Genomic DNA, 144,179 nt, shown 5'->3' with positions numbered 1-144,179 from the left:
TTAAGCATGAGGGCATCAAAAACTTCTTCTGACTCCTTTCGAACGTAGAGCAGCACTAATCAACCCCCAGCCAGGAAGGAAGAAGTGAAAAAAGAAAAATAGGATGCAGTTAATTCACATGAGCAAAATAGGAAAACAGATCTTGGGTACTGGTTAAAATAAAAAACATTCACATCAAGGACGACAAGCACGAGCCAATATAAAAGTTGTCCTAAGGAACACATGTTCCAGCTTCTCTCAGCTCTGCTGTACGCCCAGTTCAAGGTAGATGTTGGTCCGATGGAAGACATCTCAAAAAGTGAAACTGGGCAAGATGCCTTTGAGCAGTTCATGCTTTTGACAGACTCAGAACCCACTAAGAAATGTAAACCAACGCACCTCTCTTTGGTTCTTCTACCCGGGTCAGCTTAGCAGAAGGCGGGACAGCAAAGTCATCTTCCGTGCCATATGGCCCCCTTTTCAAGGCGGAGCTGCAGGCAGTCCAAAACACACCGTGAGGGACATTTTAGGGCACACCACTGGATTTTAGGTTTGAAATGACTTTCATTCTTTATCTGGTCCAGCTTCCTGATTTGTGGATGAAAAACCTGAGGCCTGAGGAAAGACACTGACTGCACCGGGGCTCCTGGACATTAGCCTGGGCCACACGCAGGCTACCTGCCATCTGCCGCCTGCCACCTGCCACCTGCCACACTCCCATGCCTCTTTTCAGGAAAAATGTTATGGAGGAAGTAGGCTCTGAGACAACCTCGCATGGGTGGTGCTAAAGGAGAGGGCATTTCCCACACTGAGAGGCGTGAGCAGAAACGCCAGGGCTGGCTGAGACAGAACGTCCCACAGGAAGACAGATATGGAAGGGGAGGCTGGCTCTACTGCTGCCACCTCGAAGGTTCAGCTCTCAGGAAGAACAGACTGTATGTCACAGCTAAGAGGGACTCTGACAGCTTGGTGAGACAGAATGCTGTGCCTAGAGCGTGTGGCAAGACTGGAGGGACTCCAGACCTACGAGCAGAATAACCAGTTGTAGGACTCTGGTGACAAGCATAAGGTTCTAAAGGTCCAAAACACAGAAGCGTCGGTGGGAACAAAAGGGGAGTGTGAGCGGAGGAACGACCGGGCAGAGCTCAGCTCTGAGCACCTGCCGAGGAGGGTCCGCTAGAGGGGGTCAGGGGTCAGGAAGCTACAGGAGAGTCAGTCTCGGAAGATGAAGGAGGGACGCTGGGTCCTGAGCAGAACGATCCCTTCAGGGACGGGTGCTCCGTTCACCCCAGTTCCTAGCACGTGACAGGCACCAGCGGAAGTGCCTGTCGGACTCACGTCTGAAACACTAAGAACTATCGAGGCGGCAGGGCCTGGCCTTCAGAGAGAAGCACAGTCGGAAACACGCCTGGGTGAGTGTCCCCAAAATGACAGTTCGAGTCTCGGGAATGGATCATGATGAGGGAAGAGGGGAACGAGGGACAAACACTCCTCAAACCTGTGCGCTTTCCTGAGGATGGGTCGGTGTCCAGAGAAAAGGGAGATTTAAAAACCAAAGACTCTTCCCTTCTGGGAAAACTCAGTCCTGGCGCCACCAGGAAGGACAGGCAAGGTGGGGTTGAGCAGGCTGGCGTGGGGAGCCTGGCAGGCGTGTCAGTGGTGCCACCCGGCAGGGAAGGCAGAGCCCACACTTCCGGATCTAAAGGCCATTCTCCACCAAAGGGAGCAGGGTTCCCTGGGGAAGAGGCCGATCCTGGGCCTGGAAAAGGGGAATACCAGTGCGGAGCATAAGGACGTGCTCCAAGCAGGAGGGCCAGGTCAGAGGGGGCCAGGAGCCAGCCGGAACGGCTCCACTGACCAATTCTGGGACAATCAGAGCATCACAGCACATGACAGTGATGGATCACAACCTGCTGAATAAAACAGGAGACTCTGAGTCCATACTGATATAAATAAATTAATGAATCGATTGGAAGCCTGAAGGGGAATGAGATATTTACAAAGCTATGCTGCCCCTCCCCTGACAACACTCATCACACAAGGAGAAAGAGCAACTTCCGGTGGAGAAGCCGGCAGACACCATCTCAACCAAGCGACCAAAGTGAACACCATGCGTAAGGGGACAGACTGACAGGCTGCACTGAGAACACGGCATTGCTGCTACGACACCCGCCAGATGCAGCACCTCAGTCTAATCACGAGAAAACGACAGACCCAAACTGACGGACAGTCTGCACACACCTGGTCTGTAATCTTCAGAAGTAATGGTCGGAAAAGTCAAGAAAAGGCTGAGATTGCAGACGATGAAAAAGACCTGACAACTAACCACAACGTGGGATTCTGAGCAGGATCCTTTTTTGCTATAAAGAGTATTATTGGAGCAACTGGCAAAACTTGAAAGAGGTCTGAGGCCCACACGGTATGGACGCATTGATGCCAATACCCTGATTTGACTGTGACACAGAAGGACATCCCTGTCTGCAGGAAACACCCAAGTATGCAGGAGTGGGAGCTCACTGGGCTGGCAACTCAATGGCTCAGTAAAAGCAAGTTCTTCGTTCTGTACCTGCGGTTTTTCCATAAGTTTCAGATTGTTTCAAAATCAAATACATTTACTGAAACAAAATACAACATAAATCTTACCCTTCACCCTCCAATTCCTCCGAGGCAATGGGAAGGACCTAAGACCAAAGAAATAGATGCTTTTCAATTATATGCTCAAAATGTTTGCCCTTAAGTAAATTACTCCTAAAATACAAATAATTTTGAATTTGACCGATCTGATACAAAATCCTTTAGTCTTACATTTTCAATAACCAGATTCTTACAGATAATCTGAACTCCTCTAACCCTGCGGTTGGGCCAAATTGGGCCTGAAGCCTGTTTGTATAAAGAGTCTTTACTGAAGCGAAGCCGCGCGCATTCCCGTGCACGCTGTCTGTAGCTGCTGTGGCACTGGAGCAGCAGAGCCCAGCAGCACCGCAGAGACTGCGCAGTCCGCAAAGCCTAAAATACCCACTGCCTGGCCCTTACGGAACCGGTGTGCCAGCCCTGCCCGCCCCCGGGGCTTCCCATTAGAAGCTAGCACACTGGCAATGACTTCCCAGCAACTGTCAACGACCATTAGTCCTTACGAATCTGTCTGCAAAGCGCACGGAAGACTGTCTTTTTCATGTTTGGTTGAGTTCAGCATAAAACGCATCCTCCACTCTACCGAAGTTCCTATCTCTCACAAGCTTTTGCCGCAAATGGGGTGTGACTATTTTTTAACTTTAGCTTTAGTTGCCAAGACATGGCTGTATACCCACGGCTGTATGCACATAGTTGTATGTACACACAGTTGTATCCACATGGCTATACACACACAGGGCTGTATGCACACGGCTGTATGTACACACAGTTGTATACACATGGCTGTACACACACAGTGCTGTATACACATGGCTATGTACACACAGGGCTGTATACACATGGCTATGTATACACAGTTGTATACACGTGGCTGTATACACACGGCTGCATACACACGCCAACGACGACTGAGTGGAGCCAGGAGAGAGCCTTCCGATGCTCTGCGTGCCATCAAGGCTCCCTACCCAGGCATTCCCCCACCTAAACGCACAAGAGTGTAGATGCAAGCTCCAAATTATGTTACTATTCTAGAATCTTTTAAATGAGCTAGGATATAAATGAACGAATACAGGCAGAACTAAGCTGGCAGGTCTGTCCTGCACCTGCAAGTGGACAATGCTCACTTAACGTACTTCACTGCACGGGCGTTACGTTACCCCAGCTGAATACTCCGAGGAGCTAACTGCTCGAACCTCACCACGCTGGCTTCAAACTCACTACGCTGGCTTCAAACCTCACTACGCTGGCTTCAAACCTCACCACGCTGGCTTCGTTACCCTGCTGTGCCTTGCTTCCCGGCACCCTCCCTGGGGTGCTGGTCACCTACATGAGCGCCCCGCTGCAGGCCGGCAAAGTGCACGTCAGGGATGAAGAGGACAGGCTGAGTGTCGAGATCAATGAAGGGCTTGAACACCGTGATGTCCATGCGCTTGTGAGAGGGAAGCAGCGGCACTTTAACGTCCGAAACTGGAAGAAAAGAGCGAGCCAGGGTCAGCAGATCATCCAGGACTGGGTGCAGGCCACAGAGCATTTGCCTCAGCGTGTAAGAAATTTAAATTGCAGCCGTTTGCAAGACACAGGTCGTGTCGCTGGACTAGGAGAAAAATCACAGTTTAATTTTTTTCCCCAGAGACAGTGTCTGTGTTGCCCAGGCTGGTCTTCAACTCCTGCCTCAAGTGACCTCTCACCTCAGCCTCCCGAGTGGCTGGGATCACAGACGTGAGCCACCACACCCGGATTAAAAATCACAGTTTATGTGAAGGAGTTTGTTGTGTGTATTTCCACTAAAATAAACTGAAGGTTGTATCAAAAATCAAAAAAGAAAAGATATCTTTAAACACACACAGACACACAGAAGATATGTGACAGAGACAAACCATATTTAGTTTTCATTGGAAAGGCTACAATTTATAATGGCACGAACAAAACTTTGAAGTAATTTTACCTCAGGGGTCCTCATTAAATAATTTACATTTTACCAGTAATGTACCTTTTTGACTTCAGAACATACCAAAAACTCAACACGGAGGTTAAGCGTAAACAGGTCTGCCTAATTTTTAATTTATTAAATTATAGACTCCATCTGCCCCCACAGTCTGGCCCTGAAGTACTCGGTAATGAGGTTTCCTCCTTGGTCAGCTGCCCCCTGAAGCGACACTGGGAGTTGGCCCTTTGGTGCCGGGGGAGCCCTGCCCAGTGAGCTCAGACGTCTGCTCGCAGAACCGCCAGCAGCCCGCGTGCCAAAGGTGAAACCCTACAGGCGCAGAGCAATATTTTGTCTCCTTTAGGTATAGGATCTTGTGAATATGAATACTGGTCACATTAAAGAAAAAAGAAAAGCTTTCCTGGTAAAATGTCTAAACAGAAGCCCCACAGGTCCCGCAAATGTCAGGACATTGCTCCGTACGTGAGAAAATGATACGCATTTGGAATTGAGACATCGTGAATTCTAAAGGCCATTATCACTATTTTTAAAAGTCTAGACAAGTCTCAATTTTAACAGGTTTTAATGTTTCACGTGGAACGTGTGCTATTTTTCAGGGCTGGAACTAACAGCCTGAACTAGAACCAACAGCCAAAAAAGCTGAGCTCTGGAAACCCCAAGGACCCTTCCAGCAGCTCCCCAGGAAAGCCACCGGGTTCAGCCATTCATCTGCCTGTCTGAGGAAGGACGCGGTGCCACCACTGCAGGGCGGCGAAACCGCCCACGCCTATCTGCCGCCCGCACGCTGCGGCCGCTGTGTGAACAGAAGGGTCTGAGCCGGGCGGGAACTGTTCTACTTACAGGCGATCCCCTGGGAGCTGGGGGCAGTGCACTTGCCTTTTCTCTTGCTCTGCTTTCGCTCTTCATCCCGGATTTTCCGCTCGGCTCCCTGTAGGTGGAGAGAAGGCAAGATATGCTTCTGTTTATCTGATCCTCTTTAAAAAGGTAACTCTTACCCTGACCGATGCAGGGAAATCTCTCTTCTCTGGCAATGTAGCTCCATCACTTACTATTAATATATTCACGGGGCTTATCATAGTAGTTTCCTCTAAAAAGCCTATTCTTAACAAATAATTGAATTATATGAAATCACAGGGAAAAACATTTCTTTGAAAACAAATAGAGCAAAATTCCTTTCCTTAACGAACATGGCCAGGTCAAATAAAAAGCTGAGAAAACCTGCTGATGTTCCTACAGTGCCTACAGACATGAGGGCCTTTCCCCTTGTCTAGCAAGAAAAGAAAAAGAAAGAACAGGCCGGGCGCGGTGGCTCACGCCTCTAATCCTAGCACGCTGGGAGGCCGAGGCGGGCGGATTGCTCGAGGTCAGGAGTTCGAAACGAGCCTGAGCAAGAGTGAGACCCCATCTCTACTAAAAATAGAAAGAATTAATTGGCCAACTAATATATATAGAAAAAATTAGCTGGGCATGATGGCGCATGCCTGTAGTCCCAGCTACTCAGGAGGCTGAGGCAGGAGGATCGCTTGAGCCCAGGAGTTTGAGGTTGCTGTGAGCTTGGCTGATGCCACGGCACTCTAGCCTAGGCAACAGAGTGAGACTGTCTCAAAATAAAAAAATAAAAAAAAAGAAAGAAAAAAACACAAGTCGACTGTGCTTCTGGGTCTCCTCTATGGCAATGCTACTGAAGGCGTGGTTCTGTGCTAAGGGACGGATGTGACTAACTGAAATTCACACCAGAAAGGGCGTCACTGGAAATCTGCCATGATCACTTGAAAGAGGAAAAGTGTACTCGGAGTCCTATAAACAGGACACCTCCGTACCAGGTAAACCAACTGTGCGAAGAGTGACAGTGTCGTTCAACTGAACCCACAACAATTTAAGAAAGAACCATATTGGTAATAAACATGGCCAAAAAATCAAGCAATTAAGTAAACTAAAAAACCTAACATTTAACCATTTTGCTCGACTTACTGCCATTGATGTCTGGGTGGCACAGACTCCTTTACAAAGTCATCCAGGTAAGTTTGAACTGGAAGCTTATTTTTCTGTTAAATAAATTTTCTGACAGCAAAGAGAGGCAGTGACAATCAGCCACTGATCTTGGCAGTATTATATACTAAGGACCGTGTTTCAAAACACAGAATACAAAACCACCTACTGCCTTTTATAAAAGGCTAATACACTGATATATCATCAGTAAACATACAATCTACTTACAAAAACTGCTATGTAATATTGACACAAACATTACCTTCCTGAGATAGAAAAGCAGGTAAATATCCCAATCTCCTAGCCATTACTATACGGACTTGGTCTCTATCTCTCCCAGTCCCTTCTAACAGTCTGATAAATCCATTTTGATGAGAAACTACGGTAGTTTTCCAAAATAGGACATTCCCTCCTTATTTTTTTGCTGTGTCGATAAAGAATAAGAAACTCTCTTGCTTCAACCCGACACAGAGTAGCATAGATTTATCTTCCACTCTGAAACAACAACAAAAACCAAACAAAAATGCATGAAACAAGGACTGCGAAGGCCCTGGCAGCAGGCAACAAAGAACAGCGACCCCGTGACGGGAGCCACCGAGGCGAGCCCGTCAGCGCCGCCAGCTTACCCGCCAGAGCACCCAGGCTGTGGCCCGGGAGGGGAGTCTGGGTGGTCTCTCAGCCCAGGTCCCCTGGGTGGAGGAGACAGAGCTGAAAGTCCAGAGTGACCAAGGCAGCAGGACAAAGTACCAAGGAGGAAAGGAATCCAAGAGACTTCGGAGGGTCCCCCCGACCCGAGTACTCTGCAGAATACTGACAGGCACACAGGTGGGAGGAAATTACCCAATACTGGGAGACTGGAAGGGATGGGATGAGATTAGGGGTTGGGATAGGGGGGTGAACATCTGAAAAGATTAGAGAAACAGTGTTTGAAACTCACACGGGGCCAAAAACAGTACCTGTTCCCAGATTGGAAAAACTTATAATTCACAGGCTATAGAACACTCTGGATAGAACACTTGGATAGAACACTCAAGAAAATCTTGCACAGGAGTGCAGAATAATTAGCCTTACACTGAGCATGGCTTCTGACCCACCTATCAAATCACAGAAAAAAGATCTGAAAGGATCAGACAGTTTCTAAGTTGTCTGAGCACTCTGGGAGGCTGAGGCAGGAGGTTCGCTTGAGCTCATGAGTTTGAGACCAGCCTGAGCAAGAGTGAGACCCCATCTCTATTAAAAATAGAAAAATTAGCTGGATGTATTGGTGAGCACCTGTAGTCCCAGCTACTCGGGAGGCTGAGGCAGGAAGATCGCTTGAGCCCAGGAGTTGGAGGTTGCAGTGAGCTATCATGATGCCATGACCCTCTACCTGGGGTGAAAGAGTTGACTCTGTCTCAAAAAGAAAAAAAAAAGGAAATGAAATCCCCTTTTTGCTCCCATTTCATAAAAAAGAAAAGAGGAAAAAAAAACCCAGTTTCTAAGTAACTTGACTAGCTCTCTGAACAAAGTTCAAGAAGATTCATGGGAATACAAAAATGTCCAGTATCCAGCAATCAGAGAAGCAGGAAAATACAGCTGTCTGTAACAAGGGAGACAAACCACTGAAAATACCCCCAAACTGACACAGATGTTAGACAAGGTCATTAAAACGGTTATTATAACTATATTCCGTATGTTCGAAAAGCTAGTGAAAAAAACTAAGCATGCTAAGTAGAGCTATGAAAGATATAAAGCATCCAATTTGAACTTCAGAGATGAAAACTACAACATCTGAGGTGAACAAGATACTGGATGAGGTTAACAGCAGGTTAGCCTCGGTGAAAGGAAAGACTGGTGAACTTTAGGACATGACAATGGAACTATCCAGAATGAGGCAGAGTAAAAGCAATTTAAAAAAAACGAGAGCAGCATCAGTGAGCTCCGGACTACTTCAAACACCTCATATATGTGTAACTGGGGTCCCCAGAGAAGGCGGAAGGAAAAAACATATAAGAAATAATAGGTGAAATTTTTCCAAATTTGATGAAAACTATCTATAAACCCACAGATTCTCAACAAATTCAAGCAGCTCACCAAACTCCAAATATAAGAAACATGAAGAGACATGATAATCAAAGTGCACAAAACTAGTGAAAAAAAGGAAATCTTTAAAGTAGTCAGAAAAAAAAAGACATGTGAGGTACAGAAGAACCAAGAGAGGACGACAGCAGACTTCCTGGAGAAAGCGTGTCAGCTGGGAGACGGTGGAACTCACCTTCCGGGTGCTAAAGGAAAAGAAGTCAGCCTAGAATTTTATACCCGGCAGAAGGAGCTTTCAAAATAGATGGTGACATAAAGAATTTTCAGACATACACAAGCTGAAAGAATTCATCACCAGTAGGCACACTCTACAAAAAAATATTAAGGGAAGTCCATGACATTATGGAGAAGCACTGAAATGCAAGCTGTTCTGACTCTCTCAGTCAACAACTAGAGACTGATCTCGGGCAATCAGATCAGGCAGGGGTGGTCCCAAAGCATTAATGCGTAACATCTGCTTCCAGTAACAGCTGTGATGAACATTACTCTGATGAAGAAAAAAAAAACCTTCCTGTGGGAAATAAGTGTCAATGAAATTCCTTCTCTATGAGGATGGACTAGGGCTATATACACAAGCTCACAGAACGAGGAGCTGCCAAATTTCCATTGGTTACAGATCCAATTTCTGCTCCTGTTTTCTCTGAAAAAGTGCTGCTGTTTCTGCAATAAAAGAATATTCCATTTACCACACTAATTAAGGAACTCATAATAAAGTGCTGATACAACTTTCTCTTCAGGAGAGAAAAATCATGTGAGTACCTCTGAAGGACACCAAAAGATGTTTTAATTTTGGTTTCCTACTGTAAACCTAGACCAGATAAAATAAAATAGAAGGTGAGGGTTTCAAGGGCCAGCAGAGGGTAGTGAATTAATTGACAGGCACCGAACAACAGGTGAGTCAAATCTCAGAAAGGACAGAATCAAGGAAGCAGGTGGGATATTCCAGAGAAGAGGCAGTGGGGACAAACCTAGGATGGACGCAGCAGTGACAATCATAAATTGAGGACAGAAAAGGCATAACCAGATGCACAAGAGTCAGGAGTGGGTGTCAGGTCATGTGGGGTTCATGTGGGTCAGAAGTTCAAGGACTTTGAAAATTAATTACATACAGCACATATATAATATTTTCTTCTCATGTAGGATTTTATATCACCCCGTAATAACTGAGATTAAAAACCTGGGATGAAAACCTGGTGTATAATTTCAGCTTAAGTGCCCTGCACTTACACAGCACTCATTACCACTTCTATATGCCAGAAGGGCAGAATACGAGAGATCAGATCAACAACTTTCATCTCCATGGAGATCTCTAGAATTACATACCAAGGGAGGCGGGGAAAAAATAATGAATATTTTAAGGGTCTCATGAAGAAAGCCACAACCCATGAAGGCTGAGGCTATTGCGTATTTACTGACTTGGGCCACACGAAGCACCACTAGAGGCAGACGCCTCTTTTTCTAACCATGGCTTTGTGTGATGTTCTTTTACCAACTTTGTAGCGCTTACACTCAAGTAATGAGAAAACGATGACTGACTCTGGCCTGCACATTTGACAGGCTATCCAAAACCTCAGACACCATGTTCCTATTATGTACGATCTAAATGAACACAGAAGGGCAGGCAAGCAGTGACTACCAGGATATGAAATCACGTGATGTCCCGAACACATTCAATTTTGCAACTTGGAAGAAAGGCATTCTGCTTCACAGCATACACTAGCACGTGGTTTTAAAGTACTCACATAGCAAAAAGAAGTGGTTTCTAAACTTTGTGCAACCACTGATTGCTTGGGTAACTTTGGACAATTCATGAAACCCTTCCTAGGTTTTATTTTCTCAACCAGCTACTAATATTGGAGGCTCCCTCGAAAAGTCTTAATACTAAAACCACATTTGTTTGAGAGCATGAATCAATACTGTTCCTTCCCTTCAAAACTGGTCATACAATTTTACCATCTGATATGGAAAACTCCAGCTCACACTAAGTCGTGCTGACGTCCTCCGACACAGCAGCATTCAAAGTGCGACCTGTCGGCCAGTATCAGCTCACCACTGTTAAGGTCTGGGGACGGATACGTCTGAAACTAAGCAAGCATCTGGAAAGCAGTTAGATACAATAATTTTGTATCTACTGAGTCAAAATAACAGGCCAGGTGTGGTGGCTCATGCTTGTTATCCTAGGACTCTGGGAGGCCAAAGCTGGGGGACTGCTTGAGGTCAGGAGTTCGAGACCAGCCTGAGCAAGAGCGAGACTTCCCCGTCTCTACTAAAAATAGAAAAATTAGCCAGGCGAGGTGGCGTGTGCCTGTAATCCCAGGAGTGTGAAGTTGCAGTGGGCTGTGATCACACCATTGCACTCTAGCCCGGACAACAGAGAGAGGGAGAGACCCTGTCACAAAATAAACAAATAAATAAATATTTAAAAATAAATCTTTGGGGCTTGTAGTCTGTATGACTTTATGTACCATTTTGCTTTTCTAGCAATTCATCTGAATTTTCATTGTGTTTTACAGAAATTCATGACAGATTAGAAATAAAAAAATATGGTCTTTCACCACTGATAACTGGAGAGGTCCCTAAGAGCTGACGGAACTGAACACGAGGAAAGTCCTCGATGCAGGAACTGCCCTCTGGTAAGAGCCTAGGGACAGCGCCATCTCAGATGCAGGGCCCCGCGGCTGGGCCCTGCGGGCGGCGCCGGCACCCGCGGCAAGCTGAGCGCGCTCACACTTGATGTCGCAGCCGTCTGATGAAAACCAGACATTTCCGTAGCATTCAAAAAGTAAGCTTAGGAATTCTAAAGAATGCCAAGGAAAATTATTATAAAGACATGGCAGTTTTTTAGAAACAGTAGACGTGAAAAAGATTTTTTAAATTGAACTAATAAAACCTTAATTTCTCCCTAGATTTTTAGAAAAAGAACCCAGACATTCAATAGTTTCTCTTCAGGTCTTCTTTTGCCTGGAAGGAGGAACGCAGCAGCAAGGGACGAGCTCTGACTCAGGGCGCCCCTGCCCCTGCCCCTGCCAGCGGTGGCCCATCGCGTGGGGGCTCCAGCGATGCCCAGCTCCTGACGGGAGCCTGGGGACAGGTCGCTCCAAGGCAGCAGGGAGTAAGGCTGCTGCTCGGCTGGCTCGGCGACAGGGGGACCGTCCCAGATCATCCCCATGAGCCCAAGGTAATCACAGGGGTCCGTCAACACAGAGGAGCAGGCAGGAGAGTCAGAGAAGATGTCAGCACTGGGTGATGCGGCGTGAGCCTCGACCAGCCACTGTGGCTCTGAAGATGGAAGAAGCCACAAGCTAAGGACCGTGGTGGCCCCTGGAAGGTGGAGAAGGCAACGAAACGATGTCCCACGAGAGCCTCCGGAAGGAATGCAACCCTGCCCGCACCTTGATTTTAAGCCCAGAGAAACCCTGTCAGGCTTCTGACCCATAGATCGTAAGATAACAAATCTGTGCTGCTTGAAGCCACTAAGTCTGGGGTCATCAGTCAACAGCAACAGGAAACGAGTTCACCTGGCCACGTCACCAGGCACGTGGTAGGCGCTCAACAAATCCACCGAGTCTGTGTGCCTGGGAAGGCTCTTTGACCTCGGAAGGCCTGAGGCTCACGTACTGTGCTCAGGCGCTGGCCTTTGTGTGCACAGCGCAAAAGTCAGGGGGACAGCCCGCGCCCCTGACAGCAAATACGTTTCCAATTATCTAGTACCTTCTAAAAATCTTAATAAAAGGGAGAGGTTTTGTTTGTTTGTTTTAAACAGGATGAAAAGAGAAGAACTGGCTAAAAAAACCCAGTCCAATATTTTTGAGTAGGAAAAGTCAAAATCACGTTCAGTCTTAGTTCAATGGAGCATTCATGCATCCACGGCTGCTTCCCTGTTCTCAGAGATGCCTGCAGCTCCTGCCCTCAAGACAGGATGCCCTGCCCAGACTCCTGCATTGCGTGCAGCTGAGTGGGTCACGATCCTGCAACCCGCGCGCACCGGCCTTACTGCATGAGACATGCCCAGCAAAACACATTTACCAACCCTTCTAGTCTTCTAGTTAAAATGTGATTTTTTTCATGCCTATTTAATGTGTCTTTGCGAGGCTAAAACAATAATTGCAGATTTAAACTAAGCTATTTTATATTAGCAGCAGTACTTTCATATTGATGTTAAATACGAAAGAGGCCCTGGTCTTCTTCCGTGAGCAAGAGTCTCAAGCACGTCATCCCCACCATCCCTGCCCGACCTCACCTTGTCACAGAAGACCTTTATCTGGCAGTAGGCCCTGTGCACTGGCTTGTTGCTGCGGTTGTTGTAACTGTAGGTGTCAATTTGAATGTTAAGAGGCAACCCCTTCACGCCCTTCTGAGAAGAGAAATCTGTGCTCAAGCAGTTCACAGAGATGAAAACCTGCAAAGGGAACAGAAGGCTCCATAAGCAACAGGCACCAAAAGTCAATACAGCGCAGCTTGTGAAAATACTGACATTGCTAAATTACTCAAACATCTTCTATGAGAAACTTTTAAAAAGAGGCAATAAAGAGTTTACTTTGAAACTACTTTAGGTTACAGGAACAGCACTCTTTGAAGTGGAAGAACAGATAGCAACTCTGAACCTCTATTCACTTCCCCTGCCAGAATCTCTATTTAACATCAGCTGGGACAAGTTTACAAGGTGATGGCCTGACGTCATCTTCCAAAGTTACCGGCAGCATAGCTTTCTCTGCAGCTGAATCACAACTTAGTACAAACTCACTGGGAATTCACCTATGTTTATGTTGATACCACCTCTTAGGACAACCTATTATACCCTATATCCTTAATATTTTAGAGCTTACGGAATCTGTGTTCCTCTAATCCACCTTTTTATGATTACATGATTCCAATGAAGCTCTTTCTCAATCCCTGTCTATCCAGACTAAACAGTCTTAATTTTTTTGCAGTTTGTCTTTTTGATTATTGAATCATATTGGGCCCAGTCCTTAGGAAATAATTTATAGTTTACAATAATTTCAACATCTCCATTCCGAGTGGTCACCATCAGCTCAAGGGTCTTTTCATTATTTCAATACCAATTAGATTCTTATCTTTAACATGCCCAGGTTAACACTAAGATGAAAGTGGTCAGGTTTGCTAACAGGCTGAGAATTTAATGACCACAAACACTAACAAACATGCACTCCTCCTTCGAGGAAGTTCTGCATAGACGTGGCCAAGACTTCCTAGGAGAATAACCCAGGGAGGTATTGTGCTGGCGAGTCTGTTTCCACGAAAGAAAAACCCAGTTCTTTGAGCAGCAGAGAGGGTTCCACTAGCCAATCACAGGACAACGCCGGAGGGAACTGTCCACACCAGGCTTTCAGGCTGTCAACCCTGGTTTCAAAAGCCTGTTCTCTGTGTCGGTGCTCAAGCCACCAACAGTCACCCAGACTGTTCCCAGGGCGGCAGGTCTGCCCCACTGCTCGCACGTCAGCAGTCACATGTGTATCAGCGACACACTGAGCAGGCGGGAGTCTCCTCTTTCAGAGGGGAATCAGAAGATGCTGAACACTCTCCTCTCCCTATCCTGTTTATCTTCCAGTAAGTTTTCCCCAAAGTTAAAATGAATTGTCGCATGGTAAATGTGACTCTGGAAGTTGTTATTAATACTCAGAGAAGCCCAGAGTACAGCAAATTAACATGCTCTGTTTTCTTCCTGTTTTTGTCATTCTGGATTTTTTGATGTTTTTGAGCTCCCTTTCAGCTAGTTCTAGAATTTATTTCTGGTGCAACAGCACCACACAGTGGACATGACTGGAATTACAGTTTTAAAAACTAAGGCTGGCACATCTCCAAGACCCTTATGAGCAAGACAGGGATTCCTTCTAGACCGTGGGTCAGCAACTCCCTCAGGCCCAGCACCCAACAACAGGTTTACCACAAGCAGCACTGGGTGTCACTGGCCCGACTAAGATACAGATGGGGATAAGTTTTGTTATTGCAGGAGGTGATAAGAACATTAAGATGAAAGAGAAGGGAGTAAGAAGAGGAAAAATCAGAATCCCAGGGACACCAAACATTCTCAGGAAGGTATGCAAAACGCTGAAGTAGGGTTCCCAGCCTTGCTCTAGTCTAGACACTGTTTCTAAGCAGGAAAAGACCAAAACATCCTTAAAAGACTGAGGCTTTGCCCAAGTTAACAGATTTAAAAGTCATCTCAGACAGTGTCCTCATTGTCTCTGGGATGCACTTTGCACACTCATTCCTGCCTCCCGGACCTTGCGTGCTTCCTGCTCCTGGCTTCCCTGTGTGTCCAGTCAGGCCCCCACCCCCACCCCTCTGGTCCCCTCCATGTGCAAAGGCCACCCCACACGTGGTTCCCTTCACGCAGCACACAGACTGCTGGCGTCCGGGACCTCAGTGCATCAGCACCACCGCCCTGGTCTCTTCCTTTTACAGCCGAAGCCCAGAAAGATGTTTAAAGTTGTCCCGAGGTGGAAAGCAAGTGAACTGGGAGGACTCTCCCCACTTCCCACACTGCTGCCTCTCTGCCACCTGCTCGATTCCCTGGATGATCCCGGGTCCCACTACCTGGCCGGGCTGCATTTGACACGCACGGGCTTCCCTCCCTGGCGAGACTGTCGGTACTAACAGTTAGCAGGCCGGGTCTGTGCTCTGTGCTTTGTCCCTTTTGACACTCAGTACGGCGCCTTATCCTGCCTGCCATGATTTTTCTTTCCATTTAACTTATTCCCAGTAAATAAGCAAATTGCTGTAATTTTAAAAATGCCTAGACCTAAAGCCAGCCAATGAATGTGATTACCTGAACGTGTTTCTGCAGAAAGTTTTGAAAAGTTGGCAACAGTAAAGCCATGTTACGAGCCTTAAGGACATTAAAGTTGTTAAGATCCCTGAAAATGGCTGTAACAAATTTTAATTATGGGAATCATTTTCTTAAGACACAGCTAATTATAAAGCTTCACTATAACTAGTACTAAGAACTTAGTGAATTTCTAAATGTTAAGGAATTGCATGTAATTTTTTTAAAGCACTATAACAAAGAATTTCAGGCCAGGGATGTCATTGAAGAGTACTTCAAATACAAGAAACGAACAAATAAAACTTTGGCTCACCTTCCTCAAAACAAACAGAAAACTATTAATAGATGTAGATCCAGATATACAGGCAAAAGGTGGCACATGTGGATTTCAACAGCATTATAGAAAATATGTACTGTGACTTTGTATCTTTTCTTACCTACTTTAAAGAAACACTTAGTATATAATCCATAAATCCACAAATCAGAGGTAGGGAGACAGTCGACAGAACACATTTATGTTAAAAAAGAAAAGAAGAAAGTAGTCCTTGCAAACAACTGAGCACACAAAAGTAACCAAACCACCATATTTTTCATTTTACAACCAAATAGAAAAATCCACACTTTTCTGTCATTCTAGGCCACGTGGCTCAACTCCTAACTCAAAAACTGCTGCCTGGGAAAGTTAGACTTTACCTTCAACAATTCCAGGAAGCCCGACCCAAAGTGATATTCCGTTAACAAGAGGATTTCATGGTAATCCAACCCAAAAGCTAACCCTCCCCTTCTGCCCCAGTATCAAGTTTCTATTCAAAGCAAAAATAAGCAGGAGCCAAATCCCAGGATCAGCATACATACGGAGCCTACAGGAAGGCTTTACTCTCACCAGTGTTCACGGTTACGTGCAATCTCTTCCTTTTATATGTTTTGCTGTTATTTAAAAATCAATTCTTTCCAAACCTGGCAGTTTTCTAAATTTTTTTTTTTTTTTTTTTGAGACAGAGTCTCGCTTTGTTGCCCAGGCTAGAGTGAGTGCCGTGGCGTCAGCCTAGCTCACAGCAACCTCAAATTCCTGGGCTCGAGTGATCCTTCTGCCTCAGCCTCCCGGGTAGCTGGGACTACAGGCATGCGCCACCATGCCCGGCTAATTTTTTTAATATATATATCAGTTGGCCAATTAATTTCTTTCTATTTATAGTAGAGACGGGGTCTCGCTCTTGCTCAGGCTGGTTTTGAACTCCTGACCTTGAGCAATCCGCCCGCCTCGGCCTCCCAAGAGCTAGGATTACAGGCGTGAGCCACAGCGCCCGGCCCTAAATTTTTATTTAAGGAAGTTTACGGCAGTCCTAACTCGGCATTTAAAAAAATGCCACTCGCCTAGATAAATACACAAATATACCAGTAAATAGTAACAAAAATGTGGCATATGAGCACGAAGGCCAGGGACATGAGGACCATGGACGGTGGGTTGAAGACCCCAAGAAAGGAAAACAGGGGCAGTGCTCACGAGGCCTCCCACAGCAGGACCCAAGGCAAGAACACCCAAGGCCGCACAGCCAAGGGGACGAGCTGTGCTGACGGGACACAGGCGCCACGCTTGCCTCACCCAGAGGCTGCAAGGGCAGCACCGTGCCCGTGTTCTGTCCCAGCAAGAGGTCAGAGAGGTCAAGTGCTCACTAGACGCCGCTCAGGTCTGCAGATCAAAGCATCTGAGTTTGGTCCCAGCTCTGGCCTAACTAGCACTCGACCCTGGGCGACAAAAGGGTGGGTGAGTTAGATGATCTTTAGATCACTTCGATCTCCAGACGCCTACGATTATATATTTATATTGAAAGAGGATGAATCCCGTATCCTTACTCTGTTTTCTTACTGGTGATAATTTTGTGTGATACATTTACCAATCAACTTTTTACAAGTCATAGTGTTTTTAAAGTGCCATGAAAGGTTGCCATTTACAGTAGCCATAGTAACTACTTACATAAAATTAACATTCTCACACAGCACCGGCTTTCAAAGATCCCGTGCCCGCCCCCATCTCACTGAATCAGAAAATGCAGGGGAGGCTGCGGGGGTCGAGCTTTCCAGGTGGTTCTATGTGAGTTTGAGACGCTCATCTATGAAACTGTGCTTCACAGCCCTGACTGAACGAGAAATCACCTGGGAGAAGTTAGTGCCGTACCAAGGCCTTGGCCACACCTCTAGAGAATCCAATTTCATTCTAGAACCCTAGGTGGGTTCTAGACATCAGGACTGTTTTCTGGGTGATACAAGTCATCAGCCAAAATAAAACCACTGCTGTAAAGTGATTAACCTTCTATATACTCGCACACTTGGATCCATAAAAGGTCTCCTTTGGATCCAAAACTCTGAGATTATTAAAACAAGCCCCAATACATGGTTTCCTTTCTTTAAAGAGTTCAGATAGTCAACCTGTATTTATATGCATCCCATCAGGATTTTTTTTTTTTTTTTTTGAGACAGAGTCTCGCTTTCTTGCCCAGGCTAGAGTGAGTGCCGTGGCGTCAGCCTAGCTCACAGCAACCTCAAACTCCTGGACTCAAGTGATCCTCCTGTCTCAGCCTCCTGAGTAGCTGGGACTACAGGCACAAGCCACCATGCCCGGCTGATTTATATATATATATATATATATATATATATATATTAGTTGGCCAATTAATTTCTTTCTATTTTTATGGTAGAGACGGGGTCTCGCTCCTGACCTTGAGCAATCCGCCCGCCTCGGCCTTCCAGAGTGCTAGGATTACAGGCGTGAGCTACCGCGCCCGGCCCCCATCAGGATTTTTTTAATTAAAAATTTTTTTTACAGAGGCACAGCCCTATCAAATAAGAATATTCATTTAATGAACAGATACAGATTAAAGCATTTTGTTCAACCCTACTATTCAACAAGGTCATGCAAATCTTCAAGTACTCAGAGTTCATAAGATATTAACCAGAAAAAAAAAGCCTATTACAAACCTATTAAATTCTACTTCTTACTTTTATTACTCGTGTTATGTTTGATTTTCATAGGATTTATGAAATCCTATGAAATTTCATAGGATTTATGGATCAACTCGTGTGTTCAGCTGAGGGTTAAAGTTGTAACCCTGAAGTATGTAGAAGGCATGATTTGTGATGTCTCCCTCACTAAACTGTAACTCCCCTGAGGAGACAGTATCTGAATCATCTCTTTGTTTCTGGTGCCTGATACAGAGCACATGTTTAACACACGTTTCTAATAAAAAGGACAATGCATAGGGAGAAGTGAATAAATATGGCTAAGAAGTACAATGTAGATACATAAAATACCCTTTCATATATTTATCTAAACCAAAAGTTGACTATTTTTCTGCAAAAGGCCCAAAAGTAAATTTTTTTTTCATGGTTTATTTTTATTTATTTATTTATTTTTATTTCGGCATATTATGGGGGTACAGATTTTAAGGTTTCAGTAAATGCCCATTTCCCCCCCTCTCCCCAAAAGTCTGAGTCTCCATCATGACCATCCCCCAGATGATGCACATCTCACTCATTATGTATGTATATACCCGCCCCCCTCCCCCCTCCCACCTGCCCAATACCCTATTACTGTAGTACCTATGTGTCCACTTAGGTGCTACTCAGTTAATACCAGTTTGCTGGTGAGTATATGTGGTGCTTGTTTTTCCATTCTTGGGATACTTCACTTAGTAGTATGGGTTCCAGCTCTAACCAGGAAAATATAAGATGTGCTATATCACCATTGTTTCTTAGAGCTGAATAGTACTCCATGGTGTACATATACCACATTTTATTAATCCATTCTTGGATTGATGGGCACTTGGGCTGTTTCCACAGCCTTGCAATTATGAATTGTGCTGCTATAAACATTCGAGTGCAGGTGTCTCCAAAAGTAAATATTTTAGCATGTGTTGGCCATATGAAACCCTTAACTGTGCAGGAACAGTGTAAAAGATGCCACAGACAATGAGTGAACAAATGGGTATAGTGGCGTTTCAATAAAACTTTATTTGCACAAACAGGCAGCTAGCTGGCCTGGGCCTGAGAGCTGTAGTTCGTGACCACTGATCTAAACCACTCTCTTAGCTGCTTGGACATCATTCACCCTTACATCATCACAATGTGGCAAAAGGGAGGAGGCAGAGCTCCCTGTCTGTAATTTAATATTTCCACTTTCCACATAAGCGACTTCCTGGCAAGCTCTCCAGCGTGTACTTCTCATGAATGCATCATTCACCATGGAGCCACATGTCCCCGTCAGACAAACCACACTCACCACGGGGACTGGGACGAGCTCCGAGGGAGGAGCCCGGCTTCCGGGAATCCTTACAGGGGAGGGCGGCCTCTTTAGCCAGCAGCACCCAAGCAGGCCAGGCGGCAGGTGCAGAGACACAAGCCAGAGCTCTCCCCGGACCCGTGGAAGCAGTAAGGTTGGCATATTCTGTTCCTCACAGTTTTAACACTTAAGATTGATTCTACCTAATGGGCAACCCCGAATGAGCAATGACAGGCCAAGTCACCCAAATTTGGATAAAACAGTGTCGAGACCATTCTCACCATGCAGACAATACTCTAACGTAATCACAGAAAAACTCCAACATCTCCCAGAGAGGAAAGAGTTAAAAAGATAGATGATCACCCATCCAACTCCTCTCTCTGTCTCTGTCTCTCTCTCTCTGTCTGTCACACACACGCACACACACACACACACACACGCTTACAAAGCTCTGTTTCAGAGTCTGAGAGTAGGTGGAATGCCGTACAACCTTCCTCCCCCAGAATGACGTGAGCTCTCCGAAATGGAATTATAAGAACTCAGAAGATGGTGTTTCCCTGTTTTCACACTTCCTTGCTGCATATTTTGAGAAAGAGTTTGATTATATTCAACTAAGCAGAACAGTAGTCTCAAAAGATGAGCAACTAATGTACCCACCCAAATTATCAGAAGAGAAAAAAACTAACCACAAAAACAAACTGCTGAACAGGCCGAAGATGCTCTGCAAGATTCCTTTTTAAAGTCCAGCCCATTTTTCTAAGGATAGTTCCTCATTCTTGGCCGAGAATTCACGTACTTAGAATGTTTCAAAAGATTTAAGTTTTTTTTTTTTTTTGGTTTTCATACCTCAGTTGGAAAATGACAAAATAAACTAATTTCCATTGTCAAAAGATTAACCTGCATGGATTTTTATTCTAAAGGCTTACAAGCAACAAGAAATCAGATTTTGAACTAATTTATAATGATTCTCCCAGGAAGCAACACTGTGCTCACAGTCACTGCTTCTCCATGTTAGTCCTCGAGGAAAAAAAGGAGAAAGACAAAAGGAAACAGGTGCTCACAACAGAGATCACCGTCCGAGGCTCCTTTCGCAGGTGCAGTGAATGCAACCAAGAATGAATTTTATAAACCTCCAACTCACCTACTCTTTTGGGCTTTATCATTAACACCACAAACCAAGGCACAATTCTGGTAAAACTTGCTGACTGCCTCGTCTAAAGAGAGTAATTAGACATGTGAACTTGAGCAAGTGGACTTAATTTGTGGAGGGAAATTACAAAAATATTTTTCACCCTTCTAATTCACAGAAAAGAAAGCATTAACAAAGCACTTGGAATTTATCAGTCAAAAGTACAAACATTATAAGTAATTGAGTCAGAAGCTAAGTGATGACATTGATCAATTTAGGTACACTGTATCAGACAAGCTCATTATGAGGGTGAAGTCCAAGCTCCTTACTAGGGCCCACAAGGGCCTTCATGATGGGGTCCCTACCGCACCTACACACCACCTACCTCCCCGCACCGCACCCGGGCACCCCTGCCCGCCCCAGACTTTCAGTTCTGCATTCACACATTGTCAAGTTGGCGGGCTCATCTTGTGCCCTGAATGCCAGGCCAGCTCTCACTATCCCTCAGTACTCCGCTGAGATGTCACCCAAGGAACCTTCACTGGTCGTCCTAGGCCAAGTGAGGTTCCATTCCTTTGTGTTTAGCCACCTCCCACTCAATTCTGAGCTCTGTGAGAACTGGGCCATGTATTACGCATCTGTGCCTTCCCAGGGCATCTTGGCAGTGCCTGGCCAATAAGAAATACACGATTCCGGAATGAATGGCCCCCCAAATACTTAAACTCCAGCCAAATAAAACTGCATGCTGCTAGGATATTTAAGCTACATTTATTCTACTCTACAACGTACTCTTTGACCCCCCACAAATAACCCATGAAATGGGTATTATTCTGGCCCCATTTTATAGACGAGGATATCAAGGCTTGGAGGTTAGGTAACTTATTGCCCAAGTTCACAAGTTATTTGTGTTCACATCTTTCCTCTAGGCCGACCTGAACTCCTAGGTCATCTGTGTAGAATCTAGAAAGCCAAGCAGTTTTTCACACATACTGGACATTAAATACTATTTGTTGAACAAATAAACGGACTATTTACACCCCCTGAATTACTTCGGAAAAGATTATGGTATTAGAGGCTCCCAAAGACATATAAGGTAAGGTCGTGAGAAATCCACATCTTGGGCCGTGACAGTTTCCTATTGCAAGTGTCCACTTTTACGCTTTCAAATGCTGTCTACAGTGACCATCTTTCTTTACAAAAACTGCAGGTACCTAACAAACAATTTCTTATTTGATAATTAAATATAGGTTATCCCTTCTTTTACAGCTTCCTGCTGCATTTACAGATGTGGTAACGTCCATAACCCTCTCAGACCCCGTGTGACTTGGTGACTTAGAAGAGACGGGTCTGCGAATGTTTCTTCCTGCACTACCCGATGTTGGTGCCTTGGTGTGTCAAAGCTCCTCTTTGGACTAAGCTGTTTCAATCGCCTCTTTTGCACTTAAATTCACAACAGCTACGCTGTGGGGGGAAAAAAATCAGGAAAAAGAAAAAATGTCCAATCAATCATCATTGACAAAAATATTTTATAGTTCCAAAGTCTTCTGTGATTCCCTTAGCTGAAAGTACTTTTTCCTTAGAAATCACCAGAACGTGTTTTTAACTGCACTTATGACATGTGTCAGTATACAAACTGTGATCTCCTCTGAGGACAGGCTTGATGCTTGAATTACTTTTTTACTCCTCCCAGTGCTTAAATGAGCAGTGCAATGAAAAACTGGCTGAATGAATGAATGTGCAGTTAGGGAAGATAACTGCAACATGACTTGCAAGCCAGCTCTTCTACATGGTAGCAGTAGATCAATTATCTTGTGTAGAATTTCCTGGAAGGATGTTAGAAATGAGTGAAATCGGTCTATAATGAGATGAGAGAAAAAAAAGAAAGAAAAAAGAGAGAAAAAAAAACTTCAAAGCAGAATGGGGTTTTGCTTTTGCAAATCAGATTATACACAGCAGACTTTTGCTAAAGTATCAGCCTATATAGCTGATGGTGTGCTCTGCGTCAATATTATATATTCCCATTTGTGCATTACAATGCCCAATTAAAAGTTTCAAAGTAGTTCTTTTTTGTTTCTGAGACCGAGTTTCACTCTGTCGCCCAGGCTAGAGTGCAGTGACGTCATCATAGCTCACAGCAACCTCAAACTCCTGGGCTCAAGCAATCAAATGAGTTCTAACTGCTTGTAAATATTACAAGAAAACAACTGTTAGAAGGAAGGAAAAAAAAGAAAGAAAGAAAAGTGATTTAACTACGGATGATGCTTCAGAAAGCTGGTAACTGAAAAAGTTTTATGTTCCAAAAATGCACGTATGTATCCTTGTTGTTTACCTTAAAAACATTCACCTTTCCCAAGAGTATCACACAGTCCATCGTCTCTGGCTATCAAAGCCTTTAACCCAAGAGAGCCCCTGCCAGGCTGTGGCTGAGGCTCCACTCTAAAGACACAGTTGGCTAAAAGACTCACAGCGACAGAGGTGACAAAGCCAAAGCAGGACCCACGTCTCCCGACCCCACCTCCAGGCCCTCTGCTGGAGGCCACGCCGCTACAATGACAGACATGGAGCGGGAGAAGCACCTGATGGAAACGCCGTTTGGTTTCCGTCCCCAGCACTTAGGGAAAAGGTGACCCACACACGGTTCTGAGCAGGTTGTGCTGGGAGCATGAGGCATGGAATCGAAGGTCCCTACATTTCAAACCAAATAGCTGGTCTGTGCCAAACTTCCTACTTGACTGCACCTAAGTCAGGAGACTGAGCCGCCGGCGTGGCTGCGTCAGAGACAGCTGCAGCCATCCCGGACACTGTCCCCGCTGCCCCTGGGAGCCTCTGTCACTTTAACCCTTTCTAGTATTTAAAGTTAACTTATTTCATTTTCACTGTAGTTAGCTAAAAGGGAAAATAAATTATAAAAAAACAAACAAAAAAAAAAAAACCAAAATAAAGTTAACTTAGCCAAATGCAGACAGAATGCCCATAATGTCATTCCTAGAATGTATCTGATTTACTAAGTTGAATGTAAAAACTAGAAAAAAATTTTCATTTAATTCTCCTCCAAATCAGTCAAAAAGATTGCTCTAAGACAGTTTTGTAGAAACCTCCTGACAACCAACATCAAAATGTGAGGTTCAAAATGTAGTTTATTCTGACCCCAAGTCCAACAGCACTAATAAAACTGAACAAAATCACCTTTTTCCTAATACACGTATGTGACGTTATACATTCCATCTGAAGCCAGTGGTGTGGGAAACAGTTTAAATTGAGAACTGAAGATCCAACTCTTGGCTAAAGTCTAAATAGCCAGAAATGTTTATCGAACATCATACAGCAGACACTTAATCACGATCAGCATTCCTTCCCCCAAACCGAAACACACACACGCCCCAACGCTGTTAGCTCAGCTCTGTCTGGGCCCGCGGTGGCCGCTTCTGACTCCGTGTGTGCGGGTTTTTGTCAATCCATGAGGCCTGAGAAGGTGCCAGAGACTGAGTGGTAAACTCAGAGGCAGAGCCCAGCTCCACTGCCGACTGGCCTGAGAATCCTGGACGTCCCGCTTCCTCGCTGCTCTGATGATGGGAGGCGACAGAGACATCCCACTGCAGGAGGCGAGCCACAAACGAGAAGACTTCCAGTGACAGCCAGCACTGGCGCCATTTCTCAGACCACCAAGTGCCCACCGAGGAACAGAGCTGGCAGGAGGGGGTGGGGAGGACGGGGTGTGGGAGGAGAGAGGCGCTAACTTGAAATCTTCCCACACTGACGTGGGGCGTTTCCCTGAAGAAAAACAAGGACGAGTCAGCAGCTGGCTGTTGCCACACCGCCGCCTTCCCACACCGCCCACACGTGGTCTTGGTTTCTGCAGAGCGCAGGGAGCCAGGGGAAAAGTCATGGAGATAAAGAGGGAGGCAGAGAAAAGAATGATCTGGAAGTACCTGCATGCTCTCTTCCCTCGGTCAGATCCTACAAGCAGGACCTGCTGAACCCAGGGACACTTGGCAGATGAAGTGATCTGGCACCTGTTGTCCCAAATAAGTAGAATGTTTACTCCGAAATATGTAGAACTGGGTGCAGGTGTGACACAAGGCAAACACAGCCCGCATTCCATCAGCACCAGGTCCAGAGCAGGACAGGTAGGCCTGTGGGTCAGAAACGGGAGACCTGGCAGGCAGCTGACTTCCAACCAAAAGTTCTAATTATAAGGTATTTTCCACTTAAAAGGAAAGACTAAAGAAAAAGTCCCTAAATTAATGTAGACAGTTCACTGTATTTACTCAAGGACTGAGAGCCCTGCAGGTAGAAGAGCTGCTCAGAGAGAGCTGAACCCCAAGGCCCCAGGCTGCCCCGAAATCGCCATGCCGGGTTTGCCCAACAGACCCACCAACGTCAGGCCAGAGTCAGAGCTCTCTGCTTGTTTCTAAGCAGCAAAACTGGTAGAAATGACACATTTAGAAAGCCACCATAGATGAAATTTCCAGGAAGGACCTAGGAGAAGGAGGATTAGGGTGACAAGCTGTCAAAGAAGAAAGCTCTCTAGAGGAGCTCATTGTTTCTTGACAGTGGCAAGGTGGAGGAAGGGGAAAAATTTGACCAAGAGGGAAAAAAAAAAAAAAGAAAGAAAAATGAATTCAAATGACAGCCCAGACAGAGGCCATGCAGTCACGGGTGCCTGAAACCCGTTTCACAAGACGCGAGTTTCACTACCAAACTGAAGCTTTCTTCAGCTGCCAAGTGCCGCCCTGTCCAATGAGAGACAGCGCACGCCTGGCCCCTACCCTCGGGCGTGTGCCGTGATAAATGCGTGCTATTGTTACCTGTGTGTTCTGAAGTGCCACCATGACTCAATGTATTTTATTTTGCATCTGCACAAACACTACAGAGTATACTCTGAAATGCTTCTGAGTAAAAGTCCAACAGACTTCGCTTAAAAAAAAAAAAAGATGACATTTCAAGGAGAAATCCTCCTCACAATCATACCCAGAACAGCTTCTTCAAAGCAGGCACTTACTCGGTTTCACCTAATTAAAGGCATTCTCCACAAATTTACAATCGGGAACATTTTCTTGTTATTTCCAACACTGACTGAATTACAACCCTAAAGACTATTCATTCCTTATAAACAAATATGACTATCTCTCTGGTACAGAAAAATTGTATTTTTTATTTTAATAAATATGTATTTTCAAACCTCATAAAAGAAAGTGGAGTCGAATGACTCTCAATTTGGAAGCCTCCACAACCACCTTGAGTTTTGTTTGGGGTCTAAGGACAGAAACACAGGGATGATCTGGTTGGACCGAGCCAGCGCTGTGATCTGCCTAGACTCGAAGAGTCTCTCACCCTTTGTTTTAAAAGTAACAGTGCTTCCTGATGTCCTTCTCTATTTAGGCCAGGGAGTATACACTTATAGTTTTAAATCTCCTGTCTTCATTGAATTGTGATTGCAAGTAAGATACCTGACTCACTTCTCTCCTCCCTCCTATTCACACTGGAAATTTAAAGTTGTGAAACAAACCAAACCTGTCCCTGCTTAATGGAACCAAACACGGCAACACCTTATTTTAATGGCACACTCGACTGATGCTTCACTAGAATGGCATCCCTGTAAATGCAAGCAATATGTTCAGTCCAAACAAATTAAAAATTACTCTCACAACGAATTCCAAATATTATGCTTAGACAAAACAACAAACTGGTATTAAACTCATAAACCTGCACCCCACAAGCACACACAAAAAGTCTTAAGTTCGAGTTGCCAGCGCGGTTCCACCCCTCTTCTACGGAATGAACTCCGCAAGCCCGGATAATCCTCGCCAGGAACCCGCGTGCTTTCGCTGAGACAAGGAGACAAAAGGGAGATACCGAAGCTCCATCCCCACGGCTCCCTCACGGCAGAGCTCCTTGGCACTCCACCTGGGCTCCAAATTCCATTTTAATCCTCTTTCCTTCGTAACACGAGCCTTCCATGACATAAACCGTTGGGCTCTGAGGGACAACCCTGGCGAGTGCCTCAGACTTCCTTCTTACAGCTGGAAATGAAAAGTAAAAGCACAAAGTCGTCTTATTCGACGACGACGGGGTTTTCCCGGGAGCAGGAGGGTCTGATTCTGCCCTCTCCGACCCCCCTGCCGCTGCGGAACCGGGACAGACGAGTGTGCGGAGACTGGCTTTGACACAGCCCAGGTGAGCTCACGCCGCCAAGAAACAGACGCAGTCCCGGCTGCCTGCGAGCGGCCCCATCGCAGACTGGGCCGGGGAGCCTCCCTCTGAAGGTGCCATAAAGACGCACAAAAAGCAGCCAGTTCCCACAGCGGCTCTGCAGGAGAAATGCCCGCGTCTCCGGGGTGTTTTAAGCCACGGAACACACAACACAGTCAAACAAAATCAGACCCTACGTCTACTGACCTCTCTGCCGTTCCTGCTCCAGTGGGAGCTCACACCCGTCTGACAGGACGCTCCTTGCTGTTCATGTCTGGAAAATGCAATGTGTGAATGGCAGCTGCAACAAAAGCTACCTGAGATACAAGGACCTAGATGTTACCACTGGAAAGAGACCTGTCAGCGAGGTGTTCTGTCTCCCGGGACGACGGCACCCTCTAGAAGTCTGCTTCCTGTTCATGAAGGTCACACCTGCCCAGACATGGCCAAAGGAATCGCGAGCTTTGCTTCGGCCATGGCAGTTTCCTACTTGTCATGCTAGTTGTAGCATGTACGGTCCAGTTAGCTCTATCAGAGATGTCCCACCACACCAAGGGACGTCCCTTCCTCTCATGTCCACCCATTACCGGCTCCCTCCGAGTTGGCTGCCCGCTTCTCACTGGATCCCAACATGGCTGCTCTTCTGGTTTATTATTCCCACTCCTCTGTACTTAAATGTAACTCATCCAACAAGCAAAGTAAATTATTTCTTACTAGAAAAAGTGCTCTTCTGCTGGAAGAATTTGTATTAGTGAGTCCATAAAGTTGCTCTGCTAGTAACAATTCTTACGCTTTTAAATAATCTCCCTGCTGAGAACACTTCCTACCCATTTCGAGGTCTAGACTCTGGCCCCTTCAGAAGGCCTCGTTCCAACGACGAGCAGCAAACACAGAACCATCTGGAGGACGGCGCGCCGTTCTATGGATCCTGAGCAGTGGCGAGGCCTCACTAAGTGTGAACACAGGTGAGGCCCCTGAGCACAGCACCTGCCGTGTAACAGGTACTCGAAGCAGTTAATTCTCTCTCTCTCTCTCTCTCTCACTTTTCTTCTATTTATTTTAGATCTTCAGGCTTTGAGAGGTCCTTACTTCGTATCACTAACTAAATCTCAATGTTGTTGTAAACTCTTAAGGTTTACAACCCAAGAAAGAAATTAAATACTGGGTCAAGATGTGCAGCCTATTCAGAATGACTCGCTTGGTTTAGAAAATACTGAAATGTGTGGAACAGAGAGCTCCACTTTATAAATTCTTTGTGTCTCCAAAGTTCATTTGCAAAGTGGTATAAACACATTTTTCCGTGGAAATCATGATGTCATATTTAGGATCCCAAGCCCACAAAAACCCATTTAACTCACAGTCCACCTGAACCCCAGTACTAGTGTTAGTGGCCTGGTCCAGCACAGTGCCTGGAACTGGGGTATTCACTGGACAAAGGCCTGAATTCCTGCAGAGATGCACAGCTGGCTCTGGAGAAAACACTGACAGGGCTGAGGCTGCGCCATCTTGCTGCCACTCTGCCGTGTACACCCGCCCCGGCCTCCCGGTCCTCCCTTCTCCAGACGACCGGCGCCCTCCTGTCCTGCCCTACGAATTCTAAACTTCAGCACCTTAGTAGAGCCCCATCTTTCACTGCTTCAAAGGCAACTGCTCTTCTCCCTGCCAAAATCTCCTCAGCAGCTGACCTCAGCCGTGCACCGGGCGGGAGGAAATCTGATCAAGTTATTTCACAACAAAACATGAATGGCTGATGAACTTTAACCTGTCCAGAGGCTTCTGACTCTTTAAAAGACACCCAACTACCCAAACCTCTCCAATTTTATGAGAGGACAATAAAAGGAACGAAATAGGTCTCTGCAGTAGACAGATCGGGGCACGGTTTCTAAGATATTTCTGCTTTTCATAGCAAATTCCTTCTCCTTCACCTCTTTGGAAACTAATGATTTTTCACAAGTTCCACAACAACTTTTTTTTTTTTTTGAGATAGGGTCTTGCTCTGTCTCCCAGGCTAGAGTGCAGTAGCACAATCATCGCTCACTGCAACCCCAAACTCCTGGGCTCAAGTGATCCTCCCACCTCAGCCTCCTGAGTAGCTGGGACTGCAGGCATGCACCACCACGCCTGGCTAATTTTTTTTATTTTTTGTAGAGACAAGGTCTTGCTATGGTGCCCAGGCTGGTATCGAACTCCTGACCTCAAGCGACCCTCCCATCTTGGACTCCCAAAGTGCTAGGATTACAGGTGAGCAACCACACCCAGCCAGGTTCCACAACTTCTTAAAGTTCCCGTGGCGATGGCAGGCATATGTTTATGCTAATGATCAGAGTGTGCACAGGGGCAAATGAGATGAGTCCTAGCCCAGGAAGTGTTTTTCCCATAGTGGAATACAATCCAAGACCTTCAGGGTTCAACCTGATACGTCCTCAATATAGTGTCACCTCCAAAGAAAAAAGAAGCTACTGGTAAGATCCAGATGTTGACACTGGGCCAGAATTCTAGCTTCACTCATCCTGGCCTGGCCAAAAAGGTGTAACATTAAAAAGGGGAGCAGAGTACTCTGGGAGGCCAAGGCGGGTGGATTGCTCGAGGTCAGGAGTTCTAAACCAGCCTGAGCAAGAGTGAGACCCCCGTCTCTATTATAAATAGAAAGAAATTAATTGCCCAACTAAAATATATAGAAAAAATTAGCCGGGCATGGTGGCACATGCCTGTAGTCCCAGCTAGTCAGGAGGCTGAGGCAGAAGGATCGCTTGAGCCCAGGAGTTTGAGGTTGCTGTGAGCTAGGCTGACGTCATGGTACTCACTCTAGCCCGGGTAACAAAGCGAGACTCTGTCTCAAAAAAAAAAGGGGGGGCGGAGCAGGGAGGAAATGCTACAGAGTTCCAGTAGACCCTATGACTGTGGAGGAAAAGGAATTGGAATTAAGAATCAACAAATGTCCCATAAATATTTCCAACATTATGTGCCAATTATAAATTTAAAAATTAAAAAAAAAATCAACAAGTGTATTCTCAATGAGAACAGAAAGTGGGCAAAGACAGTAGCTATTTTCAGAAAAAAGTATTTTAAAAAGAAACCAATTATACAGGATTCTGCATGTACACTTGTTCACTCTAGCTGCCCTGAGGCATTAATTACTCTAAGTATAAAAACAGAAAACATCAACTTGGCCAGGGAAAGCAAAAAATCTAGATGCTTAATTGCAACACACACTTGAAGCTGATGCCTGATACCAGCTTCAAAAGGCCGCAGCCTCATTAAGAAAGGGCCCAACACCCTTCCGGTGGCTGGCCAAGGCTCAGAATCCCAGCAGTGCTGGGGGTCTGGAAGAGGAAATGAAACCGAATTTACCTACATCAATTAGCGACGCTATTAAGCCTACTCAAGACGCTCCTCCAACATTTCTCTCCGGGACAAGCACGCTGTGGGCCTCCGGAACAGAGCCTGCCATTATCCCTGCCGTCACCTGCTTTCCCACTGCCGCCCTGCTGTGACACACCACACACACCACGCGCCCTGCCCGCTCGCAGGGCCTTTCAGCCAGGCTCTCCAGCGCCTGCTAATGCTGACAACACCCAACAGAAGAACAAGGCAGCCACCAGAGGCCTTTACGTTTTCCAGGGGGACCGAGGGGGCAAAGCTGAGCCAGGGAGCTGAGGGACTGAGGCAAGGTGGCAGACAGTCGGAAACACGGACGCAGGCCTGTGCGCCCTCAACGCCGCCTCCTCACTTCTCAGCTGGTCCCCAGGGGCGGCCAGGAAGTCCTGCTCCAGTTTGCTTTAAGATCGGAAGCATCCGAGGGGCACAGGACCAACTCTTCTTACAGGCTGTTCTTGCTACCAGTGCACTGAGTCCCACCGCGGTGTTTAATTTCAAAATAACTGTAATAGTAACTGTGAAAGATGGAAAGTTTATCTTTCCACAAGTAGCCCCTCAGCAGCGAATTCACTGCTTAACCGAGACAAAGCAGCCCGCTGACACCGAGGCAGGCTATGACCCCCCAAGACCCCTCACGGCCTGGTGGGCCCAGCCGACTACATTCCGCAGTGTGAAAGACAGTCTTGCCTTGGACACGATGACCACAAGAAAACAAAGCGAATACAATACAAGCTTAACATGACTCTCAAGAACTCAGTCATATGATTTTTAAAAGCAATCTTGGGCAGTATAAGATGAAACCCTAACACTCAGCACCTACCTAACATGGTGCCTTATTCCATAAGTTACTAAAATTCTTGTTGAATACATAGAAGAAAAAAGAAAAAACGAGAGGCTGAAAAAGGAAAGAATGTTGAACATCACCGTGTTCTTGAGAGAACAATATCCGTTATATTGCGACAAAAAGAAAAGATCAACCTTATTTTAACAACTGTCCCCAAAACAACTGGTTTCTATTGTGTTTCTTGAGCTCCCAATTTTTTTTTTTTTTTTTTTTGAGACAGAGTCTCACTTTGTTGCCCAGGCTAGAGTGAGTGCCGTGGTGTCAGCCTGGCTCACAGCAACCTCAATCTCCTGGGCTCAGTGATCCTACTGTCTCAGCCTCCCGAGTAGCTGGGACTACAGGCATGTGCCACCATGCCCGGCTAATTTTTTGTATATATATTTTTAGTTGGTCAATTAATTTCTTTCTATTTTTGGTAGAGACGGGGTCTCGCTCAGGCTGGTTTCGAACTCCTGACCTTGAACAATCCGCCCGCCTCGGCCTCCCAAAGTGCTAGGATTACAGGCGTGAGCCACCGCGCCCGGCCGAGCTCCCAATTTTTAAAGCAATCCAAAGAAAGGAATAAATACCAGAACTCTAATAATTTAGTGAACTGAACAGAGCAATTATACTAAAAGGGAAGCACGCTGTGGGAGGCAGAAAGGACTTAAGAACATGCTTAACTTTTCTTAAACAGCACTAAAATCTCCAATTAGAATTATCCAAATGACCATCTGAACTGGAGGCAAGTCTTCAATTGTAAAGAATCTGGGCACTGAGTTGTATTCACAAGGTAACCATATGAAAGAGTGCTGCTACTCGTAACTTGTATTTGAGAGCCTGTTTTGAAGAAACAGTCTGATAGGCATGGCTTCACTCATCCTTGCATCATCCTAGAACTGAGGGAGGAGGCAGGTATCGACTCCACTTTGCACATGAGGAAAGGAAGTGGATGAGGGGTCAGACTCCAGGTTAAGCACTGAGCAGTGGCAGAGCCCACCCCACCCTCAAGTCTGCAGGTGGATTCCACGCGTTGACGAACACCAACAAAAATGATCTTTTCTGGAGGAGGCTACGAAGGGGAGAAGGGTAGTTTCACAACATCCAAGAGTGCAAACACATTAGACCATCATTAAGAAATCGGCTGTCAAGTCACTAAGCTCCTCCCACGTCCCCACAGCTGGGGACGGAGCCGGCTCCATCGCCTACCTTTGCTTCGTCGTTAATGTCCCAGGTGAAGGAAATGGCGTTATAAGCGATCTCCTCGATGTTGCTGATCGTGTTGAAGCTTTCTTTATAGTCAGCTACAAGAAGTGATGAAAAAGAAAAAGAAATTCAGGATTTTTAGTTTCAACATAAGATTACAGCAGCTCAAAGTAAGATTCCATTTTTCTTATCACCACCTCTGGACAACTTAAACTCTGACACTTTGTTGAGTTCAAAGAAGTTCAAAAAATAAAAGAATCACAGAATTTTTGTATAGAGGCAAGCTTAGATATATTTTATTCAATCCCATTACATCAAAATTAAGAAATTTAGGTCTAAAACGTTTAAATAATGGTTCCAAGGTAACAAAAGTAGTCTGCAGAACCAAGATTAGAATTCAGGTCTAATTCTAAAAGAGACCGTAAGCATTACAAAAGGTAAAAAAAAAAAGTAACATTGACATTAACAGCCATCTGTGATACAGATAATGGCTTTAAATGAAAAATATATAAACAAGAATAGACATACAGCTACTTCAACGAATACGCGTTTGCTTGGGTTTGCCGTCACACCCCAAGTGATGTATCTGTGGGTTTTTGCAGATGCAAGAGACTAGCACTACCGTTCAGCATACCACTAGGGAAGACTGTTAGGCAACTGCACATCTGCAGCATTTTCTTTTATTTGTTTTTGTCTCCATCTTATCATCATGACCGAATAATAATCAGCATCTCTTACAGAAGACATTACCCTTCAAAAAAAATGGCCCATTGAAGAGTGGGGACACTGTCATGACAGCGGGCCATATGGCTTCCGGCCCCAGCCTCCTGTGAGAAGCCACGGCCTGGGCACACGTCCTGTGAAGGAAGTCGGGGTGAGAGCACTGGTTCCAGGAGGCCAAGGACAGTGTTTGGAACAGATTAGTGGCTGGCATAAAAATTCAAATGCTTTCGGCAGGAAGTTGATCACTGCCAAAAATAACTGGATTTAGAAAACTGGATGCTTGCTCCTCTGGGAACAGAAGCAGGCTCCTGGCGGCTTACCTATGTCAATGCACCTTTGTTTGGCCGTGTGCTGGCGGGAGTGCCAGTACTTCCAATGCCTTAACTGATCCTCTCTGCTTTTGTCTTCAGCAAAAACCACCATGATCACACTCTGTGAGAGAGAATGCATTGCGATGTAAAGACACTATAAGGTGAGTATCTTTCAGAAAATGTATTTAGTATTATAGCTTACAAATAAGGCTTAAAACTGTAATTTTAGGCCTTCATTCCGATCTACTTCAGACCTGGAAATATTAGGCTGGGACAAGCCTTCCAACAGAATTCAGAGCACAACTTACTCGGACTTTGCTGATGGGGTGATGGATTCCTTCATTGCTGCTCACCTCCTTCAAGGTGACAGGGTAGAACTGGCCTTTGTTCAGGTATGTCATAGTGCTATCTCCAGGCTTCTGTCGAAGTGATTTGGAAGCCTCTAGGGTATATTCAAAGTTGTTCCTAAAGGACAAAAAAAGGCATACAACTCTAATCCACTTCATCGGAAGCTTCCTATACACTTTAGTACAACCTGGAAATGCTTCAGTGTGGACGTACTGAGACAGCAGACTGCCAGGGAACATCCACCTGCCCACACCATATTATAACTAGCATTTGCTACTTTTTCATGATAAATGAAATCTGAAACAAAAGCCTTAGCAACTCTAAATTCTAAAATCTCTCAGATGTGGGACTACAGATTGCCAACTAGAATTCTATGATGTGATGGATATTAACAATTAGACGTTTGGGGGCTAAGGATATTAAAGATTCAAATAAATGAAAAAGGCTTTGGAAGGAAACCCTCACAAGACATGCGGCCAATCTGATATTTATCCAGCAGAGCTTGCAAACAGGTGGTTGGTAGTCCTCTAGTTAAATTCAATTTGGCCTGCACAACACTTTTTTTGTTTCTATCTATAACTTAAATGTCTTTAGATGGGCACTCCACAATCCTATTACCTAATGCTACCACCCATATGTGCCACTAAAGTTATTTAATAACCTTCCTAGGCCAGGGGTCAGCAAATTACATCTTTTTTTTTTTTTTTTTGAGACACAGTCTCGCTTTGTTGCCTAGGCTAGAGTGAGTGCCGTGGCATCAGCCTAGCTCACAGCAACCTCAAACTCCTGGGCTCCAGCAATCCTCCTGCCTCAGCCTCCTGAGTGGCTGGGACTACAGGCATGCACCACCACGCCTGGCTAATTATTTCCATATATATTAGTTGGCCAATTAATTTCTTTCTATTTATAGTAGAGATGGGGTCTCGCTCTTGCTCAGGCTGGTTTCGAACTCCTGACCTCGAGCAATCCGCCCATCTCAGCTTCCCAGAGTGCTAGGATTACAGGCGTAAATAAATCTTGTATTAGCATACAGCCACACCATTTGTTTATGTATTATTTATGGTGGCTTTTGCACTACAAAAAGCAAAGCTGGGTAGTTGCAAAAACATACAGAGGTTCTATGGCCCACCAAGCCTAAAGGAGTTACTATCTGGTCCTTTGCAGAAAATGTTTGCTCACCCCTATCCTAAATGCCTAAAGGCATTTCAGTTTGTGACTCCTGAACCTTGAGGCAGGTCTATAATTCCCATAAAATCCTAGAATTCAAAAATAAAATTGCAAAATAGAACACATGTAAAAAAATGCAAAATAGAACACATGTAAAAAAAAAAACACATAAAACAAAGGTTATAAAATGAAACCCTAGACTTTTTAAAAATCTGAAGGCGCTCCAATTAAATTGGAAAAATATTCATATTCCCAGAGACACAATTTTGTGAAGTTAAAAGGAAGCTGTCAATTCAGAAAAAACATGACTTCATTTATTTTATCATTAGTGAGGCTAATAAAAACATAAAAGCCTTTAGTCATTTGACATTACTCCTAAATTCTCACCTAATTATACACTTCTGTAAACAGAAAGGGCCTCAGAGACCCAACTTAGCCCCCTCCTCTCTCCTGCTGGAGTCTACTCCACTACCGTCACATAAAGAAACCAAGGGAAAGCAAAAGCACCAACACCAAGAATTAAGCAGACTTGAAACAAAGTTCAAAGAGTTCCAAATTAAATGCACTGAAGCAGATGTCCTCTACCCAAGATATTACCACAGCAAATATAGCAAGATAAAAGTGAAAGCCCGCTAAAGCCACCTCTGATTTATCAATATCAAGTTAACAAAAAGCGAGTAAGTCATAAAAGCTGCAAATTAAAAGTCAAATTAAAAGACAACTATTACCCAGAAACACTGTCAAAAACATAGTCCTCTGAATTCATGCCAGGCATCCGCAGACTGAGATCCGAGGGGAAGAAAACCTGAAATATCAACGTAATAAGCCACAACTATTTAACTGGTTATCATCGTTCCTACAGACCAAGGTCTGGCACAGCATGAAAGGATGTGGCTTACAGCAACCCACTACCCACTCAATACTCATTTTCAAGTAAAAATTTCCAATCTACAAAAATTTTCTAAAATTAACAAAAAGAAAAGAAATTTATCCACTTGTATATACCACTCAAGTAAATCAGAACCACCTATGCAGATGCACCCACCAAGTGCTTGGGACTCAATGCCCCCCTTTCCCATCTTTCTCACATATCCCAATTCTGTTCAAATTCCACAATCTACAACAAAAATTTCATGACTTTTAGGAGTCACCTTATCATTGTACCAAGTTAAGATACAGTATCAAGTTCACTCCATGGCTAGATGGATTTGGTGCATTTTGTCAGGAAAGGCAACTATGGACTCCTCAGCAGAGGTAAAATGCTCTTTTCCCCAGTTATTAAACCTGGTTTCAAACAGCTTCAGTCCCTAACTTTTATCTGAGTGAGGTGCTCCTCGCCATAAAACCTTCAGAACTATTTGGAATTAATTTGTAAATTTCATACACTTCTCTGGTCTACCCATCTCCCTGACTATACTACCAACCAAGAAGCACCAAACAAAACACAATAAATCACTTGATATTAAGACCAGTTGCAGGGAAGCCTGCTTTGGTCTTGAACAAATGCTGAAAATGCGAATCCATCTGTTGTCAATGGAAGATTATGTGCGGGCTTCTCTTTCTCTTTATCCTGCAAATCACTTAGCTGAAATCATAATTGCTAACTCAGCTGCTGGTAAGATTAGCCATGTGCCCTTCGTAATAACTTCTGGTTTTATAGATTTAGTTTACAAATTATACCCATGGGCCTTTTCTCTTAAAAAAAAAAAAAAATCTTTTATTTCTAATCCATTCACTTCAGGCTGAGTTTCAAGCTTACATAACAAGGAAAAGGTGGAACCCAATACTTAAACAAACACACAGCCGTCTCGGGAAGATGTTTTTGTTTCCTGTACCTCCTGAACGCCTTCCTTGAAGGTCTCTGAGAAAGTAGAGTCTGGAGTCCGCCGCTGAGCATTTGGGGGTTGAGCAGCAGAGCTGAACTGGTCAGTACTAAGGTTCCGGTCGAAAACTACCACACGCTCGGCGGGCTCGGGGTGGTACACTGCCGGAGGGATGCCCACAGCAAAGCCATGTGGCTGGCTTTCCGTCTTGATGGAGTGGGTAGGCATTGTCGCTATGGAGACCGTGACTGTAGTATCAGGAGCTGTGAGGTGGCCTCGCTTATCAATGCCCAGCTGGTTGCCATGGGGAAGGACAATGTTAAATGGCACATTCTTTAGTACTTGTACTCTGTTTTCTCCAGCAGAAATGAGGGGCTGCTCCGTCACTATTGGTATGCTGTTTCTTAAAGAAAAAAGAAAACATGTCACCCTTCATGGACAGACATGTATTTTCTTTCTTTCTTTTTTTTTTTTTTTTATTTCAGCATATTATGGGGGTACAAATGTTAAGGTTATGTATATTGCCCACAGACGTGTATTTTCAAATTTGATGCTGATACGGTTCTTTGACAATTTTTATTTCTTTCATTAACTTTTATTTTGGCATTGGGCGGTTGGGTCCTATGCAATATTACACTTACTGGAAACCAACTAAACAGAAAACAGTACAACCACTTATGACTAGAGAAAGAAAAAAAGACTTTACAGCTATAGATCAAGTAAAATCCAAAAGTAATAAGCAAAATTTCATTTGAAATACTGAGGACTTAGAGCTCTTCTCTAGTAAGCTTGATTCTCAATAATCCTTAAAAAAAAAAAAAAATTACCATATTTTAACTAGAAGCCTGAAGCTACAAACGTTATCTGATCAGTTCAGGCAGACTGCCTTGGCTCAAACTCTGTCGCCCTGAACAAGTTACTTCATCTCTTAGCAACCAAATCCTCATCTGTAATATGGGGATAACAGTGGTGTCTGTCCTTACGAGGCTGAAATGAGATGATACACTGAACTGTGTATGGTAATGCCTGACACAGTGTCCAAGGACTATGAACTGTTATTATGTGGCCACCACTTTTCCTAATACCTATGCCACCTGGCTTTCTCTTTCACCAAAAGGAAACCTATTATTACATTGTACGGTTGATATATCTGCATAAAATTAATTTTGCTTTAACAAATATTCTGAGCTATTTAAAAAGGTATCTTTAAAAAAATTGTTTTTCATGGCTATGAAGTCAAGCCTTAATTAAATTTTCCAAAAATTTTAACCTAAAATATTTCAAAAATAATTTCAACAGGAGTTTGAATACAATGGAACTTACTTTATTAAGTTCTACTCAGGCACGTATTCAAGAGTCACTGGTATTTAATATTTTTAATAGACCCCCCCAACACTGCCACAACCTCCTTAAAAGGACCTCTAAGACAAATGAGCAACACTTAAGTTATTACTAAAAACATCCCTTTGGAGGAAGAGAAAGTCAGTGCTTTTGGTTTTTTTAGAAAAGGCAACTATGAATACTATGCCCAAAGAAACAGGTAACGTCTCAGAGCGACAGAATCAAATCAGACCAACAAACAGAAATAAACCACTGATGAAACCTGAATCTGGATATTAACAGGCCAACTTTCCTATCTCTTCCACTAGTAATTTGTTCATTTAAAGAAACTTCCATTTTATTTTTAGAAAAATGTGCCATTTTTCAAGTGTACTAGTTTATGTTGTTACAAATTAAACATTACCTTTTGCTGTGATCTGGCTCTGGGTGCTCAACATCTGGCTTTGCTGTTGAAGACCTTCTTTCTCTCGGAACCTTATGTATTAACACACGAAAAGAATTTAGTTCTTATCTACCGAAGTATACTTCACCCAAAGATATAGCCTTTTATTTTTCAGTAAACTTGATCATTCATTTATCTACTGGTTTCCTACCAAACACCAGGCTCTGGGGACACACAAAGAATAAGACAGTGTCTGCCCTCAAGGAGCTTACAATCTGGCCAACAATCTCGTTGATATGTAAAAAGCGACTGAGTTGTCAAATAAACTCAGGCCATCACAAATTAACTTTGTCATTGGAGTCTGGGTTTCATCTCTTAAAAGAAAAACCTCTGCCCTGGTTTTACTCATTTACCTACAAAGTATAACAGAGAAGAAGCTGCTAAAAACACAACTGAGCTCTTCAAACTTGCTCACTGCTCTTTCCTACTACTCTCCTTTCAGATCAAATGCAAAAAACAAAAGGAACAGCCATGTTAACAGTTCATTTCTTCCAAGATCCAAATGCTGGCTTCATATGATAAATGTCTTCAGATCCTTTGGGGTTCATATGTCCATTACCCAAAGGTAAAATCTAACTGAGTTTGTTCTATTTCTTTTTTGATTCTTCTCTTTGCAAGGGAAGTGAAAAGTAGGCAACATTAGTGAATATCCTGTAGACAGACACCAAACTGAGACTTAATCCCCACACGCACTCCAAAATGGCTAAGACACTTGAAAATGGTTTTCAAGGCGAGACTTCTATTCCTATTTTCCTGTTCCACCACTAATGACAAAATAAGTTGTTTCAGGTATTAACAATGTGCTTTTATTTGTTTTTATTTTTCTTATTTTAAAAAAAATTATATCTAGTCCCACAGTATTTTTGGCCAGGTGGACAGGGTATGGTTTTTTTGTTTTTGTTTTTTTTCTGAGGCACAGTCTCACTCTGTTGCCTGGGCTAGAGTGCCATGGCGTCAGCCTAGCTCACAGCAATCTCAAACTCCTGGGCTCAAGCAATCCTACTGCCTCAGCCGAGTAGCTGGGACTACAGGCATGCGCCACCATGCCTGACTAATTTTTTCTATATATTTTTAGTTGGCCAATTAATTTCTTTCTATTTTTAGTAGACAGGGTCTTGCTCTTGCTCAGGCTGGTCTCAAACTCCTGAGCTCAAACAATCCACCCACCTAGGCCTCCCAGAGTGCTAGGATTACAGGCGTGAGCCACCGTGCCCAGCCAACAATGTGCTTTTAAAGCTTTACCAAAGTTATTATGTAATAATGACTGATGCTTACAACCAAAGAACTTATAATGCTTACAACCAAAGAACAAATAATTCAGTTCATTTAAAAAAGAAAATAAATTTACACCTATCACAAGAAGCCTGACAAGTAAGTACTACTCAAATTATCACCCTTCATGGACAGACATGAGGATTTATCTCCTTTTGAGCTGTAAAACACTTTTAGGACACTTTATTTAAAACATACTATAAGCCGGGCACGGTGGCTCACAGCTGTAATCCTAGCACTTGGGAGACCAAGACAGGCGGATTGGGATTGCTCGAGATCAGGAGTTCGAAACCAGCCTGAGTAAGAACAAGACCCATCTCTACTATAAATAGAAAGAAAACTAATTGGCCAACTAATATATATAGAGAAAAAATTAGCCGGGCATGGTGGTGCATGCCTGGAGTCCCAGCTACTCAAGAGGCTGAGGCAGCAGGATTGCTTGAGCCCAGGAGTTTGAGGTTGCTGTGAGCTAGGCTGATGCCACGGCACTCACTCTAGCCTGGGCAACAAAGCAAGACTCTGTCTCAAAAAGCAAAGAAAAGAACAGAGAAAAACATACTATACAGATATGGCCAGGCACGGTGGCTCACACCTGTGTAATCCTAGCACTCTGGGAGGCCAAGGTGGGAGGATGGCTTGAGCTCAGGAGTTAGAGATCAGCTTGAACAAAAGCGAGACTCTGTCTTCACAAAATATAGAAAAATTAGCCAGCATCATGGCATGTGCTTGTAGTCCCAGCTACTTGGGAAGCTGAGGCAGGAGGATCCCTTGAGCCCAGGAGTCTGAGGTTGCAGTGAGCTACAATGATGCCACTGCATTCTACCTGGGGCAATAAAGCGAGACTCCATCTCAAAAAAAAAAAAAAAAAAAAGTAACTTCATATTAACATCTAAGGAACTTAATAGTTTTTACATTGATTAAGTCAATAAAACAAGCCATAAGAACAAATATACAATAGCTTCTACTTCAAAGGAACTCTTCCTGGCTCTGCTGCCCAGACAAAGGTTTCTTCTAGAATCATTAGTTATTACACAAGTTTCTGTTCATATTCAAAGGAAAAAAACCTTTGAATCCCTCAAACACGAGTTGGACACATGTCATCATACCAGGAAATAATTAAATATTTTGCTTAGTTACCTCCCCAATTTTGATAATCAAACTATCCTCTGTGACTTTTTTCCTATTTCTTACATTCAGGGAAAATAATACAGTGCCAAAATGTAGTGAAACACAAGCAATTGGTGAATCTAGGTAAAGGTATTTAGTAGTTGAGTATCCTGTTATTTTAAGTTTTCTGTAGGTTTGAAAGTTTTCAAAATAAAAATACAGCAAAAACAAACCACACAAAAAATACATATATATTATATCCATAAGTAGACACTGTCATTAAGGCGCCTCTGGGAATCTTGAAAAGTTCCTGGTCTTTATAAAGGTAGTGATGACAACAAACAGTTACACAGAATAGTTACAAATAACAGCAAGACAAAGGCCACCTGGGAAAGTTGTGTTTCAGCTCAGTATGTTTTAAACAGTATCCCAAACTCTTAACGGCCACCCCCAATATCTGCTAGTGGTAGAAGGAGGGATGCCAAGGTGAATCCAGAGGCAAAGCAGACCACCTGCTGCGCTGGGCGCCCAGCTGCACACACTCGCTGTGCAACCTGAGGATGAGAAGTCACACACAGCCTGGTAACGTGCCGAGCATAATCCAGGTCACCAGCGAGTGGCAGCTCGTACTATTAGGGCAACAATGACAATGTTGAGACAGATCAGTGGTGTCATCTCCAGATAATGAAAACCATGTAGAGATCCACACAGATCACAGATTATATTTAACTAAGACTAATCCAAGCCTCCGGAAACAGGCAACAAAATATATCCTGATCTGAGAACTAGAAAGTCCCAGACTAGAGAATATAATTTTTTCTTTTAATGAATCCTACAATCAAATCAAATCACAGGCTCTGTAACATCATTTAAGGGACTGGAAGTCAACCTGACAACGCAGGTCAAAGGTTAGCACACAGGTAACTTAGCCCTATCCACTGTTCTCGGCACTAAGCACTACCTTCAGTGAAATGTTCAAGCCCAGTAAGGCTCATCTGCCCTCTTCATTTATGATAGCCTCACCCTTCAGATAGAGCCAGAGCAACTGGCTGCTTCACACGTTTTAAAAACAACCCTTTGATTCTATGATCCTGCATTTTCAGCTTTGAACCACAGTAAGGCAAAGTACTCATTAAACTATTTATAGCCACTACAGAAGCAACTTGTATTACATTCTACGAGCAAATGACTGTTGCATACGCTGCTGAATCAGGTGCCTCTGAGACTGGGAGGGTGTCACAGAGCAGGCACACCGACCTTGTAGTAGTCATAGAGCAGGCCCAGCGCAGCCGCACTGTCTTCATCTCCATTGATGCTCATCATCGCTTTGGTCGCTGCAGTGAGAGGGTTTTCCAGGAAAGATTTCCAGGCCTCATCCTCGCTAGTATAGGAGCGCCGCTGTGGATAAAGTGCTTCATTCTGAAGAACCAACACTGGCCGTTTGCTTCAGAGAAATTAAAAAAAAAAAAAAAAATCATACTTTTCTACTGCAAGGCATGCATCATAGCTAATTTTTAAAGAACCTAACAATCAAGTTCTTGACATTCCTATAAAATAGACTATTGTTTCACCTATGACCCTAGTAAGTCAAATTAAGACAAGACTGGAAGACAAACCACTTAAATGTAGACCCATGGGTTCCCCCGTCAGATAAAAGGTATTTAGGCAGCCAGGGAACCTGCAGTTACCTTATACACGGAACCCAGGGATATAGTATTTGGCAAAAACAAAACAAAACAAAACCACCCCCAAGAAAATGCCAGGCTCTCCAACTCTTTACGTAAACAAACACAAGAACACAGTAAGGCAAAATAGAACACTTATTCTCTTCAAACACACAGTGAGGACTGTGCCCTCTTCAGGAGAGTGTATAAGAAGGTTCATCATGCTGCTACATGTTGCTCCCCTCTTTCTCCTGTGGATGCCATGCCTTAAAAAATTTCCTACCTAAAAACAGGGAGGAGGGAGGAGAGGCAGAAAGAGAATGGGATACTTCGTTTAATCCTTGGGGGTATATGAGAAAGTTAGAATATTCTACTGATTACCAGGAGATTGAGCATGGAATGTGGCCAAAGGGGACTGTAAATCAATAAAGAAGCATAATTTTCTGGCATGGGAGTTAACTGCTTATCTTAGAGATAAACACTTAAGAATCTACAACAATAAATGAAGCCACTGAGCAAAAGATTAAAAAAAAAAAATAGGTGGGAAACCCTGTTTTTAAAAATCTTTTCTAGTTTTTTACACTGGGCAAGAACTGTTTCATTTTAACACTGTAGTTTGGTGGGAAAAATCTACGGCAATCTTAGTGAAGCCTTATAGAAGATTTAATTTAAAAGATTAAAGCAAACATCACTGATTCCAAAAACCTGAAATGTAAACAGTTTCAATAACTATTCAGTTGGTACTATTTAATAAGTCAATAAAGTGAAAAAATGGAATACTGACTCTAGCAAACCAAAGCAGTTTCTTTAAAAGGAAAAATAAATGTTAAATGGTTGGAACTATTCTGAATTAATAACAAGCAAATGTAAGGATTAATTCTCATTGCAACACACTAATGAAGTATGTAAATGGCCTAAAGGTGACCGACCTATTTTAAAAGTGAACATAGAAAGACTATCTTTTTAAGAAATCAACAAAGGTTAGGGTTTGGCCGTCACCCAGGCCCTTTAAAAACAGATACAGATTTAGAAAAAGGAGAACATCTTCCAAAAATGGGGGGAAAATCCAACAATTTAATTTATCCTCAGTGAAAACGAAGTATTATTTCGAAGCCAAAGTTTTTACTCATACCTAGGTGTAAAATCCTAGCTTACAACTGGTGAGAAAAGAAGTCTTCAGGTGGTATACTGTCTTAACACAAAACAAACACAAAAGATTGTTCAAAGCAGATAGTTTAAAAATGGAGTTTATACAAATCTCAAATTTTAAGAAAATAAAGAAATACACAAAGTGGCATTCCCTGAGCCATCAGGACCAGAGCGTAACAGCTACTGAACCAGTGGTACCTTGGGGTGACTCACTGGCGTACTGCTAAGCTATTATTAATATGTAATAGCTACTTCCAGAAGACTATGACAGCACTTGGCTCATTCAATTCCCGTAATGCTAGTTTTTCAGCTTCCCTTCTTCTCTCACCCCAACCCAAATTTGTACAAGCAACAGAAAATAAATATTTTTCAAATGGCTTTATGTCTGGGATCACCCTGAAGGTGTTTCATATTTCCAAAGTGTGCCTTAGGCCAAAGTGTTAGCTTTGGAAATTTTGCCTTATCTAAACTATAGGCCAAGAAATAAACACAAAACCAGCTCTGCCTTTCTTAGTCTACTTCCTCATGACAGTCAGGGAGTAGGCTGTAGTCCCTAAATGCTCCGTGTTACTTTCAGGTGAGCCTTAAATCCTTCATCAATGATCTCTCAGACTTCTGAAATACAGTTCATGCAATAATTTAACTGAATATTCTACAACCAAGGGTAATCCATTTAAGACACTCCATACCTAATACCTAATCTTCTCATACAGAGAAAGAGCACACTTAAGACGATCCTTAACAAATAATTATGAAACTGGGAGGGGTACTTATCTGCCCTGGATTTACTGACCTGAAATACACTAATTGGCTTGGTGTGGTTTTTCTTTCTTTCTTTTTTTTTTCTTTCGACTAATTTTTTTTTGAACAATTTTACATTTAGAAAAGCTGCAACGAAAATACAGAAATATCCGTCACCTAAGTTCCCCTAATATCTTACATCACCGCATCTTACACTCCCACCTTTACATTTGTAGACATACTTTTAAAAATCACAAACTTCGAAAGGCGTGTTACTTTGCACAGTACTGCCTAGCTTATCACCCCGATTTCAAAGTTTATCCTCTTGATATTTCTAAGCATTGACAGCACAGTGATCTGTAACTACCATCAATGATGCAAGTGGCAAAGTGACTCCTACAGCAGTTTTCTCACCCACACAGCCAGCCGGGGCAAAAGGAAACGCCAGGACACCGGGGCACCTCAACCTTTCCCTAAATCTCTCTGTTCTGGAAGCCCTGGCAGGTGTCCGGGTGGCGAGGTTGCGCGACAACAGATTACCTGAAGTCTACCTGTGCCGCCAAGGAGGGCGCGTCAAAGAGATCCATTAGCCCAAGCGGGCCCGCGACCCGGGAGGCGGGGAGGTCCCGCGCGGGGTGCGCGGCTCCGATCTCGCCCCGTGCCCTGAGGGCCGCGCGACCGCAGGAGGAGGAAGAGGAGGGAGGTGGGCTCTCCGGTGTCGAGTTTCCCGGGCCCCGGGTCTCCGCGGAGGCTCCGACCGAACAAAGAGGCGGGAGCGCTGCGGGGCAGAGGCCACGGCGGCGCAGGGCTGACGCCGCCCGCCCGGCGCCCGCAGCACCTGCCCGCCCGCAGCACCTGCCCGCCCCGCCCGGCCCGGGCGGGCGCCGCGCTCGCTCGCCGCAGGTGCGGCCGGCCCGGCGGGCAGCGGCGGCCCCTCGGCCGGGCCCCGCGGCGCCGGACTCCGCGCCCGCGCTCACTCACTTGTCGTACTCCTGTGTCATCGCGCTCTCGCCGCTGCCGGGCCGCAGAACTGGACTTTCGGGTTGGGACAGTACACACGATCCGGGGGGAGGCGGCGGGCGGCGGGTCCGGAGCGGCGGCCCCGACGGGTTAGGTTCGCTTTTCTCGCTCTGAGCCGGCTCCGCGCGGGCTGCGCGCACTGGGCGCCGGGCTCGGCCGCCCATTGGCTGGCGGCGCTCCGGCCCGGGGCGGGGCCTCGGAGCGGGCAGGCCGGATTGGCCGGCGAGCGGGGCGCCGGGGCGGGGCCGGCGGGGCGGAGCGGCGCGGGCGGGGACCCGCGTGGCGGTGCGGACGGCGCGCCGGGCTCGCGGCCTCCGGCGCCGGCCTGGGGTCTGGGCCCCGCGCTGCGGCGCGCACCTGTCGCCCTCCGGCCCTCCGCGCCGGGGAGCCTCCTTCTGCTCGCGGGCCCCCGGCCCTCGGCGGCTGCGGGGATAGGGCCCGCGCCCCGCCTGCGCCCTGCCCGCCGCAGGGGCGCCTCTGCCGGCCCGGGGCCCGCGACGCGCGCTCCGCTCGCCGCCGGTCACGCCCCGAGCCCCGCGGCTTTTCCCGAGAAATGTCCCCAAATTTCCCTTTCTCCTGGCGCCGCGCAGTGTCTGGTTAGAATTTCCCGCCCATCCCTCGCGCTGTGCGCCCTGTGACAGGCACTGGAAATCGGCCGCGCCTCCTGACCCCGCCGCGCTGCGCGGTGGTCGCGCCGCCTCGCGGGGCCGCCTTCTCCCCGGGGACCCCGCCCCAGCCCCGCAGGCCCCGAGAAGTTGTACCCCTCCCTCAGCCACTCCAGACCCCTGCCCCAGCCCCGCAGACCCCCCTGCCCCAGTCCCGCAGGCCCCGAGAAGTTGTACCCCTCCCTCAGCCACTCCAGACCCCCGCCCCAGCTCCGCAGGCCCCGAGGAGTTCAACTCCCCAGCCCAACCCCCCGCAAGCCCCGCCAGGCACCCCCTGCCCCAGCCCCGCAGGCCCCAGGGGCTCAGGCCCCCGGAACCCCCAGCCGCCCGGAGGCAGCCTCACTCCTCTGGGCGCCCATCCCCGCCCACTTCCACCCGGCCGACCCGCATTGCCCTTTCCGGGCTGGGCCCCTGTCTTCTCCAGGGTCTGCGCTGTCGCTCAGCGGACACCTGGCGAGAGACCCGCCCCGACGCCAGCTCCTGTCCTAGATGCCCGCCCGGGCCGTGAGCCGGACACAAAGTTCTTGCCGGTCCCGCGTCCCGGTCGGGGTAACAGGCAATGGACAAAATAAGAAACGGTGCGGTGCGTTAGCACGCGGGAGCGGCGGGGGAGCCGGTTGTCAGACTCGGAGGAGGCGAGGCCGCCCTCGGGGGCACTTGGGGGTGGCCGGGGCAGGCAGAGGCGCGGGGAGCGGGAGGCCGGGGCGCCTGGTGTGGCCGTCAGCGCGCGGGACCAGCGGGGACGGGGCGGCCGGGTCGTGGGCGCGGGGGAGCCAACTGTGCGGGGCCTTGCGGGCTGCGGTAGGGACCTCGGTGTTTACGCTGGGTGAGAGGGGACGCGTTGGGCAGTGACTTGTGTGCTCTCACTTGTGTTTTAAAGTGGCTGGTCGCTTTGCGGTGGGGACCAGGTAAGAGGCGATGGCCATGAGGCAGGCGAGAGACGATGGTGGCGCGGTAGAGAAGTGGGGGAAGTGGTCGCATTCTGTGTGTTCTGACGCTGGGACCCACAGGATTTCCTGCAAATGGGAAATGCGTGTAGGAGACCACAGGCTTCCCAGCTGCGCAGCTGGAAGAGGTGACTTGCCATCCCTGGGATAGGAAGGCCGCAGGTGTGGAAGGTTTGGGGTGTGCCAAGCTCCAGGGGCGCTGGAGAGCCCGTGGGGGTCAGGGCCACTGCGCGGGCGGGAGAGGTCGGGGCTGAGGCGCCGCCTCTGGGCATCGTCTGCGTCCTGGCGCAATGCAAAGCCTTGAGATGGGTGAATCCCTATGGCAGTGACACTGGATCCTGCAGCCTCCGCCAGGGGAGGGCTGGGAGGGAGAAAAGCCAGCGGAAGAGACAGAAAGGGGAGCACAAAGCCCAAGAGAGGAGGTGAAACCAGGAGAAAGCGGTGGCCTTCACGCGGCGCCAGCGGGCCCTCTGCTCCAAGTCCTCTGGGCTCACGGCCCAAATCAGCAACCGCAGCCTCACCTCTCACCGCCCTCTTGGGGTCTGTCCTCTAACCCTGGGTACAGCCCTGGAGCCGTGCAGCCTGTTCTTCCCTCTTATTCTCCCGTTTTCTGTTTAAATCAATTATATCTTAAAAGCGAGCTAATTTTAGAAAAATATTAATAGTGGCACCAGTGGTCCATAGATGTGGTGCAAACCACTGGGACAGTGACCCTTTGCCTTTCCTCTTCTTCCTCTAACCTCTCTCCACACTGTGGCCAGGATGACCTTCACAGAACACAGATTTCCTGTCACTGTCACACTCTCAATCAAGTGCAAACTCCTGAGCACAGTGTGTAAATGAACAGCTCAGCACCCTGTGCCGTCCTGCGGCACAATTGCTCAGGCTGGAGAGCCACCCCGGCCCCACTCCCTGCTCTTCCCCTCCGTGCTTAGCAGACTCCACTCAACTTCCAGACTCTCTGGGTTCCTCCTAGTTGCCTCCCTGACCCTCCAGGCTGGGTGAGATGTCTTGTGTGACCCACTGGCACCTTCCACATCACCCATCACACCTTTATGACATTCTGTTTGTTAAATGGGCATTCCCCGTGTGTGTCTGTCTCCACCATAGTGTGAGCATTTCCAGAGAGGGCAGGGATTGGCCTGCTTTAATTTTTATGTGCCCTGTGCCGGGTATCTGCATGGGAGACAGCCCTCGAGTGTTTATTGGGTGCATACAGCCCTCACAGTGCCCTGCGGACATCCACGGAGAGCCTCCTGCCTGATGTGTGGTAGGCACACACACAAAAGGGATGAACTAAGAAATATCAAACCATGAAACCAAAAACAAGAACGGGAAGGGCCTGAGGTTATTAGACCATAGATGTAGTAATAAAACACTTTGAGTCTACTTTGTAAATTTGAATACAGAATTTTTAGCTCTCCAAAACAGAAATTAAAATCTATATCTATGAGATGTTGGCAATAACAGTTATTTAAGAAAATTTTTTTAAGTTATAAAAAATAATACATGCTCATAGTTTTTTTTTTTTTAAAGAAGCAGCAAAAGAGAAAGAAAGGGATTAGGAAAGGGACAAAGAAAGGAAGGAAGAAAGGAAGAAATTTAAGCCATACAGAAGGACACAGAGTCCAAACAGTCTCCTTCCTCCTTCCTCCCCATCCCTCACCCTCGAGATAACCACTGTTAATCTTCTTTGTGCATCTCTCTAGAATTTTTCTCTGTATACTCGAGCATGCGTGTGTTTTATTCTCCTCCACAAAAGGGAGTCGTTCGTACTATGCACAATCCTCCGCAGATTGCCTGTTTTCACCTCCTGTGTCTTCAACATTCTCCATGTCCACACACAGAAATCTAGTGCACATTATTTCTTACAATGGATATATAATAACTAGACTCTATTGGTGAGCAATTAGTTTTCCCCCAGTTTTTCACAATTACAAATATTCGCAATAAACATTACTCTAACATTTTTGCACACTAGATCAAGTATAGCCGTAGGGTAAATTCCTAGAATTTGAGTTGCTGGGATAAAGGTAGGCACAGTTGCAATTTCTATGGATCTTGCCAGATTGTTTTCCAAAAGGCTGTGCCCTGTTTAGACTCCTACTGATGAGGTATAAGACAGCCTACCGTGCTACACCATGAACTATGGGCACTATCAAAGTTTGCTAGTCTATTAGATGAAAAATAGTATTTCATTGTTTTGATTTACTTTTTTTTTTTCTTTTTTGAGACAGAGTCTCGCTCTCTTGCCTGGGTAGCATTATTACAGCTCACTGCAACTTCAAACTTCTGGGCTCAGGTGATTCTCCTGCCTTAGCCTCCCAAGTAGCTGGGACTACAAGCATGCGCCCCCACACCTGGCTAATTTTTCTATTTTTTGTAGAGATGGGGGTCTCACTCTTGCTCAGGCTGGTCTCGAACTCCTGAGCTCAAGAGATCCTCCTGCCTCAGCCTCCATTGATTTGCCTTTTTAAAAGAGTTACAAGTGAGGTTTTGCATCTTTTTGTTTGACAATAACCTTTGTAAGCTCAAGGATGGGATAGTACTTTTTTTAAAAGAAGGAAGATCTTTTAAGGTGCCTTCCCAAGTCATGGGCTTCAGGGTAGGGAACCACCTGATTTGGGACCCGCTGGAGAGCAGATGGTGCAGCACTAGGGGACTTATGGATGGAAGGAGTTGGGGGCGGGGTTGCAGATTGAGACAGTCTCAAGGCCTGGGTTCCAGTCCAGGTTCCTCTACTGACCAGCAGGGTGATCTCAGTAGAGTCACTTTCTCTGGGCCTCAGTAAAAGGGAACAGTTGGACGGGTCACCTGGTTCCTTCCACTCCAGTGCACCATGGTGCTAAGAATGTTTGCTATGATTGGAACTGTAACAGCTACCCACGGCTCACAGGCTGAATTCAAGGCTCCTTAGCCTGGCATTTAGGTTCCGTCTCTATCTAGACCCAATACATGTTTCCCATATCAAGTCCCAATTAAAAGCCCCCAATGCCTTGTGCCCCTGTCACGGTTCTGTGAATACGGCCTGAACCTCAGGCCTCTGCCATCGCCTGTGTTACCCCTCTCTCCACTGCAGCCCTAGTTTGTATCTCCAAAGGCCAGCCTCAATGTTACCCCTTCCAGGAACCGCCCCTCCACCCCGTTAGAATCACTCCCTGACTGCTCAGCTAGCCCTTCATTAAACCACTCAGCACAAGTTCCTCCGTCTTTTACTAATTCAGTTCTGCATGACTTTGAGAGAAGAAGTTTAAATCAAACAGACATAGGGGATGGTTAAACCTAAAGACAGTTGGTTCTTTTTTTTTTTTTTTTTGAGACAGAGTTTCACTTTGTTGCCTAGGCTAGAATGAGTGCGGTGGTGTCAGCCTAGCTCATAGCAACCTCAAACTCCTGGGCTCAAGCAATCCTCCTGCCTCAGCCTCCTGAGTAGCTGGGACTACAGGCATGCGCCACCATGCCCGGCTAATTTTTTCTATATATATTAGTTGGCTAATTAATTTCTATTTATGGTAGAGACGGGGTCTCGCACTTGCTCAGGCTGGTTTCGAACTCCTGACCTTGAGCAATCCGCCCGCCTCGGCCTCCCAGAGTGCTAGGATTACGGGTGTGAGCCACCGTGCCCGGCCAGACAGCTGGTTCATCAGTCAGTTTATTAGGGCCCATGTGGGCAGAAGAAAGTGTCAGGGACAAAAAGTGGAGACGAGCAGTGTTGCATTCCCTTGAATCAGTGGGCACAGAGCAGCCTGCTAGGTCCCTGCCAGGGTTCATGTCACAGAATTGGTGGCCTCTAAGAAGAGGTACCCTAATACATAGGCTATACATACGTCTGTATTAATATATATGTGGGTGCTCTTTCCCCATTGGACAGTTGAGGTCACCGATGTTAAGCCACATAGCTAGAAATATAAATGGAAGGACTGAGATTTGACTCCTGTTTTTCTGACTTGGGTCTACACTCCGACCCACTATTCTGCCTGGATTCTGAGTGGAATGAGGCAGAGATCATCCCAAGAGGGTCAGAAATGTATCCCTCACCCCATGTAGAGAGGGCCTCGAGGATTCTGAACAGTGTGGTGCCAGGTGCAGCTGCTACAGTCTGGAGAACCAAGGTGCCACTTACTGCTCCTTTCCTTGCTACCTGGATAGGTGTTAGATGTAGCAGTAAACAGTACATCCAAGTTGCGCTTTCATGGAGCACTGGTTGGGGACAGGGGAGGGACAGACATTAAAAAAACTAGAAAAAAATGGGATGAAATTTCCTCCCCCCCAAAATATTTAAAAAATCAAACAGATCTAAATTCACATTCCAGGTTATCCTCCTATTTTTACCTTAAGCATTCGACTTCACTGCCAGTCCTTGGTTTTCTCATCTGTAAAATATGTAAAATCATACCACGTGGCGTGGAGCTAAGATAATGCACGTAAGACTCTCGCACAATGCCTGGCACACAGGCACTGGCTCGGCGGCTTCCGTCTTCTCTGAAGACCAGAAGGGCAGGCATCTGCCCACTTCCTCCACGTGCTGGCTTGTTGGCACGTGACCTCGTCATCACCCGACAGCCATCTGTAGGCTCAGCACGTTCAAGGACTTCAGCCCTGACAAAGCAGCCTGTGTCGAAGGGACTTCCCGAGTGGTTGGCAGATGTTGGCAGAGGCTTTGTGCCTGGACACCCCGGCATCTGTCCCACCCCGTTCGCCAGCGCCCCGCGTCTCGTGGGCCTGCCGCTGTGGGATGAGAGCCTCCAGCTCCGAGGGAGCCGGGGTGTGGGCGGCAGGGCGTGGCAATCCCCACCCTTCCCTCCGGCCCCGGCGCCGAGCCCCGCTTCCCTCCACCGTGGAGTATGGGATGATAATCCCTGTCACTAAGGGCTTGTTTATTTTTGTTTAAAAAGTGTCTCAGACAAAGCCAGGCACATTACGGGAACTCAGTACACGTGAAACATCTCACCTCCCCATGTTTCCTCACTCTAGCATAAGCTGCATAAGGGACAAATAGTATATCTCATGTTTAAAAAATCCCCTTATCATCTAGCGCAGAGACAGGCACACTGTAAAGGGTCACCAGTTATTGCTGTTGTCCAGTGTGGTGGTGGCCACATTCAGCGTCCAGTGTGACCACACACCCAAGCTCGTTTGATTCTTAAAAAGGTCCTTTGAGGTAGACAGGGTTGTGCCCATCTTGTAGATGGTGAAACAGGTCCAGAGGGAGCCAATGGTGTAAAGTCTCACGGCGGGTAAATTCAGGACCTGAACCCACAACCCACGGCTCCCTTCTCGCCGTGGCGCCGCGAGGGGCGAGGATCACTGCGTGAGGCCCTGGCGTCAGCCCGTGGCCTCCGTTAGAGAACACTGGGCACATTAGCTGCGGCCGGGCCGTGGCTGGTGCTTCCTGGTGGCAGTGTCTGGCTTGGAAGATGGCATTTGACGGTTCACTGATTCTCAGGGAACACGCTGACTCTCAGGATTGTCCATTTCTCGGTCCCCGTGACTCTCTTCTCCAGTGTCGTCTGCGATGCTGTCGTGAACGTGCCTGCTGACGAAGGTTCGCCCTGCTCCCCACCAGGCTCGCCCGCCGCTGCCAGGAGGGCTGCCGTCGCAGGTGAGTCTTGTCAGATGCCTGGGACTTGATCCAGACTCACCAGCAAGAAGCCAGCGGCTCTCCCTGTCTCTGAACGGAGGCAGAAGCAGCTGTGCAGAGTCGGGTGTCACCTGCTGTTGGCAGCTGGGAACCCAGGTATCTCACGTTCCTCTCCTGTGGCTTCACTGTAGACCAGCCATCCTGGCGCAGGCTCGGCAGCCGCAGCACAGCCGCCAGCAAGCCCTCGGCCGGGAGCGCGGCCGGAACCTCCAGGAAACCTCTCTCGCCTCCGCCTGACACGCAGCCGGGCAGAGCCGCTGGGCTCGCTGCCATTTCAGGAAAACGCCCGGGCTGGGGAGCTGAGAGGCTAGGCTTGCGGGCTCACACTTGCATATTTTGCTCTTTGAAGAAAGAGTAAATCAAACAGCTCTATTATACAATGATGTGTACTTAAAATGGTTGGAGCCTCTCACCACATTTTACTTCTGCAAGAGACATGTTGTCTTCACTTTATAGGGAGGGAGAAAGCAAGGAGGGATGAAGGAGAAAGCAAGGAGGGAGAAAGCCACTTGCCCAGAGTTGACATGTCGTTAACTCGGTTTTTTCCATAGCCCTTCCCCTGTTGACGATTTCCTTTACTTGAAACGCAAGTCTTTGGGGACTCATTTTTGTATGTCTTTTCTAAGCCGTGAGCCAATGCCAACATCTGGAGTTTTGAAGTTATTCCCATTTGTGATGATTTTAAAAAGGAAGAGCTGGGGATTGAGAAAAGGAGAAGGGAAAACTCGGAAGAATTTTGGGATGAGCAGGAGGCAAAGGGCTGGCAGGGAAGCAGGCCTCGGGGTCCCTGGAGTGGGTGTGTCTGCTCTGGGACAGTCGTGGGCACAGCCGTGCTCTAGCTCTGGCACTGGGAACTCCTCGGCACTCCTTAGATATCCTTTAATCCTCATGATACAGGCTCCCCAAGGCAGCGTGAAAGTCCACGTTCCTCTGCTCTGGGGTCACCTTGGGAAGTGGCAGGTGGTGGGCACTGACTCTGAGAGGAGAGGGAGCCCCAGGCCGGGCACCTGCCCAGGCATCACAGGCGCAGCTTACCCTGCCCGTGGAGAGACACGGCACCCTGGCGCAGGTGATGTGCCTGCCCTCCGGGAGGGTGTGCTCCGTGCCTGGAAGCTGCGGTGGGGAAGGCTGGATGGGGGCAGCATTTGAGCAGGGTCCTGAGGGAAGAAGAGGGTCCTTCTCAGAAGAGGAGAAGGACATCCTGGTAGAGCATACAGCACGGGTGAAGGCCGCGGGATGAGATGCCATGGCTTGCCTGAGACCGAGGGCGTGGGGAGGGCAGGAGACTGGAGCTGTGCAGGAGCCGCACCCTCGGGGAGCTTCCAGGCTGAGCCGTGGGGCCTGCGGGCAACAAGCAGCGAGGGAAGGACTATGCATTTCTGGGGTTAATAGATCTGTTTTTGGAAGGTAACTAGCAGAGGAAGGATAAATGCTTGGCGAGGAGAGAGGCTCTGCAGCCCACTGGTGAGAGCTGAGGAGGGGCTGCGCCGGGCACAGCCTGCCTATGGGGGAGGCATCTGCCAGAGGGGCGCTGGGCAAGTGGCAGTGATGTTGGGGGCGACAGGCGGGAGGCTGGAGATTTATGCCTTGGGCCATTGGGTGAATGATGCTGCAATTGGGAGTCGGGGAAGGCAGAGGAAGAACAGGTTGGGGGAGGTGTAGAGGAGGGGCGGTGAGGATGTACCCTAATCGTAAATACTGATGTTTTCTTCGTCTGGGCTCCTGCGATCCGAGCTGACATCACAGGCCGTGAGTGGGTGAAGCCCCGGGCTCCGGAGCCAGGCTGCCCGGATCAGGTCTCGGCCCCAGGGTTTAGTGTTTGAAATCCTCCCTGCCTCCGCGTCCTGGTCTGTAAAATATTACAGCACCACATCATAGGGCTGTTACGAGGATAAAAGAGTCCAGACATGCAAAGTGCTTAAAAACAGTGCCGGCCCACCCTCAGCACCATAGATACTTGGCGTGGCCACAGGGACACCACGGGCAAAAGTGAGGCCTGTTTTTCCCCTTCTGTCTTAAAAGCACTTCGATTTGATTCAAAACCAACATTTGGTAGGCAGACCCCTGAGTCCATTCCTTAAATGGTGGGAATTGCACTACAGTAACTGATAAGAATGTAGGAAGCTTGTTATAAATTTTCCCTTTATCCTCACCACTTCCATCAAAGACGTTTATTGAACATCTGTTGGATACAGGCTTCTGTAAGGAGCCGCAACACAGGGCCCCAGTCTGAAAGGCTGTGCAGGTGGTAAAGCAGGACATACACAAGCCGCCTGTGCTGAGTGTCAAAAGTGGGATGTGTCTGTGTCGTGGGTGCCGAGGAGCTGACAAGTGAGGGGACAGGAGCAGGGTGGTGATGAGGGAGGACAAAGCTGGTCCTTGAGGCAATCGAAACAGAACTAAATGAAACAACAAAACACAAATCAGCTATGTACGGGCAGAAGAGGGGCTTTGTCGGGATGGGCAGCAGCCAGGGAGGAGGGAGAGGAGCCCAGGGCCACTGCCCTAGATCCCTGCCTGGGAGCGTTGGGACCTTCCCAGGGAGATTTTTATTCTGGTGTGAGTTTCTAAGGATAGAAAGGTAAAAATAAGTACACGTGTTTTGTAATATTTTCTTATCCTCTAACATGGCAAAGAATACATTTTTTCATTTTTTCCTACTTTTAACCTTGGGAGTTTTAAAATTCAGAGACCAGCTTTTCATTTTAGATAATGTTTAAATTAATCACTTAATTTAAATTAATGTGGACAATGGCGACAAAAGGTAATTATATTTAAGTGGTATTCTAATGCAGAATTCCTTTGGGAGTATCCGTGAGTCACCCAGTTCAATGCAAATATCCATAAAACATGCACTAATTGTTCCAGAAGGAAATGATTGTTTCAGAAGGGCAAAAGGCCAACTAAGTGGAAATACCAGGTTCTTAATTTATAAAGTCAATAAAAGCACTCTTTTGTAAGCTCTTCTCAAGTCGTAGCATATTATCAGGAAAATCTGGCACAAAAACCACTTTATGCTTAAATACTTCACAAGGGCACAAAACAAGGGAACATACACTAAGAGCTTCTTGAATACATTTTGTGAGAGACTTAATACTGTGTGAATTTACTCAGCTTTCAAGAACACAAGGGCATTTTAAGTTAAAAAAAAAAAGTTGCCAGTTACATACTCAAGATAAAAATACACGCTATTAACTATCTGCAATATATAATAATTCACGGAACTTTTACAGCAGCCACTCTTCGGAAATTCCACTCAAGGTCCCTGAAGATTCAGGAAATAATGCTCCTTCTCCCCTTTTAAGCAATGTGTCTCTTTGTACAAATGTAGGGTTGAATTAATACGAATTTTTTTCCTAGGTGGCTTGCTGCCAATAGCGGGAGGAAAAAAAGATAACCAAGAACCACAGATACTCTGCAGGTGAACTCGCAGCCTCCTGCTGCTGGGTGCCAGGGCCCTGGGCTCTCCCTCCTGCTTCGGGGTTCAGAAGGCGCCTCCCCTTCTGGGTGGCAATCGCCAGAGAGAGACCCTGCCCTGTAGGGCGGTAAGGCAGCCCTGTAGTCACCAACCTGTGACCATCCTTACGTGGTTCCCGTAACGGTGTCCACTGGTCGGGGGCGAGGAGCCTACTCCTTTTAAGTTTTAACAAAGAAGTCTCAAGCTGCCTAAAGAAACACACATTTTGGGGGAGGATTAAAAAGGAACACACAACACACAACTGTGTTCCAAATGTGTGAAATACCCCTGTAGATTAATCAATCTAAAGCAGGCGTGGCAACCCTGTTCCCTTTGCCAGTTACGGGGCAAGGGGTGCAGCGCTGGCCAATGAATGGAGGAAATTTGGGGGTGGGGGGTGGCGGTTGTTTATAAAAGCTTTTCTTGTCAGAAGAAAAGACTCTTGGGAAAGTCTTTAATCACAGCTCCCTCTTTCTACCTTGGATTTGGTTGCATGGAATTGCAGTATCCATCTTGAGACCAAACACGCTGAAGGACAAAAAGCCATTGCACAGAGCACGGCAGAGCGAGCCCAGGGTCTGGGGCTCGGTGGTGCTGCTGAGCCACTGTGCCACATCTGCAGCTCCTACCCAGGAGTTTCGTAATGTAAGACAAAGAAATACCTCTGATTTAGTAGTTCCCTGTTAATTGCAGCCTAAAAGAATTCCTTAATTCATACATCCTGTCATTGTTTTTTTAAACCTTTATTGATGTATATCCACCAACATTCCTCTATCCCAAGAACACCCATGAAAGGGAGACATGTAGACTGCTAAAGATATAGAAGTCTATAGTTCATGATTTTTAAAGAAATGTAGCTTGGAATCTGGAGTCTGAGGCCTGGGTTTAAATCTCAGCTCAGCTCTGCGTTAGCTGTGCGTCCTTGGACAGGCTCCTTAACATTGATAACCTTAGTTCCTCATCTGTTACATGCAGGTGGTAGTCTTGCTCACACAGAGCTGCTGAGAAGACTGAATTTAGTATAGTACTTCATAGACAGATAGTTGGTGCTCAACATGCTATTACTGTCATCCTAAGTCCCTCTTCCCTTTATGGCAGTAGACAGATCCACATGTCCTATGGCTGAGTACTTTTTAGACGTGAAAACACTGACTCTTAGAGTGTGAAGCCTTATCTTTCACTTTTCTTTCCTCCTTGTTGATCTTATTTCGTATTTGTGGGTGACCCCAAAATTGTTTTTTCTTTGAGACAGGGCCTCGTTCTGTTTCCCCAGCTAGAGTGCTTCTCACAGGAACCTCAAACTCCTGGGCTCAAGGGATCCTCCTGCCTCAGCCTCCCTAGTAGCTGGGACTACAGGCACAAACCACCATGCTTGGCTAATTTTTCCATTTTTTTGTAGAGACAGAGTCTGGCTTTTGCTCAGCCTGGTCTTGAACTCCTGACCTCAAGCCATCCTCCTGCCTTGAACTCCAAGAGTGCTGGGATTACAGCCGTGGGCCACTGTGCCTGGTCCCTGACCCAAAACTTTTCATAGCTTTGAGCTCTGTCTCAATATTTTTAAGTATATGAAACTTAAACACTTCAACTTTTTATTCAACTGAAGTGCCGTAGCACTTCGAATCTTGACATTGATTCCATAACATTCATTCAAAAAGGATTTTCCAGTTCAAATCTTCAGAAAGTCATTTTTTAAGTTATAAAAGATATGCTTCTTATATTCTCCCCCAGATCCTACTTCTGAGCAGGGATATTGTTGCTTGTTCCAATAATTTGTTCCTTATTTACAGCTAAGTAGTATTTCATTATATGGATATGCCACAATTTGTTTATCCTTTCACCAGTTGATGGTCATTTGGTTTTTTTGTCCTTTTTCTTGGCTATTCCAAATAAATTTGCGATGAATATTTGTGTCCAAGTCTTTGTCTGAAAACACACTTTTATTTTGGGGGATATATACCTAGTAGTGGAATGGCTAGATCATATGTTAAGTATAATTTTCACTTTTAAGAAACTACCAAACTGTTCTCTAAAAATGATTGTACCATTTTACATTACCACCAGCAGTGGGAAGACCAGTTGCCCCAAATCCTTGCCAACACTTACTATGATCAGTTTTTAAAAAATTGAAGCCATTCTAATGGGTGTTCAATGGTATTTCTTTCTGGTTTTAATTTGTGTTTTCCTAATAACTAATGATATTAAGCATCTTTCATTTGCTTATTTGTACATCTTTGGGGACGTGTGTGTTCAAATCTTTTGCCCATTTTTAATTGGGTTGTTTGTTTTTTTGAGTTGTGAGAATTCTTTATATAGCTATAATTCCTTTGTCAGATATATACTTTGCAAATATTTTTCCCAGTTTGACTTTTCATTTTCATAAGTGTCTTTTGAAGAGAAAAGCTTTTTTAAGAATAGCTCCATATGTATGAAAAAAATTGGATTTGTTAAATACTTAAACTTATTAAAATATTTCTCATGAAAAAAGCCTTCCCAATCCAGCCCCAGATTGACTTCACTACTGAATATTTAAGGAATATACAATACCAATTCTACACAAACGCTTCTAGAAAATAAAATAGGAAAAAAGAATGCTTCACAACTCATTCTGTGATGCCAGCATTGCTGTGATTCCAAAATCAGATAAAGAAATCACAACAAAGCTACAAAACATTCCTTATGAGTATAGATATAAAAATTCTTAACAAAATTTTAGCAAATCAAATTCAATAATATATAAAATAATAATAGATCATGACCTAGTGAGGTTTATCCTAGGAATGCAAAGTTGGCTTAACATGTGCACCTTAATCAATGCAATTTATTAAATAGACTAAGAAAAAAAAAACCCATATGATCATCTCACAGATGCAAGAAAAACACTTAGAAAAAAAGTTGATTGCTAATTTTAAAAAAATGCTCTCAGCAAAGTAGGAGTGCAAGGGCACTTCCTCAATCTGATAAAGAGCATCTATGAAAGCCTTTTTTCTTTTTTAAAGAGACACAGTCTTGCTCTGTTGCCCAGGCTGGAGTGCAGTGGCACAAGCATAGTTCATTGCAGTTTCAAATCCTGGGCTCAAGGGATCCTTCAGCCTCAGCTTCCCCAGTAGCTGGGACTACAGGTGCATGCCACCATGCCTGATTAATTTTTTTTTTTTTTGGTAGAGATGGGATCTTGTCATGTTACCCAGGCTGGTCTTGAACTCCTGGCCTCAAGCGACCCTCCTGCCTTGGCCTCCTAGAGTGCTGGGATTACAGGTGCGAGCCACTGTTCCCAGCCTGAAAGACCCCTTTTCTTTCTTTCTTTTTTTTTTTTTGACAGAGTGTCACTCTGTTGCCCGGGCTAGAGTGCTGTGACATCAGGCTAGCTCACAGCAACCTCAAACTCCTGGGCTCAAGTAATCCTTCTGCCTCAGCCTCCCGAGTAGCTGGGACTACAGGGATGCACCACCATGCCCAGCTAATTTTTTCTATATATTTTTAGTTGGCCAATTAATTTCTTTCTATTTATGGTAGAGACAGGGTCTTGGTCTTGCTCAGGCTGGTTTAGAACTCCTGACCTTGAGCAATCCTCCCACCTCAGCACCCCAGAGTGTTAGGATTACAGGCGTGAGCCACCAAATTACACTTTTTATTACCTGCTTCCACCCATACGCTCCTTAAAGGCAGGGATCTTGTTTGATGCTATGTCCTCAGTGCTTACAACATGCCTGGAACACAGAAGTTGCTCAGTATCTGTTACATAAATAAACTCTGACCAAGAATGCCTGCTCTTCCAATATCCAGGCATTATACGTCTTTATAATCTTTGACAACAGATCATGTGAGAAATAGTACCTCTTTAATTTATATTTCTTGAATATGAGTATAGTTGAATATCTTGTTTTTTGGGTTGGCCTTTGTGTTCTTCTCAGAAAACTATCTTTCTATATCTCTTGCTCAACTTTTCTTTTTCCCATTGCTTTGGAAGAGGTATTGATACATTAAAGAAATTATTTCTTTGTCCATCATATACTACAAATATATTTTCCCAGTTTGTCCTTTGTTTTTGACTTTGTAGTCATGTTATCAATCTTTTCCTTTTAGCTTCTGGGTTTGAGGCATGCTTAGAAAGTCTTTCCCTGTTCCAAGATGATCAAAGCATTCATACTTGTTTTCTTCTAATACTTTTATATATTATATATAAAAGATTATAGTGTTTAGATCTTTGATCTGGAATTTAACTTGGGGTATAAAGAGTAACGAAGTGATTTAGTTTAAAAAGTAAATTTAGCTTTAAAATACAATAAATACTAATTTCTAGATATTATATAATTTATTGTTTTAACTTTCTCAAAGAATATTCATAATTTGAAAAATACAAAGTTCACCTGTTTTATAATATAAATTTTTATAAGTACATTGATACATACATATGTGTATGCATATGAATGTGTATCTATATGCAATAAAATTATATTTTCCACAATTCTTTGGAAGTCATATTACAATTTGACATTATTACCACTATTAAAGTATTTTTCCAAAAAAGTTTCTATTTCATTTTTCTCAATGCCTTCTTGCTTTCCTGGATCTTCTGGATTTCTTTTTTGTTTTACTGTATTTGTTTTTAAAAAGTTTCCTTTCAATTAAGCTCACTTCTTCATGGAGTAAGGAGGTCTTTATTCTTAGCAGGAAGGAGAAGAGATTTAGTATAAACTGGTAACTCAGAGAAAAATTTGATTCTTCATAGGTTGTCAAATGTTTACAATAGCTAGAAGGAAAAGAAAAAATATTAAGTTCACTTTAAATGGTAATTTAGAAATACATGCACAAACTCCTAAATGCCCCCCAAATAATTTAGCAAATATATATGGTCAGGCTTAAAATAGTACTCTGAGCTGGAAGGAAACTTAGAACAATTTGGTAAAACTCCTTAACTCTATAAAGGAAAATTTTTTCAGTATCCATGGCCACCATGTAAAGGACACAGCTGGTGCTGGGCGCTGGGCTCATGACTCCTCACCCAGAGTTTCTTCCACTCCAGATGGGTCACTACCCACCTTCTTACCATGATCAAGGCAAACAAAAGCACATAAGAGATTCTGAACATATTTTTAAAATAAACTAAAGAAAACAAATAATCCCTGACTCCCAGTCAAAATAAGAACTCAGGCTTTATAATGTAGCTTTGCAATCCTGTATATAGTGTAGAAAAAAGAGTTTACTAAGCAATTTCACTTATTTTAAAACAGCCAAACCTGAATCTGATCAAATTTCTAACTAATGCTAACTGTCAATCTCTACACCAAATTATAGGCAATCCAGGGATAGAGGAACATGTTAAATAGTATCATATGGCTGTCATCAGTAAAATCCAAACTATGGGAAATTTTACAGGACACATATGATGGGGATTACTCAGCAAGTACATTGTAAGGGGGAGGAAAGAGAGAGAAAAAGAAGGGGACCTCATGAACTAAAAACACTTAAGGGCTATATCAACCATGCAGTTCTGAGTTAAACTCATTAAAAAAATTATATGACTATTGAGAATATCTAAACATTGACCACATGTTTGATAATATTAAGAAATTAGTATTAATTTTTTAATGTCTGATTAATAGTATTATGGCTTTATTTTTTAAAATATGGTGTTTGGGATCGACTTGCAAATAATGGGGGGCAAGGGGTGAAGAAGTGAGTTGAGCCCTGGGTGAAGCAAGTCCAGTCACGTTATAACTGTTGTCACTGGGTGACAGGGACAGGAGGGTTCTTTATATAATTCTTTCTACTTTTGAGTATACTTGAAACTGCCCATGATAAAGTTTAAAAAACAAGTAATCAAATAACATATAGAAGCTACAAACTTTGAGATATTGATTTATATAACATATATGACCCTAAATTACTGACATCTATATTTACACCACAAAGCTCTGCCACCCATCAGCTGTGACTATGGATAACTACTCTTGCTTCTCTCAACTATAAAATAGTAAAATAATGACCACCACCACCAACAGTACTTACACTTCATAGGGTTTATAAAAATATTAAATAAGAATGTATGTTAAGCACGTAACCCAAGGCTTGGCACAGAGTAACAGCTCAATAATGTTCATTTCTCCTATATGTCTTTAAAATTGATTATTTTTGTTTTCACTTAAAATCTTAAGGCTATTTTAAGTAAAAATACCCAATAAAGTCGACATTCTACCATTTTCACTGGTAGGAAAATTAAGAGTCTCAGGCCAGCGCGGTGGCTCACGCCTGTCATCCTAGCACTCTGGGAGGCCGAGGCGGGCAGATTGCTCAAGGTCAGGAGTTCGAAACCAGCCTGAGCAAGAGCAAGACCCCGTCTCTACTATAAATAGAAAGAAATTAATTGGCCAACTAATATATATACAAAAAATTAGCTGGGTATGGTGGCGCATGCCTGTAGTCCCAGCTACTTGGGAGGCTGAGGCAGAAGGATTGCTTGAGCCCAGGAGTTTGAGGTTGCTGTGAGCTAGGCTGACGCCACAGCACTCACTCTAGCCGGGGAAACAGAGTGACACTCTGTCTCAAAAAAAAAAAAAAAAAAAAAAAGAGTCTCAAATGTTTGATCATTAATTGGTTTAATAAAGATCAAATATGTATCTTTAAAGTAATTCTTGCAAATATGCTAGCCTCTTGCTTTTCTACTTTTCTAATATTTTAGTTTCAGCTATACTGAGAGAGGTTCTTTCAGACAAAATGTTATCACAAAAAGGGTAAAAAGTATTGTTTCTCTTACATGGGGACCATAAGGAAAGCTCGATTTCTACACCGGAAAGGTATACAAATTATCTGATTGACTACTAATACCTTATAATGGATTATAGTCTTTACCATAAACTCAGAAAAACATCCTAAAGTCATGAGATAAAACCAAGTTTAACATACAATAATTTGCTATTGCCAATTTTTACTGTGAGTAGAACAAGCGATGTCCCTTGAACTCTGTCATTTAAAATAAAGATGTGGTAAATGGATGCTGTCAGAATGTTTATATGAATACTTCATGCAAGTGGATAAACATGGGTCTCAATTTAAAAGAAGGTAGCAGTGTAAAGGTACAACCTTCCTTATGAGAAGTTCAAAAGTAAGTAAAAGGAATAGTCTGAAGACTGCACACAAAAAGTAAACCTGACAACACAGTTACTGTTTTGGTGGTCTCGAATATGTTGAAAGTTGGAACTTTTTTTTAAGAGGCAAGGTCTTGCTATGCTGCTCAGGCTGGAGTGCAGTGGCTATTTGCAGGCACAATCACAGCACGCTACAGCCTCACACTCCTAGGCTCAAGGGATCCTTCCACCTCAGCCTCCCAAGCATTAATTAATAGCTAGGATTGTAGGTGTGTGACACTGTGCTCCGCTAAGCATATGACATATTTCAGTATTTTTCTTTACTATAGTTTTCAGAAATAGTTGAAATTCAATTTTTAAAAATTCAAATCAAATTTTTGTGGGACAGCCAAAGCACCTCCCTTTCCTGTGGAATACAACTAGAAAACCACTGCTCTACCTCTGCCTACAGTAGGACACATGAATTGCCTGCCCCTCTCAGGGCCATCGCCTATGGCAGGTCTGTCGACCTAGCCAATTGTCATAACTGGCCTACTTTAGTTTCAGATGGGACCTCTATAGATGTGAGGAGTAAGGGCACTTCAATTCATTGAAATTGTTAGCTCTGCCTCAGGTAGGAAGGATAAACAGTTTCCCACATCTGAAGTGCTCTTGTGGACTTTCTCTGCTTAGTTCCCAAGGTCTGAGTGTTCTCACAATTATTTTACAGTACATGCTTGTTTCTTTTCAACCCTCAGAAATAAGTCCTCGTATATATAGCTTAAGATCTGCTCTCTTTTTTTTTTTTTTGAGACAGAGTCTCGCTTTCTTGCCTAGGCTAGAGTGAGTGCCGTGGCGTCAGCCTAGCTCACAGCAACCTCAAACTCCTGGACTCAAGCGATCCTCCTGCCTCAGCCTCCCGAGTAGCTGGGACTACAGGCACAAGCCACCATGCCCAGCTAATTTTTATATATATATACATACATACATATATATATATATATATATATTAGTTGGCCAATTAATTTCTATTTTTATAGTAGAGATGGGGTCTTGCTCAGGCTGGTTTTGAACTCCTGACCTCGAGCAATCCGCCCACCTCGGCCTCCCAGAGTGCTAGGATTACAAGCGTGAGCCACCGCGCCCAGCATCGGATCTGCTCTCTTAAGCATTAAAAACTTTTCATTTTTATAATTTTGGATAGAAATCTTTAAAAACCGAGTTATGCGTTACTTGGTTGTCTTAAACCACATATTCAGCATAATTTGTTTTTAGCCTTTACAATTACATTTCTATAAGTTGTCCATTTTTATTGCAGAAATATTAGAAAATATGGCTATGAAAAACAAACCCAAAGAGAATGCACACAACACCTCGGGGCATGCTCTGTGCTGAGGTAGAGACAGGTTCCAGCTTATCTAGTGATGTAGAGCCATGAGTTGCGTGTCATAAATGAACTTCAGACCACTGTCATGAATTTTTTTTTCTGCTTTGGATTCTGATGCTGGCTCCTCTACTGTCTGTCAGAGGATGTCACTTAGGGTTGCTGTCAAGATGTCTATCAGCACAGCACCTCTCACATCCCACCTCCTCTGTTTCTTTGGATGGCTGGGAGTTTGGAAATCAGACAACTTAGCTAAGGGTAGTCAGCAGGCTCTGAGTAAGGGGCTATGGGGCTCATGAGAAAAGTGCAGAAACTTTAGTCATGGTCTCAGTGACATTTTTATTGGTTGGCTGAAACCTTTTTTGCTACTACTCTGCAGTTTGAGGTTGTGGTCTAAAATAGGCAGGGTTAACAGGTAAGTTTGGTGCATAAAGTCATGGCATTACTGAGATTTTGTTGATAGTTGAGTTTAGCTTATAGTTTGTACAGAGAAAAAAATCTCAGCTGTTTGACAACTGATTATACCAACATCTATTTTTAATTCACTGTGCTACACTGCAGTATTAAATCCAAGAAGAACATCTACAAATACACCTATGTACCCCATGAGGAAGCACAAAGATATAGATCACCCCACACGCTGCTCAGGATTGGCTCTGCAGCCAGAGGGAGAAGGCAGCCACATGCAGCCCACCGCTGCCTTCACTTGGGGCCTCCTGGCAGCACTCCTCACTGGCCAGGACTACAACCTTTCTCCTCCTTTTGATGAAATCTTAAAATCTGGAATGCCATTGTACTGACCAAAGTAATATACCACCTCAGATGTAAAGCCATCCCTGGATTGGGGTTCTGGCCTTTCATAGTTGCTGCTGCTAAGACAGTGCTGCTCCTTAATCATTATAGGTGCATCTAAATGGTTTTGTTCTTTTCCCTTTAGAGACAAGGTCTCACTCTGTCTCCCAGGCTGGAGCACAGTGGTGTGATCATAACTCACTGTAACCTAGAACTCCTGGCCTCAAGTGATCCTCCCACTCCAGCCTCGCAAAGTGCTGGGATTACAGGGGTGACCTATCATGCCCGGCCTAAACTTTTTTTAAGCAGCAAATTTTAATATGGACAACTTCATATTATCATATCCAACTGTATTTTCTACATTTATCTCTAACTGATACCATTTCACAGGGAGTGAAACTTTTCAATGATCAAGTTATCTGTTATTGAATACTTACTATGTGACAGACACTAAATGTCTCATTCAATTCACAAGAGCCTGAGGCAGGTCCTATTTTCCACTCATTTATTCGCTAAATTCTTGGTGAGATTTCCTCTGCACTTGACCCTAGTCTAGCCACTGGGATTTTTCATTAAATAAAACAGAGACCCTGTCCCCAAGGCCCTTACGTTCTAGCATGGGGAGGTGGATGAATAAGCGCATAAATATGTAATCCATTCAATAGTCATGAAAGCTACAACTCTGTCCCCCTCTCTGCCAGGGGGACAGAGAATGATAACAGGTGTGGAAGGAGGGTTGGTGTTATTTTAGGCAGAATGGTTAAGAAAGGCCTCTCTGAGGAAGTTTAATTTGAGCACAAACCTGAAAGAAGTAAGCCATGTGGATATATGGGGGGAAGAACATTCCAGGCATAAGGTACAACAGGTGCAAAGGCCTGCCTCCGGTGTTTGGGGGAGTGTTTGGTAAATTAAAGGAGCAGTTCAGAGGTCACTGTGAGCAGAGAGTGACAGCAAGGAAGGTCAGAGCACACAGGGAAGGTCAAGCAGGCCTTGTGGGCTGCACCCCATTTCTGGAGCCACTGGAGGTTTTAAGAAGAGGAAAAGATCAGTATTATCCCCATTTTTACAACTTGGGCAACACAGATGTACAGATGATGAATAATCTGCCTACAACTAGCAAGCAGCAGAGCTGGGATAGAACAGTCTGATTCCACGGCATGCCCTCTTGGTTGCTATGAAATTTCCTCCCAGACAATTTCTATGTCCATTTGGGGATGAGATTACTGAGAATTTTGGTGAGTGAACATTACTCATTTTATTTAAAATATGAATAAACTGATAAAGTGACTTCAAAGTCATAAAACTATTTTATTGAATGGCCTTTTTGCTATTATGATATAAAACTAGTTAAAAGTTAAAATAGGCAAGGAGGAAGAAATTTTATGGCAACGCCTAAATCTCTTTAGTTTTTCCCTTGAACATTTATTATAAAAGATTTCCAAAATACAGGAAAGTTGAAAGAATTTTACAATGAACACCTGTACAGCCCACCAATTATCTCTGTAGTTTTAAATCCATATACTCCTCTTTACAGCTACTGAGACACTACAGAAGGAATGTGGGGAAAACATACTCTCATAAAAAAGATATCTTCGGCGGGCATGGTGGCTCACGCCTGTAATCCTAGCTCTCTGGGAGGCCGAGGTGGGTGGATCGCTCAAGGTCAGGAGTTCGAAACCAGCCTGAGCAAGAGCGAGATCCCGTCTCTACTAAAAATAGAAAGAAATTAATTGGCCAACTAAAAATATAAAAGAAAAAAAAGATATCTTCTCTCCAAGTGGACATAGAAAAGAAACTTCCCGAGTAATCTTTGTACCCACCTAGGATTTAGGATAGTGCCTTATTTTTTCGAGCGCTCAAAAAATAGTTGTGGAGTTGATTTTCAGTGCAATTAAAGGAAAAACTTTTGAGCTTTGGGGAGTAATAAGTTCCTCCCTACCTACTACCTGATGAAATTTTCAGTCATATGAAAATAAATGACCTAACAGTAATTTACACTGTATTATTCCAATATCCACCTTTTATAGGGAATATAAACCTCTTCATAAAAAGCAAAAAGAAGGAGGCAGCCTATCACTAAGTCAGAAGTCTGAGAATGCACTGAAGCCAATGTGTCCAAGAGGTGATAATTAAACCTGATGTAGTCAAAACCTTGTGTGTCTTACCATTTGAACACTACAGGGCTTTTACTATGTCCTACATAGATTACTTTCCTCTATACGGTTTCCTATCTTTAATCCCACTTTATCCAGACTCAATAATCATAAAAGCATGCTTTGGTTACTAGACTTCACATACCCACATTCAATAGATATGAGGCAAGAATCTAAACATAAAATATGAAATCAAGGAGGCAAAGTTTAATGAGGAACAGGGTATTTGGCTGCTCAAGTGTCTCCCCAGGGATTTCTTATTAGTTGCAAGGGGAAAAATAGTAATTATACTGTGGAAAAACCACACACCACCTTGACCAAGCGATCAATATTAACATCCTAGGGGCAAATGGCCACCTAGTCTCCAGATGCCATACCCTCGAGGAGGACAGCACTGGCTTTGGCCTGGGATGTAGAACCTGCATCTCCACGTGAAGAAGCATTACACACAGCCATTCTGAAAAAGTCTATGAAATGACTTGACATTTTGGAGAAGACAGGCCAATGTCATGAAAGACAAAGGCTGAGGAACATCAGATTTAAGGGGACTAAAGAGATAAAATCAACAAATGCCGTATCTATTCCTGAACTTTGTTTTTAATTTTTTTATTATTCACTCCTCCACTGGTTTCTCCTGGGATCTATCCCTGAACTTGATCCTGCTACAAAAGGGCACTATTGGGACTCCTGACAAAACTGGAATATGGACTGTGGTTTAGATAAAGGTATCATATCAATATTACATTTCCTTAATTTGATAACTGTACTGTGGTTACTTAAGAGAATATCCTTATTTTTAGGAAATACTTAAAGTATTAGAGGTAAAAGGACATGATATATGTCACTTATCAAGAAAGAGAAATAATATGTACCAAAAAAACACCGTGCATTTTTCCTAATCATTCACTGACACTTCTACTGTTTGGTTAGTTTAGCTAGGAGGAACAGTTTGTGCGAATTGTGCTACATCATCTTTCTGGATTTTTACCAGCTTTCCTAAAACTCTCACACAATCTCAAAGGATAATTCTGATTTTCTTGACATAAGCTCACTAGCTTCTAATTCCAACAAATAACCTATCTGGCTCTTATGATAGTTAACTGCTTAAATTATATGTGACTTTTTCTAAAAGCATTACATACCCTTTACAGAATTTCTGTGTACTAAGCCAATATGATGAATTCTTGGTTAGCAGTGACTGGCCTTTCTCCTTCAGGACTCCCTGGAGGCTGTGTCCATGGAAACAAGTTCTATCAGTGTCTTCTTCAGTCCAGTTGAACTGAAAACTTGAGGGGCGTTTTTTTTCAACAGTTGGTGTCCAATCAACCAGTGTGCTAAATTGTTTTTGTAGATTCACCACCATGTCTGGAAATAGAGGAAGAAAGGAAAGGAATAAGATAAAAACTAATGTTAAATCACAACTAAAGCCAATGTTGGTTTTGGCAAATGTACTATGATAATGTATGAGGATAAGGTTAGGGGAAATTAAAACTGGAGGAGGGGCATGGGGGAACTACTTTAAAATGGTTAAAATGGTAATTCTATGTCATGTATATTTTACCACTATCTATTTTTTTATTTTACTTATTTATTTTTAGAGACAAGGTCTCACTCTGTTTCCCAGGCTGGAGTACAGCGGTGCAATCATAGCTCACTACAGCCTCAAACTCCTTGCCTCAAGCAATCCTTTTGCCTCAGCCTCTCAAGTAGCAGGGACTATAACAGGTGCATACCACCACACCCAGCAAATGTTTCTTATTTTTTGTAGAGATGGAGTCTTGCTATGTTACCCAGGCTGGTTTTGAACTCCTGGCCTCAAGTGATCTTCCTGCCTCAGCCTCCTGCCTCAGCCTCCCAAAGTATTGGGATTACAGGTATGAGCCACTGTGTCTGGCCACAATTGGAAAAAAAAAAGAATGTACAATCTAACGGCAATTCTACTAAGAATTTTAAAAGTCACAGAAACATAGGGTTTGAGAATTTGGTAGGAACTTTAGTTCTGTTTTGAATAATGGCATGTTCCTGAAAGAGATTTCTATGGAGAGTTCTTAAACAGGATAATGCTCCTTTGGATGCATATGCACACTGAAACATTTGTTTAAAAAAGTAAAAACAAATTTATTTTATGAATTCACCTTTGAAGTCCAGATATGTAGCTTTTCTACAACTGTGTTGTTACTTCATATTAACAAGGGGAAATTCAACTCACCTCTTCTTTTATATACTACTGGTTTGTCGATGAATGAGTAGTAGAGTGGCTTTTCACTTTTCCACATGTACCTGTACAAGGCAGAAAGCAGTTGGAGCAGGATGGAGACGAAATGGACCTAAGTACATTTCAGAGAACAGTTCCTATGAAGCAATATCTGAGATTCCTGATATTCAGTGTAATAGTTCTGCCTCAGAAGGGCCTATTGGCACATGTCTACGTTGTCTCCAAAGCTTACGTCCTGGAAGGAAGCACTGAGTGAGAGAGCAGGCCAGCAGAATGGTGTGCTCCTTTTCAAAGCCTCCCAGATGCTGAGCGATCCTGGAGAAGCTATTAATAATACAAAAAGTGCAGCAATGGTTTGCCTCACCATAAATTTCCCCTGTTGCTCATTCTCATAAAGTACAGCCACCTAAGAAACAACTGTTCCTTCTTGCCTTGGCCCCAGCTGCCTTTTTGCTGAGGATTAAGTCATGGTACTTCTGATTCTGACAACTCATACACAGTGAACAGTAGGTGCCAGTCTCTCTGGCACTTGACACCAGGAAATCCACCCTGTTCCTTTTGCAAATGAGGAGGAAGGATCTGGATTCCATGATGACACAGTCCTAACAATCCCTGCACTGACTCAACCTATTCTTGTCTAGGGAAGGGCAGCTAGGGAGGTTCTGTAAAATGGAGATCTTGGATTGATATGGCCCTTGGGGTCCCCTTCAGGACAAAGACTAAGAATCATCTGGGTTCCTACAGGTCAGGGGTGACCAGTCTAGACTCAGGCCAAAGAGAAGTGACACGTCCTATTTCTGGTTATAGTGATCATTGCTAAACTTTGCCAGAAAGACACTGCTGCTATGGAACAAAGAAAACAATGTTCATTTTTAGACTTATTTTAATTACTTTTGAGTTCCCTAAAATAGAGGACTTTCATAATTTACAACAAAAAACGAATCTACCTTCTTCTTGATCCCAGGCCATTTTCTTGTTTTGACAGGCACTGTGGCAACAGGAAAGGGCACTGAATCAGAGGGCCTGGCTCTGCCATTTTCTAGTGGTATGATCTTGAGTGACAACTTATAGAAGTTCTCAAAGGCAAAGACTGTCTCAGTTGTCTTTATGCCCCTAGTGTTGGCAGGGAATGGTACATAGTAGGCACTCATTTAAACATTTGTTGAAGGGTGAATGGATGAATAAATGAACAAACAAATGAATTTAGCATCTCTAAACTTGTCTTCTACATTCACAGGAATGTTGTAAGGAACAATTAATATAATATACATACAGTTTCTTTAAATTTTATACAATAATCAGAAGTAATTATTATCTACTGCTTGACAAAGCACCTGCTTAATGGGTAATCAAGAAATATCTGTGAGCTTTCTAGAGAAGAATAGGAAGCCAGAAATATGGTTTTTATTTAAATCTATAGTATTCTTTAATTGATATTTTTTTCACCATTCTCCATTTTTATGCTAGGGAAGAAAAATGTATACAAAAATACACATTTTAGTAATATTATGATAGCAAATGATCATTTTAACCAACTTAAAAATTGATTTTTTTCTTCAAGAATTTAAAAATACTTGATCAAGGCAGTAAAAACATGGCTATACATAAAACAGATGTTAACTTTTTACTTTGAATTTCCAGTGATTTAAAATGTTAAGAACAGAAACAAAATTTTTCTAATCATCAGGGTACAGAGATGCAGCCAATGTTATATGGGAGACTGTCTTCCTGAAAACAAAATTTTAGTGAACCATACCACATTTAAAACATATTAGAGGGCTCATCATTTAACCCTATGGCAAGAGTCTGTGATTCTTTAAAATATCTTTTTTGTTATTTATTTTCTTAAGTAATAAATGTAACAAATCTCAAAAGATAAAGAAGTTCCCTAAACTCAATAGTCTAATCCCAACCCCTTGGTATACCCACTGTTAAACATTCCTTGTAAATACCTAGTCCAGACAGCAGTTTCTTATGCATTTACACAGGTGGCAATCATGCTATAATCAAGGAGGCATTATTACTTCCTTGGAGTCACATGCCCACAGAATGGGAAAGGTGATCTAAAATAAAAACGCTGGGAGGCCGAGGTGGGAGGATTGCTTGAGCTCAGGAGTTCGAGACCAGCCTGAGCAAGAATGAGACCCCCATCTCTACTATAAATGGAAAGAAATTAGCTAAACAACTAAAAATAGAAAAAAAAATTAGCCAGGCATGGTAGTGCATGCCTGTAGTCCCAGCTACTCAGGAGGCTGAGGCAGGAGGATGCCTTGAGCCCAGGAGTTTGAGGTTGCTGTGAGCTAGGCTGATGCCATGGCACTCACTCACTCTAGCCTGGGCAACAAAGTGAAACTGTCTCAAAAAAAAAAAAAAAAAACAATACAACCTCTATGGAAAACAGTATGAAGATTCCTCAAAGAACTAAAAGTAGACTATGATTGGATCCAGTAATCTCACTACTGGGTATCTTCTCAAAGGAAAAGAAGTCATTACATAGAAAAGCAAAAATGTACTCATATGTTTAATGCAGCACAATTCACATGGAACCAACCTAAGTGCCCATCAACTGATGAGTGGATAAAGAAAATGTACTGGGTACACACACACACACACACACACACATTGGAATACTACTTAGCCACAAAGAAGAATGAAATCATGTCCTTCATATTAACTTGGATAGAACCGGAAGTCATTATCTTAAGTGAACTATTTCAGGAATAGAAAAACAAATACCACATGTACTCACGTATAAGTGGGACCTAAGCAATGGGTATAAATGGTCATACAGAGTGTGGTATAACAGACTTTGGAGACTCAGAAGGAAAGAGGGTAAAAGGTGGGTAAGGGATCAAAAAATACCCTATTGGGTACAACGTATACTATTTGGGTGATGGGTACACTAAAAGCCCTGATTCCACCACTATGCAATTTATCCATGTATCAAAACACTACTACTACTTGTACTCCCTAAATCTACTGAAATTAAGAGTCTCATGCTCTACCGACTAAGCTAGCTGGGCCACCAATCTACTGAAATTAAAAAAAAAAAATTTCTTCCATGTACTTCTCAACATTGTCTATGACAACTAGAAGTCATCGAAGCAGCCTCTTAAGCTATTTTTAGGTTTTCAACTACCATTTATTAGTGTTTTTCCTAATCTCATGCATAGAGACCCATGCTTAACTACAGAAAATGTTTTAATAATTTTTATCTGACAACATGAATGGTGATACTCAGAGGAACAGAGAGAAAAATTAGAAATTTATGGGGTTCAGGTAGAGTGAAATAGACAGGTGATCATCATGCATAGGGGCTTTGTGCCCAAGCATTAGTAGTGATTTACATTGCATATGGGTTATTAGCCCACAGCATATACTCTAGGAAGTAGATCTTCATAAAGAATTCTCTGAACCACCTCCTCCTTGAGGCCTGGTACCTCCCTGGAAAATGCCATTGTATAACTCGACCTACTTTCTTTCTAAGAGACAGGGTCTTGCTCTGTTGCCTAGGCTGGAATGCAGTGGCCCAATCATAGCTCAGTGCAGCCTTGCACTCCTGGGCTTAAGTGATCCTCTTGCCTCAGACTTCTGAGTAGGTAGGACTATAGGCATGTGCCCCCCTGCCCAGCTAATTTTTAAATTTTTTGTAGAGATGGGTCTCACTATGTTGCCCAGGCTGGTCTGGAACTCCTGGCCTCAAGCAATCCTCCTGCCTTGGCCTCCCAAAGAGCTGGGATTACAGGTGTGAGCTACTGTGTCTGGTACTAAACTTACTTTCTTTGGTCACTAAAATGTCCCCTTAAATAGCTAAAAGTCAGTAAATTCTAGATATGCAACTGATTATACCACCACAATATGAATTGGGCCTCCAACAGCTGTGTTTAAAGTAGAAGTTGGTGCCTGGTTTGGGCTAAGGAAAGCCTTGTCACCAATGAGACACCTGGGTAGCATGGCCCCTGAACACCTGGCCCTCAGGATCAGTTAGGACTAAGCCTGGCCAGCACCATAAATAGAAAGACTGATTCTTTAAGAATCAGTCTAATCAGACCTAAGACGACAGAACAAACTCTTGTTCTTACTACTATCCTTGTGCCATTGAGACCCACTGACTGAAGAGCCATTCTTTCCTCTGGTGAGGAAGAGGAAGGATCAGTTTCCTGGGACTCCATAGCTGTCGGAATAAATTCACCTCCACTCCTTTATTACTGTCCATCAAATCTGACCTGTGAAAACCTGTCTCTCCTCCCACTTTGGCAGGGATCCTCTTCTCCACAGTGCTTTATCTCAGCCCAAGAGTCTGTTTCCCTACTGAAAAGCCCTCTGAAATTTAGAGGAAAAATAATCTAATTCTACCTCTGAACCTCTGGATCTTAATTACAGTACATAAGTAGGCAGTATCTCTATTTTAGAGATGAGCAAACTGGAACTAAACAAATTATTCATTTCAACCAATTTGAGGAACCTTGATTTTTCTCTAAGGATATAAAATTACTTGATCATATTAGTATTATTGTTAATTTACATAAAATACAAAGATGTTAACTTTTTCTTTAAAGTCTCACAGAGACTGAAAGACTCACCAAGAGAATAAGGAACTCCCCATGGTCACATGGCTAATTTGTAATGCAGTCAGGATTCAAACCTAGCACTGTCCATCGCTAAAGCTATGCTCTTTCCACTCTACCGCAATGAATCCATATCAGAATGACAGTTCAAAGAAAGTCAGTGATACTCATTGCATTAAATGTACTTGCTGTCTGCTTTCCTTTGTTTCAATTTTCATAGAGATTTTTATTTTGGAGGAATATTCCAATTACATATGTCACAGAGTGACATTTGTAATCTTTTTAATATTGGGAAGCATAGATGGGAAATGACCAAATTTGAGAAAGAGAAGAGGGAGGAGTATTAGAAATGCAGGTGAGACTCATGCAAATTATAAGAAGTTAATTGCTAAGTACATTGTGGTACCCTGGATGGATTCTGGAATACAAAGAGGAAATTAATGGAAATACTGGTGAAACCCAAATTAAATCTAGTGTTTAGTTAATCGTAATATAAAAAAGAAAAAGTTAATTACAATGTAGGGCTAATATATCTAGAAAAAATGTCACAAAACTGATGAATCTAAACTGTTGAAACTTCAGTTTTCAAATATAAGCAACAGACACAGAAATAAAGTAGGTGAATCTAAAACCAGTGGAGATAACATACTTTGCCCTTGCTTCCTCCCATTTATGTTTTTTCTCATCAACGGTTTTCTTCATAACTTGGTACCACTTTCTGAAATCAAACCATGGCTTATCTGAAAGAAATAAAATCTAGCATTATTAACCAAATAAATTGCATTATAATAATATACGTTGTTCATCTGAGTCTTCATTCAATGACAGCTAAACACGTAACCACTTCGGTACCAGCATCGACTATAGTCGACAGCCACAGATGAACACACACAGCGACTTTAGCCGATAGCCGAGATATGACTTTTCTAATTTTTCATTTATCAAAATAAAATCGTGAACATTTAAAAATAACGTAATGTAAACATATATGTTACCTATTCTGATTTACATTACAAATAAAGCTGCCTGTAAAGTAAAACAAGCTTTCAGTGCTTTAAAGCTTTCCTCATCACACAAGAGCAAAACGGATTCGTTGTCAATGCACAGCACAGACTATCATGCGGACTATGAGTGCTGGCTGTGGGCAAGGTTTTGTGGCTGGTGAACACAGTACCGAAGTGGTGAAATAGGAGCTCTTAGAAATTATAGATAAAGTCATTGTCTCCATACTCTAATATGACTCTCCTGAGCAATCTGTCACTCTCCCCTCTAAGTTCCTACCTATATTGTGACTCCAACTAGATTATGCTGAAATCATCTTTTTACCTGTTTCTCCTAAACTTGACTATTACCTCCTTGAGAACAGAACATATATTTTGTTTGCCCCCTCTTCCCCCCAAACCCAACACCCAGCAGTGTCTGGCACATGGTGGTGCTCCAACATGGCAAATACATGAATTATGGAAAAAATGATTGATAAATGTGTGAAATGGTATTATAGTAGCTGAATCTAGACTTCCAGTTTCATCAACTCCTTTTCCTGTTCTTCCTAATTATTCAAAGAATCTAGAGATAAGTAAGAAAGTAGATTGCATTGGATAGTTGGTGTGAGTGTGTGTTTAAGATGTAGAGGTCGGAGAGACAGCAGAATTGAATGCAGTCAAGTATAAAAATTCACTCCTCACTCTTATTCTATCCATATGGGGATCGCTCTCCATTATCCTCCAATGAAAAGAATCTCTTTCAATGTCTAATTAAAAATATTTTCAACTGGCCAATATAATCATCATCTAATCCAATATGACACTGTAGGCCATAAAGCCTTGAAAAAAGGAAACTACCAAAATTATAGAGAGGAAAACTATAACAATTAATAGGACTCAAGGTTCTTTGATCTTAAGTCACAATTTCTCTAAATCACAATCTCCTCATCAATAATGTGGGGAGGCAGGGGACGGTAGTCAGCATGGCAGCAGTGAGAATGAGGACAACAATCCTGCCCTGCTGGAAGCAAAGATTTGAGGTTTGTAAGGGAGAGAGGTCAAAGCGCTCTATTTTATACATCTACATAGTCTACTATCACCTTTCAATATCAGAAAGGACATTGGAAGACAGCTAGTTCAACCTTTCACTCTATGTAGAAGCCAACATAAGCAATGTATGGAAAGACGTATTTTATATATATTCTGGAAAGAACACACAAACCACCATTTAAACTGATTATCCCCATTAAACTCAAGCTCCCAAAACCAATGAATGTAAATTCTAGTGAGAACATTAAGAAATTAGAATCGAATTTAAGAGTTCACATATTCCACTACACTTCACTGGGAGTTGCTCTTAGGCCAGTCGCTATGTTAGGCACTAAAGATACATTTTTTAAAATAAGGAAGATAGTCCTCCTCTGGAAGCTCACAATCTACCTATTTGTCTATCACTTACAATACACTTATTATATGCCAGATATTCTTCTAAGCACTTTACAAATATTGGTAATCTAATAGAGACAGATATACTTAGGTCATTAGTTATAATTCAATGTATTAAATATCTAGTATAAGTTTGGACAGGAATAATTGGTTCTGATTTGGTAAGACATGAAGTGGTATGAAGTGGTGTGTAGAACAGGTAAAAGAATGGTATTTATGCTGCATCAGCTTGAAGAATGAAGAGGGATTTGCTAGGGACTGAAGGGGAGCTACAGGGTAAGGAGGAAAGAACATTCCAGACAGATGGAACAGAAAGAGCAAAAGGTGAAGGCATCAGAATAGACATGATGGTCAGAAAGCAGCCAGTAAGTTCAGAGTCTAGCATGGCTGGTGAGTTTAAGTTGGGAATAAAAAGCAGACTGGTCTTACACATAGAGGAAGTCATTGACTTTTTTAGTAGCCTAGAGATATAATTAGATAATTATATGAAAAAATCATCCTGGTACAAGGTACAATTTGTATATATGTGTATGTATACATATACACATCTATTTTTCAAAGCTTTCTTCTTACATTTATTGCATATTTTAATCTATTAGTTATAATTACTTTGAATTTGACTGATAAAAAAATTAAGTACCTTTTTTGTTCTTTTTATTATATTTTTCAGCAAGATTAGACAAAGACCTGTATAAAACAAAAAATATCAATTCAGAAATCACATATTTGGACAGTTAATTTTGAATTCTTCTGAGAGACAAGTATAGAACAGTAACTGATGCCAAATTTTAATGGCAAAGCAACCACCGAAGCAGGAACACTCTAAACACGGTCATTCTTTGCTGGCATTTGGGAGGAGGAAGATCACTTTACTTTGTAAAAAAATCTTTGAGAGCTATTAATACATAGTGCCAGAAGCATAAAGGCATAATGATAAAGTGCTGAATGATTCTTTAGGATTTATGATGATACTTTAAAACTCAGAAATCAGTGGAGTAACGACAAACATTGCTACTAAAGAACAATAGGAATAAAACATGATCAAACAACTGACAAACAGCTGAGTCAAGTATCATGTAAGAAGTAATTGTCACTACTAGTCAATGTTCTATAACAACTGACAGTCTCCATTTTCTATTGAGATAACATGAATTCCTTTACTCTCAATAATTAGGTAAAAGGAATTCAATTTTTTTCCTTAGCTTCTTTAAAAAACTAAGATTAGAACAATAAAATGTTCTTGTCATAATATTAATATATACTTACCATTCAAAATTGTCATCCAATAAAAACAGCAGTTTCAATACTACTACAATGATAGCTACAGCTTGTACATCATATTTAACAGTTTTTGCCATTTTAGCTATGGGATCAAATGTCAGAAAATCCACTTCTCCTATTCCAGTCATTTTTATCACTTGGCAGGCTAAACCGTGCATTTCATCTGTTGAAGAACAAAACAGTTGAATGTGAATTAAATTCTTTGGCTAACTAGACCATACTAATGTGTAATAACCCACAAGATAACCTTTATCTTAAAACATGATACTATGCTGGAACCTGGAGACATACATTTTGTGACTAAAATAAACCAAAAAATGGTATCTGTATAGAAAAACTAATGACAGAATCTTGGCAAGGCATATTGTTTCCTATTCTGACTTCCTAAAACATCTACTATTTGTAGACACATCCTGGAACCTTATGTAGACAGCTATACATCAGTGTTCTGTTGTTTTATCCATGTCTCATCGATGTTTCTACAGCAGTGTGTGCTTACCTGAAAATAATTCCCTTGAAAGACCAAAAACCTTCTCTAGGAATGTGCATGTACTGGCTGGCACCCTGGCTAGCATAAGCCTTCAACATGTGCTTAACTAGATACACCACTTTCCTAAAGAAATTACATGCTCAGCATAGACTGCATCTATTATTTATGGCTGAATAATGTGGGAGTAGGAACCAGGAAACCTAAGACCTATATTTAGGCTTTCTAATCATTAGATTTGTGCTTCTGGATTACAGTCATCCTCAGTTTCTTCACTTATAAAATGGGTTACAATGAGAATAAACTGAGATTAAGTAAAATGGTACAAGTGAAAACTCTAAATTACTAAACAAATTTCTATACTCCCTAATCTAAGTATCCAATATATACCATATCTTATTCTAATTAATTTCAAGTATGAGAACCATTATTTATAAGAGCATAATGAACTTGCATGGAATTGAACTGAATCTCCTACATCCGTTCAGTCATCATGTCCTATTGATTCCACTCCCTTAATGTAGCATATAATAACATGGTTAAGAGTAGACTATAGGCCGGGCGCTGTGGCTCACGCCTGTAATCCTAGCTCTTGGGAGGCCGAGGCGGGCGGATTGCTCAAGGTCAGGAGTTCAAAACCAGCCTGAGCAAGAGCGAGACCCCGTCTCTACTATAAATAGAAAGAAATTAATTGGCCAACTGATATATATATAAAAAAATTAGCCGGGCATGGTGGCGCATGCCTGTAGTCCCAGCTACCCGGGAGGCTGAGGCAGAAGGATCACTCGAGCCCAGGAGTTTGAGGTTGCTGTGAGCTAGGCTGACGCCACGGCACTCACTCTAGCCTGGGCAACAAAAGCGAGACTCTGTCTCAAAAAAAAAAAAAAAAAAAAAAAAAAGAGTAGACTATGGAACTAACTGCCTGGAGTGAAGTTCCTGCTCCATAACTCATTAGCTCTGTGACCTTGGACAAGTTACATGATCTGTCTGTGCCTCAGTTTTTAAAATAATCTGCATAAAAAGGAATAAAATAGTGCCTACTTCTTAGTTATTGTGAAGACTGAATGAATATACCTAAAGCACTTAGATCATTGCTGACTGCTCTCAAATCCATCCCCTTTTCTCTCTCCACTGTTGCTCCTTAGTTTACCCTCAAACTAGGTGTCTCTTGCTCTGGTCTTACCCTGCTGTGGTCCAATCATCTCGTTCCCCTGCTTTCATGAATGCATTAAAACTTTTAGCTCCCAGTCTGCGTAAGTTCTCTATAGTTCCCCAAACAAGCCATATTCTCACTTGCTTCTCTGCTTTGCACAAGTAATTTTGGCCTTTTGCCTAGAGAGTCAATTCCTTTTCCCCATTCCTCATTGCAAGCTTTGCTGGGCTGATTATCACTCAGCTTACAGAGCCTAGCTATACTAATCACTTCTGAGAATGCTTGTATAATACCAGCAGACTTCTTTGACCAGCCCTCTTCTGAATGCTAAGGCATCTCTTCTGGCATTCACCCCTTTCCTGAATGAAGTTAAGGGTTTACTTCTTTGTCTTCCTCTTAAATTTGAGAGTGACTCAATCTTCCTAACTGTGGCAGCCTATGTATAATTGATACTAATTACATGTTTATGGTAAAGAATGAATAAAATACAAAACTAATTTCTTTCTTGAAATGTTTAAGTAAAAATTTTTCACTGATTAAAAATGCTTTGTTGGCCAGGCGCAGTGACTCACACCTGTAATCCTAGCACTCTGGGAGGCTGAGGTGGGAGGACTGTTTGAGCTTGGGAGTTTGAGACCAGCCTGAGTAAGAGTAAGACTGCCTCTACTAAAAAAACAGAAAAATTATCCAGGCATCCTGATATGCACCTGTAGTCCCAGCTACTTGGGATGCCGAGGCAGGAGGATCACTTGAGCCCAGAAGTTTAAGATTGCAGTGAACTATGATGATGCCACTGCACTCTACCCAGGGCAACAGAGTGAGACTGTCTCGGAAAAAGAAAAAAAAAGCTATGTTCACACAGAAATAGAAAATATATACCAATGATAATTCAAAATATGGCATCAAATTATTTTTATATGTCTAATATTATACATTCTAATAATTTAGCTAAAGTTTTCGCTGGGCTTTTACTCATTCTTTTCAACATTTATTGAGCAATTAGTAAGTTCTGGGTACCTGAAGATAAAGATATAATCCTTTCCCTCAGGGTAGTGTTTAGTGACAGGTAAATATTTAAAATGCAATCTAGTAAGGAAAATGACAATGATGAGATGGTGCTTTGGGGAAACACAAGTAGTCCAACAAGTCTTTAGTGCTGAAGTGTAAAGAGGTTGGCAGTGCCAGATCATGAAGATCTTTGTATGATAGAGAATTTGGACATATTATTAAGATAATTTCAATTTACAAATTCCCCCTGAATTTACTCCTGTCAATTCCACAAACATTTACTGAGTGCCTACTATGTATAAAACACTGTGCTAGAATGGAGGAAAAAAGAAAAATGAGTAATAGGATTCTAACACTTAAACACATATCCTTAAAACATGGAAAAATTAATTTTAAAATACATTCCCTTCTGAGAAATATATCAGTATAAAAAATAAATAAAATACACTCACTAAAATTTTATCTATTATCTATATTGGGTATAAGAAGCTGTTCTCAGATAACTTAAAATTCAAAACCATATTAGTACTATTTTATAAAGAATGATATTTCTTATCAGTTCTTTTACCACTGTTTGTTGGGGTTCAGGTTTTCAGTTTCTTTCTTAGCTATAGAGTTCTTTCCAGCTTTCCCTGTCATTCTGCTGGAACCCAAAGATCCAGGAGGAGCTTATAGCTGTGACTAGACTGCGATGGACCCATCAGAAATGCCTGACCCAACCTTGATACCAGAGTCTTCACAAATGCTCACTGAAGAAAATTCCCAAGACAATTCAGAGTCCCCTCATAACTTGTCCGAAACTTTGATAAAGAACCTTAGTAAATTTACTCTCAACGCAGGCACCAATTTCCCTTCCCTTCTACCAGAAGATTTACCCCAACAAGAGGCTAGAAGAGAAAGCATCTCCCAGGATATCAGAGATGGCTCGCCTTACAGGAGAAGAGGAGTAAGGACACTGTTACCTGAGCAGAAAGAAAGGCTGGCAAGATTGAGATATCTTTTATCAACAGATTTTCTTGGCTTGAAAGATAACTAGCAGACACTGAACTTAAAGGAATTCAGAGTGAATCAAGAAGTGAACCACTCAAATGTAGGTGCAGTTTCTGTGTGTATCACAGATGAGATCCTTCTAAAAATGCTAGAATAGGGAATTATGACAATGAGCCAATTTCACCATAAACCTTATACTTATGCTTTTGTTTTTGCTGGTAATTTTACGCAAGTTGAGAAAGCTACTCTTTGTTGGGACAGACTGTAATAGCAATAATTTTGATATCCTATGATGAGTTCTATGATATCTTTTTCTTGTATCTTTTCCCTATTATTTTTATACCAGTAATTTATAAGGGATCTGTGTAGTTTGAATGTATCTGAGTAACTTCAGTGTACTTTAGCTCTACTTTTTGATCTCACCCAAAGAATCCTCAATAGGTCTGAAGTATTCCCATGTGTTCTAGAAACCTAAAGTCAATGAGATAAAACAACAGCATCAAGAATTTGCGGCAAAGTAACTTGTAGGAGAAGAATGTGAAGGAAACACTGGGGAGTTTGGCTAGATTAGATTAGATGGATTAGATTTGATTAGATTTTCTGGTTTTCAAAAAGAATTGCAATGAAAGGAAATTCTGATGTGCTGTATTTTTACTTTGTAGTAGCAAATAAATATGTGTGTAAACAATAAAATTGACAGTTGAGTACCTTTTTTTAAAAAAGAATATTTCTTGAAATAGTTCCTTTCTTTTAAAATTAATATCTTCAACTGCTCCTCTTATACCAAAAGTACAGAGTAATAAAAAGGCAAGTGGAAGAAATTATAAGAAAGGTGGCAAAGACACTGTAGGGTTCTGAAAGGCGGCATAATGTGGAAAGACACAGGACTCAGAATGGGAAGACTGGGCTGTAAGAATATACTCTGCCACCTGCCAGCTGGTGCCACTGAACCTCCCTAATAAGTCTCATGGATCAATGGAAACCCCACTTGCTCTTCCCACTTTCACAAAGGAGAGAAGACACCTAGGGGCACTTTGGAAACTCCAAAGGTCTCTAGAAATTACATTAATGATAGTGAAAGCCATTAGAAACTCTACCCAGCAGGCTCGTCAGCAGCTATGGGAGGATCCATACTAGAGAGGACAACTGAGTCATTCACAGCCATCACAAGGGCAGTGCTTATTCAGGCAGAGTATGTGTGACATACTTGCTGAAACCTCCCCTCCAAGCCCCAGAGGCTACAGGGTCACCTTTAAAGGTCCTGAGGAGGGGCATTTGTTGCCCCAGCATACTTAAAATTAAAACCACTTTTAGCTTTCTGGGAACCTTAAAACCTCTCTTTGTAAAAGTACCATATACATAGCCCTCTTCTTTTTGATCAATGGCACCATAAGAGGGATGGCACTGTCAAAAGCAATATTTAATAAATTTTGAAAATGGCACATCCTGGAAATCCTTACAATCTTACAGATAAGTAGTTTGCAAATCAACTTCAGACATTTTAGAATCTAAATCCTAAGGCACAGAGACTATCACATCTTAATTTGTAGATCTATTTTGTTAAAAAAATAGTTTATTGCTTTCCCCCCCACTAGTAACACAAACTTGACATGGGACATAAAAGTAGAAAGAAGAAAGAAAACAATATGCATTATCATAACTTAGAAATAGTCACTTTAATATTTTGGGGTATTTACTTCTAATATTTTTATAAACATTTTCATTTTATGTAGCTATGGTCATGTTATATATAATTCTGTAATTTGGGTTGTTTCATTTTTTATTATAATATACAACATTTTCCATGCTTTCATGAATTCTTCATAAACATTATTTTAAAAGCTACATAATGTTCTACTGAATATACACAACACTGTTTACATAATCCTTACCTTTTTGTTGGGTATTTAAGTTGTTTCTGATCTTCTATATTATAAATACAATGATCAATATTTATGTACAATATTTTTCTATATTTTAAATGATTTCTATTGAACAGATTGAGAGAAATAAAATTTATCTACCCTGATTCTTTATAATACACCTCCAAAAAGTCACTTAATAAATATCAAATGACAATAATGTCTCTCTGCATATTATAATGGATTTAATTCTACTTGTTACTCTCAGAAAATGTAAGGCAAAAAATATTGTTAAACTGTATACATTGGCCGGAAAATATCATTTCCTTCTCTTTCTCCAATAATGAATACATGAGATAGATGTTTGCTATTAATCAGACTAGATCAGTTATATTTTGATAATCCTTGGTATTCCTTCCATAACCTAGTATTTTTTATATAAATTGAAGATTTTAGAATTATAACAGAATACAGGAAATTTCTATACTTGAGAGAACTATCAAAGAGGGTGGAAAAAAGAAATCCAAAACAGTAATTCTGACCTATACAACACATCAAAGTGTAGAAATGAGATCTTCCAAATCATGAAAGCTTAAATAGTTAATGACTTCTGAAAATCTGAACAAGAGACATATATTCCTTAGCTTTATAAATGATACAATTGAAAAGTTTATTTTGTTCCTGTTTTTAAAAATATTTTAAAATTATAGATAATATTTATATTTGTATATATGTTACTACATATTTATATTTATTTTTATAGTTAAGGTACATATAATTTTGTATATTGCTGTTTTCATACAATATATGTATTTTCTTGTCCTATTAAAATATGTTGAATCCCATTTTTGATATTGCTTATGCAATGGTACAGTCACACCATGTTTGTATTTTCTCTTAGGAGTATAAGTCCTAAATTTCTCACATTTCTAGTTTAGCAAGAAATTCAGGACTGGATTCCATCAGCAGATTCCATTGGGGTGACCTGTGTCTCAGTATACTGTGAACCAGGTATAGTGAGGCTCTTTTTACATTCTGTATATTGCCTTTAAGACTTCACTACGATCTGACCAGACTTCCATCTCCATTTGTTTTAGAGATTGGAAATAGCATATGTAACCAAACAATAAAAACAATACCTACCACAAATTAGCTTCTGGAATTTTTTAAAAATTAGAATTCATTATGTAATAATAATGCTTCATGCAAACAAATAAGTGCTGGGTTTTTTTTGAGGGGGGAGACTAGGTCATTAATAAGACATATTGAAACATTTGTTACTTTACTTTCGCTTAGCAAACTTAAGATAAAAACCAGATATATTCTCTCAAGCATAAATCCCTCACACCAAAATAGAACTCTATTTCCGAACAGTGTCCCTTTAACCATTTTAAATGGTCTCAATTATTTTAAGAAAAGATTTTGAAATTATGCTTCTTGTTATTAATTATAGATTCTTTGAAGTGGTTCTAATAGTCTGGGATTTGAAAGAATTCTATATTTTGTTTATTATAATTCTATTAGTTAAAGCTTCTTCACCATATATACCACACACTTACCAGGGAGATTGACTTCCATTAAGTATTTCATACACAAGATGTTGGGATGAAGATAGCAGTCTTCAGTTATGTCTGGAAAATGAGGCAAATCTAAAAATGTGGCAATTTCAATTGTTTTTTTATGGATATCTTCATAGTCAGGCCAAGACTGTAATAAAAGAGAGATCACAGTAGCAAATTTTGCAACATAAATTATTTTTAAAAATATTTTCTGATTTAAAAATATGCATTCATTTAATAAAATTTGGAATGTGGAGAAATGTAAGAAAGACCCATAAATCCTTAATATTCTAACTTAGCAATTTTAAAGAGTAATAATACTAAATTAAAAAGGCACTAAATTCATTCTGTCCAGCACTTTAGCGTACAACTAAACTACACTTTCTTGTAGTTTTTTGTGTATGCTATTTGCATTTTTGTGATTTATGAACATTCCTAATATTAATACTACATATAATTTTTCCTCATTTGCTAATCCACTCACATATAAATATTAAGTTCACAGCCTATTCTATACAAGATACTTTGGGAAATATGAAGATAAATAAGACAATCTGTAATAAAGAACACAGTAAATTCTGTCAATCCAAAGTAGCAATGTGCCCTTTGAAGTCTTTTTTTAATGTTGAGATAGAGTAATGCTACTTGTATACTAAAATATTATTAATTGTATTCTAATCTGTGAATTTAAAAGAGAAGGAAAACATAAGTTGTCAGTGATATTTGGAAGGAAGATATCTTCCTTTTCATTTATGAAATTAATTCATTTAGACCTCAGCTTCATTCTGCACAGAATTTGAAGTGCCTTTTCAAGTTAAGACAATTTTAACATTACTGACAAGATTTATGGCAGCCCTAATCCTTTTATTAAAAAATAATTCAGGTAAGAGATGCAATTAAGTATTTTTATCTGCAAACAAAGCAGAACACTAGAGAAGGAATGTTCCCCTTAGAAAAACAATCATCTCTACAACTCTGCTTATTATGGGTAAAAAAAAAAAAAAAAGAAAAACAATCATCTCAAAAAAAATGATTTAATAGATGATAAATTCACGACAAGCAAGCATACATCATTAACGAAAAGCAATTTGGTAGGCTAATAGGATTTAGTATATTTCCCAAACTTCCACACTAAAAGCTAGTACAGCAAACTCTACATCTGGTGACAAATAGGTCACCGTCGCAAGAGCGAGACCCTGTCTCTACTAAAAATAGAAAGAAATTAATTGGCCAACCAAAAATATATAGAAAAAATTAGCCAGGCATGGTGGTACATGCCTGTAGTCCCAGCTACTTGGGAGGCTGAGGCAGGAGGATTGCTTGAGCCCAGGAGTTTGAGGTTGCTGTGAGCTAGACTGATCCCATGGCACTCTAGCCAGGCAACAAAGTGAGACCCTGTCTCAAAAAAAAAAAAAAAAAAAAAAAAACAAGTATAAAAAGGAACCTAAGTAATATCTGTCTAAAGGAAAGAAAACAACAACATATTAGAGAGGTCAGAATTAGAAGTATAATAAAGGTAAAGATTTTAAAAATTCAGCATATATAAAAATCTACATTCAAAATCTATACTACTTACTAATATCTACCCTAATCTTATATAAAAATCTCTTAGCAATAGAAACATACTTTTAGGTGGAAAAAGATGGAGTTTCTAAATTGTAACTATTAAAAACATAACACCAAGACATGGGTCTGCCTATACCAGAAGACAAAATATATTGAGCAAAAAGAAAATATAATATCTGCAGAATCTCTTGCTCTGCCAAAAAAATTCCTTGATTACTATTTAATGATTCTAGTATAAGATTGAAAGGGATCTTTCCTTTAGTGCCTCAAATGAGGGAAAAGAGTTACAACTACACATCACCACTGCAAATGTTTCTGTCTCAGAGGATGTCATTAAAGGCATCAGAATGCTACCTCCCACCACGAACATCACATGAGGTGGTGGCCCAATTGTACCTACAGGGCTTAGCTATGGACAACCTTCCCTACACGTTTGCTCCCAGTTCAACTGAGCCGGGCCAGTTTGGGGTCTTGGACTGCTAACTTAGCAAAGTATCAAACCTCTGGCAGAAGGGCTGGGAGTGTTGTTATTTAGCATGGTTTTAGTATCTCTGTCCCATTGTCCTTAGCCCAGAAAGAGGAGTTAGTCTCTGACAAGATTCTAAAACATGGAATGATCGTGTAATAATTATAGTAAACATGCAGTGACTGTGTTAGAATAGTCTTATTCTGACTTTTAGAAAAGGCATCTTTTCTAAAAGATGTCTTTAGAAGTTTCTAGGTATTTGTACCATATTTTCACTAGGCATGTGGAATTTGCTGTATTAGGTAGAATAAGAGGTCTACCAGAATGCTGTCCAAAACTTTCCATATTTAGTAATGTGTAATAGCATTTTGTTTTATATTGACCCTTTGGTTACCTGCTAGTTAATCTAATTCTATCTACCTCAATCTTTTGTGCAACAAGGCGGAATAACGATGACAAAAAAGACACAAGGAGAGAGACACAACTCCTCTGCACCGCTCAAAGCACCATCTCCATCAGAATCACCTGCAAGATACTTACAAAAAACACATCTTCTTAGGTCCCACACTCCATTTACTGAATCAATCTCTGACACTGGGTCTAGGAACCTGTAGTTTAAACAAGCTCTTCAGGATATTCGTAGGCATACTAAAGCTTGAGAGCCTCTAGAAACTAATGAAATATCTGCAGATCCCTAGAGACCAGAATATGCCACTTGTAGGAAGCAAAAAATAAAATGTAATGGTTTCCCATCCTCATTTTTCTTGCAAACTGGACAAACCCTCAGATTGTGTTACTCCACAAACTTGAAAAGAGAAGTGCACACACACTTTCCAGTGACGGCTAAGATGAAGTGGGAGGCCAGAAACAAAGGACGACATTAGCCAGCTTCTCCTCGTGCTTGTCTGGCAGTAGTAATTCGGGGAGGGAAGAGTGGGAATCAAGGAAACTGAGAATACCTGTTGTTATTACGCTCACCTTAATTTCCCTCAGGTAGATTTTAAACCTGTCATATTATTATTCTAACAAAGTTTGCACAAACAATCCCAAGGGCTACAAGTGGCCTACAGACTTAGATGGTGAACAAATCTAGAGTAAAGTTTGAAGATTGAGTGTATTAAAACTTGATCCAATAAAGCCTTCATTTTGAGGTACTTAAGAAGTGACTGACAGCTCTGGAGGAGTCTTTTTCTTCCTTCAACCATAAGGGACCTAGTTTCACAAGGGATGTAAGATTGCCCTAAGGCAAAATGAATCATCATGGCAGAGTGCCACTCAGTGGGTTTGGCTGAACCAGTATTACATCTTTTTTTTTTTTTTTTTATTCATTCAGAGAGAAGATCAGAATGTTGTTGATCAACATTCAAAATACTGGAGATGTACTTCAGAATGAATTTCCAATTTCCTCTTCATCCCTCCTTGCTGAGTCCAGCAAGGATGATGAAATGACTAATTCTTAAGAGGATTTAGAAACACTACCTAGGACCATGGTAGAATAACAAGTATGTTACATATTCTCTATTTAGAAACTGGTCTGTGGGCTTAAAATATATAAAGAAAATCAAGGTTGAAAATACAGAAGTATTCCTACTTTCTGTAAGTCACTGACAGAATAAATTGTACCTAAAAGGGACAAGTATGTCTAGACCCAATAGTTGAGTTCAACCAATGATCTGATTATTTGGTATGCTATGAAGAAATGTTGCCCCTGAAAAAGACTAGATTTTCAGTTTACTCTACCAGATGAAATGAAAGATTTTTGTGAGAATAGTGCTTCAAATCAGCACCATACTCCAGAAACTTGAGTCAAAAATAAAGTAGCAGAAGAGGCAGAGTAAAAAAAAAGGGAGAAGGTTATCTTCAAATTAAAAAAGTAAATAAATAAAATGAAAAGGCTATCTACCTGGGATTGAGAATCACAACTCAGAAAAAGAAGGTGACTGGAAATACTAAAACTTAAATTTGCATACCCAGCTCATCTCCTGAGCTTTTGCTCTTAAGTCAGGGTAATGGTAGGAAGACTCAAAGTCTCACAGCTTGCTTGGAAAAAGAAAACAAACCACTATCAATACTCTGTATTCTTTATTCCATTCCTCTATGTTTTAAGTGAGCTTTGTCAGATATGCTGTTATTAAGACATAGAGGCCCACTTAAATACTAACAGAACCACTTAATGAAAAGAAACAGCTCATCTAGGATAAAGGTTTGAGCAGGGTTTTTAAAGGTTTTTGTTTTTTTTTCTTTTTGGTTTTTAAGGTACACTCAACTTTCTGGAATAACAAAACCAAACCAAACCAAACACAGAAGGAAAACAGTCCCCAGCAGCCCCCACACACAACTCCAATGGCATTATCTTCATCGCCATCTCCTAGCACAATTGCACCTTTTGTCATTTCTAGTGGAGGTACAGCTGCTGAAGAAGCCAAGACTTAGTGGAGAAAGCTAAGACATGGAAGGGGGGAAGAAAATGCTTCCTTTGTTAATGAAAATCCATTTCCATTTAAAAGTTTCAACATAACTATAGAATAGTGAATGCACTTTTGTGAGCAAAGGCAAAGCACACAATGAAGAAAAGCTGCCTGTTAATTAAATAAACAGTCATTTGAAGGCATCCCAAACCTTCCCCTTTTTCTTGAAAAAAGTGGAGGAGGGAAGGAGTGTGGACTTTTACTACACTTGGCTGAAGATGTGTGTATAAAAGGTATAAGACAACACATAGGGCTCCTAGAGTGATACAGATCCATTTAATTACAACAGTAAAAAATCATAAGTTTAATATGTTTTTTAAAAGACCATGAAGCTATAATAAATTGCTCCAGCATGCATTAAAAACTGAGTGCTTGGGAAAGTGTTTTATTGAATTTCACAAATATTCCAGTGAGTTTATTTTCCTTCATGAAGCAATGCTTTAAGACAGGTAAGGACAAGCTAGAGTTTCTGTTACACAACAGCAGGCTCCTGTGATAAACCTGATTACAATACCCTGTCACAGGCAAACTTCCTGCTCAGCTATTTAAAAAAAAAAAAAAAGGAGTGCAGGGCCTCGCCCTTACTTATTCTTATTGTTGTTTTGAAGCAAAGATTCAGCTGAGAAAAAGCTAATGCTCCATGCACCTGTTAGTCCAAACTTACAAGACTTTCTATAACAAAGGAAAATTAATAAGGAATAAAATTATCAGAAACAATAACAAAGCACTGTAATTATTTGTAGAGGAAGGATAAAAATGAATTCCACATGTATTATGACTCAGAAAATAGCTCACCTAGCATTCTTAGTCTGCTAGAATTATCTTAATGATTGTAAATCTTCCATGTAGTAACAAAAAATACTTTTTTATGTTCAAAGTCTAGTCTTCTGGAAGTTTGTGATGAACACATCACTTTCTGTGAAATACAGCTTTGGTCCTGAGGATGAGACCTCTTTAGAAACATGTTGTCAACTTGCACAAACAAATAGAAACCTTATGAACAAATGCAAATTATGAATTGATGACCAATGAAGACTCGCCAGCTGAAGAGAAGACAGTAATTTGTTTCGGCCCCAGAATCAGAGCTGGTAAAAACCTATTGGAGCCGGGCGTGGTGGCTCATGCCTGTAATTCTAGCTCTCAGGTGAGGCTGAGGCGGGCGGATTGCTCGAGGTCAAGAGTTCGAAACCAGCCTGAGCAAGAGCGAGACCCTGTCTCTACTATAAATAGAAAGAAATTAATTGGCCAACTAATATATATATATAAATTAGCCAGGCATGGTGGCGCATGCCTGTAGTCCCAGCTACTTGGGAGGCTGAGGCAGAAGAATTGCTTGAGCCAGGAGTTTGAGGTTGCTGTGAGCTAGGCTGACGCCACGGCACTCACTCTAGCCTAGGCAACAAAGCGAGACTCTGTCTCAAAAAAAAAAAAAAACCTATTGGAGTCCTTCTTCCTAAGGTTTGTCTGTTCTCCAGATACTCTGCTGTTGCACAGCTACATTCCAATTTTATATATCTGTAGTAAAGGAGATTAAAAGATGGTATCCAGAAGAGTAGATAATCCCCAAGTAATTTCTGTTTGATTTGGGAAGGGTCAAGTGATTATTTTTGCAGCAGATTTACCTTTGTCATTATTCAGTTTTTTTCAGGCTAGTGTAAAATCAAATCCCCATTCTCTCTCCCTGAGAACTAGAGGTGAGAGAAGCCCCAGGCTAAGCACACTGAGTACTGGGGTATACTGGCCCAGGATCAAACTAAATCACAGGTAATCCACATAAAATCACTGGTTTTGCTTACTGGTATGATTCTCAAAAAAATATAAAAGTAGCCTCACAGATACATTTTCTAATCTGAGTAGTTCACTATTGGTTTAAGTATATTGGTAAAGAATACAAACAAACTGATAAGATTATTTATTTCACACACTGGTCTTCATATGAGTGATACTGACACACCCATAACTCTTATTATTTTTAACTGTCCTTGTGAATAAGCAAAAGTTATATCCCTTATATATTTATCATTAAAACTTAATAGCATGCTTTTTTTTCTTTTAACCAAACACCACTATTAAATGGCATTCTGATATATTATGTAATAAATATATCAGAAACAGTCTGGAAATTTCCTACTTGTGTGGAAAAGACCAATTGGAAATCTGATTTCAACAAATCAGTTTCAAATCTTCCAAAAATAAAGTGTTTAAATCTATTCTATTTTATATACATTTCAAATCATTTAATCAATAAACAGACTGAGTCCTTACCATACATACAGAATCATATTAGGTCCTATAGGTAATAAAACAGTAGTAAATACGGTCCCTACCCTCAAAGAGTTTAAACCTTTTAGCTGGGGATGCAAAACAAACCCATACATCATATACTGTCTTTTATTCCTTTCTTTTAGAAATTCAACTTAGACAAAATCTTCTAGCTGCCTTTAAAATTTTGAAAAATACAAAAGAATACATATATTTGTAAGCTATGAAACAAAATAAAATGAATACCCATGAGTCACCACCTGACTTAAGAAGTAGAACATTACCAATATCATTGTATCTACCAGTGTACTCCCATATCCCATCCCTCTGTCTTCCCATTTAGAGGAAACTAGTATCCTGAAGTTTGCTCATTATCAACTTACTTTTTTAAAATAATGGTATCACACTATAATATGTAGTTTTCTAAGTCTTACCTTTTACACTCAACGTTTCTCAGATTCATTCATGTTGCTTGTAGCTGCAGTTCATTAACTTTCATAGTTGTTTAAGATACCCTTATATGACTATATCACATTTTTATACATTTTCCTGTTGATAAACATTTAGATTGTTCCTAGTTTTGTTTGTTTTGTGTTTTCATTGCCTAGCTGCCTTCTTTAGTCTTCTCCCCAAATACAAAACCCTATCAATGGAGAACTAGTTAAGTAAATTGTGGCATATCTATACCACACAATTCTAAAAAGAAAAAAAATCGATAACTAAATTGCAATTATGTAAGAGAGTATCTGTATTCTTAGGAAATATATACTATTTAGGATTAATCTGTCATGATGGATGTAACTTACTCTCAATAATTCAGAAACAGAATCACACAGATACACAGATAGAGGGAAAATGGCCCACATGATCAAACAAATAAGATAAAATATTAGTAATAGTTGAATCTGGGTAAAGGCTATATGGGTAATCTTTGTATTTCTTATCTTTAGTTTTGCAACTTTACTATAAATCTGAAATTATTTCAAAATAAAAATTTTTATAAAAAAAGCTCTCCCAGAGCCGGGCGTGGTGGCTCACGCCTGTAATCCTAGCACTTTGGGAGGCCGAGGCGGGCGGATTGCTCAAGGTCAGGAGTTCGAAACCAGCCTGAGCGAGACCCCGTCTCTACCAAAAATAGAAATAAATTAATTGACCAACTAAAAATATATATACAAAAAATTAGCCGGGCATGGTGGCACATGCCTGTAGTCCCAGCTACTTGGGAGGCTGAGGCAGTAGGATCGCTGAGCCCGGGAGATTGAGGTTGCTGTGAGCCAGGCTGACGCCACGGCACTCACTCTAGCCTGGGCAACAAAGTGAGACTCTGTCTCAAAAAAAAAAAAAAAAAAAAAAAAAAAGCTCTTCCAGATGAGTGAAAAAAGCAAAGTGCAATGGTTGCTACCAAGACATAATCCCACATTATTTATTACGCTTATATTTTCTACTAAAATCTCTATAAAAAATCTGTTTTGTCCTGTCCCTTCACTTAAGATTAATTTAAAATAAAAAAAGATAACAAGTGTTGGTGAAGACATGGAGAAAAGGGAACTTTTGTACAACGTTGGTTGGAATGTAAATTAGTATAGCCATTATGGAACCAGAATGGAGGTTCCTCAAAAAACTAAAAATAGAACTATCATATGATCCAGAGATCCCACTTTTGGGTATATATCCAAAGGAACTGAAATCAATATGATATTCATCTGCACCTCTGTTCATTGCAGCACTATTCCAAATAGCCAAGATGTGGAATCAACCTAAGTGTCAATCAATGGATGAATGGATAAAGAAAATGTGATATATGCACACAATAAAAAACTATATCGCCTTTAAAAAGATGGAAATTCTGTAATTTGCGACAATGTGGATGAACCTGGAGGACATCATGTTAAGTGAAACAGGCGAGACAGAGAAGGACAAATACTGCACATTCTCACTTATATGCAGGATCTAAAAAAGTTGAACTCATAGAAGTAGAGAATAGAATGATTACCAGACACTGACTATAGGCAATAGTCAATAAAATGTATAGTCACGTATTGCTTGGGATACAACAGGGATACATTCTGAGAAATGCATTATAAGGCAATTTCATAGTGTGAACATCACAGGGTGTATATATACAAACCTAGATGGTATAAGCCCACTATACAATTAGGCTATACGGTATATAAAATATTGCTCCAAGGTTACAAACCTGTACAGCATGTTACTGTACTGAATACTGTAGGCAATGGTGACAGAATGATTAAGTATTTGTGTATCTAAACATATCTAACTATAGAAAAGGTATAGTAAAAATACAGTATAAAAGAGAAAAAAGTTACACCTGTATAGGGCCCTTACCACAAATGGAGCTTACACGACTAGAAGTTGCTCTGGGTGAGTCAGTGAGTGAGTGGTGAGTCAATGTGAAGGTCTAGGACAATACTGTATACTACTGTAGACTTATACATTGTATATCTTACAAAAATATATTTTTCTTTATATCCTTATCCTATAAGCTTTTTTCTATTTAATTTTTTTTTTTACTTTTTAAACTTTTTTGTTAAAAACAAAGGCGCAAACACACATATTAACCTTGGCCTACACAAGGTTAGGATCGTCAATATCACTGTCTTCCACTTCCACACCTTGTCACACTGGAAGGTCTTCAGGGACAATAACATGCATGGAGCTGTCATCTGTGATAACAATGCCTTCTTCTGAAATACCTCTTGAAGAAGCTGCCTAGAGTCTGTTAACTGTTTTTTTAAGTAGAAAAAGTACATTCTAAAATAATAAATATATGTAGTAAACACACAAATCAGTAACACAGTCATTTATATATTCCTTATCAAGTATAATGTACTGTACATAACTGTACCTGCTATAGTTTTGACTGGCAGTGCAGGTTTGTTTACACCAGCATGAACACAAATACATGAGTAATGAATGCAGTATGCTACAAGGCTATGAAGGGTACAACATCACTAGATGACAGGAATATTTCAGCTCCATTATAATCTTATGGGACCACCATGGTATATGTGGATAATCCTTGACCAAAATGCTGCTATGCAGCATATGACAGTATTGTATATTTCAAAATAAGAGTAAATCGCAAATGTCTCACCATAAAAACATGAGTAATTGAGGTGATGGATATGTTAATCAGCTTGATCGAATCATTCCACATGGTATACATATATCAAAATATCAGAATGGGCTGGGCGTGGTGGCTCACGCCTATAATCCTAGTACTCTGGGAGGCCGAGGCGGGAGAATCATTTCAGCTCAGGAGTTCAAGACCAGCCTGAGCAAGAGCGAGACCCCGTCTCTACTAAAAAAATAGAAAGAAATTCATTGGACAACTAATATATATATATATATATATATATGTATATATATATACACACACACACACATATATATGTATATAGTTGTATATATATGTGTATAGTTGTATATATATGTGTATATATATGTGTATATGTGTGTGTGTGTGTATATATATACACACACACACATATACATACATATATATATATATATATATTAATTAGCAGGGCATGGTGGTGCATGCCTGTAGTCCCAGCTACTCGGGAGGCTGAGGCAGGAGGATTGCTTGAGCCCAGGAGTTTGAGGTTGCTGTGAGCTAGGCTGATACCACGGCACTCACTCTAGCCTGAGCAACACAGTGAGACTCTGTCTCTAAATAAATAAATAAATAAAAATAAAACATTCTAGATTATTGTTTATGAAAAGAAGTGTCACTTTCATAGCAGAACTGCATTCTTATCCTATTTTATTATCATCCAAAGATAATTCACACCAATAAAACTCTCTCAAAGTGAATCTATTTAAAAAACAGTTGATAAATTGGTAAAGAGTGAAAAGGGGATTTGCTTGAGACTTTGAGAAACAAAATTAAAAGGCATACAAATAAGTTTATTTTATCTTATATTGAAGAAATTTAGGTTATAATTATGCCTATCCACTAAGTTCTCATAACAAAGAATGAATGAAACACAGATTTTAGGGGGCATAATTTTTCTAGCAAAATTATATGATAACACATCCTTTCCACTGCCTTTGGTTTTACAGCATAAATCCAAAGAGAATCACTTTACAAAATGCCCCAGGGTTCTATTAGCTTTGTCAGGGACCTCCCTTAATCCTGACTTCAAATTTTCCCTTTGCAAACCCCTTATTGTGTCACCTTCATTGATTTTTCTCTTCTTCAACTGTAAACTTCTCTAATTCTGTCAGATCTGTATGTGTGGATAGATTTGCAAGCAGTTCTACATTAATTTTGAAGACAACATATTTCATGCTGGAACTTGTAAAATGTGCAATTTCACTTTATATCTGCATTTATTAACACAGGATGGAAAGGGATAAACCCCAACATCAACTTGAACATCAGAGGGTATTTGAATAGAGGTTAATTTTCTGTAAAACCACCATTAAATGTTTTTATTTAAATATAAAGTCAAACCACTATTAAATATTTTTGTTGTTATGACGACCTTCTTCTCAAAGTAAATCTTTTAAGAAATATAAAAACTAATAAAAAGGACCTTCCCCCACCATGTACTACGATGTGGTAAATTACTTGGTTAACTTATTTACCTATAAAAGAACAAATGTGAAATATTTTCTAAGAGAATTAACTGAGAAGTAAAAACATATCTTGGTCTAATGTCTTAAATAATTAAAAATCTTAGATTACTTAGGCTTCCCAATCGTTTTTTTTTTAAATGCCTCAAATTCTATCTCTGAAGAAGGGAATCTACCTACCTTTTAGGGACTGAACAAGAATAAATAAAATAGCAATGGAAAACATTTCAAGATTTCAGAGGAAAGTCATTATATCCATATAAGCAGTATAAGTTAGTTATACTCTGCACCTTAATTTTTATAAAAGAAACATTAGCTTTTCACTGATGTTAAATTCTCTCCAGTTGGAATAATAATGAGCAGTTACAAATGCAAAGAATCTATGAAGTCACCTTAACAATTATGGCTCTTTCCATTTCTATGTTCTCTGTTAAATTTCTGCCTTGTCTACCAGTGGCACGTCAATCTTAGGCTAACAGGGCTGTGGGCTCTCCCTGACCATTTCCAATGGAATTTTCTGTTTTTCCTGATAACATCACCACACATGGGGGTTTTGCCCTCTGCTCCAAACCAAGCCATCCTCTCCCACAATGAAGCTAATGGTTTCACAGCCACCTTCCCTGGCAGCACCATCTCACCTACCGGCTGAGAGTAGGGGTGAGGGATGGGAGCAGTCCTAGGGAAGAATGCCACAGACTGCCACTGAAGTTTTTTATGAATAAATGCTTTCTCAATTTATTGTTAGCTTTTGGTCAATTTCCAGAGACCTGAGCTTTTGGAGTTTTTTTTGGTGGGGGGCAATTTTGTTAAATGTTATATTTGTTTTCGGGGAGAGGATTTGCAGCCTCTTTACTCCACTGTCTCTGGACGTTGCAGCCCCTCCTGATCACAGTTTTTGTCAGAGAACGAAAATATAGTGGCATAGAAGAAAGAACGTAACTTTTGACATGAGAGATACAGTACCAAGGGCCAAATCCAGGTTTCATGATTTGCCAATTAGATGATATTGGGCAAGTTACTTAACCTTTTTGAGACTCAATTTTACCATCTTATAATTTACAGCCATCCTTATTGTTATAAACATTACTTACAGACTATAATGTTGTTAGGAGTAAAAAAGAAAAACAAACAAAAAAAATATTATTTAATGTTACAAACACCTAACAAGCACTCAACAAATGTCTCTTAAACCATAAACAATGTCAAGGTCATGGAGGTCATTAAGGTCTATGAAAATAATTCCTTAAATGGGCAAATGAAGGAAAATATTTAGTATTAATACTTAGCACACTGAAAACCTTCTGATGAAGAACAAAGGGAAAATAACTTTTGAGCACCATAAATAGTGATTAAAAACTCATAATTAAAGGACAGAAGTCCTTCCATAGGAGACATCCGAAAACAGATTTAGAAAAAGATAAACTAACACAAGCTACAGTTTTAAAATAGTACTTCTTGAAACATGATAATAACTTTCTTCTCTTTCCTCCAAAGCAACACAGTGTGCAAAAAAAATAAAATAAAAAACCTCACAGCTTAAAAAAAAAAGTAATCACCTAAAGGTCTCTGTAAAACTTTTTAAGTTTAGTCTCAACAATGTACCCATTTGCAATGTACACACATCACACTATAGCTACATTTTGAGGATAACCTAAAGGATTAGAAGAAGCCACATAAGGAAAATAAAAGATAATAATTCTACTCTTCATTCATTATGATTAATGTTCCATATTTGCATAGAACAAAAACTAGATGACATTTTAAAAAACTCTAACACCAAACAATAAGGCAAGAAATATAAATTAGGAACCATTCTTGTCCTCTTATTAGTAATTACAAAGTAAAAAAAAAAATAACTTACCTCTACAGCAAAGATTCTTTTGTCACGCCCATATAATTTCATCTCTTCTGGAAAATGCTGAAAAGCATTTACGTAAGGAATATGGTCCTCTTCAACAAATCTATATTTTTAACAAGAAAAAGTTTCAATGAGTGCTATGTACTGACTTAGCACAGTAAATGTTTTCAGAAAAAAAGTCTCATAAAAAGGTAAGAATCAGTTAAGTGTATTCTACCTTCTATATATATATATATATATATATATATATATATATATATATTTTTTTTTTTTTTTTTTTTTTTTTGAGACAGAGTCTCACTTTGTTGCCCAGGCTAGAATGAGTGCTGTGGCATCAACCTAGCTCACAGCAACCTCAAACTGGGCTCAAGCAATCCTGCTGCCTCAGTCTCCCAAGTAGCTGGGACTATAGGCATGCACCACCATGCCCATGCCTGGCTAATTTTTTCTATATTTATTAGTTGGCCAATTAATTTCTTTTTTTTTTTTTTTTTTTTTTTTTGAGACAAGGTCTCACTTTGTTGCCCAGGCTAGAGTAAGTGCCGTGGCATTAGCCTAGCTCACAGCAACCTCAAACTCCTGGGCTCAAGCAATCCTCCTGCCTCAGCCTCCCGAGTAGCTGGGACTACAGGCATGTGCCACCATGCCCAGCTAATTTTTTCTATATATATCTTAATAGGCCAATAAATTTCTTTCTATTTATAGTAGAGATGGGGTCTCGCTCTTGCTCAGGCTGGTTTTGAACTCCTGACCTCAAGCAATCCGCCCGCCTCGGCCTCCCCGAGTGCTAGGATTACAGGTGTGAACCACCGTGCCCAACCTAATTTCTTTCTATTTATAGTAGAGACAGGGTCTCGCTCTTGCTCAGGCTGGTTTCGAACTCCCGACCTTGAGCAAGCCCTCTGCCTCAGCGTCCCAGAGAGCTAGGATTACAGGCCTGAGATACTGTGCCCGGCCCCTTCTATATATTTTTAATGATGATAAATTTGATCATATCTATTATTCTCCATACCAATGCATGGGACTATTTAGCCAACTATCAAATGATTCTCTTTTTTTTTTTTTTTTTTGAGACAGAGTCTGGCTTTGTTGCCTAGGCTAGGGTGAGTGCCATGGCGTCAGCCTAGCTCACAGCAACCTCAAACTCCTGGGCTCAAGCAATCCTTCTGCCTCAGCCTCCTAAGTAGCTGGGACTACAGGCATGGGCCACCATGCCTGGCTAATTTTTTTTTTTTTCTATGTATATTAGTTGTCTCGCTCTTGCTCAGGCTGGTTTCGAACTCCTGACCTCGAGCAATCCACCCGCCTCGGCCTCCCAGAGAGCTAGCAAATGATTCTCTTAAGTTCCTGATTAAATATGTCTAAGAGAAGTGGGTACCTTATCTGTCAGTTCATCACCAGGCTTTCTAACATGGTATTCCTTCTATCCCTATCTCCCCTCACATGACAGGCTCCTACTCGGCTCGTAAATCACCTCTTCAGGGAAGCCTTCCCTGATTCCTGTCTTTCACGACAGCACACCTACTTCCCTTGTCTACCCTTCTGGTTCCAGCACCTAGCATGGTACGTGGTAGATGCTTATTGCTCGAAGAACCATCAATGGGAAGAACCCTGCCTGTTTGCTCACCACCCCATCCCAATGTAGGGTACACATAATAAAATATGAGCTCAAATATTTTGAGTCAATTATTGAGTTTGAAGAAAATAGCACATACATATAAATGAATATATTTATAATTTATTCATTCATTCGAGAGAAATTTATTGAGTACTATATTCCCAGCACTATTCTAGGCTACAGGGATAAAGAAGTAAACAAAACAGAAAAACATTCTTATTCCTGTGAAGTTTACATTCTAATGTGAAAAGACAACAAAACAAATAAATGAAATCAACAGTATATATGGTAGAGTGAAAAATAAATAGGGAAAAATAAGTAGGAAAGGAGACTAGAAAACGAGGAATAGGGATCTTGCAACCATGTCATATATATATCTCCATATAAGATTTTAAAAGTAAGACAATTGTTAAGGAAACTAAGATGACAGGAATAAGTACACAAAACGCAGACTTAAAATATTTGCTTGTTGCTAGAATTGGGCTGATATCCGACTCTCAGATTTCTATAGTAAAGGACAAAATTGATTTGACTTTAATTTCCAATTAAAAATGTGATTTCTTTAATTTTTAGCCTACTGAAAGTTAAGAATTAAATATTTTATGTAAAAAAAAAAAAAGGTGTTAAAGCCTCTTTCAGCTAGTTTTTCCTTAGTATCTTTAGTTTATATAAAAGTATTTATATATAGTAATCAATTTTCATATTATTTTAGAACTATATTTTTGGTTTAATATTATTTTATATATAGGATATAATGTAAGTCTATCTTTTTTTTTTTGAGAAAGGTTCTTAATCTATTGTCCAGCCTAGCATGCAGGGATGTGACTGTAGCTCACTGTAACCTGAAACTCCTGAGCTCAATATGCTCCTTCTGACTCAGGCTCCTAACAGGTAGCTGGGAATACAGACATACACCACTGCACCTGCTGATTTTTTCATTTTTAGTAGAGATGGGGTCTGGCTCTTGCTCAGGCTGGTCTCCAACTCCTGAGCTCAAGTGATCCTCCCACCTTGGCCTCCCAGAGTGCTAGGATTACAGGCATGAGCCACTATGCCCAGCCTGTACTATCATTTTTAAAACTATCTACTATTCCATTATGTTAATATGCTCATAAATTATTTAGACTTTATCCCCATGTAATAATACATGCCAGCCCTCTGTGGAGTGTTAGGGGTTCAGAGATGAAGAGTCCTCCACACCCTCATCCTAATGAATCAGACAGACAGCCTGCAAATGAACCAGTAGAGGTGCTGTCACAAGAGCCACCAAAGAGGCATACTGAGTGCTGTAGAAGCAGAGGCAAGAACGAGAGATCTGCCCAGGGGAAACAGAGATGTCTGCACAGAGCAGTTTTGGGCATATGGAGTTTAAAAGCTGTTTCACCATTTATAAATAGTGCTGCTCTTAACCTCTTTCCAAAGTTTTTCCTTCTGAATTTGAAGCTCCTTTTAGAAAAATATTTATTTTTCCAAAAAGATAGCTACTGAACAATCTATTTCCCTTCTTTGGTATTATCAGCTGGTTCTCTGGGTCAATCCAGGAAGTTGACAGAGCAATTGGCACCAACTGAAAGCACCCCATATACCTCTGTTACCTGTGTCCCCTAGAAACACTGTCTCTACTTATAATTTTGTTATTTTTCCAAAGTTTTGATCTGTGACAGATTGGAAATTTAACAAATTAGTCCTTCATTGCAGATCATTGAAAAAGCACTGCATTCAAGTCGTGTCTACCCGTAAAATAGATCCTGAACCTGTTCACCTTTCTATTTCCATTACCAGCATCCTAATCCAAGCTACGATCTCTTGCCTGAAGTATAGCAAAAGACCACCTGGTCTCCCTGCTTCTGCCCTTCCCTCCTAGAATCTATTTTCCACATGATCTTTTACAAACCTAAACCAGATCATGTTCCTCCTGCTACAACCTTCCAGTGGCACTATCACACTTAAAGCCCTATGGGTATGTGATTTCCTTTCGGAGTGATGAATATGTCCTGGAAATATTAATAGAAAGTGATGGTTGTACAACTTTGAGAATATACTGAAACTGCTAAATTGTACATTTTTTGTTTTGTTTTGAGACAGAGTCTCACTCTGTCACCCAGGCTAGAGTGCAGTGGCTGTAGGCTGTAGATCACTCAAGCGATCTTCCTTGCCTCAAACTCCCAAGTTGCTGGGACTATAGTTATGCACCACCATGCCCAGCTAATTGAATTGTACATTTTAAAAGGGTAAATTTTCTTATATATGAATTATACTTCAATTTAAAAAAATCCAAACCCCTAACTTGGATCTCCTAACAGGTATCTGCCCCTGCTTTTCTCTCTGCCCTCACCCCTCCCACTCATCATCAGAATTCTCTTGCTCCACTCACACCAGCCCTCCTCTGCTCCTTCATCACACCGAGCTTGCTCTTGCTGTGGGGCATGATACTAGCAACTTCTCTCTACCTGGGATGCTAGTATAGTAAGGCACCCTTATCCTCTGTTTACTTTTTACAGTTTCAGTTACTCACAGTCAACTGCAGCCCAAAAATATTAAATGGAAAAATTCCAGAAATAAACAATTCATAAGTTTGATATGGTACACTGTTCTGCGCAGCATGATGAAATTCAGTGCATCTTGCTCTGTCCTGCCTGGGATATGTATCCTTCCCTTGTCCAGCATATCCATGCGATAGACCCTCCTCACCCATGAATCACTTGTATTAACAGTTTGCTCAGTTCTCAGATACACTGTCATGGTATTGCAGGACTCGTGTTTAAGTAACCCTTGTTTTACTTAATAATGGCCCCAAAGCACAAGAGTAGTGGTGCCATCATATTGTTATAATTGTTTTATTTTATTATTATTAATATCATATTGTGCCTAAACCATAAATTAAATTTTATGACAGGAATGTATGTATAAGAAAAACATAGTACAAACAGGATTTGGTGCTATCCACAGTTTCATGTATCTACAGTGGGTCTTGGAATGTATCCCCCAAGGATAAGTAGGGACTACTATACTTCTTATATTCACATTTTGGCTCTATTTTCATTCAAAGTGCAGCTTAAATTCCACTTTATCAGCTAGGCTTTCCCTAATAACTAATCTACAGTAGCCATCAAGTCATTCTTGATCACACAAGGCTATTTCAATCTTCTGAATGGTTTATAAATGCATCTCAAGGGTCTAGACTCTAGACAATACCTGCATACAGTGGATACTCAATAAATATTTGTGCAATGAATAAATTATTATTATTACTAGGTAGGCAGCATCCTTTACAGGCTATTTGAAGGGTTATCAATTTATCCTAAGAACTATGGCTACTCCTAGAGGATTTGAACAGGGAAGTGACATGCATAATCAGTGTAAGTATTCCAGTCAGGCTCCAGAACATACTCCCTTCAAATCAATGTTCTTTAAATAGTTTTTCAAAGTTTGGCAGTAGTTCTCAAACTTTAGCATCTGTAAAAATCCCCTGGAAGGCTTATTAAAACAGAGATTACCAGGCTCTATCCTATTTTCTGATTCAGAAAGTCTAGTGTGTATCTAAGAATTTGCTTTTCTAACAAGTTCCTAGGTGATGCTGAAGCTATTAATCAGGAGGCCACACATTCAGGACCTGTGACATAGAGCTCTTTCTAGAAGAAAAGCAGAGAAAGAGGATCAATGGTGACAGCCTCTTCTCCTATTGCCCCAAGCAACTAAGCTCTGTTCCCAAACGTGTATACCTCATAGAGCAAAATAAAAGTCCTCCAGCTAACTAGATCCAATCTCCTTGAAGGAATTTTAGAATTCCCTTAAATTGTGGGGAAGAAAGGAAAGACAGAGGGAGAGGAGGAGCAAGAAAGGGAGAAAATAGGGCTAGAAATTTACCCCCATTTTTCCAACCACATATAATATTCTGAGAAGAATTTCAGGTAAATATTATTTTCCCCATCTTGTTAGATTTCTAAGAAAGTTTTGTTAGCCCCTTATAGATCGCCCTGGGCAGGATGACTAGCCCCTTTATCCAGTTCTAATGGCATGATTACATTTATGTTTCTGTAAGGTCTTTCTGGTTGTCAGGAGGAGAAGGGATAGGAATGACACAAGAGTGCAGACACAGCTCAGGTGGGAGACTGTCACGCAATCCAGGCAGAGAGGAGGGAATGGACAGAAAAATGGTTTTGTGACTTATTTTGTACATATGTTTGATAGAACATAATGACTAACAGTGTATGTAGAGAAAGGAAAGAGTCAAGGATGATTACTAGGTTTCTGGATAGGATGTAACAGGGTACATGGCATTTACACAGAAATAAAACACTGGAGAAGGAGCTAGATTAAGGAGATAGATGATGAACCTCTTTTTAGTAATGCTGATTCTGAGATATCATAAAGACATCCAAGTAGCTGTGTCCAGCAGGCAGTTGTACATATGGATATATGGGTCTTGCCCTCAGTAGACAAGTCTGGGCTAGAGATATAAATTTGGGAGTCATCAGCAAATAGATGGTAATTAAAGCCTTGGCAAAGGATGAGATCACCCAATAAGGGCACACAGAGCAAGATCAGGTTTTTAAACTTAAAAGTAAAATTCACTGAATCATGGGCTATCTGCTTGAAGAGTTAATCACACATGAAAAAAGCCTTGTTATTTGGTTGATGTGGCCAAATTCAAAGGCACTATCATCACTCACTGGAGGCATTTTATTTAATCAAAGGGCCTACTGCCAATAATAATGACGATGATAGTGTTGAAAACAAAAACAATAATGACTAGCACTGAGTTCTTATTATGTGCCAAACACTGTTCTAAGTGCTTTTCATACAGTACTAATTATTGAAAGTAGTTACAACCCTGTGAGGTAGTTATTATTATTAGTTCCATTTTACCAATGAGGAAACAGAAGCAGAGAGAAATTAGATAACTTACTCAAGGTCATATAATAAATAAATGACAAAGCCAGGATTTGAACCTAGGGGTCTAGTTGCAAATCTGTGCTCTTAAAAGCACTCTACACATTGATTAAACCCAAATGTTATTATTCAGAACACATACAAAGCAAGGAAAAAAAGTTAATATATTAATGATTTTGGCACATCTTCTATTAAATGAGAAATTCTTACATACAATGACATAATTTACTCATTAACTGGAAAAAGTGTAGATTATCTTGAAAAACATAAATGCTCACTACCTATCTGCATAACAGCTTCTTCCAATAGTTTTGTTTTCAAGGTTTCCTTATAAACATAGACAACCTATAGTTTAGCTCTTAATGACATCAATGTATGCTTTTGTATTACCATAATAATAACCATTTTGCTAATGGAAAGATCATCTATGCATCTTTTCTTAAAAATCTTAATACAACTCGGATACTTTAATGTCGCTTTTCTCTTCAAAACATTAGATAATTAATTTTCCAATAGCCAATGTGAGGTAAGTACTATTATTTCTGCTATGTAAATAAGAAAATCAAGAAGATGAATTACTAGCCCAGAGGGATCAGATTTCAGAATTAGAAACCAGGCCACCCAACCTTCCGAGGCCCATCATCAAGTTAAGCCTTCCTGTAAAATTCAAAACATCCAAAGTTTGTCTCTTTAATTCACACAATCAGCAAAAACATTGTATGAGAGGTGCAGCTTACCTCAAGAGATCTGAAAGTGTTATTGCCTCTCTCTGCCACAGTAACGACAGATAGCAGAGAGCAAGTGTCCTTGGCACAGACATCTTCACAGTTCCCTTCTCCTTTCGTTGTGAGTATTCCACTCCATCAAGAGATCCAGAACAGACAGACGCCACCATTTCTTAGGGGATAAATTGAGATTCTTAAAAATGGAAGCAATTATTTTGGGCAACAAAAGAAGAACAACAAAGAAATCCAAATAGGCATTTTTAGTATCTTAAAGTTAAGTTGCAACTGATATAACCTTTACAAAGAGCAATTTGGCAATAAAGAGCAGCAAAGTTTTAGAAAGAAATCAGCCAAGGGGTAACTGTGGGTTATCTGTGGGAGTGGGACGAGATGGGATTCTACAGAGGGATTTAAACTATTTGAATTTTTAATAGCGAAAAACAATTTTTAAAATACAAGAATGAACAATCACAGTGCAAAGCAAAAAATATGTAACTCCTTTGGCCCCAGCCTCAACTCCCACGTCCCCTTCTTTGAGAGGCCTCTCCAAAACTGTTCAGCTGCTAGGCGCAGTGGCTCACTCCTGTAATCCTAGCACTTTGGGAACATCACTTGAGGCCAGGAATTCCAAACCAGCCTGAGCAAAATCCCATCTCTATTAAAAAGCAAAAAAATTAGCCAGGCTATGATCATGCCAATGAACTCTAGCCTTAGCAATAGAAGTGAGACCCTGTCTCAAAAACAAAAAAAACAAATAATGAAAAACAACAAAAAACTCTTTAGCTAAAGCAGCACCTCCTCCCACTCAATCCTCCAGGCATCCTCTACTATATGACATACGGTATCCTCATTCTACTATATGACATACGGTATCCTCATTCATTCAATCAACAGATACTTATTCACCTCATTCTTTGTGCCACTCTTCTACATCTCAGCAAATGACAGTGAACAGTGTCTCACCTCTCTTGGAACTTACATTCTAGTAATGGGAGACAGACTAATAAACAAACAACAGAAATATATAATTGACAGATGGTAGTGTTGTCATAGAAAAATAGCAATGTAGGGGCACAGAAAGTGATGGAAGGGACAAGAGATGTGCTATTTTATATGAATGATCAGAGGAACCTCTTTGAGAGGGTGACATTTGAGCTGAGACCTGAATGAATTCAGAAAGTCTTTTTTTTAGAGACAGGGTCTCACTCTGTCACTCAGACTGGAGCGCAATGGCATGATCATAGCTCACTGCAGCTTAGAACTCCTGGGCTCAAGTGATCCTCCTGCCTCAACCTCCCAAGTAGCTAGGACTAGAGGTATATACCACTGTGCCTAGCTAAATTAAAAAAATTTTTTTTTGTAAAGACAGGGTCTCACTATATCCCCCAGCCTGGCATCAAGCAGTCCTCCTACTTTGGCTGTCCAGAGTGTTGGGATTATAGGCGTGAACCACATCGCTGGGCCCAGAAGTAAGTCTTAAGGATGTTGCAATGAATACCAAATACATCAGCAGGCGTGAACTTGCAGAACTAGCAAGGAGGCCACTGTGGTGAGGGTATCATGGGTGAGGGAAATTCATAGGAAATGCTACTGGACAGAGTAAGAAACTATATTATATAGGGCTTTGTAGGTCATTATTTGTACTTTGGATTTTATACTTAGGTATGGTAAGAAGTTTCTGGAGAGTTTTAAACATGGGAGCAATATGACCTCATTTATGGAAGGTGACTCTCACTGCTATAGCAAGAAAGGAGTTACAGGAGGGCAGAAGTGAAAAACAGGAGACCACTCTTCCAGGAGAGTGACGACAGGAACTTGAACTGAAGTGATAGCATTGCAAGTGGTGAGAAGCAGTTGGATTCTGGATAGATTCTTGAAGCCAAAGTCAAATGGATTTGCTGATAGACTGGATATAAAGCATGAGAGAAAAGGAGAAGACAAGTACCATTCTAATGTTGACCTGAGCAACAAGTAGAATGGAGATGCCATTTATCAAGATAAGGAAGATGGCAAAAAAGCAAGTTTGATGAGAGAAATCAAGATGTCAGAATTGTACATGTTAAGGGTGAGATCTTATTAAATATACCAATGGAAATGTTGAATAGGCAGTTAATATAAAAATCTATAGTTTAGAGGAGAGGGGGGACTAGAGATAGGAATTTTAGAGTTTCAGCATATAGCTGGTGGTTGGTTAAAGCCATAGCTTTAGGTGAAGTCTCCCAAGGAGTGAGGGTAGATAAACAAGCAGAACTAGGAATGACCCTGAGAAATTCTAAGCTTTCTTGGACATCAACTCTTGAAATCATTCCTCAAAATCCCTTTTTCCAAATCCTGGAAATCCTTTTTTCATATAAAAACACAATTATCAATAACTCAAATTTTCTTTTTTACTTGTGTCTTGACTGCCTATCTCCTCCCACTACAATAAAAATACTCAGAAGGCAGTCTCACTCACCACTGTGTCCCCAGTGCGCAAAACAGCCCCTAGCAAAAAGTATAAACCCAATATGACAAACTGGTCCAACAGTTCTACTTCTTTTTCTTTTGAGACAGAGTCTCGCTCTGTTGCCGGGGCTAGAGTGCCATGGCATCAGCCTAGCTCACAGCAACCTCAAACTCCTGGGCTTAAGCGATCCTCCTGCCTCAGCCTCCCGAGTAATTGGGACTACAGGAATGCACCACCATGCCCAGCTAATTTTTTCTATATATTTTTAGTTGTCCAGGTAATTTCTTTCTATTTTTAGTAGAGACAGGGTCTCGCTCTTGCTCAGGCTGGTCTCAAACTCCTCACCTCAAGCGATCCTCCCACCTCGGCCAACAGTTTTACTTCTAAGATTTCATTCTAATGAAATGATTTTAAAAACATGCAAAGATTAGAGTCAAGGAATGTTGTGGCAGCACTGTTTATAATATGAAAAAAAATTTAGATCAAACTAAGTGCCAGTAACAGAAGTTTGATTAAATAATTCCATGCGATGGTATAATACATAATTTCCATAAGGCTTCAGATCAGTGGTTCTCAAAGTATAGTTCCTGGACCAGCAGTATACATATCATTTAATAACTTAGAAATGCAAATTATTGTGTTCTAACAAGCCATCCAGGTGATTCTGATGGATGCTAAAGTTTAAGGACCACTGTTTTAAAATATATAAGGACACAGATTTCCATAAAATATTGTTTAAAAAAATATATGCATACTTTTTTGTATAGTCCAACATGTAAGGACTTCCAGTAAAGATGGCAGATTGAAAACACCTTAACCTCTGCTCTCTCCCACTACAAAAATTATTATAAAGGAATTTTAAAACATATAAACCTAAGAACAAATAATTATAAAAGAGATAACAGCAATAAAATTTTAGAAGTTATAAAGCATATGGAACGGTGATTATTGTTTTAGCTGTCCTGGCAAAGCTAGATCCAAAGCTATTAGTGGCAAAAGCCAAACAGTAATCTTCACTGGAGATTCCTAAAGAAGGCTCAGGAATTGGCTAAACCAGGTACTCCTGAAAATGGATGAAGGCAGGACTAATAGCAGAAGGACTGCTTGAAAGTCTTAGTAAGAAGCAGTTAGATATCCAGATTCTTATCCCAACTCCATGCAGCTAAGTGACTGCCCCTTCCCAATCCTGGCCAAAAATTAGAAATTTCTTCTCCAGAGAGAAGGGTCTCTGGTATAGGGCATGCCAGTCACATGCACAGTTGAAAAGTTAAAACAGGAGGACTAAATGAAAGTTTACATACTGAGTATTAAGAAAACTCCACACACACTCCCCTTGGGCCTTCCTCTTCCCACCCAGTTCCCAGAACACAGACAGTCAGGATTACACACCTGCCAAACAGAAGAGTCAAAGAGATTTATCTGCAGAATCTGATCAGCTCAGGGGGGAAAGATTTAAAGATAATAATGCTGGAGGGTCACTAAGAAAATAACCCAGCTAGATCACCTTTGTACACTGAGCAGAGCTGACAAGACTTACCATGGGTACAAAGCTTTCAATCAACTTTTTAGTCTCCATTTTTAGAGAAAAATGGCTATCAAAGGCTCTTTAAACATTTGAACAAAGCCTCTAATATAAAAAGCAGAGGCCAAGATAATCAAATCAGTTGGGAAATATCATTAATATCTTCTGCAAAATAAGAAAAGATGCTCCACAAAAATAAGGGCAAAATCCAGGAAAAAAGATGAAATGGGATCCAGGAAATAAAAAATTCAACAAAAGAGAAGTGATAGAATCTCAGGATGGTGGTAAAGAGAGATCCTAAAGTCAGCCAGGCCACAGGTCTAGAGACATCATTCTAGATAGGAACACTCAGAAGCTCCAGAGAGACTTCTTTCAGAAGATGAAATTGATAGAATACCTAAGGTATTGAGAGATTTTAAGGTCTGGAAGGAAGTGTGGAGATACAATAGTAATAAATCATACATTAGTGATAAATAGAAAACTAAATGAATAACAAAATAATTATCGACTCTGGGAAAACAAAAGGATATATAGAAAAAGTCGTCACAGTAAACTACATGGATGACTCAGTTCTAAATGGCATTTATACATTTATAATAATTTAAGCACCAAATCTCACTGTAGTAAAAAATTATAATTATATTGAGAAGACAGAGAATGAGAAATGCACAATCATGTACTGGTGACTATGTGCAGAGAAGAGGCTGTGAGGAATGTGTGAAAGACCTGAGACTTCATCTTCAACAGTGAGAATTCAATAGCTAATGTTCCAAATCAGAAATCAAGATGTACTACCAGAAGCATGTTATACAGAGATATGGAAGTTACAAAACAGCGGAAAATAATGCCTCTTGGGAATAGGACCGTTTGTGGTGAGAGTGGACTATAACTTTAAAAATCTTTTATTTTTGGCCGGGCGCGGTGGCTCATGCCTGTAATCCTAGCTCTCTGGGAGGCCGAGGGGGGCGGATTGCTCGAGGTCAGGAGTTCAAAACCAGCCTGAGCAAGAGCGAGACCCCATCTCTACTATAAATAGAAAGAAATTAATTGGCCAATTTAATTGGCCAATTGGCTATATATAAAAAATTAGCCGGGCATGGTGGCGCATGCCTGTAGTCCCGGCTACTCGGGAGGCTGAGGCAGAAGGATCGCTCGAGCCCAGGAGTTTGAGGTTGCTGTGAGCTAGGCTGATGCCACAGCACTCACTCTAGCCTGGACAACAAAGGAGACTCTGTCTCAAAAAAAAAAAAAAAAAATCTTTTATTTTTGCAATTTTTCATAGTAAGACTTATAGAAATATTTGAATTACATACATGAAGAATTTTGATTTAGAAATTTAAAGAAGAAAATTGCTCACATTTTTTGCAAAACAAAACAATAAAACTCTTTCTGGGTGGTACAATAACTGGTGGTTTTATTTTCTTTGTGATCATCTGCATCCTTTTTTTTTTTTTAAATTTATTTATTTTTATTTTAGAGTATTATGGGGGTACAAGTGTTAAGGTTACATATATTGCCCATGCCCCCCTCGAGTAAGAGCTTCAAGTGTGATCATCTGCATCTTATAGTTTTATTCTAAGAGTTATATTAATAATTACTTTTAATGTAAAAACTAAAAGCAAGCTACTGGGACTATCATTTACTAAAAAACAAATAAGCAAACAATCCTTAAAATAGGTAAACAAAACAATAACAATCTTTAAAAGGAATTAATATCTTTTTTTTAAAAGGTTTGGATGATTTTAGAGTCAGTCTTCTGGGACTGTTTGAGTTCAGGCTTGCCTGAAAACATGGAGAAAAAACCTCTAGAGATTTATTGCTGTTCAACTATTCTATAATTCTAACACTTTACTTCTTTGGACACAAAAAGTAACTCATCTGATATCTGTGTCACTGTGCAGTCCAGCAAGAAATGCTGATATGCTGACAAAAGAAATTTTTAATCTTGGGAAGGCAAGAGGCTTGCAAAGAAACAGCCCATTCAAGAAGAGTTTTGTTGAAAATTTTATGTATCTTTTTCCCCCCTTAAACTTGGCTTAAAGTATAAATAACTACACTTAACCCAGATTTCAATAAACAATTCCTAACACCAGGTGATTTGGAAGCTATTTCCCAAAGAACTCTATTAGTACACATCAAGATTCATGTAATCTATAACAAAAGCCTGGCCTGTTCTCTGAGATCTGCTTTCCACCATGATTTAAAAAAAAAAAAATGTAGTAAAGGAACAACTAAAATGAATAAATGCTTTAGGGAGAAGGTCTATGTCTATAACCTTAAATATACTCCTCATCTATTTTTAGTTACGGAATTAAATCAGAAAGTAAGACATACACACGTAACATGCTTAAAAATTGGGCGTATAATCTTTGACTCTTATTTGGCCATATTGGTTAAGTTATCACTTTTTCTGCTGCAACTTTTCTCTGAAAATTCTGAGCTCACACATATATGATCTTTTTTGAGTGAGCCTCCTTCTGGATCCACTTATTCTTTATGTCCCTTTTAAAATCACACAAAAATATATGGAGACAATGTGCCTTTTAAAAAATTGCACTGGCCGGTGCAGTGGCTCATGCCTGTAATCCTAGCACTCTGGGAGGCCAAGGCAGGAGGATCACTTGAGGTCAGGAGTTCGAGACCAGCATGAGCAAGAGCGAGACCCCTGTCTCTATTAAAAATAGAAAAATTAGCCAGATGTGGTGGTGTATGTCTGTAGTCCCAGATACTCATGAGGCTGAGGCAAGAGAATTGCTTGAGCCCAGGACTTTGAAGTTGCTGTGAGCTAGGCTAATGTCACAGCACTCTAGTTCTGGTGACAGAGTGAGACTCCATCTCAAAAAAAAAAAAAAATTGTACTAAGAATTCATTTAATTTGCCTTTTTCTTAGCCATGTGATTTAGTAAGTCATGTGACTTTGCTAGACCAAATTCCCCTTCCTTGGAATATCAAGAGATTGGATTAAATTATTTTTAAGAGATAGTAGTAACTTTAAAACTCTAAACAGTTTGGTTCTCATTTTTACCTGGTTGTGATGCTCTGCTGCTGACGGGGAAAGACTTTTGACTAAAGATGTCAGATTGTGACTCTGCTCCACTTTCAACAAAAGAATAGCTAACATCACTTAGCAGCTCAGGCTCACTACTCCAGTCCGAATGACTTAGATTATCTTCTACTACCTGTTTGCAAAATAATATAAACAAAATTATTACACAGGAATTTAAAACATAGTTAATGTCTGTGAATGTACACAATTCCCAACCATCACAAACACCATAAAAGAAACCACTCTAGAGAACTTCAACTGTCTGCCAAGACCCTAAGCCTGAAAGACCTTTACTTTGAAACACGCTCCCTGACAGCTCCCAGCAGTGCTTCTGGGAGAAAGGCTACAGACAAAGGTGAGGGAGGAAGCAGGCTGCCAGCACATACATCAGATCTCCTCCTTCCACAAACATCTCTCTTACAGCACTAACATCTTTACCAATCAAAACACTGAGCATCAATAATGACTCCGTGCACACTGGCTGGCCTCTTTTTTACCAAACCTACCTGGGGAGTTCTTGCTTTATAGCTTTGCTAATTCTGGTTATCTTGCCTGAACTGTCCCTTCTCTTTCTCTCTCTTCAACTTATTACTTACTCTATCATGCCACTGAAAACCCACTCTTCTTCAGTGATTTCTCATTTCTTTGAACTCCTGTAGTACATACTGTTTATAAGACATAATCAACAAGGATATACTATCTCACACCATTGTTTAATTGTTCACATGTACTATTGAAATGGTGGTCAGAGTGTCCCTAAAAAAGTCAGCGGGCTGGCTACCTGAAGATCTCCTTTGCTGACATTACCTTGGGGAACTGATCACAGTCAGAAAGCCATGATCTCAGCCTCGAAGGCCAAGAAACCTGATCTTATTGCAAGGCAATAATACTCATGTTAAAGAAGCTCACAAGAGAATGAAGCAAAAAAGAAAAAAATCAGGGAATGAAATAAGATAATCATAATCTCTGTCAAGCACATTGCTTCCCTAATGGCAAGCCACATGAGAGGCAAGGTATGCCATAAAGCTGGCTGATGACCACAGACTCATTGAGAAAATTGAGGCAATCAGAAGAAAACGTCCAAAGGTTCACACAGGTGACCACTGCCAGCAAATCTACCCATACTCTGCCCTCTGCCTGATTCTTCTCGACTAAGTTCCCATCTAAAGCCAGCTTCTCCTTTGTGCACTCTATCCTATCCCTCTCATCCATTCAGCGCTATCTATTTAAGACCCACTTCTCCTTTCTCTCCACTGTGCATTTTTCTTCTCTCCTAAATCATTCTTATCAGTACACAAATATGCTATCATTTATCTCACTTTTTTTTTTTTAAAGAGATAGGGTCTTGCTCTGTTACCCAGGTTGGAATGCAGTGGTGCGATCATAGCTCACTGCAGCCTCAAACTGCTGGTCTCAAGCAATCCTCCTGCTCAGTCTCCCAAAGAGCTAGGACTCTACAGGCACCCGCCACCATGCCCAAATAATTTTTGCATTTTTTGTAGAGACAGGGTCATGCTACATTGCCCAGGCTTGTCTTGAACTCCTGGCCTCAAGTGATCCTCCCGCCTTGGCCCCCCTAAGTGCTGGGATTACAGACAGGAGCCACCACACCCAGCCAATCCCATTTTAAAAAACTTTTCCCTTGACCCCAGCTACCACACAATTTCTCTGTACTTCAGCAAAATGCCTTGGAATAGTCCAGATTTGTTTTCCCCAATTTCTCTGCTCTCAATCTACCTTACACCCCATTCCAATCAAGCTTTTGGTCCCACTCCATTGATCAGTTTGTAGCCCTCTTCCTTCTTGACCTAGTGGCAGCATTTATCACAGTTGATTACTGCCCTCTTCTTGAAACACTTTGTTTTCTTGGTTTCCAGAATGGCTCTCACTCTCTTGGCTGTCCTCTTACTTCCCAAGTGTTTCTCTAACTTTTTTGCCAGTTTCTTTTTTATCCCAAACATCTTAACCCAACAGTGGCCCAGAGTTTAGTTCTTGGTACTGTCTTCATTCCTTGGTGATATCATTCTGGTCTTATGGTTTCGAATATTAGCTATACCTCCTCCCTCCTCATATTTTAACATCCCTTAAATCCAAATCAATCAGTGGCATGTCTCAATTTAATTTGCTGCATTCTTTTCTTTCTTGGTGATACTTAAAATAATGGTGTATCTTACAAACAATGGTATTTTAGATTCAATAATTACAGTATAAACTGACAGCTTCCAAATTAATTTCCAGCCCAGACCTCTCTTCTGAACTACAGACTGATATATCTAACTGCACACTTGACATTTCCTCTTGGACGTCTAACAGCTGTCTCAAACTTAACATGTCTAAAACAGAACTCATGATCTTCCTGTTCCACCTGCCATTTTAGCTGATGGCAATTTTTTCCTTCCAGCTGCTCCAGCCAAAAACCTTAGAGTTGTCTTTTATTCCTCTTTCTCTCACACCCCACATCCAATCCATCAGGAAATTCTGTAGGTTCTATCTTCAGTTGATCTAGAATCTTGCCACTTATCACCTCCAGGGCCAGCACTTGGCCCCAGCCTCCCTCATTTCACATCTAGAGCAGTCCTTCTCAAACACGCAGATATGGATTTAAATTGGTCTGGGTGAGACCTGGAATTCCTCTGCATTTCTTCCCATAGATATCCCCATGGTTTACTCTCTCACATCCTTAAGATCCCTCATCAGGAAGGCCTTCCCTGACCACTCTCTGTTAAATAGCACCCTTCCCCCACTGCCACACTTTGTATATTTGCTTGTTTTTGCCTTTTCTGGAATTTTTCAGTAATTTATCTCACCCAAGATCACATAACTCAAAAGTAGGGTCCAGGATTCAGGTGCAAGCCTCTTACTGGTCTTGGAACAGTTAATATCCATCAAAACACTAAGAAAATATTTACTGGCTATGTATGAGAGGACTAAGCTTCTAATTTAAAAGTAATTATTTCTTTTTCCTTTCATAATATAGTACAGTTGTATTCTTGTGGTAGAAATTACATTACCAACTTATATATCAGCTTACAATTTTACCTATTGCTTATTTATTCACCAAGATTTTGGGGTGTGCTGCTAATACTGCTTTACACAGGTGCTTACTCAAACCTTTTATTTATTTATTCATTCATTCATTCATTCATTCATTTATTTCAGAGACAGGGTGACAAAGCTCTCACTCTGTCACCTAGGCTGGAGTACAGTGACACAAATCATAGCTCATTGTAACCTCGAACTCCTGGGCTCAAACGATCCTCCAACCTCAATCTCCCAAGTAACTAGGACTATAGGAGCACACTACCATGCCTGGCTAATTTTTTTTTTCAAGACAGGGTCATGCTATGTTGCCCAGGCTGGTCTCAAACTCCTGGCCTCAAGTGATTATCCCACCTCAGCCTCACAAAATGCTGGGATCACAGGTGTGAGCCACCACACCTGGTCCTATCTTAATCTTAAATTAACCTAAAAATATTAAAATGTCAGAGAGAATCCTAGGTTCTAATTCATATTTTCTATGTGCTAGGCAAAGTCCCTGTACTTAAATACAAGCAACAAATACCTTAGCTATGAAATTTTAAAAATCAAGTTCTTAGCAGTTTGAATAATTCTTTCTTTTCTTTTTCCAACTATCACCTTGGAAATATAGCACTTTTTGCTTTTCTTAAGAGGTACCTGTCTCTTATATCAAGATAGGATAATGTTTCATAACTCTATGATTATAAAATGTCTTTCCAGTAAATTCAAGTTATTTCTCTTGAGTTTAAATAGTATCATATTTAAAAACATTTTCTAAACTAATTCCTTAGGTTATACCCCTTTAACCATTGTTTCTTGCATTATTTGACTATTCTAAATTTCTCATTCTTAGGACCAGTATCACGTGAGGATACTTGAGTAGCTCAGAGGTTTATCTCCTTCACTCATGTCTGTCACCTACACCATTTATCCAGGCCCAAGTCTTTACACTGCATGTGGAACCTGTGAGAACCCAACCAAACAAGGGAACACAGCGCCAAGTTCCCAAGCTCTTAAACAAGTGTGTATTAGATAGATTCAGAAACGCTTCTTTGCTCTTCTCTAAATACAGGTGGTCCCTGACTTAAGATTTTTAACTTTACAATGTTACAAAAGCAATATGCATTCAGTAGAAACTGTACTTCAAGTACCCATACAATCATTGTTTTCCATTTTCAGTACAGTATTCAATAAATTACATGAGGGTCATCATTTCCATCTCAGGTAGAAAAAAATTACATGAGATAATATTCAATCCAGTATTATAAAATACACTTTAAGTTTGATGATTTTTGCCCAACTTTAGGCTAATATGAGTGTTCTGAGCATGTTTAAAGTAGGCTAGCTAAGAAAGGGCGTTGGTTAGGGGTATTAAATGCATTTTCTTACAATATTTTCAACTTACAGTGGGTTAATCAGGATGTAACCCCATTATAAGTCAACAAGCATCTGTATCACACATCCAACACATCATTGATTAGCACACTCACCTTTCTCAGCAGTGAACCTATCCCCTATCCAAATAAAATTTTACAGGGCACATTTATAGAGTAGTTAAAAACAAACTGCTACAAATATAGATGGTGGATGTGGGGGGCTGGGGTACCTAGATTTCTTTTTCTTCACATAAAGGCTTCTGAGAAGAGATGATAACTGAGCTGAATTTTGAAATGCCAGGTAAAGTAGGTATTCCAAACAAAAGGACTTACATACACAAACAAATTCTTTTAATAGTATAGTAATAGAAATTCCTTAAGCTTTTATCTAGAAAACCCACCACAAATTCCTTTATATTTCAAGTAGTCTAATAAGAAGTCAAAATTAATTCCAATGTCTAGATCAATGACCCTTTTCTTCTGGACTATAAAAGAAGACTCTTCACTGAAAATCCTCTGACAAGCATCATACTCCCAGATACTCAAACTGGTCATGATCCCATCTCCATCTCTACATCTCACCAGACATGTCTTTTAGTCCCACTTTTCAGACTCGTGACTCACCATAGCTTTCTTTCTAGTGGTATAAATTGGTTTCTCACAATATGCCTGCTTGCTCTTCTGAAGGTAGCGCTTCCAAAAATTATGTAAAACTTCATTCTAACGTGGAAGGGAAATGAGAATGGGTGGTGATTCAGGTTATGATGACAAACATATGGGCACATCCATACTGCAGACTTTGTACTCTATATATTAATTTCCAAAGGATGTCTTATGCAGTTTTCACAATTAGAGAACAAAATCCTTTGGTGTGTTTCTGTAGCATCTATAAGGATGTGAGTTCCACAAAATGCACTTTGGGGAGTGATAAGTTAAACCAGTGTTTCTCAAACTTGAGTGTGCATCAGAATCACATGGAGGGCTTGTTAAAACAAGTTTTCCATCTAAATGTATTCTTATCTGCTTTTCTTTAAAAAGAATTATCACAATATCAGATATATGGGAAACACTGAAAAAAATCCTTCTTAATCTTAGAGAAGGAAAGGACATTAAAGATCACCTAGTTGAATTCTTACCTTTTGTATATTAAACAAATTAAGGATCAGAGAAAGAAATCAACTTATACATGACTACATTTCTAGTTAGCGGCAAAGCTGCCACCAGGTCTATCGACCTGCCCTGACTGTAAGTAAAACTAAACAAAAAAACTTTTCCATTTATTCATCACCTACTAGGTACCAGATATCCGTCGCCTCTAACACAATACAGTAAGATAGCTATTACTTCTATTTTACCACTGAAGAAACTGAGTTAGCTTGGCCAAGATTACCCAGCCAATAAACAGAAAAGCCATGAATAGAATTTGGAGTCAGTTCTGACTCCTGAGCCTGTGTTCTTATTTTCATCAGTCAGTTTCAGAAAAACTGTTTTCAGAATTAATCCCTAATGAAATGGATAGTCAGCTATGTAGAAATAAACCCTACTATAGCTATTCAGTGTAATTATATAAAACTATTTATAAACATTTATACATAGGATAACTATGCAGTGATAGACTAGATCATAAACCCCCACTATCTTACCTAATGCAGTGACTGTAACAGGTTAAGTCTGTGGTGTTTCATGTTTTTGAATGTTTAGTTCCTTTGTCTTTTAAGAGATGGGGTCTTGCTATATTGTCCAGGCTGGTCTCAAACTCCTAGCCTTAATTAATCCTCCTGCCTCAGCCTCCTAGTACAGGTGGGGCTAGAAGCATGAGCTACTGCTCCTGGCTCTGAATTTTTAATTCCTATAACGCTTTTAAAGGCACGGCCAGAGTCCATTTTAGACCATGCACTGCTCCAGAGGTCATTCTCTTTTGGCTTGCCCCATATACTGGTTTTTTGTTTTTTTTCTTTTGAGACAGAGTCTCGCTTTGTTGCCCAGGCTAGAGTGAGTGCCGTGGCATCAGCCTAGCTCACAGCAACCTCAAACTCCTGGGCTCAAGCGATCCTCCTGCCTCAGCCTCCTGAGTAGCTGGGACTACAGGCATGCACCACCATGCCCAGCTAATTTTTTCTATATATATTAGTTGGCCAATTAATTTCTTTCTATTTATAGTAGAGATGGGGTCTCGCACTTGCTCAGGCTGGTTTTGAACTCCTGACCTTGAGTGATCCGCCCGCTTCGGCCTCCCAGAGTGATAGGATTACAGGCATAAGCCACCAAGCCCGGCCTCCATATACTGGTTTGAACAGCAGATGCTCCTCTACAAATCTTTCCTTGGTGACTTCAGCCCTCATTGATCTTTTTCCCTTCTCTTTCTGCCTTTAATATCACTTATGAGTATATACTGTTAAAGAAATTTCATGTCTACTAATTTCACATATACATAAATCCCCCTCCCCAACTAGGCTGGATCTCTCAGAACTTGGTTTCCAATGAAGAGCACGAAGCAAGAATACAATAAACAACTTGTTGGTAAATAACTAGCTGTTAAAAGAATTCCTGAAAATGGCTCTTACTAGATGAGGGAATATGAAATTCAAAAAACTGCAGGAATACTATGCTACTCCAGGAAGGCAGCAAAGTCAAAGTGTGATCCCTGGACTAGAAGCATCAGTGTCTCATGGGAATTTGTTAGAAATCCAAATTCTTGGGCCCTGATCCAGACCTACTGACTCAGAAGCTCTGGGAAGAGGGTCCAGCAATTGGTATTTCAACAATACCTCCAGGTGACTGTGATGAATACTCCAGTGAACCACTGGTTTACCATGACTGCCCAAATTGCATTCAGTAGAACTCAAGTCCTGACAGACACTACATATACACACCAAAGGAATTTGTTCTTAAACTGTGAATACCACAGAGGACATCTCTTGGAAATTAAACAAGCACATTAACATAGAGAAACAAATAAGCCCAGAAAGTTATTTGTTTTACTTTGTTTAACCTGGTGTTTCCTAATATCTGAAGACTAAAATCTTTTCAATTTTCTTTTGCATGTATTGCTTATTTACATACTGTAAAACACACTTTAGGAACTGCTGGTCTAGTAAAAGAATTAAAGCAAAACTATCAGAAAAATAATTCTTCCAGTAGCCCTAGTGTTATTACTGATTTCTCCCTAGTTCCACTCTACATCTTACTTTTCTTCAAAAAACAAAATGTAAAGCTAACATCTAGTCCCAAATGGTCTTACCTTTAACTCTGGGCCTACTCCAAGGCTCTTTAAGGCTTCTGCTTGTTGATAAAGTATGTACTGAAAACCTTCACACACATACCAATCCCAGCCTTTTTCTAAATGACAAATAACACATTTTAGACATCTGCATTCCTAATTTACTGCAATTCCGCTACACAGTTACAGTTTGTGTTTTACACATTACAACTTGAATTTTTGGTATCCCTGAATAGAGTTTCCATTCTTACATTCTCTTATTTCCTATCTGGCAAATTTTTATACAAATGCTAAAACTAAACATTTTATATAATTTATTGGATTTCAAATGTTCTGAAATAGTAACCTAAAAGGGAGAAAAATGAATAGCCAACATATTTAAGAAAGTGAAGTAAGTTTTAAAAATGTGTATTTTACTGAACAATGACCAGCAGAATCCTAAGTGAAAGTACTCGGTTACTGCTTCCATTTTTCTGTTCCAATTTATAAGGTAAGGATGAATATCTGGTGAACCAAAGAACCAACGTCAAGATCTGATGGTCCAGAAGTGCAGGAAAGAACATTATTTGAAGAAAATAAACTGTTCAATGGCATTCTACTTTTCTAGAAATTGTTCTAGAATGGGAGAAACTGAAAGCAAGAAAACTAACACTGATCTCAGCCTAGGTACCAGGTATGTGCTAGGTATTTTTTTTACTTTTATTTTTTTACCTTGTTTTTATTCTTATTTTCTATTTTATTTGTTTTTATATCCTCTGTTTTTTTTTCACTCCACCTCTAAGTGCTAGGTATTTTAAGTAGGTTATTTTAGTGAATTCTCAAAACTACCCTAGAGAGATTGTGAAGAAATCTGCCACCATGATAGAGCTACTATAATCACTAGCTGAAGGAAAGGTAAAGTCCATCAGGACCCTTATGTTTTACCTCTCACTGCTGGACAAACACTCTAACTCTTTGAAAAGCATGTTATCAGCACTTTTTATACATAGCTTCTGAAGTCTGGTACTGAGTCCAAGATCTCTTCTCCCCTGCAGAATGTCAGGGGATTCCAACTCTTCTGCTTTCCTGAATGTCACAAAGACTCCCCACCCCCGCTCACCAACCCAATTTCCTCCCAGGAAGGGTTTCAGGTTGTATGAGTGAAATGGAAAGGCCTGTAATTCTGATGTATCTAGAAGCTGAGGAAGTTTAAACTCTTTAAGCTATATACATATGCTCTCTTCTTCATGCACACTATTCTTAGAGACTGATAAAGTTGTATTTTATATTATGAGTCTGTGTTCCTATTTTACATAACAGATGGTATTACCATTCTCATTTTACAGATGAAAAAGGATGACTATAAGACACTTAACCCCTAATATAAAGCACCTGAAGTTCCTTAAGCAATTTAGGTTTAAACTACACATTTTAACTATTTAAATAGGTTAAGTCAGAATTAATTGGGGTTAACTCTGATAAAATTTAGTGAAAATTAATCAGGTCTTAGCCCAATAAAAATAGTTACTATTAAAGGTTAAATATGAATGTGAGTTAGCATTTAGGGATTCTCTCTGTTATTCATCTAAGAACATCAATGTATTTCATATAAATATTCCATTAATATACATATATTTAGTGCGTGTGTGTGTCCTCAAAGCTACCTCATGTAGAAGAGTCTACTATTATCATTAGCCTGGTTTCAAATTTGAGAATCTGATCCTAGGTAGTTAGTCATAAAAATAAAAAGCATCAGTTAGACTTTACCTCAGATTCTTCTCAATAATGGTTAATTATATGTATTCATTGGATTAATGAAATATATTACCTTTCAAAGCATATCCATGCTGAAGCTATTTTAAGAGAAAATAATTTTCCCTATTTTAAAGTGTATATTGAAAATTCAATGTGAGAAATGGATTTCTGAAAGTTGAATCTCCTGTTTAAGTCACCCTACCAGAAGATCCCTCAGCTGAATTATTTCATAAAATAAGCATTTTTCTTCAAAAGCACAAAAAATCATATTCATAATGGATAATATAGAAAAGCACATACGCTCCCTTTGCTATTAATATTATTTTTTGCACAATAGTTGCTCCAGTGGAAAAGCAACTCATTGACAATAAGCAGGATAATAAAAGAATATGCTTCAAGACATTTGCTTCCCATTTTACCATCAATAGTTTCCCATTTTAATTTCATTTTGGATTATCTGCTTTAAAATCTGAAATTTTCTCTAGAATCTATTTAAAATTCCATTCCATGTCCCCACATCATGAAGGTGAAAGATGTGAATAAAGAACATTAAGCACATATGAAGAAAGAGCTTACCAAGCTTTTTTTTTCTTTTAAGACCCCGGTTGATGGCTTTTATCTTGCTATTAGGAATATCTTCAGTGTTTATAACTTCCTTAGATCTCTGCAAGAAACAAAAAACAATCCATTAAAAAAGTAGTTTTACATCCCCCTAAGCATATTTCCAAGTATGCTCTGGGAAATATAATGAACCAAACTGTGAGTGCCAGGGCCAGTGATGGTAACATGTTGGGAAATTATAAAAATTGTAACATTCTGATTAATCTTTATGGTTTTTTCATTCAAAATTTCTCAGTACTTAAAACAGTGTCTGGAACACAGTAACCACCATCTGTTAAATGAATAAACTTTTATATCTTGGTATTAATACAATTTATGTATTTATCATAACTGGCAATATCTAACCTACATACAGATAAGTTTCATCCTATTTCTTCATGTACTTTATAACACTCTAAAACTGCTTCCATTTCTGAAATTATAAAAGTACTACTTTTTATTTTCGATCAAACTACAGAATTTAGAAGGACTAAATAAATGGCTAGTACAATTCATAACAAAGTCTTCAATCCCAATTGTTCTCAAGGGCAGGTACCTAAGATCCTGGCTCTCTCATAACCAAAAAGAAAAGTATTGAGTCTTATTGCCAGAAGAAAGGTAAAAGATCTTTTAAACAGCAGAGGACATTAACATATTTTTCTAAATTTAGAAATTTGGAATGAAGTTTACCTTTAACTCTCAATAAGAATAAAAAAGACATGTCTCTAACAATAGGATTCCTAACAATAGGAATGTAGACTCTCTAGTCATAGAAACCATATTCAAAGCAATTCTGGTATATTGGGTTGGCCACACAGAGAATATAAGATATGTCAGAATAAATACCAAAACAGTTACCCATTTTTGAAGGGGAGCTGTAAAAAAAAACAGAAAACACCCAGTTATCTGGCAAAGACAAGTAAAGCTTATAAAGAGTAGCCAAGAAAAAAAGACGTAAAATCTGAACTAGATAAAACGTGAAACAGCAAAAAACATGAAAAGGCTAAACATCCAAAACTAAAGCTATATATAATTAATTAAATTACTGAGTGGTTACATTATGGAATATTTATACAGTCAATAAAAATTCTGCAAATGTTTAGAAAAAGTATTTTCCACATTGTTAAGACAGAAGATTCAATAGTACTCACACACATTCCTTTTTCCCTCTCATACACAGGACAAAAGAGACTGAAATGTGTGTTGAGATTATTCGTTATTTTAGCTTTCACCTTCACAGTTTCCAAATTTTCTACAGTAAACAGGATTGCTCTTATAATCATAAAAACTGAAAGGGGCAGCCTTGCAAAAATAACAGGAAAATACCTAATGCCACAACTTCCTCAGTAATGGTTAAAGATCAATTCTATGAGCTCTCTCACTAATAGGAGCCCTGCAGGAGTTCTGTTTTGCATAACTTCTAAAGAAAGCTGAATGGACCGAAAAGACATGCAAATCTCTCTCTTTCAAAATTGTTTTTTGAGAATCTGCTTTTACAGAGTTCCTGAGTAAACAGCAGAAAAATGAGCCTCAACCATATCTCAAGGATAGTCACAAGTCCTGTGATAATCCTTTCTCCAAGGAAGGCAGGAAACCAAGTCTTGGACTTTGACATCCTTGCAGTTTTTGTTATCTACCTGCTGCCACTTTTGTTAGCAACTGACAACCGTCACTATTTTTTTTCTTCATCCCCATAAAAGCAGCAAGCCACTTGGCCTTGTTGCTGACATCCCCCTTCTCTTTCTCTGGGATGCCATGCTGGCTCCCTGCTCTCTTTTCTCTTTCTCTCTCTCTCTCTCTATCTCTGTCTGTCTCTCTCTCTCTCTCTTTTTCTCTGTCCTTCTAATTAATGAAATAAACTTTTAAACTTTTCTATCTTAATTTCTGTGTAAGAAATCTTTCTCCACTCGTGCCATGAGCACCTACTAGACTTTCCACTCTAACAAAAATCTACACCTTTGTATTATAAATGTCCATGAAATACTTGCAAAAATATCTATTGTCTAAATTGGATAGATTTAAGGCCTTAAATTTTTTTTCTGGATAAAATATACCAGGATAACACTCTGGTTCCTTTCCCAATTCAGAAGGTCTTTCTCCAGATTGCAGAGTATCTAGAGCTTGAAGAATTATATACAAAGGAAGCTCAAGATCAATAATAGGGGCATAAAAATAGGTCAAATTGTACCATGACTTCCATTCTTCATAGGTGTAACTACTGTCTCACTGGCCATTCCCTACCCAGTGGATATCACACCACCACACTAAACATAACCAGGGAACACCAACCACATCACATTTTATGTGAAGAACATGTCTGGATCACCACAAAGCCAAGAGTTGCCATTGAAGTCATACAACACACAACTGTGCATATAGTATGGAAAGAAGGCACTGAGCTAGGTACTTGGCCTTTATAAAGACGTTGCCCACTTTCAAGAACTCTACGTTCTTGACAAGTTATAATATTCCATGCAATTGACAGTCTTTCAAATGAGAAGCTAGGCAGTGGTATTTGAATCTTTCAAGCTTAAAAATGATGGCAGCTGACTTAATCAAACAGAATCAAATAGAAATATTATCAAAAACAGAAGTCAAACGAGCCATTAGTTAAATGTAGTTCAATTCCTACAAAAGTAGTATGCTGACTTCATCTACTAGTGCATGAGACACAATTTTTCTTCACTGTGTTTACATCTGCACTGTGGTGCAAAAGCAATGGTGAGTAAATTCACTAGTTCCTTAACACATATCAAGGCAGGGACCAAACTGCATGTATGTCAAGTGTACAATGTGACATATATATCTCTCCAAGAAACCATTGCCATAATCAAGATGAAGAACATCTCTATCACCCCCAAAATTTCATCAAGTACATATCTTTTTAATATTCCGTGTGACTAAATGGGAAGTAGATACAAGCATTTCAGCTGGAGGCTAAAGAACATTGACTGTCTCAAGGGAAAGCGCTTTTGTAACTGACTTGCAGGATAAATTTACCAGTATTCTCAAGGGGAAATTTTTTTTAACTTGTTTAATATATTTTGTCCAGGTTCTTTTTCAGTTGTTTCAGGAGGGAAGGTAAATTTGGTCCCCGTTACACCATCTTGGCCAGTAGCAGAAGTCTACACAGTTACTTTCACCTGTCTCAAATTTGCCTTTCTTAAGCCTATATGGTAAAGGTAATATTTGTTCCTTCCTGGCTCTGTAAACTTTGAGCATATCCTTTCTGTAGAGAAGATTCCTGGCACGTTTAGCCTGTCCACTTTTAAGAGGGAAGCGTGATAGGTAAAATGAACACTGGAGTCAGAAGACTCAGGTTCAAGTCCTGGCTCAACACTTTATACTTGTGTGACTTTGGCAAACTCATGAACCCTACTTGCCCTGTCTATAAATAGGCATAATAGTATATCTCAAAGGTAGTGATGAGAAGGAAATGAAATCATGGATAAGAAAATACTTTGTACTCTGTAAGATATTATACAAAGATAAAATAATAAAGCATATTTCCAATATTCCCAATAGTCCTCAAGCCTTCTAACATTCCATCTTTCAAAGCGCTAAGCTACCACAACATATTAACAACTCTTAAATAAGTATTAAATAATAAAAAGAAATGTATCACCTTCTAAGTATAATTTTAATTATTTCCCCTTAAACCATACAGTCTGAATCAGGAAATCATTTATACATGTGGCTCAACATAATTTCAAAAACTAATCCTCAATCTAATTTACAAATTGCTTAACCCATATGTAAGCACTTGAAGACTACTTACATTCTTAGAATTTGGGCACTGCATGGGTGATAAAAATATAAAGATTCTTTGGTAATTAGGCTACATATCAGGCTGAAACTGCAGTTTCTAACACATAAGCAAATTCATAAATGTGTTGCTTACCTCTGTAACATTATGGCAAGAAGTGCAATAATATTTGCCTTCATCAGTAATACCCCAAGAGACAGCAGCACACTGAGTACAGCGCTCCTTAAACTCTTTCTATAGCAGAAGAGGATAGAAAAGGTGTTAGCATCAAACCACATTCAATACATTGTACCTACACCCTGCAGCTCTACTTAGTTCTCCCAAGAGAGTTCCTGGCAATTTTACCTTATAAATAAAAAAATCAGACAACAGAAAATGTATCGGAGAGATGATCTGTAAACAGGTAGAAGAGAAGTTCAGTCTCGTGAACAGTATGAAACTAAATTAAGCTATTAGAGAAAATTTACTAAAATACAGTGTGTGAGGGGGAAAAAAAAGGAAAAAAGGTAGTAGGGGTAAAGTGGAAACAGATGAGTAAAGACCCTTGAAAATAGCTGTGAGAAAAAAAAGGTAAAATTTAAGTATAGAGAAGACCGAAAAAAGAAAAAGAAAAAGAAAGAAAGAAATGTCACTTGGAACTCCTCCAGAACACTAGCACATACTTGCCACAAAGGAACCAGATTTTTTTTTAACCAGGTTTGTTTCAAGTTTCAATTTATTCATTCTGCAATGTAATGAGTATCAACTATGCGTGTACTAGGCATTTTACCAGGTCTGGGGATGCAATGGAGAGCAAAACAGACAAGACAGATACAGGCTAATAGTTGAGTTATAATTATTAATTTCATCAACCTAGCATTTATGGAAGTTAACTTTCCATCATTCAATAAACATTTCTGAGCATCTACTATAAGATCTCCTATCACCATACCTCTTCTGCCCATACACAGACCTAATTCTCTGATTCACAACTCTTTGGTGTTTGATTCATCATCCTTGATATAATTACCGAATACCATCTAATACCATCAAAGATTGTGGCATTTAATGTAGTATGTCAAAAATGCATGCCAGGCCGGGCGCTGTGGCTCACGCCTGTAATCCTAGCTCTTGGGAGGCCGAGGCGGGCGGATTGCTCAAGGTCAGGAGTTCAAAACCAGCCTGAGCAAGAGCGAGACCCCGTCTCTACTATAAATAGAAAGAAATTAATTGGCCAACTGATATATATATATAAAAAAATTAGCCGGGCATAGTGACGCATGCCTGTAGTCCCAGCTACTCGGGAGGCTGAGGCAGAAGGATCACTCGAGCCCAGGAGTTTGAGGTTGCTGTGAGCTAGGCTGACGCCACGGCACTCACTCTAGCCTGGACAACAAAGCGAGACTCTGTCTCAAAAAAAAAAAAAAAAATGCATGCCAAAGTTATTTTGACAACTTGGTAAAGTCTTCAATGACCTCATACTAAAACTATGATAGTAGGACACCTTGGGGTGTCCTCAAACCTGAATTTGGAATCCCAGCAAGAGACAGTGGCTAGGATTCCCATAAAGAACGACAGAGATTACCTGGGGGCATTCAGGCTCCAACCCTTGCCCCTCCTTCACCCATCCCAACATCAAAGGGAACTTGTGGGTGGTCCAGTCGAGAAAGGATGAGCCATGTGGGTGGCCACCCCACAAAACCCGTAACTTCACCTCCTCCTTAAACACACCCGTAAGGACAAACACTCCACCCTCCCTCACCCACAACCTTGCCGAGCCAGAAACTCCAGTCTCTTTCCCAAAACCGCGCGCACACGCAGCCCGCCAGCCCCATCCCTAGCCCCGCCACCCTCGGCCCCGCCCTCCTCTAGCGAGCGGCAGTCCCCAGCTCGTGGGCGTCCTCCGCCGCTCCTCCTCAGGTTCACTGCCCTCTGTCCCAGGTAGTTGGGACCCGCCTGGCGCACCGCCTCCTTACCGCCTCCTCTAAGTCCATCACAGCGCCGCCGGAGCCGCCGCAGCCCGGACCCGTTACCCACGCAGCTAGCGCAACTTCCGGGAGCGGCGGAAGAAGCCCTCGGGCCGGAATCCCGAGCCCCTGACTTTGGGTTCCGGGGGCTGCAGTCGCAGGGAGAACCCGTCGGGCTCCAGGGGCGAAGCTCTGCAAATCTTGCCTCCCCTTCCCAAGTCGTCTTCCTGTCCTAGTGTCGGTGACTAAAACCAGCCAATAAGCAGTCGGGCAACACCTACTGCCAAGTTATTCAATCATGCTGTGTTCCGAAGGTGGATCGTTACCGCTGCAAGGGAAGCAATCCCGTGCCATGTTCCCCAGCATGGTCTCTCACTCCTCTGGTTTCTTCACCCATCACTGGCTTTTTAAAGGCGAGGCATTAGGGTTTGGGGGAAAGAACATAGGTAGTTGAGTTAAACCTAGATTTCTAATCACGGCTATCCTGCTTGCTTTTGCCTCAGTTTACTCTCTTGTAAGAATTACCCATTACCTGTGAGTCCCTTATACCTGAGAGTAGTGTTACCGGCGCAGGCCATTGGCCTCCGTATGTAATAAAAATTAACAGGCCAAAAGGGAGTCACAGGCAAGGTTTTATTGGAGCTCATTTTCGAATGTACTGGAGACAACACAAAGGAAAAAGTCCTCAGTCTGGCTCCCCAGGAGTTCTGGGAGAGATTTAAAGAGGCTTAGGCAGGAAAAGGGTGACCTGTAAGTATGTAGGTAGAGGTGAAAATGTTCTTGCAGCAGACTAGTTCTATTACAGGCTTCTTCATGCTTGCATCTCATTACCATGTTAAAGCCCCCCCCCTTCTGTGATTTTTACCATTAAAATGAGGTTATAATGAAGGAAAAGTCAGGGTAAGGTCAGTGTGGTGGTCTTTTCTGGCTTGAGGTGGTTGGATCCGGATAGGTCTGGTTCTTTTGCAACCAAGTGCCTTATGGTCTGTCAGTATCTTGCTCCAGTAGCCCTGAAAAACATTTCTCGTAGGTTATGCTGCTCCTGTTGTCTCTCGTTATCAGAAGGGAGGCCCTAGTCCTATCCCTATACTATCTCAATAGTGCCCGACAAATTATCTTTTATTTTTTCTTCACTGAACACATTCATTCCCTGTTTTATTCATTCCTTAAACAGGAACTGGCTTAGGTCCTAGGGATTCAGCAGTGAAGAAAGTAAACAAACTGCCTTCATGGAGATTGTATCTTGATGGAGAAAGACAAAAATAAATAAGGAAGCTATATGGTATGTTAAATGGTTGATGAATGCCAAGGAAAAAAATAAAACAGGAAAGGAGAATGGGAACAATAAGGTGGTTTCAGTTTGAAGTGGGGTGGTCAAGAAATATCTCATTGACAAGAGGATCTTTGATATAGTCATGCATACATCTCAAGAAGACAGAAGGTTATTTTGTAGTTCATAAGTGTGATGTTTGAGTTTCCATACTCATGTGCGAGACTAGCCTCCCTCAAACCTTGTTACAATGTGAGCACATTACCAGTCTCATGTGGGGAAAAAAGAAAAGACAGGAAAATGAAGGTTAAACTGAAAAATAATGGAAAGAAGGAAATGAAAAAGATTAGAGAAATTAATAAAAGAGAAAGCAGGCTTCAATAGGGACGCTCCGCAAACTAATATCAGCTCTTTGAAAAGACTAATAAATTCAGTAAACCCTGGAAAGATTGATCGAAAATTAAAGAAGAAAAGCAAAATTAACCAATATCAGGACAATGAAAGTGACATCACTACAAATACCATAGACATTAAAAAAGAGCATAATGGGATATGAATAACTCTAGACCAATAAATGTGAAAATGTAGAAGAAAAGGAGAAATTCCTAGAAAAATACAAGTTATCAAAAGATAATGCAAGAAAAAAGCAAAATCCAAACAATCTTGTATCTGTTTAAGAAATTGACTCCATAAGTAAAGTAAAATAATTAAGTAAAATATCTCACACACAAAAAACCCTCAATCTCAAATGGCATATCTGGTAAATTCTACCAAACTTTTAAGAAAGAAATAATCTCTTCCAGATAATGGAAAAAGAGCACTTACCAACACATCTTATGAGGCACACATAACCTTGACACCCAAACCTGACAAGGATATTTCAAGATAACTCGAAATTAAAGAGCACTGTCTCAGAAACATAGATGCAAAAGTTCCAAACAAAATATCACCAAATTGAATTTACATCCTTTATTGTATTTGGCAATATATAAAATAAGATAATAAATCACAACCAAGTTTGATTTATTGTAGAAATACAAGGTTAGTTTAACAACAACAAAAATAAATCAAAATAATCTAGATAGTGTGATGTAAGGATAGACAAAAAAAATCAATAAAACTGAATAGAAAGTCCAGAAACTGTCTTATAAATACATATAAGATAACTTGATTTACAACACATCTTATGAGGTAGGCATAAACTTGCAAGGGTGCTGCTAAAATTCAGTAGGGAAAGAGTAGTTTTTCAATGAATGGTTCTGGATCAATTGGACATCCATGTTAAAAATTATCAACCCCTCGTTCACAACACACAAAAAATTAAGTCAAATGGATCATAGACCTACATGTCATAGTTTAAAACCATAAAGCTTCTAGAAAAAGAAAACATGGGTAAATTTCTTTATTAGTTGGGGGTAGAATAGACTTCACAAATAGGGCACAAAAATCACTATCCATAAAAGAAAAGATCATTAAATTAGACTTCTTTAAAATTAAGCTGGGTGTGGTGGCTCATGCCCATAATCCTAGCACTCTAGGAGGCTGAGGCAGAAGGATCAGCTCAGGAGTTTGAGACCAACCTGAGCAAGAGTGAGACCCCATCTCTACTAAAAAACAAAAATAGAAATTAGCTGGACAACTAAAAATGTAAATATGTAAAATTAGCCGGGCATAGTGACGCATGCCTGTAGTTCCAGCTGCTCGGGAGTCTGAGGCAGGAGGATTGCTTGAGCCCAGGAGTTTGAGGTTGTTGTGAACTAGGCTGACGCCATAGCACTCTAGCCAGGGCAATAGAGTGAGACTCTGTCTCAAAATAAATAAATTAATTAATTAATTAAGAACTTCAGTTCATCAAAAGACATGGTTAAAGCAAACTAAAGACTGAGAAAATATTCACAATACATATATTCAATAGGAGATTTATATAACAAAGATTTCCTACAAACCAATTAAAAATAGTAATAAACAATCCAATTAAAAATTGGCAAAATCCAGGATCCTAATCCTTCTCAGGAAAAAAAAATAGGCAAAAGACTTGAGCAGGCATTTCATAAAAGATAGCAGCTAAATCATCAATAAATATATGAAAATATACTCAACATCAATACTCATCAGAAAAATGCCCACAAATTAAACCCACAATGAGATGCTACTATATACCTACCAGAATGGATAAAATTAAAAAGACTAAAAACACCAAGGTTTGGCAAGAATATGGATAAACTTGTTCTCTTCTACATTGTTGATAGGGGTGTAAATTGGAAGAAGAATTTTGGAAAATTCTTTGGAAGGAGAGCTAAATATATGCTAATTATGACCCAGCAATTCCACTCCTATATCTATTCCCAAGAGAAAAAGAGTATCTATGTTCACCAATAAACATGTACAATTATTTGCATAAAACCATCTTTATAATAGCAAAAAAAATTACAAGCAACCAAATGTCCACATCAACAGGAGAGTGGATAAAACATTGTATAGTCATACAATGGAATACAATAATGAATGAATAACTGTTATATACAATAACAACATGGATAAAACTCAGAAACAATGATATGCCAAAGAAGCCTGTGGTGGATCAAAAGTAGACTCACATTCTCTGCCACTCCTCCCATTGAAAGATGAGGTACATTTCTTCCAACCCTTGAATCTGGACTGGCCTTGTGACTGGCTTTGACCAATACAATGCTCTTTTGATGATGTCGTGCAACGTCCAAACCAATGGCTTTGCAGCATCTGCTTTCGCTTTTCTTAGAATGTTCCTTCCCAAATGCTAGTAGTCATGACAGGAAGTCCAATTCCCTTGAGACGACCATGCTGTGAGGAAGCCCAAGCTAGCCCGTGTGTTACTGAGAAGTGATACAGAAAAGGACTGAGGTATGAGATGTGTGAGTGAAGCCTTTCTGGACCTCCTAACCTAGTCCAGTCACTTACCGTTTGCAGCCTAGTGAATGATCCCAGCTGATGCTGGGGGAACAGAAGAGCTCTGAGGAACAAAATGGTTATTGTTTTAAACCATTAAATTTCCAGGTAGTTTGTTACACAGCAATAGCTAAGCTATGGAAATTGGTCCTTAAATTAGAGTGGTATTTTAACAAAAACCTAAAATATGTGCCCAGATCTAACTCTATCCTGACATCTCCTCCTCTAAATAATAAATAGCAGGGGAAAAAATTATGTATGTAATCCCATTATATGGATGTATGTTTTTATATAAATTATAAACAGGGACTGTCCTAGTGATGTATATTACACACATAATATAAATATTTAAATTACAAGAAAAATAAAATTTTAAATAGTATATTTTATCAACATAATAAAATTTTCCTTCACTAAAAATATTAGAGTTATTTTCATTATTTTTTAAAATCTTGGCTTACTACTACTACATAATACAGTGATTTGTAGTTCTGGTCCTAAGTTCAATTTATTTTAATACTTTTTACTGGCAGTCATAACAGAAAAAAGATACTTTACAAAGATACATACAACCAAGTGTTTTCATTACAGGAAACATTTGCAAACATTCATTCCCAGAATGTTCTCTCCATAGCATAAGTTTCCTCCAAAAAAGTAGTTACTTTTTCATGCATCAAACAAAGGAGTGCCTAGCATGTCCCCTGTTATGGGGCACAGGGAATAAAGCAATGAACAACAACAAATTTCCACCTTATGAAGCTGACACTCTAGCTGGGAGAGACACATAATAAATATATAAATAAATACCTATAAAATAAATAGATAGAAAAAACTGCCATGAAGAAAAATAAATATGAAGATAGTGGATGGGGTAGAAGGTTGGGTGGTCTGGGAAAGCCTTTCTGATACAGGCGACATTTGAGAGGAGACTTAACATAAGTGGAGGACCCTGCCATGCAATGAATGCAGGATCAGCACTCCAGGTGCAAGACCTTGAAACAGTAAGGTGGCCTTTAATAAGCAGAGAGGCGTGAAAGAGGGCCTGAGATCAGAGAGGTTCCTAGAGGCCAGGTCATGACCAAGGCCTTGTAGACTATATGGTATAGGCGTCCAGTTTTATTCTCAGTGAGACAGACAGCAGAGGAGTGACAGGATATGCCAAGTTTCAGAAAGGTGCCTCTAGGTATGTAGAATAGGTTGTAAGGGAGCAAGGGGAACCGTGAGATCCTTTGGAGGGAATTGAAATGATCCAGGGGTGGGGCAATGGTGGGTGATAGTGGTGATGCTGATGAGAAGGGGTCAACTTCTGGATATACTTAAAAAGTATAAGCCAAAGTCTTTCCTGATGGATTGGATGTGGGTGTGAGAGAAAGAGGAGTTAAGGATGACCGCAAAGTTCTGGGTCTGACCCACTGTAAGAATGCAGTTGGCATTTACTGAATTAAGACTTAAGTGTGGGGATGTGGTAGAGTTGGAGGACAAATAGCAAGAGTTCGGTTTGGGCTGTGTTTAAGTTAGTGATGCCTATGCGAGGTCCAAGTGGAGATGATGGGCACCATGTTGGATAGAGGAGTTTAATGTTCAGGGGAAATGTCGCAACTGGAGGTATAGATGTGGGAGTCGAGAGCCTGGACAAAATCATCAAGGATGTGAGTATCGATAGGGAAAATGGTCTGAGGACAGAGACCTGGGCCCTCCAACATGGAGAAGTAGGGATCAGAGAGGAGGATCCAGTAAAGGAGCCCGAGAATGAATGCCTGGGAGGTAGGAGGAGAATCGGCAGCGTGTGGTGTCCTTCCTGGAAGCCAATTGAAGAAAGCAAGTCTAAAAGGAAGGATCCATCAACCATATTGGTTGCTCCTAAGAACTGCAGCGGGAGGAAGATGGACATTGACCACCAGTTCTGGGAACGGGGGCTGTCGGTGACCTTGACGAGAGTGGCCTCAGGTGTGTAAAGGATGAAGCCTAGTGGAGTGTGTTCAGTAAAGAACAGATGAAGGAAGAGTGTAGACCACCCTCGAGGAGGGGATTGCTGGCAGCCAATGTGAGGTCAAGGGAGATTATTCATCTGTCATTTTTTCCTGGCTTGCTCGGTTAAGAAGTTTGTAAGCTGATGGGAAGGAACTCTCAGAGGGAGGAAAATGATGGTGCTGAAGAGAGGGGGGATCATTTCTGGGGGCTGTCATTGAGCTGGTGAGAGGAGAGGAGAGATCCGAGGTACAATATTCAATAATAGCTCTTGGAAATGGGAGAGTTGAACCAAAAAACTAGTAAATTGTCAGCGGCATCAGGACCCACTTGGCATGTACGATCATAAACATAAAGATAAGACCAGTCAACGCACCAGGACATTCTGATGTTCACTTTGTTAAAACATCCCCTTTACCCTGAAGGGGCAAATTAAGTGTATTCTCCATTTCAAACATATCTGCCAGGTCTTGTACGGACAACCACTTGTCATCACAGGAATACTTACCTTCCTTTTTAAAAAGAAAGGAGGTAACTAACGCACCTGTAGGCCTGGCAGGTCTTTGAAGTGTTTTGCCAGGAGATAGCCAAATTCGTCGTGGGGAGCACAGGACTTTCATGGATATTCACCAGTGCATTCCCGGTGACGGTGATGATCCCACTGCATCTGCACGGTCCTGTGCTCATAACATCAGCTCCACCCACGAACCCTACAGCAGCATGTGCATTTCTGCCTTCAATTTTCGCTGTCACTTCCTGCTGATGAATGAGGCAGTGGATGGGTTTCACCTGCGACACTGTTGGTATCTTGTCTCAGACTTCTCTTGTTATTCTAGTCAAAGCAGGCACTCCTTCAGTGGCTACACGGACACAATTTTTACCACAAAATATTGTTTTTATAAAGGAAATGATTTGTCCTCTAGAATGTACGTTCCCTGGCACATCTTCCCGTTAACGGCTTCTCATTAGCAAGTAGTTCTCTCCGCATTCCATTATTGAAATAGAATCTAGCAACTATCACGAGCAGAGATGTATCAGAAACATCTAGATTTTGTCCAGCTGCGTAGCATAGCTTCAAATGGCAAACCTGTGTAATTTGTTCTAAGATTCGTTTCTTCTAAATTTTCAACAATGTTTTGTACATCTTCCAAAAGTATTTGTAAGAGTATCTGTCATCTCTCAGCTATGTTTATTGTGGAAGGATGATAGAAAGTGGATAAATATAAAAAATAACTTTAGGGAGTGCTACATGCTGTAAAAAAAAAAAAAAAAAAGAATACAGCAGGGGAAGTAGATAGGGCGATGGGGTGGGGGAAAGTGAAGAGAACGTGTACACAGGGTGGTTAGGGAGCCCTGTTGGCGGAAGGGCGGGGTGAGCAGGGACAGAGCAGGAGCCCTGCAGGAATATGAGGGAATGTGTCCCAGGGAGACAAAACGCCTGAAGCAGCACCTGGCAAGGTGTGCTTGGGGAACAAAAGGGCGCCGGAGTGGCCAGAGGGTAATGGGTGAGAGGCAGTCTCAGGCCTCCAGGTCAGAGGGCTGGGCGAGGCTGAAGCTCTCTTCAGCCCACGGGGCTGACACTCAGCCAGTGCACCCATTCTGCCATACCATTTGTTAAAGTGCGTATACCGGTTTGCTGTAAAGAGAATTGTAAGAGTTCGGTTTTTCTAATATTAAAAGTTACTTAATAAAGACTTGTTTCCATTAACTTGAAAAAAGGAACGCCTATACATACACTAGTCTCACCTGTTGGCCACCCTCATTGGCTCCTACCAGGGAAGAGAGGAGGGATTCCTGGTGGTCTCACCTCTTGGCCGTCTGGGACCACCCTCTTACCCAGTGCCTGGGTGTGAGGATTACCCCCTTCAAGGGATTTGGGCTTAGAGAGAGCCTGGGAGACACCTTCCCCAGTGGGGGCCCCACCCAGGCCGCAGCCGGGTGTTTGGGGCTCCATAGGAATAGCGGGAACTCCGTGACAGGAGGGAGGCATGGAGGAAGGGAGGGACCAAGGAGATGATTTGGGGCCTGAGGACGCCAGGGTGCATATAGCTCCCTCTTTTCACCATTCTTACTGAATTTCCCCTCCATTTAAGGGAAGAGTTTGTTAAAACTCACCACACGCCTTCAAAAAGGGCATTGACAACACTGATTTTATTAATGAAGTGGATCTATGTCTAGCATTTTGCAAGCCAAGAACCATTCTTTTTTTTTTTCTTTTTCTTTTTGTAAAGATGGTGGTCTCCCTATGTTGCCCAGGTTGGTCTCGAACTCCTGGCCTCAAGTGATCCTCCCACCTTGGCTTCCCAAAGTGCTGGGATTACAGGTATGGGCCACCATGCCTGGCTCCAAGCACCATTCTAAATGTATTAGTTCATTTGAATATGATAATCATCATCATCTCCCCATTTTACAGATGAGAAAACTGAAACAAAGGGATGTCACGTAAAATTTATGTAAATAGCTGAGCCAGGGGTCAAAACCAAGTAGCCTGGTGGGGAGGCACACACAGTTTTGGCCACCACACTATGACTCTCAGGAAGGATTGGGCTCGACCTAACTAAATATGGCATTCCACAAGACTTGTGTGACCTAGCCAGTGATAAGACATTGAATATGTAACATGCTCAGATGAGATTGGAGAATGATCAGAAAAGCTTTAAACATAATTGTTCTTAGTTCACCAGAACCAGAAGAGTAATTCATTAACATAAAAAATATTGCTATTTTGAGAGATTCTCTATTTTGAGACCACAAGTTACCTAGAAAGTACTGACTTAGTGGGGAAGTTACTGGAAGAGTTTGATGCATTTCCTTCTGTCAGTTCATAACTCTAATTGAGTCGTCAATGACTTAGTAAAAATGCATCAAATAAAAGACCATACCAATTCTGAAAACCAATAAATGACAGAATATTAAACTGATTTGATGAATGCTCTGTGTTATAAAAGTAATAGGTTATTAAGTATGAAATGTCCGATTTTCCTAAATACTGTTTGACAATTGCTACCTCTGCTGTTTCACCTTGACACTTCTTGTTTTATGTTTAGTGTGACAGTACATCCTCAGTCTTTCAAACACACATTTTGGCTTGTGATTATCTTTCAAATTTTTTTTGGAGCAATTTTTGTAAAACCATGGATAAGTCAAAAATTCATGTTATTTTCGAATGTGAGTTCCATCGTGGAAACAACACAGCACAGACAGCTCAAAATGTCAACTAAGTGTTTGGGACAGATGTGGCTAATGAACACACGGTATGTCGATGGTTTTAGAAGTTCCATTTTGGTGATTTTAATCTTGAAAATGAGCCACATGGGCGACCTAAGACCAACATGGATAATGATGACCTGAAAGCTGCAGTGGAAGCGACTCCATCTCAGCCTATGCGTGAATTAGCAGCAAGGTTTGATGTTACTATTCCAACAATATTGGACCATTTGAAACAAATAGGCTAGGTAAAGAAGCTGGATAGATGAGTTCCGCATAAATTAAACGAATGTCAGAAGAGAAATAGTCTTCTAAGCTTGCCTTTCTTTGCTGTCATGACATAAAGGGGAACCATTTCTACACCGTATTGTTACATGTGATGAAAAATGGATTCTTTTTGACATTCACAAGCATTCGGGACAATGGTTGGATAAAGATGAAGTGCCAAAACACAGTCCAAAACTGAATATTCATCAAAAAAACCTAATAGTGTCTGGCGGTCCGGCGCTGGTATTATCCATTACAGCTTCACGAGACCTGGTCAATTGATTACAGGGGATGTCTACTGCAACCAGCTGGATCAAATGATGAGGATCTTTGTGATTAAGCAGCCGAGATTGGTCCACAGAGACAGGCCAATCCTCTTGCAAGACAGTGCTCAACCATATGTCGCACAGACAATGCTCAAACTGCAGAAGCTGGACTTAGAAACTCTGTGTCATCCACCATATTCACCAGACCTTGCACCAACTGACTACTCACTTCTTCCAGGCTTTGGACCACTTCTTGCAAGGAAAAATATTCAATTCTCAACAAGCTGTGGTAAACGCCTTTCGAGATTTCATCACCATTCACTCTCCAGGCTTCTTCACTGCTGGCATAAACATGCTACCATTAAGATGGCGAAACTGTGTTGATAGGTGCATACTTGGATTGATTGTAGTGCTTCTTGTTTGAGATATAATAACCTATACTTTTGATTTGAAATACATTTCCTATTTAATGACCTAATATATCATTTTATAAGCAGTTTTATTATATGGACAAATAGATATAGTTTGGTTCATTTAGAAAACAAAAAGAAATATATTTAAAATTTTTGATTTATGTAGAAACTTATATATGAATATATATTCCTCTACCAGCTGTTAAATATGGGTATTTTGAATAATCTGAAACCATTATTAGGCATTTCAATTGAATTTTAAATGTGTTGAGAAGGGATCGAAGGATTTTGAGCAGAAGAATGATATAATCTGATTTATGCTTTGAAGTCTCATTCAGGCCCACCACAAAGGATAGGGTGAATGAAGATGACCGGTTGGAAGGCTGTCCAGGAATCCAACCGAGAGCTGGTGGTGCTGAGTACTTGGAACAGGGTGACGAGAAATAGATGTATTAATATTTTGAAGGTGACGCCAACAACAGACTGGATGTGGTTATGAGTAAAGAGAGAATTCAAGGATGGCACACTGAGGCTGGCATATAAGATGGGTGTGAGCAGGTGCGGGGATGAAAATCAGGATTTGGGACATGGTAAATTTGATACGTTTATCAGAAATACAAGACAAGATATCGAGGAGGAAGGTGACACACAAGTCTGGAATTCCATGGAGATGTTCTGGCTGGAGATGTGAATCGGGAGTCACGGGAGTGCACGGAGGATATCAAGCCACGGGAGGAAACCAGGACTTCTAGGGTGGAAGAGCAGATGGGAGACGGGGGAAGAGAGCCCAGGGCCGAGTGTCGGGACACTGCAGCGTTCAAAATCAGGGAGAAGGCGCAGCCAGCAATGATGATGGAAAGAGATGGGGGAGCCCCAGAAGGTGTGGTGACCAGAGACGACAAGCTCAGCACAGGATACGGGGTACACAGCATCGACAAGAGTGGTTTCAGTACTGTGATAAAGATGGAAGTCTGAATGAAGTGGGGCCAAGGCCTGACGGGAGGAGGAAGAGAGGAGACAAGAACAGAGGAGCAGAGGCCTCGACCACGGAGACGCTGGTGGACAGAGGGGCTTGAAAATCGAACTATTGCACTGTTTTTATGTTAATGGAAATAAAGTGTTGGTTATATAACAGAGAGACGGGAGAACTATAGGAAAGAGTCCTTGAGTGGGTGAGAGGCACAGATCTGGCCGCCACGAGGCCACCCTGAGGGGCTGCATTATTTTCATGTGACCAAGTCATGGGAATTCAAGGAATGTGGCCACTGCTCAGCCAGGCTGGGGCCCTGGTCTGCTGGGCGTGGCCACCTTAGAGCTGGTCCCACTGGCTCCTCCTCAGCCCCAGTGCTGCCAGCATCCCAGGGCTTGGAGCCCAGGACACCTCGGCTAAAAGTTTAGTCAAAGAGGTTTTACTGAGTGTGGAAATTGCTACATACTAGCTCAAGGGAGCAACAGAACAGAGGCTCCGGAATCAAGAGAGTAGATCTGAACCCTGGCTGCGATACTGCCCTGCTAGCCGTGTGACCCGGACGTGTTGCTTCTCAGAGCCTCAGTCTTCTCTTCTGCAGTGTGGGGATAACGACTTTCCAAACCACCTGAGGGGGTCGTAAGGTACAAATGGGATGATGGCTATGCAAGGGCGTTGTCCAGACTTTGTAAACTGAAAACGAGATCCAAATGCCATAAATTGCCATTAGGCTTAATTTGCCATGTCAACCTATTCATCCCACAAAACAGCTCTGTGGAGGAGGCATTTCTAAGGACAAACTCCTCAGAAATTTGTCCACTCCTCTCTGTGAGCTTAATTTTTATAACTAGACTTCAAGGTTTTTTAAGATAAGGAGCAATTCATGGCTCCTTGCAAGAGCCTCCCAATTTCATTACTGATATAAGTATATCACTGCAAGATCGCAGGTTGAAAAGGAGTGGTAGACATATTATTATCTTCAAAGCTTTCTGGGTGCCTATTAAATGCTAATCACAAGGCACAGGGATACTCCAGAAAGCAAATACCATCCCTGATACTCCTCATACTATGAGCCTCCTTCCTCCCCGGAGAACCCTCAACAGTCCTGCTGGAGAGAGGAGGACATCAAGCATATCCCCTAGGGATGGGTCCTCTGAGTGCTCCAGAGCCTCCCTGTAGCCTGGTACATCCACAACTGAAACTGAACCTCAAGTGGTTTGAATAGTCCTGGGGAAGGGGAAGGAATGGATATTTGCTAGGCACATACTCTGGCAGGCCCATTACCCAAGTCATCTCATAACCGAGGTGGAAAATAATCCTTCTATTGTCATTAAACAGTAAAGGAAACTGAGGCTCAGGAGGCCAAATCAGGTCACATCCCCGGCAAGAGGCTGTGAGGGAATCTTAAGTCAGTTCTGCCTGTTCCAAAGAGCCTGCTCTTTCTGCTAACAGAGTAGGAGCTTCATAAAGCTTTCTTTAGTGAATTAATGGATGAATGAACAAAGTACTCTGGATGCAAAAGGATTTGTCGAAGGACCTCAACAGCTGGAAGGCACAGGCCCAATCAAGCAGAAGCAAAGCAACCTTCTATTATAATATTTGGGTGAGGTACTCAGGAGTGTGGCTTAAATAACTCAGCAGCCTCCCAAACTCATGAGTGATAAGATCTCAAGCAAGTTGCAGAACCTGTTGGGGGCTGGTTTATCCATTTATAGTCTGGGGCAAACCCTCCCTTCCAGGAAGGAGAGTGACAGAGCCACGGAAGTAGTCACAGGAATTGTGGTGTCTAGCCATGAGCATTAAGATCCTTGAAAGGTGACTTCTGGCTCAGGACCATGTCCTGGCTAGGACCGGCTACCTAATTTGTGGGACCCAGTGCAAATGTGGGCTCCTTGTTAAAAAATTAGTAAGAATTCCAAGATGGCAATAGCAAAAGGTTAAACCAAGCATGGGGTCCTTCTGAGTATGGGGTCCTGGGACTGGGCAGGCTGTACAGCTGTGGATCCAGCCCTGCCCAGGGCCATGGATTCTGGAGAAGGGTGGCAGAGATCCAAAGAAGGAGATTGGAGACAAACACACACACACACACACACGTTCAATTTTAGAACAGAGTTTTTACAATTCAGCTCCAGACACACCTTGTTTTATTGTGCTTTGCAGATATTGCAGGTTTTTGGGGTTTTTTTTTTTACAAATTGAAGGTTTGTGGCAATCCTGTACTGAATCTGTCTATCAGCACCAATTTTCTAATAGCATGCACTCACTCTGTGTCTCTTTGTCCCATTTTGGTAATTCTCACAATATTTCAGACTTTTTCATTATTATTGTATCTATTATGGTGATCTAGGATCAGTGATCTTCAATGCTACTATTGTAATTGTTTGGGGGTGTCACAAACTGTGCCCATATGAGAGGTGCGAACTTAACTGATAAATGACATGCGTGTTCTGACTGCTCCACTGACTGGCCGTTCCCATGTCAAAAGCTGGGACAGGCTGAAAGCTGGGTCTGTTGCTCCAAACAGTTAGCCAAGTTGTGAGTGCAAAGGAGACGTTCTTGAAGGAAATTAAGAGTGCTACTCCAGTGAACACGTGATGATAAGAAAGTGAAACAGCCTTACTTTGCCGACTTGGTCAAAGTTTTAATAGTCTGGATAGAAGATCAAATCAGTCACAATGTTCCCTTAAGCCAAAATCTAATCCAGAGCAAGGCCCTAACTCTCCTCAATTCTCTGAAGGCTGTGAGAGGTGAGAAAGTTGCAGGAGAAAAGTTTGAGGCTAACGGAGGTTGGTTTGTGAGACATAAGGAAAGAAGCCATTCTGATGACATAATAGTGCAAGGTGAAGAAGCAGCGAGTGCTGATGGAGAAGTTGCAGCAGGTTATCCAGAGATCTAGCTAACATCACTGATAACACTGGCTACCCTAAATAACAGATTTTCAAGATAGATAAAAAAAAAAAACAAAACCAAACACTTATTTTAGGAGAAGATGCCCTCTAGGACTTTTATAGCTAGAGAGGAGAAGTCAAAGCCTGGCCTCAAAGCTTCAGAGGACAGGCTAACTCTCTTGTTAGGGGCTAATGCAGCTGGTGACTTTACGTTAAAGCCAATGCTCATTTGCCATTCCAAAAATCCTGGCACCCTTAAGAACTATACTGAACTCGCTCTTCCTGTGCTCTATAAATGGAACAACCAAGCCTGGATGGCAACAGCTCTGTTTACATCATGGCTTATTGAATATTTGAAGCCCACTGTTGAGACCTACTGCTCAGAAAAAAAAAGATTCCTTTCAAAATATGACTGCTCATTGATGATTCACCTGGCCACCCGATGGCTCTGATGGAGATGTACAAGGAGATTAATGTTGTTTTGATGCCTGCTAACATAGTATCCATTCTGCGGCCCGTGGATGAAAGAGTAATTTTGACTTTAAAGTCCTATTATTTAAGATATACATTTTAGTTTGTAAAGCCATACCTGCCATAGTGATTCCTCTGATGGATCTGGGCAAAGTACATTGAAAACCTTCTGGAGGCCGGGCGCAGTGGCTCACGCCTGTAATCCTAGCTCTCTGGGAGGCCGAGGCGGGTGGATTGTTTGAACTCAGGAGTTCAAAACCAGCCTGAGCAAGAGCGACCCCATCTCTACTATAAATAGAAAGAAATTAATTGGCCAACTAATGTATATAGAAAAAATTAGCCAGGCGTAGTGGCACATGCCTGTAGTCTCAGCTACTCGGGAGGCTGAGGCAGGTGGATCGCTTGAGCCCAGGAGTTTGAGGTTGCTGTGAGCTAGGCTGATGCCACGGCACTGTAGCCCAGGCAACAGAGTGAGACTCTGTCTCAAAAAAAAAAAAAAAAAAAAAAAAAAATATATATATATATATATATATATTCTTTTTAGACATAATGCTATTGCACATGTAATAGACTATAGTGTAAACATAACTTTTATTTGCACTGGAAAACCAAAATATTCATGTGACTCATTCTATTGCAATGTTTGTTTTATTGTGATGTTCTGGAATAGAACCCACAAAGTCTCCAAGTTATGCCTATAGTACTATTTTTCTATTTTATAGATGAGGAAATGGAGACCCAGACTGAAGCAGTGACTTGGGAACCAAGGAGAAGGCAAACCCTCTCTGAAACTTGGTCAGGCTCCTCATCACTGAAACGGGGAAGGCCAGATTGAATAGATGCATTGTTTCTTTTTTTCTCCCCACCTCCCACCGAAATGACTATAAAATAAGAAGGATTAAGTCCACAAGGACCAAAAACCTGCCCAGGCAGGAGATTAGCCGTTTTGGGGGTAGATCTCAGAGACCGCCATTCGGATTCTTCACAATGACCAGCCAGTTTGAAGCTCCATCCCACTAGACTGAAGCCCACCAGGGTCACGCCTGGCTATATGCAAAGAGCTTTGAGACTCCAGCCATAAACAACAGCAGATGGCCAAGCACCTCCAGAAACCTGGGGAAAGTTTCTAACTTGAAAGACAGAATGCACAACAAATAAATTAATAGAAAAAAGAAATTGAACATCAAACTAACAATTTCCCCCAAAAGGGTAGAGATGATCTTGTATC

At 41.2% G+C, this 144,179-nt stretch overlaps 2 protein-coding genes and 2 non-coding genes across 6 annotated transcripts in view; 2 read left to right on the top strand and 2 right to left on the bottom strand.

Moving 5' to 3' along the window:
- Positions 1 to 45,628, bottom strand: part of GRHL1 (grainyhead like transcription factor 1) — a 51,164-nt gene extending 5,536 nt beyond the window's left edge. The window contains exons 1-14 of the mRNA XM_076000541.1: positions 45,484 to 45,628; positions 42,206 to 42,392; positions 38,531 to 38,601; positions 36,799 to 37,189; positions 35,692 to 35,768; positions 33,757 to 33,913; positions 33,458 to 33,569; positions 32,418 to 32,512; positions 12,864 to 13,022; positions 5,396 to 5,483; positions 3,938 to 4,077; positions 2,623 to 2,660; positions 379 to 470; positions 1 to 55 (exon numbers count right to left, since the gene is read on the bottom strand). The exon at positions 1 to 55 is cut by the window's left edge and continues 31 nt beyond it. Coding sequence (XP_075856656.1) covers positions 1 to 55; positions 379 to 470; positions 2,623 to 2,660; positions 3,938 to 4,077; positions 5,396 to 5,483; positions 12,864 to 13,022; positions 32,418 to 32,512; positions 33,458 to 33,569; positions 33,757 to 33,913; positions 35,692 to 35,768; positions 36,799 to 37,189; positions 38,531 to 38,601; positions 42,206 to 42,392; positions 45,484 to 45,503 — 1,682 coding nt within the window. The 5' untranslated portion in view covers positions 45,504 to 45,628. The remainder of the gene's footprint in view (positions 56 to 378; positions 471 to 2,622; positions 2,661 to 3,937; positions 4,078 to 5,395; positions 5,484 to 12,863; positions 13,023 to 32,417; positions 32,513 to 33,457; positions 33,570 to 33,756; positions 33,914 to 35,691; positions 35,769 to 36,798; positions 37,190 to 38,530; positions 38,602 to 42,205; positions 42,393 to 45,483) is intronic.
- LOC142870370 (small nucleolar RNA SNORA33) lies at positions 15,390 to 15,519 on the top strand. The gene has a single exon (XR_012918778.1). It is a non-coding gene; the product is annotated as a small nucleolar RNA SNORA33 (small nucleolar RNA).
- A 14,724-nt stretch (positions 45,629 to 60,352) lies between the features above and the next one.
- TAF1B (TATA-box binding protein associated factor, RNA polymerase I subunit B) lies at positions 60,353 to 128,418 on the bottom strand. Of its 3 annotated transcripts, none has more exons than XM_012778970.3 (15): positions 128,319 to 128,418; positions 126,499 to 126,597; positions 122,574 to 122,661; positions 120,285 to 120,382; positions 117,668 to 117,763; positions 112,629 to 112,782; positions 105,648 to 105,807; positions 98,403 to 98,502; positions 85,178 to 85,325; positions 78,104 to 78,281; positions 77,478 to 77,524; positions 75,058 to 75,148; positions 69,835 to 69,905; positions 68,768 to 68,990; positions 60,353 to 60,982 (listed from the first exon to the last, which is right to left on the bottom strand). In XM_012778970.3, the coding sequence occupies exons 1-15, from the start codon at positions 128,334 to 128,336 to the stop codon at positions 60,778 to 60,780; spliced, it is 1,776 nt and encodes a 591-aa protein (XP_012634424.2). In that variant the 5' UTR covers positions 128,337 to 128,418; the 3' UTR covers positions 60,353 to 60,777. The 3 variants fall into 3 exon arrangements, with proteins under 3 accessions (XP_012634424.2, XP_075856658.1, XP_075856657.1); XM_076000543.1 differs by lacking the exon at positions 128,319 to 128,418 and adding an exon at positions 128,272 to 128,307 and having other exon boundaries at positions 60,538 to 60,982; XM_076000542.1 differs by lacking the exon at positions 128,319 to 128,418 and adding an exon at positions 127,928 to 128,099 and having other exon boundaries at positions 60,538 to 60,982.
- A 1,332-nt stretch (positions 128,419 to 129,750) lies between these two features.
- On the top strand, positions 129,751 to 129,854 carry LOC142870403 (small nucleolar RNA U13). The gene has a single exon (XR_012918805.1). It is a non-coding gene; the product is annotated as a small nucleolar RNA U13 (small nucleolar RNA).
- The last annotated feature ends 14,325 nt before the right edge of the window (positions 129,855 to 144,179 follow it).

The sequence above is a fragment of the Microcebus murinus genome, chromosome 3 (genome assembly GCF_040939455.1).
Source record: "Microcebus murinus isolate Inina chromosome 3, M.murinus_Inina_mat1.0, whole genome shotgun sequence".
Lineage (NCBI taxonomy): Eukaryota > Metazoa > Chordata > Mammalia > Primates > Cheirogaleidae > Microcebus > Microcebus murinus.
This window is presented reverse-complemented; position numbering and strand designations above follow the sequence as displayed.

Bases quoted from the DNA above. Each gene is read 5' to 3' on its own strand.
- TAF1B (XM_076000542.1), bottom strand. From the start codon at position 127,978: ATGTTGGGATGGGTGAAGGAGGGGCAAGGGTTGGAGCCTGAATGCCCC. The intron at 85,326-98,402 runs GTAAGTTATTTT...CTTTTATTACAG, and splicing joins AAAGAATCTTTGCTGTAGAG to TCTTGGCCTGACTATGAAGA. The intron at 60,983-68,767 runs GTATGTAATGCT...TTTTCCTTCTAG, and splicing joins ACACAGAAATTCTGTAAAGG to CTATTGTAAACATTTGACAA.